The 102,831-nt window shown below is 44.2% G+C and overlaps 24 protein-coding genes across 24 annotated transcripts; 14 read left to right on the top strand and 10 right to left on the bottom strand.

Annotated features, from left to right (window-relative positions):
* The first annotated feature begins 11,316 nt into the window (after positions 1 to 11,316).
* On the top strand, positions 11,317 to 12,734 carry IWZ02DRAFT_54432 (uncharacterized protein). Its single transcript, XM_066770867.1, has 3 exons — positions 11,317 to 11,835; positions 11,932 to 12,010; positions 12,063 to 12,734. Exons 1-3 carry the CDS (start codon positions 11,477 to 11,479, stop codon positions 12,636 to 12,638), a joined length of 1,014 nt encoding a protein of 337 aa, XP_066620564.1. The 5' UTR covers positions 11,317 to 11,476; the 3' UTR covers positions 12,639 to 12,734.
* Positions 12,735 to 15,355: 2,621 nt separating this feature from the next.
* Positions 15,356 to 18,084, bottom strand: IWZ02DRAFT_54470 (OPT oligopeptide transporter). Its single transcript, XM_066770868.1, has 3 exons — positions 17,663 to 18,084; positions 16,202 to 17,603; positions 15,356 to 16,139 (listed from the first exon to the last, which is right to left on the bottom strand). Exons 1-3 carry the CDS (start codon positions 17,984 to 17,986, stop codon positions 15,499 to 15,501), a joined length of 2,367 nt encoding a protein of 788 aa, XP_066620563.1. The 5' UTR covers positions 17,987 to 18,084; the 3' UTR covers positions 15,356 to 15,498.
* A 27,228-nt stretch (positions 18,085 to 45,312) lies between these two features.
* IWZ02DRAFT_458817 (uncharacterized protein) lies at positions 45,313 to 47,836 on the bottom strand. The gene is made up of 6 exons (XM_066768042.1): positions 47,157 to 47,836; positions 46,945 to 47,106; positions 46,781 to 46,897; positions 46,313 to 46,734; positions 46,130 to 46,262; positions 45,313 to 46,083 (listed from the first exon to the last, which is right to left on the bottom strand). The coding sequence occupies exons 1-6, from the start codon at positions 47,410 to 47,412 to the stop codon at positions 45,494 to 45,496; spliced, it is 1,680 nt and encodes a 559-aa protein (XP_066620562.1). The 5' UTR covers positions 47,413 to 47,836; the 3' UTR covers positions 45,313 to 45,493.
* Positions 47,837 to 48,436: 600 nt separating this feature from the next.
* On the bottom strand, positions 48,437 to 49,816 carry IWZ02DRAFT_435508 (uncharacterized protein; the record flags this gene model as incomplete). The annotated part of the gene is made up of 1 exon (XM_066766447.1): positions 48,437 to 49,816. The coding sequence occupies one exon, from the start codon at positions 49,814 to 49,816 to the stop codon at positions 48,437 to 48,439; it is 1,380 nt and encodes a 459-aa protein (XP_066620561.1).
* Positions 49,817 to 51,411: 1,595 nt separating this feature from the next.
* IWZ02DRAFT_471192 (urea active transporter) lies at positions 51,412 to 53,965 on the top strand (the record flags this gene model as incomplete). Its single annotated transcript, XM_066768849.1, has 11 exons — positions 51,412 to 51,538; positions 51,585 to 51,706; positions 51,760 to 51,946; positions 51,993 to 52,092; positions 52,142 to 52,225; positions 52,273 to 52,459; positions 52,518 to 52,568; positions 52,622 to 52,792; positions 52,844 to 53,162; positions 53,215 to 53,702; positions 53,756 to 53,965. 11 exons carry the CDS (start codon positions 51,412 to 51,414, stop codon positions 53,963 to 53,965), a joined length of 2,046 nt encoding a protein of 681 aa, XP_066620560.1.
* A 904-nt stretch (positions 53,966 to 54,869) lies between these two features.
* On the top strand, positions 54,870 to 56,132 carry IWZ02DRAFT_382327 (uncharacterized protein; the record flags this gene model as incomplete). The annotated part of the gene is made up of 1 exon (XM_066765220.1): positions 54,870 to 56,132. One exon carries the CDS (start codon positions 54,870 to 54,872, stop codon positions 56,130 to 56,132), a length of 1,263 nt encoding a protein of 420 aa, XP_066620559.1.
* Positions 56,133 to 56,287: 155 nt separating this feature from the next.
* Positions 56,288 to 57,617, bottom strand: IWZ02DRAFT_484040 (putative mitochondrial protein Fmp26; the record flags this gene model as incomplete). The annotated part of the gene is given in 5 exon segments (XM_066769180.1): positions 56,288 to 56,551; positions 56,597 to 56,813; positions 56,859 to 56,977; positions 57,029 to 57,426; positions 57,446 to 57,617. 5 exon segments carry the CDS (start codon positions 57,615 to 57,617, stop codon positions 56,288 to 56,290), a joined length of 1,170 nt encoding a protein of 389 aa, XP_066620558.1.
* Positions 57,618 to 57,741: 124 nt separating this feature from the next.
* IWZ02DRAFT_458798 (P-loop containing nucleoside triphosphate hydrolase protein) lies at positions 57,742 to 60,548 on the top strand. Its single transcript, XM_066768041.1, has 6 exons — positions 57,742 to 58,321; positions 58,371 to 58,430; positions 58,486 to 58,600; positions 58,648 to 58,916; positions 58,961 to 59,933; positions 59,988 to 60,548. The coding sequence occupies exons 1-6, from the start codon at positions 57,911 to 57,913 to the stop codon at positions 60,320 to 60,322; spliced, it is 2,163 nt and encodes a 720-aa protein (XP_066620557.1). The 5' UTR covers positions 57,742 to 57,910; the 3' UTR covers positions 60,323 to 60,548.
* Positions 60,533 to 61,780, top strand: IWZ02DRAFT_54224 (Alpha/Beta hydrolase protein). The gene is made up of 2 exons (XM_066770866.1): positions 60,533 to 61,514; positions 61,574 to 61,780. The coding sequence occupies exons 1-2, from the start codon at positions 60,770 to 60,772 to the stop codon at positions 61,759 to 61,761; spliced, it is 933 nt and encodes a 310-aa protein (XP_066620556.1). The 5' UTR covers positions 60,533 to 60,769; the 3' UTR covers positions 61,762 to 61,780.
* Positions 61,781 to 63,072: 1,292 nt separating this feature from the next.
* Positions 63,073 to 65,900, top strand: IWZ02DRAFT_406809 (P-loop containing nucleoside triphosphate hydrolase protein). Its single transcript, XM_066765682.1, has 4 exons — positions 63,073 to 63,179; positions 63,231 to 63,924; positions 63,974 to 64,181; positions 64,226 to 65,900. Coding segments are annotated over exons 1-4 (2,451 nt in total). The 5' UTR covers positions 63,073 to 63,177; the 3' UTR covers positions 65,773 to 65,900.
* An 801-nt stretch (positions 65,901 to 66,701) lies between these two features.
* On the top strand, positions 66,702 to 68,592 carry IWZ02DRAFT_54187 (uncharacterized protein). The gene is made up of 3 exons (XM_066770865.1): positions 66,702 to 67,026; positions 67,078 to 67,703; positions 67,773 to 68,592. The coding sequence occupies exons 1-3, from the start codon at positions 66,886 to 66,888 to the stop codon at positions 68,560 to 68,562; spliced, it is 1,557 nt and encodes a 518-aa protein (XP_066620554.1). The 5' UTR covers positions 66,702 to 66,885; the 3' UTR covers positions 68,563 to 68,592.
* An 808-nt stretch (positions 68,593 to 69,400) lies between these two features.
* On the top strand, positions 69,401 to 73,676 carry IWZ02DRAFT_382138 (GMC oxidoreductase; the record flags this gene model as incomplete). Its single annotated transcript, XM_066765211.1, has 2 exons — positions 69,401 to 71,720; positions 73,558 to 73,676. The coding sequence occupies 2 exons, from the start codon at positions 69,401 to 69,403 to the stop codon at positions 73,674 to 73,676; spliced, it is 2,439 nt and encodes an 812-aa protein (XP_066620553.1).
* Positions 73,677 to 74,542: 866 nt separating this feature from the next.
* IWZ02DRAFT_506792 (uncharacterized protein) lies at positions 74,543 to 75,813 on the top strand (the record flags this gene model as incomplete). Its single annotated transcript, XM_066770406.1, has 1 exon — positions 74,543 to 75,813. One exon carries the CDS (start codon positions 74,543 to 74,545, stop codon positions 75,614 to 75,616), a length of 1,074 nt encoding a protein of 357 aa, XP_066620552.1. The 3' UTR covers positions 75,617 to 75,813.
* An 881-nt stretch (positions 75,814 to 76,694) lies between these two features.
* IWZ02DRAFT_458782 (uncharacterized protein) lies at positions 76,695 to 78,402 on the top strand. The gene is made up of 2 exons (XM_066768040.1): positions 76,695 to 76,933; positions 76,979 to 78,402. Exons 1-2 carry the CDS (start codon positions 76,702 to 76,704, stop codon positions 78,103 to 78,105), a joined length of 1,359 nt encoding a protein of 452 aa, XP_066620551.1. The 5' UTR covers positions 76,695 to 76,701; the 3' UTR covers positions 78,106 to 78,402.
* A 199-nt stretch (positions 78,403 to 78,601) lies between these two features.
* Positions 78,602 to 80,859, bottom strand: IWZ02DRAFT_54092 (general substrate transporter). The gene is made up of 5 exons (XM_066770864.1): positions 80,551 to 80,859; positions 80,090 to 80,500; positions 79,659 to 80,036; positions 79,199 to 79,610; positions 78,602 to 79,120 (listed from the first exon to the last, which is right to left on the bottom strand). Exons 1-5 carry the CDS (start codon positions 80,658 to 80,660, stop codon positions 78,806 to 78,808), a joined length of 1,626 nt encoding a protein of 541 aa, XP_066620550.1. The 5' UTR covers positions 80,661 to 80,859; the 3' UTR covers positions 78,602 to 78,805.
* An 845-nt stretch (positions 80,860 to 81,704) lies between these two features.
* On the bottom strand, positions 81,705 to 83,944 carry IWZ02DRAFT_54090 (uncharacterized protein). The gene is made up of 4 exons (XM_066770863.1): positions 82,798 to 83,944; positions 82,606 to 82,746; positions 82,499 to 82,555; positions 81,705 to 82,451 (listed from the first exon to the last, which is right to left on the bottom strand). The coding sequence occupies exons 1-4, from the start codon at positions 83,819 to 83,821 to the stop codon at positions 81,862 to 81,864; spliced, it is 1,812 nt and encodes a 603-aa protein (XP_066620549.1). The 5' UTR covers positions 83,822 to 83,944; the 3' UTR covers positions 81,705 to 81,861.
* IWZ02DRAFT_382332 (uncharacterized protein) lies at positions 83,869 to 85,072 on the bottom strand (the record flags this gene model as incomplete). The annotated part of the gene is made up of 2 exons (XM_066765221.1): positions 83,869 to 84,019; positions 84,066 to 85,072. 2 exons carry the CDS (start codon positions 85,070 to 85,072, stop codon positions 83,869 to 83,871), a joined length of 1,158 nt encoding a protein of 385 aa, XP_066620548.1.
* Positions 85,073 to 85,926: 854 nt separating this feature from the next.
* IWZ02DRAFT_54077 (uncharacterized protein) lies at positions 85,927 to 87,009 on the top strand. Its single transcript, XM_066770862.1, has one exon. The coding sequence runs from the start codon at positions 86,056 to 86,058 to the stop codon at positions 86,755 to 86,757; it is 702 nt and encodes a 233-aa protein (XP_066620547.1). The 5' UTR covers positions 85,927 to 86,055; the 3' UTR covers positions 86,758 to 87,009.
* On the top strand, positions 86,869 to 88,227 carry IWZ02DRAFT_471182 (major facilitator superfamily domain-containing protein; the record flags this gene model as incomplete). The annotated part of the gene is made up of 3 exons (XM_066768848.1): positions 86,869 to 86,944; positions 86,984 to 87,669; positions 87,715 to 88,227. 3 exons carry the CDS (start codon positions 86,869 to 86,871, stop codon positions 88,225 to 88,227), a joined length of 1,275 nt encoding a protein of 424 aa, XP_066620546.1.
* A 7-nt stretch (positions 88,228 to 88,234) lies between these two features.
* IWZ02DRAFT_54047 (uncharacterized protein) lies at positions 88,235 to 89,174 on the bottom strand. Its single transcript, XM_066770861.1, has 2 exons — positions 88,572 to 89,174; positions 88,235 to 88,518 (listed from the first exon to the last, which is right to left on the bottom strand). Exons 1-2 carry the CDS (start codon positions 88,956 to 88,958, stop codon positions 88,369 to 88,371), a joined length of 537 nt encoding a protein of 178 aa, XP_066620545.1. The 5' UTR covers positions 88,959 to 89,174; the 3' UTR covers positions 88,235 to 88,368.
* Positions 89,175 to 90,277: 1,103 nt separating this feature from the next.
* On the top strand, positions 90,278 to 92,077 carry IWZ02DRAFT_506767 (uncharacterized protein; the record flags this gene model as incomplete). The annotated part of the gene is made up of 7 exons (XM_066770405.1): positions 90,278 to 90,412; positions 90,468 to 90,490; positions 90,521 to 90,708; positions 90,745 to 90,811; positions 90,845 to 91,130; positions 91,173 to 91,382; positions 91,439 to 92,077. 7 exons carry the CDS (start codon positions 90,278 to 90,280, stop codon positions 91,703 to 91,705), a joined length of 1,176 nt encoding a protein of 391 aa, XP_066620544.1. The 3' UTR covers positions 91,706 to 92,077.
* A 1,563-nt stretch (positions 92,078 to 93,640) lies between these two features.
* Positions 93,641 to 94,273, top strand: IWZ02DRAFT_382485 (mitochondrial 54S ribosomal protein uL11m; the record flags this gene model as incomplete). The annotated part of the gene is made up of 2 exons (XM_066765226.1): positions 93,641 to 93,769; positions 93,863 to 94,273. The coding sequence occupies 2 exons, from the start codon at positions 93,641 to 93,643 to the stop codon at positions 94,271 to 94,273; spliced, it is 540 nt and encodes a 179-aa protein (XP_066620543.1).
* Positions 94,274 to 95,038: 765 nt separating this feature from the next.
* IWZ02DRAFT_458770 (SAC3/GANP/Nin1/mts3/eIF-3 p25 family-domain-containing protein) lies at positions 95,039 to 96,739 on the bottom strand. The gene is made up of 2 exons (XM_066768039.1): positions 95,808 to 96,739; positions 95,039 to 95,738 (listed from the first exon to the last, which is right to left on the bottom strand). Exons 1-2 carry the CDS (start codon positions 96,708 to 96,710, stop codon positions 95,454 to 95,456), a joined length of 1,188 nt encoding a protein of 395 aa, XP_066620542.1. The 5' UTR covers positions 96,711 to 96,739; the 3' UTR covers positions 95,039 to 95,453.
* Positions 96,740 to 97,425: 686 nt separating this feature from the next.
* Positions 97,426 to 98,399, bottom strand: IWZ02DRAFT_382005 (ornithine decarboxylase antizyme-domain-containing protein; the record flags this gene model as incomplete). The annotated part of the gene is given in 3 exon segments (XM_066765203.1): positions 97,426 to 98,172; positions 98,228 to 98,231; positions 98,251 to 98,399. Coding segments are annotated over 3 exon segments (900 nt in total), but the record flags the coding sequence as incomplete, so codon positions are not given.
* Positions 98,400 to 102,831: the final 4,432 nt, after the last annotated feature.

The following is a 102,831-nucleotide window of genomic DNA, read 5'->3' as shown; positions in this document are numbered from 1 at the left end:
AACCCTAACCCTAACCCTAACCCTAACCCTAACCCTAACCCTAACCCTAACCCTAACCCTAACCCTAACCCTAACCCTAACCCTAACCCTAACCCTAACCCCTAACCCTAACCCTAACCCTAAATACTTAAGTTATTACCTACTAGCCTTATAATAATAAAGGCTAGTTAAGAGGAAGAACTAGTAGAAGAGAATACTATATAGGCGTACCCTATTATATTAGATAGTAATAATACTAGGGCGAAATAGATAACTAATATATAGAGAGAGTTAGTAGGAGAGGATAGAGCTTACTAGGCCCTAAAGATAGTAGTACTTAGTAGAAGTAGAATAGTACTAGTAGAGCTCTTTCTTAGTAAGATATTAATATCTAACCTAATAGTAGTTAATAGAGGTAACCTTTATTAGCGTAGTTACTTATAGGTGCTAGATTCTAAACCTCTATAAACTAGTATCCTCTAGATAATATATAACTCTCTAGAGGTAATCTACCTTAGTAATAATAAGATAGTATCCTAGCTCTACTATCTTAAGTTATTTTAGCTAAACTATAATATATAGGTAATATAATTTAGGTGTAATTATAATATCTATAGAGTAACTAAATTCTAAAGAGACTATAAGTAAGGACTACTCTAACTACTCCTAGTTCTAAATTAATAGTAGTAAGAGGTATCTATAGATTTTATAGGCCCTCTTATAGCTAGTAAGGGGAATACCTATATACTAGTTATTATAGATAGGCTATTAAAAGGTATAATCCTAGAACCCTATTATAATCTAATAGCTAAGACTATAGTATTATTATTTCTATAAATATACTACTAGTACTATAGGTTACCTAATACTATTATATTAGACTAGGGTCTATAGTTTATAAGTCTTTTATAGGAATATATCTATAAACTATTAAAGATTTAGTAGTATCTCTTAATAGGTTACTACCTAGAAATAGATAGTTAGACTAAGAGAGTAAATATAAAGGTTAAGTAAATATTAGCCGTATTAGTTATCTAAGTATAGGATAACTAGGCTAACTACTTACTAGTTATTAAGTTTACGTTAAATAATAGTATATTAGCTACTATAGGCCTTAGCCTATTCTTCTTATTATATAGTTATTACGCTAACCCCTTATAAATAAGACTCTTAGAAGGCCTCTAGCACGTTACTAACCTATAAATACTAGTAGTATAAGGTAATACTATTATAATAAAGATCTAAGAGGCTACTACTTAGGTAGAAAATATAATAACTATATCCTAGGTAGCCTAGGAGTAGTAGGTAAACTACTATTATAACGCCTTACCTATATATAAAGTAGGTAATAAAGTTTAGTTAAGCCTTTATAATATCTCTAAAGACTATTCTATTTAGAAGCTAGATTACTAGTTAGTAAAGTATACTATAATATAAGTTATTTTAAATAAGACCTACTAGTTAGATATACTAGGTACTATCTATAATATCTTTAATATAGACCTACTATAACTAGCATCTAATAACGCCTTACTAAGCTAGGTATATATAGATTATTAGCTACCTATAGTTATTATTAATAATAAGAATAAGTAGGAGGTAGAATATATACTAGATAAGTATTAGTATTAAAACTATTAAGAGTTCTTAGTAAAGTAGACTAGGTATATAAGACTAATATAGGAACTAGTATCTATATTTAAGGATATAGTAGCTATTAATAAGTTTAAAGCTAGTTAATAAGTTTAGGTTAGAAGTAAGGGAGTACTACTAAATAATAAGTAAATAATAGTAGACCCTAGTAGTAGAATATCTAATAAGTAATAGTACTATCTAAATATACTACTAGTAGTACTACCTATACCTAGGCGCTATAGTACTAGGCTTAAGTAAGTAAACTAGCTAGATTAGAACTCTAACTAATAGGAGGCTACTAGTAATATATACTAACTATATAAGCCTACCTATAATAATCCTCTTTATAAGGTCTAGAACTACTAAACCCTACTTATACTCTACTTACTATTCTACTAACTCTATAATCTTTATAACTATACTACCTTATAACCTTATTATCCTACTATACTATAGACGCTAATAATAACTACTTACGTAACTTATATAACCGTATTACTAAGCTTAAGAATCCCCCTCCTCTAGTTAATACTATAGACTCTATAGCTTCTCCTATTATCCCTATAGACCTAGCCCCCTCTCCTAATAAGGCTAACCCTACTACCTACCCTAATACTTACCCTAGTAACTCTTACTTTAGTACTACTCTCTATATCCCTTCTATCTTTAGTAATATTAAAGACCTTCTTAGTATTAAGCTCCGTAGTTACTACTTTTATATTATATTAGGCTCTAGTTAGGACGACCTTAATAACTCTATCTATAATATTATTACTACTACTAGTAGTATAATCCTCCCCTTTTCTAACTTTAGTAATACTAAGAATAAAGAGGAGAACTACTTAGGCCTATTCCCTCCTAGCTCTATCTAGTATTAGATTATTATAGATAAGGTTATTATTAGTCTTACTCCTTATAACGCCCTACCTATATCTAGTTATAATACGCGCTAGATCTTACCTACTAAGCTATATATACTTATTACTATTAGTATTACTAAGCTACCCTAAGGCTAGTACTATTTAATCTATACTCTACCCCTATTCCCTTACCTTAGTATTAATAAGTACTTTATAGTCTAGTAGGGCTACCTATTACCTAGCCGTATTACTAACTACTATATCTACTTATAGTAGATCTATAGTAATAAGCTAGAGTATAACGCGTTTATTATTTACTACTCTAATACCTACCTCTTTCTATCCCTCTCCCTTAGTAATATAATTAAGGCTATAGGTAGCCTTATTCTTAACCGCCCTAGTAGTCTACCTAACTATAAGGCCTAGTTCCTTACCTACTCTACTAGTACTAATATCCTACTATTTAGCTAGCTACCTAATAAGTATAAGTCTAGCTAGGATCTTATCCTCCCTATTAAGTAGTTCTACTACCTAATCTTTATCTATATTAGGAACCTCCCTAATCTAGGCTATATCCTCTATAAGTACCCTAGTAATAAGGAGTTCTAGGCCTACCTTATCTCTTATAGCTTTACTAATAAGTAAGCTACTATAGTAACCCTAGTAGCTACCTTAGCTCCTACTCTTTCCTTACTATTTCCTTTTTATATAGTAGATTAGCGTTATATTTAACGGCGTAAAGTTAGGGGTATTATTATAGTTTCTAACTATTTATATCCTTAGATAGATCCTATAGTTAAAGTATTAGGCTTAAAGTACTAATTCTCTATATATACTTACTTAGATTAGTACTTTAATCCTACTATTATAAGACTAGCTTACTATAACTAATTATTACTATAAGAAAGGAGTTAACTTATATATCTACGTCTTAATCTCCTAATAGTTAGTATACTAGGATAGAGATAGCCTAAGTAAAGTAGACTCTATCCTTAACCTCTAATCTTCCCTTCTTCTATACTATTAGGCTAGTATCCTTAAATATAAGGCTTCTAGCTAATAGGTCTAGTAGGATCCTCTCTTAGTAGAGCTATAGTACTCCTATTAGTAACTTAATACTATTAGGGAGTTAGGGTACTATATAGGTAAGGATTATCCTTAAGTATCCTCCTAAATTAAGCATAAACTCTATTACTATCTTTACTAACTATCCTAAGCTCTTTAGTCTAAGTATTAGTATAGATATAATTTTATAGACTAGAAGGTTTATACGCGTTATAAACTAGAAGGTTACTATTATATATAGTTTACTCCCTAAATTAATAAGAGTTCTAGTATAGGATACTTAATTAACTAGTACTAATACTAGTAGGGATTTACCCCTTATATACTACTTAGCCTTATACTAATAGACTATAATCCTACTATTTAACCTCCTCTAGTTTATAACTTTACTCTAGACTATAACTATAGCTAGAGTTCCTTATTTCCTAATTTAGGCTCCTTAATATCTTTAATCTCGTTCTCTAGTAATAGCTAGACTACTATAGCCTAGGAAGGATAAGTAGGCTTATATAGGTACTTACTAATAAAGTAAGCATTACTACTATAACGTAGATAGAGCTTAGATATACGTTATTAGCTTACCTCTATATCTAATACCTACTTAGTATACTAGATAGCTAAATAGGCTAAACTCTATTAAGATTAATAATAAGGGTAATAAGTACTAGGAAGTAGAAACTATTATAGACTATAAGCTTACCCCTAGAGGGGTATAGTACTATATTAAGTAGGTAGGCTATAGGAATAAATTTTATTAAATAGATATATAAGGACGGCCTAGATAACTACTAAGAAATAATAGACGTATATAAGTCTACCTATAACGTTTTAAAGAACCTAGCTAAACGTAAGTAGGTAGTATCTAAAGGGGTAGCTAATAGGCTAACCCTAGTAGGCCCTATAAAGTAAGGATAAGAACGACCCCTAGGGTCTAGAAATAAATCTAAAGGGGTAATAGTAGTAGTAGGGGGCCCCCTTAGGGCCCTAATAGGCCCTAATAACACCCTATAGAAATAAAGAGATAACCTAAGTAGTAGCCTAGGTAATAATATAGGTATATTAATTTAAATAGGAGTATAGAAAGAATTATAGGGAGTAATAGGTAAGAATAAGTACTAGATAGAAATAAGTATATCTTAGAAACTATCCTATAGACTTTACCTAATATAAGTAGACTATTTCTACTAACTTTACCCGTAAAAGACCTTAATTACTATAAGAGTATTAAAAAGGACCTAATAACTCTACTAACTAAAACCTATATAGAAACTAGAGAAAATAGGAATACTCTACTAGTATAAATAAATCTTATAAAAGAAAAGAGAGCCTAGATTAGCTACTATAGTAAAGGGCGTTATAATAGGCGGGCGTAATATATATATATAATAGCTATAACTACTCTAATCCCTTATTTACGATAATATTAGTAGGCTTATTAGGGCTAAAAAGGCCGCTAGTATTCTACTATAGGTTAGCTAATAGATACCTAAATAGAGATATAAGTAGTAATAACTTACCTTCTAATACTCCTATATAGCGCGGCGACTTACCTAGTAATAATAACCTAACTCTACTAGTATAACCCCCTTACTCTTTATACTATTACCTATAGCCTTAGTATAGTTCTAAGCTATATACTCTACTAGTATATTTAAGTAGCTAAACTATAAAGCTAAAGGACGTATAAATATATCTTACTAGACTAGAGTAGTAGTATTATATATATTATTATCTAAAAGACTATAAGTATAATCTAGCTTAGCCTTAGAATAGGATACTAGTAGGGGAGTAGTAGCTATACTACTAGTAGCTATAAGAAGGAAAGATAAATAAGACGTCTAAGCCTAAGACTAGGTCTAGTAATAAGACTCTAACTTATTATACGCTATAGCGTAATAGGTATAGTTAATTAAGTACTTACGCTCCTCTAGTACTATATTAACTACGCGACGAAAGTACTTATTAATCTACTAATAACTAGTTAGTAATACGCCTAAGTAGTACCTAAATAGCCTATCTATTCGTACTAATTAGCTATAGTAGTATAGTATATATACTTACTACTCCTACCTATTAGTACCTTATAACTAATAAATAATATACGGATCTAAGCCTAAATAATTAAAGGGTTCCTAAAGCGATTAGTAGTAACTAGTTAGAAAATCGGCTTTAATAACTTACTATAAGTAAACCTATAGCTTATAACCCCTAGCGCTAGTATTACCCCTAGGAGAGCTACTAGGCGCCTTATACTTATAAGAAGAGGGCTATAGTTTCGTAATAGAAGCTAAAGGGTTACCTAATAGTACTCTAGACTAGTAATAAATATAGTACGCATAAGTAGGGCGATCTAATAGCGGCTAAGGTTAAAAATAAACTAGATAGCTACGAACCTCGTTATATATAAGATAGGGGGGGGCTATAGTTATAGTTAGAAGGCTAAGAGAGTAGTATAAAGATAGTTAGTAAAAAGGATAGAGAAATAGGTAAGATAAGTAATCCTATTTATACGCTACTAGCTACTAACTCTATACCTATAAGCTAATATCTAGGCGCTTATATATAAGCTATAAGGCTAATAATAAAGTAGATAACTCTATAGACTTAAATAAAGAAACCTATTACTACGTAATAATACTTAAGGCTATAATAATACTAATTATAGACTAGAATACGCCTAATAGTATAACTATACCCTTAGGCTAAACGATATAAGGAAATAATAAATAACGCTACTATACTCTATGCTACTTAGCGCCCTTAAGATGACTACTTATTAATAGTCTAAGGATAGCCCTTTTAGAGGGAGGGATAGTATAATACTATAGACTTAGACCTAAGATAAGGCCTAGTAGACTCTAACTAGGGCCTAAAGAGGGCTATATATAGTAGTAAGGGCATATAAAAGCCCTTAGGAGATAAAACCTTATAAACTAAGGTTTTATCTAATATCTATACTAAATATATTATTATTATTCATCCTTAATTTAACTCCCTATAGTGCTAAATCTTATACTAAACGCCTAACTATAAGGTAGGCTAGGTATATAGAGTTATTAGTAGAATTTAACTTTAAGATTAGCTATAAACCTAGCTTAAGTAACCCTACTAATAGCTTATCCTACTACTCTAACTATGTAAAGGGCTTTAAAGAAGTAGATAAATAGCTAGTATTAGATATACTATTACCTACTCTATAATAGAAGCTCTAAGTAAAAGACCTTAAGGAGTTACTAGGTACTACTATACCCCTAGTTACTAGCTAGATAGACGCGTTATAGTACCTACTTAGAGTAGAGGTACTAGTAAAGCTACCCTTAAAATAAGTCTAATAATATAAGTAATACCCTCTTATAGCATTCTTACTTACTAGTATTAGCTTAGTACTAAGTCTAACGCCTTACTAAGAAGTAGTAGTAGCTACTCTTAGCGAAATAGTATATACTAACCCCTCTAAGTCCCTCCTCTAGCTACTTCTAGATAGCTAGAGGAAGGACCCTCTATCTTAGAAGGTCTATATAGATAGTATAATAGAAGTAGATAGTACTAGAGAGAGGTATTCTATAGACTTCTAAGGTCTTATCTACTAGAATAGTAAAGTATAGGTGTCTAATAGCACCCTACTACGCGGTAAGATCTTTATATAGAACTATAATAACCTAGTAGGTAGATACTTTAGCGTTAAACGCATAATAGAGGTTATTAGCCGTAAATACTAGTAGCTAATACTAGCTAAAGACGTAACTACGTATATAGAAGACTATAATACCTACTAGTAAAATAAGCTATAGTAGTATAAGCTATATAGGCTCCTTAAACTAGTCTAAAGACCTATAATACCCTAGTAATATTTTATAATAGATTTTATTATAGACCTTCTAGCCTCCTAGGACCTATTAGAACGCGAATATAACGCTATTCTAGTTCTAGTAGATAGGTTTATAAAATATACGTAGTACTTTCCTATATAAATAACTATAAGCATAGATAGCTTAGGTACTCTTATCTAGTATAAGGTTATTATAGTAATAGAGTGTCTAATTAATATCGTCTTAGACTAGAGTAGCCTCTTTATAAGTAACTACTAGAGCGCATTCTACTAGTACTTAGAAATTATCTAAAAGTTAAGTATAGCGTTCTACCTATAGACTAATAGGTAAACTAAGCGCTAAAACTAGAAGTTAGAGGTATACTTACGTATATATATTAACTATAAATAATTAGACTAGGCCTTACGCCTATAGAAGGTAGTCTTTACCTATAATAGTAAAGTCTACTTAATAACTAAGTTTACTCTAATATATCTAGCCTATAGCTAGGTATCTAATATCCCTAATAGCGTACTAGATGCTATACCTTAGATAGGGAGGGGAACTAATAGGTCTACTATAGGGCACCTAATTAATAATAAAGGGGTTACTATAGACCCTAACGTTATAGTACTAATAGACTCTAAGTAAGCTTAGTAGGTAGAGAGCTATCTCTACTAGCTAACTAAAATACGTAAGAAGGCTAAGGAGTATATAGAGCGCGCCTAAGTACTCTAGGCTAAGTATACTAACCGTTACTAATTTAATAAATAATTTAATATAGGAGAAAGAGTACTTCTTTTATTAAAGAATATCCGTACTAAATAACTAATAAAGAAGTTAGATATCTACTATCTAGGCCCTTTCCCTATTATCTAATAATATAGTAGGCTAATATATAAATTAGACCTCCTACTAAGTATAGTAAGGATCTACCTAATATTCTATATCTCCCTACTAGAACCCTATTAGGGCCTAGTAGATACTAAACCCTACCCTATTAAGATTAATAATAAGGTCGATAAGTACTAGGAAGTAGAAACTATTATTAACTATAAACTTACTCCTAGAGGGGTATAGTACTACGTTAAGTAGGTAGGCTATAGAAATAAATTTAATAAATAGATATATAAGGACGGCCTAGATAACTACTAAGAAATAATAGACGCGTATAAGTCTACCTATAACGTTTTAAAAAACCTAGCTAAATATAAGTAGATAGTATCTAAAAGGGTAACTAATAGGCTAGCCCTAGTAGGCTCTATAAAGTAAGGATAAGAATAATCTCTAGGGTCCTAAAATAAACCTAAAGAGGTAATAGTAGTAGTAGGAGGGAGCCCTCTTAGGACCCTAATAGACTCTAATAATACTCTATAGAAACTAGGAGATAACTTAGGTAATAGCCTAAGTAATAATATAGATATATTAACTTAAAGAGGAGTATAGAAAGAATTATAGGGAGTAATAGGTAAGAGTAAGTACTAGATAGAAATAAGTATATCTTAGAAACTATCCTATAGACTTAGCCTAATATAAGTAGACTATTCTACTAACTATACCTATAAAAGACCTTAATTACTATAAGGGTATTAAAAAGAACCTAATAACTCTACTAACTAGACCCTATATAGAAACTAGGAATAATAGGAATACCTAACTAGTATAAATAGATCCTATAGAAAAGAAAACCTAGTTTAGCTACTATAGTAAAGAGCGTTATAATAGGTAGGCGTAATATATATATATAATAGCTATAACTACTCTAACTCCTTATTTATAATAATATTAGTAGGCTTATTAGGGCTAAAGAGACTACTAGTATTCTACTATAGGTTAGCTAATAGAAACCTAAATAGAGTTATAAATAGTAATAACTTACCTTCTAATACTTCTATATAGCGCGGTAACTTACCTAATAATAATAACCTAACTCTACTAGTATAACCTTTTTACTCTTTACGCTATTACCTATAGCCTTAGTATAGTTCTAAGCTATACGCTCTAGTATGTTTAAATAGCTAAACTATAAAGCTAAGGCACGTATAAATATATCTTACTAGGCTAGAGTAGTAGCGTTATACGTATTCTTATCTAAAAGCCTATAAGTATAATCTAGCTTAGCCTTAGAATAGGCTACTAGTAGAGAAATAGTAGCTATACTACTAGTAGATATAGAAAGGGGAGATAAATAAGATATCTAAGTCTAAGACTAGGTCTAGTAATAAGACTCTAACTTATTATATACTATAGTATAGTAAGTATAGTTAATTAAGTACTTACGCTCCTCTAGTATAATATTAACTATACGGTAAAAATACTTATTAATCTACTAATAACTAGTTAGTAACGTACCTAAGTAGTACCTAAATAGTATATCTATTTATACTAATTAGCTATAGTAGTATAGTATATATACTTACTACTCCTACCTATTAGTACCTTATAACTAATAAATAATATATAGATCTAGGCCTAAATAATTAAAGGGTCCCTAGACTAGTTAGCTATAGCTATTTAGGAAATTAGCCCTAATAACTTACTATAAGTAAGCCTATAGCTCGCGACTACTAGATAATAACATACTAGTATTACCTCTAGAAGAGCTACTAGGCGCCTTATACTTATAAGAAGAGGTCTATAGCTTTATAATAGAAGCTAAAGGGTTACCTAGTAGTACTCTAGACTAGTAGTAAATATATTACGTATAAGTAGGGCGATCTAATAGTAGCTAAGGCTAGAAATAAACTAGGTAGCTACGAACCTTATTATATATAAGACGGGGGGGGGCTATAGTAAAAGTTATATAAAGGTAATAGTTAAAAAAGATAGATAGTAGATAAGATAAGCGACCCTATTTATATACTACTAGCTACTAACTCTATACCTATAAGCTAATACCTAGGCGCTTATATATAAGCTATAAGACTAATAATAAAGTAGATAACTCTATAGACTTAAATAAAGAAAACCCTATTACTATATAATAATACTTAGGGCTATAATAATACTAATTATAGGCTAGATTATACCTAATAGTATAACTATACCCTTAGGCTAGATAATATAATAACCTAATAGATAATACTACTACTTAACTCTACGCTACTTAGCGCCCCTAAGATAGCTACTTACTAATAGTCTAAGAATAGTCCTTTTAGAGGGGGGGATAGTATAATACTATAACTAAGATAGGGCCTAGAGAACTCTAACTAGGACCTAAAGGAGGCTATACTAGGACCTAAAGAGGGCTATATATATTAGTAAGGATATATAAACGCCCTAAGAGATAAAACCTTATAAACTAAGGTTTTATCTAATATCTATACTAAATATATTATTATTATTTACCCTTAATTTAACTCCCTATAGTGCTAAATCTTATATATTCTTACTACTATTAGACCTAGTAAAAATATATAAATCTATCTTATTAGCTACTCTATCTAATAGAGTATACTTTACTAAAATCTTATAAGGTTATATCTATATTAGTAGTAATATTAGTAACTTAATAGTTACTAAGAGTATAGTAAAAGGCTACTTAAGTATAGTAAGGCTCTATTTAAGTATTTAAATACTAGGTATTAAAACCTATATATTAATAGCTTCTAATATTTAAGATCTAGCTAATAAACCTCTTTAAGTAACTAAGACCCTAATATATAGAATTATTAGCTACTAGAACCTTTTTATATACTACTCTTTCTAAAGATACTCTTTTAGTCCTTAGAGAATATATATAGTTCTTCTTAATTAACTAGATAATATCTAATATAAGAAATTTAGCTTATAAATTAAGACTACTAAGTATAAGTAGTAAAGTATTCTACTTAGATAGCTATAATTAGCTTAACTCTAATATATTATAGTCCTTTAAGAAGACTTAGAAGGTAACTATAACTCTTTATATAACTCTAATATATATAGATAGCTTACTAGCTAGAAAAAGGTATTATATATATATCCTAGAGGAACTTTAAATCTAAGATAAGAACCCTAAGATCTATAATAAGTAAAAAAGGCCTATATACTAGACTTATACTAACTACTTAATTCCTTAGATACCTTACTAAGAGTAATGCTAACTACTTTCTTAGTCCGTTATAGTCTTTAAAAAACTTTCGGAAAATGTCTACGGACGGGTATTTTCCTAAAGAACCTCCGGTAGAGGTTACTATCTTAGCTGCAAAAGATGGCGTACGGACGACATTAAGAGTGTGGAACCCTCGAGGCGAGAAGCCTAGTGGTGTAAAACTGCCGCTGCTGTTTGTTGTTGGAGCGTCCACGACCCACGAGGTCTTTTCTACTCCGACAATCGATGTAAACACGGTCGAGTACTTCAACGAAAGAGGCTACACAGTGTACGTGCTGCTTCCGCGGTTCGGCGCGGTTCCAAGCTCAGAGCTTGGATACACGCCCTTTGAAGCCCGACTTGACGTTCTTGCAGCCGCCGAGTTTGTCCGTAGTCGCAGCGAAGGGCTCAAGATGTATGTCCTTGCTCACTGTGTCGGATCGATTGCGAAGGCGTCCGCTCTCCTCGACGGGACCCTTCCGGCAAGCTGACTGCGAGGCTTGACTGTCAGTCAAGTATTTTTGGCGCAGTGGGTCGGCGCCGTCAACGCGCGAGCTGCCCGTATTCCAAGCCTGACAAATCTCTACACGGTGAGTATCAGTAGCATCATTCAACAAGAATCGCTGACACTTGGGCGCGCAGAAACTGACTGGTAACCCCTTCTACGACATCAACTCGTCACCCTCCTCGCCTCTGATCCAGCAAGTAATCGACCAAATCCTGCGCTTCTACCCCGTCGGCTCGTCCGCCGAGCTCTGCAACAGCGTCGCCTGCCACCGTCTCGACTTTGTGTTCAGCCGCCTCTGGGTTCACGCCAACCTGACGCACTCGACCCACTCACATGTCGGCAACTTCTTCGGCGGCATCTACATGCGACTCTTGTCGTTACTTATGGCCGGGGCGCGCGCCGCCATCGAAGCTCAAGCGTCGCCAGAAAACAAGGACCCCAAAATTGTGCTTAACGACCGGGGCGAGAATATGGTGACTGGCGAGGGCGTCGAGCGGCTACAGGGCTTGCCTATCCAGCTCATCAGCGGCGGCGAGAATGTCGTGTACACGCCCGAAGCGACCAACTTGGCGTATGATATGTTGAGAAACCGGTTTGGGACGGAATTGTACAGGCGCACAGTGGTACCCAAGTACGGTCATTTGGATTGTTGGATAGGTCGGACTGCGCATGAGGACGTCTATCCGCATGTCGCGGAGCATGTGAGGTAGTACGAAGAGAGGGAGCGTGACTGAAAATTCAGAGTAACGGGCATTTCATTTGAGCCCAGACTGTTCAGCTTCTTAGACGCCCTCCGTCTGAGTTGCAGCATCCTTGGTCTCCGCTTTGCCGCTCGTTAGATCCGCACCTGAAGGCTCCGTCTGAGTGGCAGCGTCCTTGGTGGTGGTGGTGGTGTTTGTTGGCTACTGGATGGTGCCGGTGCTGCCGCTGCCGCTGTTGTTGTTGTCGTTGTTTTTGCGGAGGGTGATGATTTCGCCGCGCTCTCGTTTGGCCTTCAATTCGTCCAAATGGGCCTCAATTTCGGCTAGCCTGGCCATGTGAGCAGGTGATGTTTCGCTGACAGCCTTTAAAAATTCCAACCGCGCTCGGAAGTTGGACGGCATACTTGAAAGGTTAGTTGACTGAGTACACATTAAGAGAGCCTCTCATAGCTGGCAGGCGGGAAGGGCAGAGGGCAAGTGGGAAGATTTGTTGGCTGGCTGGCTGTTAGCTGGATGGCTGGCTGGTCACTTGGTTGGTTGGTTGACTATTTGATTGGTAGGTTGAGTTGGAGGCAGACTTAGAGGTTGGTGAGGAGAGAAAAAATGGAGGGTGCTTATGAGCTTTAGGATTGTGAAGTGAGCCTAACACGAGGCCTGTGTCGCGTGCGCCTTGTCCTCGCGGCGCAGGTCCCAAACAATCATCTTGCACAACCTTTCTTCTCGACTGAAAAACATCCGCCCTCTACCCTCCACCCTTCATTCTCTCCCTCGTCGGCATTTTCCCGCACTCTTATTCCTCTGATCTCAAAGTATCCAAGATCAACAGTATGTTCATCTTCGCGTACTGTCACGCTCAACTGTCTACCTAAGACTTGCTAATGATTTGAAGAGGCCAAACAGGCTGAGAGCGACGACCATGACCTACGCTTGATTCTGCAGATCTCTCGCTTGTGCGAAGACATGGCAATCATATACACGGAAATGATCTCTATTACCAATGCGGAGAACAGGGCTTCTCGACCAACAAACTACGTCCATGAGACTCTATCCCATGAGATCAATTCTTTCGTGGAACAAGAAGAATGCGAAAGACCACGCTCAGACCTGCAGCTGGGTCGCCGATGAGGAAAACAAGGATGAGAATGCCCTAAAAATCCTCGCAAAGAAGCTTGTTTTGCAGAGGGCCCTTGCACTTACGAGGCAACTGAGGACTAATCACGACCGCTCTGCCCACCCGCTCAAGGGCTGTTTCAAAACTCATGAGAATTTCAAGACTCTCTACGCCAACGGGAAGACCTCTGCAATCGCCTTCTCAAAGCCATTAGGTCCTATATCGACAAAGAGTCTGGTTTCACTCCCAAGCTAGAAGAATTGGTCAAAGAGTCAATCATCGCGCTCGATCGCCAGCTCGCCATCGCTGCAACTCCAACACCCCAAGACAAGTAGTCCACCATAAAGGCTGTCGCTCCACCAGCCGAGCTGATTGCAAACCGAGTCGCCGAGCTGTGCGCCTTCCGTTTCGAAGCCAACCGCTGCGTTTCCTGGCTGAGTATTGCGAACAGTCTGTCCATGGACGAGTGGCACCGGGACGAGTGGCACCCTGCCATGGTGCTCTTTCTAGTCGATTGGGCTTTGCGATGCCAGCAGACCCTCGACAAGATCATGGAGCCAGACCGCAAGAATTGACCGCTCACGCGAACCAACGCTATCGAAGGTCAGATCTTCCTCAATATACTATCGAACCATGGTCTGACTTAATATAGGAGGATTTTGACATGAAGGATCTACGTACTGCGCTTGAAGAGAATGATGAATCTTCCGAGGAGCAGGGCAGGACGAGGCTTCACTGTGAGTTCCATCGAACAGAGTAAGATATATCTGCGAAATGATTGGACTTCTCAAGCGACGAGCAAGGACTAAGGTCATGGATAACCTAACTGCAACAGCGATTCAAAGCGAGATTTCCCGAAACTTCACGAAATTTGGATGCATACGCGGCTAACACAATGGCTCGGCAATTGAATTGGATACTGAAAAGCGAGTGATAGAACTGGGGCAGGTGGTGATCAGAACATGGGTCCGCTTAACAATTCTGGGCGCCCTTTGATTACCGCGCATACGTCTACAATCAAACGTCTTGCTCCAGCAGCGCGATGGGCCCAGCAGCACGATGGCCGTCGTCACAAGCTCGTCAATGCAGTAAACAAAGTGCCGTATGGCAACGAAGTGGAAGGAAATATGCCTAAGGGTCGAGGAGCACAAGGACTAAACATGAACAAGCTGAGGGAATGCTGGAGATGACCGCGGGAACAGATTATCTCATAAGGCTGGGATCTAAAGCAATCGAACGAATACTCCCTTAATTGCACGCGAATCCTAGAAGGGAGCCAGGTCAGCCAGCCAATATTGAAAGCGGCGGCGTGTGAGGTCGGGTTGAGGGCGTGATGGGTGCAAGTGTCGCCGTCAGGGCCAACGCCATAATGAGCCACAACGACGACAGATGTGGCCAAAGTAATTCAAATAAAGCATCAACGACAAAGGACTGGTAGTCTCTGCCTTGAACGTCCAAATTGAAACGGTACATGGTGATTGGTTTCGACTGGGTATTCGGAGAACAATGGACTGGTTTTAGCGTGACAGGTCTTTGGAAGGCTGATTTACCGCAGAAAACGGAGACGCAGGTTACCGAAAGCAGACATCCAGGAGTACATGTACGCTGCAATAGCCGACACGATTGGATTTTCTGTCATTGGCGAATTTAGCGCAGTGGAGACGCCCCAAGTAAATATTGTATCCCCCAGAAGACGTCAAGGACATCGTCTTCCCACTTCCGCCGGCGCATCGAGAAGACCAAATTAGAGACCCGCATCTACACATCCGGACACAAATCGTAATTACCGTTGAGATTGTTGCCCCACCAGCTCGCCATTGGCCTGGACGATCCACCCGCACCGAGCACGGCAAACGACAGAAGAAACAACACAAAGAGTGCTGCACCGTCCCACGCACCCGTAACCAAGTACGAGTAGTCGCTGAAAATGCGCGGCTTGTAGTTGCGCAGGTAGTACTGCACAGTGAAGCCGGCTGTGACTTGACTGAGCAGCACGCACGTCTGACTGGCGTTGTACGGAATGTACCCGGAAAAGTTGATCAGGTGCGGTACGTTCAGCTCGCGGAGCAGCCACCAGCCCTTGCTGGCGACTCTATCACGAGGAACCAAGTACACGACCAGACGGTGGACGACCACCAAGGCAGCCCCGATGCCTAGCCCGCTGGAGACGGCGGCGTACCGCGCGCCAACCTTGTACAGGTGATCGGCCAGGGCCCACGAGGCAGCGTTAGTGTTGTACGATTGCACAGTGGCCCCGCTCCAAGACGCGTCGCCGTTCCCTTTCACGAGAAGGTCCTTGTTGCCTGTGACGATGGAATCCATGACGGCATAGTTGACGAACCCGCCCAGGATTGTCCCGTATATCTGTGCCAAGAACATGACGCGAGGAGGAATTTTGACTGCAATATGTCAGCGAGATGGCGAGAACCGGCACGAGGCGCAAAAGCGGCGATTTACTTACGGTATTCTCCTATTTTTAGGTCATTGCAAAGGTCGACGCAACTGGAGATGACGTTGTGGGACCAGGCGGCAAAGTACATGTTGCCGATGGGGCGACCGGGAAGGATGAGACCAGCCATCATCTTGGACAAGTTGTTTGTGGCGATTCCGGTGCCGAAGCGCGAGTAGAGAAGCGTGCTGAACGGAGCGATGATAATCCCCAGCACCAGCGACAAAATAAATCCTCCAGCCGAAAGAGTGATGTTCTCTTTCAGGACGACGACGAGACCAAGGATGAAGCTGATCACGAGCACGGCCGCGTACCATGTCCATTTGACTTCCTTGTAGTGCTTGGCCATGTGATCGTGGTGGGGGTCATCGTAGTCGCCCTGCCTCGCCCTCTTGTACTGCGTGACAATGTCTCTGCCCCAGAAAAGGATGCAGTGGGCAATCAGAGCGCCGATGGCGGCATTGGCCATCATCATCGAGTACGCAAAGGTTCCAGCAAGTCTGGGGATGCCGTGTTTTGAGAGAGCATTCTTGTCAAGAACGCCGCCAATAAACACATCAGTGGTTGGGTACGCCGAGCCGTTGTCCATTCGAAGACTAGTGGACATGAATGGAAGATCAAGAGAACCCCAGACGTTGCCCCAGTAGATGCCGGCCATGGCAGCAAAGCAGATGACGTATCCGACAGCCCGGTGGACTTGCAGTTTCAGCGGCAAAGCTGTTGCAAACGAAGTGATGTACTGCCAGTCGAAAGACAGGCTGAATAAGCCGAGGCCCTCGTTGTTGGACGCACCGCCAAAGACTTGGGTCAAACGCTCGCCGGTCTGGCCGGTGACTTTCATCGAGGCCAGACAAGGGATGGAAACCGAGTTCAACCACGGCCAGACGTAGGCTGGGAGCCATTCGTAAGCAAACATGCTCCCAAAAGCATACCAGAAGTAGCGAAGCGGCTTGGAGTTCTTCAGGGTGTCCCAGTGTAAGCCCTGGAGCGTTTTTACTGTTGGAAGTGACCCCCAGAAGACTGCCTCGACGTGCCAGACAGCGACTGGGCGAATGAGCCCGGCCAGACCATAGCCAAACAGACCGATGGAGATGGTTGCGAGGATGACGGCGATGGCACGCACGGGCAGGTCGTAGAACAGCATTTGCGCTGCAAAAACCTCGGAACTAGCAGCGGCTTCGGAGGCGGACGTGGCAGTGATGGCGCAGATAGCGTGTTCCTTGAGACCCCACGGTCCTGGGTTGAAGAAGATGAGACCGCGCAGCCAAAAGGGAGCCTTGCCCTGACCACCTTGGGCCCGCCATCGCGCCTCCAAATGGTCGCCGCGGGGAAAAACAGACGCCCACGCTTTGCCCAGAAAGTAGGCGATGAGAACGATGAATGTGCCTGAGATGTCGACGCTGGTTGGTTTGAACTACATCTTTCGTCAATGGAGTCTAAGAGCGAGACTGTGGGACCTTTTTGTGCACTAACCCTGTAGATTTGGAACATTACAGCTTGGAAACAGCAAAGAATGGTGGCCAGAAAGAGGCTGCGAAAAGTCACGGCAGGGTCGAAGTCGTCGCGGAGAGGGAGCAGCCGCCTGGCAGCGTCGGCACCAGTGACGATGATGGAGCTGTCGCCGTGGACATCATCATCGTAGCCGTGCTTCAGGTTGTCAACATGTTTCTCGACATCCTTTTCACTGTCAATGGCAGAGACGGTAGCGTCGACTGTTTTGATAGCTTCATTATCATCGACTGCATTGGTATTTGCCTCGGCGCCGGCGATGATTGCGGCAGCTTCACGTGCCGCCATTTTGCGCACAAGTCGAGCCACGAGCTGGCTGGATCTTCGATTGGTGAGCGGAGGAGAGTCATAAGGGTTTCTCGTTCTGCGGTGCGCATGTGTCCATTAAAGTAGGATAGACTGCAAGACTTATCGCATTTGCAAGATAGCAACAAAAATTCGCCATCGCACGCCTTCAAGTCGGTGGGGGATAAACAAGTGGGCTTCAACTCAAAACCCTTGACTCGTTAGAGCCTCCAATGGCGACAACTTCAGCACCACTTTGAGTGTCACGATGGCAGGCATGTCGAACAGGATTCTTCTTCGCGAGATTAGTCCGGATGATTAGCTAATTAGTATAGTATTAAGGCAAGCTATAAGCTAGCTATTACGTAATCTATGAATGCTTTAGAATAGAGTAAAGCGCTATAGTCTTATAGCTTCGTTATTAGGGTTAGTAGTAGTATTAAGCTAATAGCCTTAACTAATAATATTATATTAGCTAGTATTACGCGGGTTTATAGGTAATAAGTATTATACCTAAGGCTAGATATTAGTAGTTAATAATCTAATATCTTCCTATATTAGCTTTAGAAATATCTAAATTTATAATAAGTAATTAGTTAGGTATTACTTACCTAATCTAATCCCTCTAGTATAATAAGGATTAGGATTATATATTAGTAGTAGTTAGTAAGTTAGATTTAATAGATTATTTATTATTACTAAGATTATAATAGGTTATAAGCCTAGGTAAGTTATAACTACTACTTATATAACTTAAGTTCTCTCTTAAGACTTACTTATTCTTATTTCTCCTAACTTATTTACTACCCTATTAAAATAATTATTTTACTATAATACTATATCCTTAGATAATAAATACTCTAAGATAACTATTCTAAAGAAGGATATATTATTCTCATTATAGAGGACTAGCCTATAGGCTAGGTTAGCTAAAGATAAGATAATAGAATATATCTTCTATAATATAGATAGTATTAGACCTTAGCTACATCCTCTACTACTTAATATTAACTCTAAAGTAGCTAAGATTAAAGCTAGAGCCTAAGAGATTAAGGAGTAGATCTTAAAGGATAAGATTATAGCTAAGTTAATTATAATCCATCTTAATAAAACTATTAAACTAGAGATAACTAAAGATACTATAGCTAAAGAGATATATAACTATATTATAAGGTTATTTAAACTATCTTCCTTACTCCTATATATTAAAGCTATAGATAAGCTACTCTATACTAAGCTTATATTAGATATTAACGAGTATATTAGCTCCTTTAGCTAGAATCTTAAATTAATTAAGAACGTAGCTTACCTTATATACGCTAATAAGTCCTATCTTAAGTAGTATTAAGTGCCCCTAGGACTAGTAGTAGTACTATTTATAAGAGGTATAAGTAGCGCTAATTAGGTTATATCCTAGCGCGATACTAAGGCTATTAAGGAAGAGGGATATATAGATATTAATACTATAATAAGTACTCTTTAAGAGGTAGCTAGACGACGTAATTTAGGTTAAGAGACTACTATTACCGTATTAGCTATAGGTAAGCTTACTAGTAAATCTATAGGTAGTAAGCCCTAAAACCTATATAATAAATATAAAAGGAAGACTTATACTAATAAGGAGTATTATAAATAATACCCTAAAAAGGCCCCTAATAGCTAGGGTACTAAAAGATATAATAATAAGAAAGAAGATAAGAAGGATTCTAAAAAGGGAAAGAAGGTACGTACTAAGAGTAAGGCTATTACTAAACGTAATAAGAGTAGTAGAGAGAGTAAGAGTAAAGATTAGGAGCTATATATTAGTTTAGTAGCTATTAGTAAATCTACTTAGGCTAGATAAATAGATAAATAGTTACTCCTTTAGGACTTAGGCTCCTTATACTACTTTATTAAGGATAGGAGGCTATTTATAATACTTAAGATAATAAATAAACTACTAGAGTTTAATTAAGCCGTTAGCGCGGCGTCTATTAAGTATTATAGAACTATAATTATTAAGATTAGACGACTATCTCTTAAGCTTATAAACGCCCTATACTCTCCTAAATCCTCTTATAATATCCTCTCTACTAGCTAAATAGAACGAATTACTTACCTTACTTATAGAGATAATATACTTATCTATACTAAGACCGGCTAGGCATTTATATATCTTACTAAATAAAGTAATATCTACTTTATTAGGCTACTATATAGTAACCTTAAACTATCTTATCCTTATCTTCTTACTTTACTAGTATACTTATAAGTAGAGTAAATAATAAGTACTAATTACTAGTACTAATAGCTAGGTTATATTAGAGATAGGATCCTAAAGAAAATAGTAAATAACTCTATTAGCTTAGAGGGAGTAGACTTTAGTAAGCTAATAGTATATAAAACCTATAGATTAAGTAAGACGTAATAATACATCTTATATAAGCCGCGACTAACCCTAAATAAGCCGCTAGATAAAGTATATATTAACCTAGTTAGACTAGTTAATATAGTACTCTTTACCTAGAATACCTATCTCCTTATCCTTACTAATACCTAAACCTAATACTACTAGATTATTATAGTATAAACTAAAGACCTCTTTATACTAAATATCTATTCCTAGATTAACCTTATATATAACTAATATAGGAAGCGCGTTAGGATTATATTTAGAAATAGTAGTTTAGAGTTTCTAAGGTTAAAAGACTACTACGATTACTATAGTATTAGAACGGATATCTTAGTATCTAAGACGCCTAAGTAGAATAGTATAGCTAAATTAGCTAATAAGACTATTATTAGTAAGGCTAGAGCTCTCCTTATTAATACTAGGATACTAGTCTACTACTAGGAATAGGCTATCTCTTACGCCTATTTCCTTACTAATCGACTATATAATCTCTAAATAAAGAAGATACCTCTTATAGATCTTATAGATAGGCTTAAATAGCCTTACTAACTATAGGTCTTATTTAAGGACCTCCTATAATTTAGCTATAGGGCCTATAAGATAATAGACCTAAAGCCTAGTAAGTTTTAACCCTATATAGAGATAGGCTAGTTTCTAGGGTATTAAGATAATATAACTAGGAACTACGCTATACTCTACCTAAGCTAGATAGTAATAGGCCTTACTTAGAAGGTATCTTATATACCTTACGTCTTATTTAACGAAGATACTATATCTAGGTTAGCCCTATCCTTAATAGACTAGTAATCTATAGCCTTATACTAGGCTACTAATAACTCTAAGTTCTTTAGCTACTCTAGCTAAGACTACTCCTAGCTTAGAAGTAAGGGGGAGTATACTACTAGAGTAGCTAAACTAGCTAGTTAAACCGGCTAGAGTAGTTAGCTAGCTAATCTAGATAGTAATTTAAGCGTACTAGATCCTCCTCTATAAGAGTAGATACTAGAGTAAACGATTTAGTAATAAATACCTTAGATAAATTAACTAATAGCTACTTAACCTTAAGAGACTATACTACTAACTACGTAATCCTTATCTTATAATAAGTAGAGAGAGTAAATAACTCTACTACTATTATTAACTCCTACTAATTACGATAAGTAGTAAACTACTACTCTTAATAATTAGAGGGAGTAGTAGCTATAAGGTTACTACTAAGAGGGAAACTAGACCCTATTATATACTAACTTTACTATAATAGGATAGGATACTATCCTCTAACTCTTAGGTACTAAATAAGTCTACTCTCTAGACCTAGAGAATACTAATAATATAACTATAAGAACTAGCTAGTACGTTACTAAGTATAACTATAAACGCCTCTATACTAGTAAGGCTACTAAACTAAATAATAATAACTCTAATAAGTTACTAGATCTAACTATCTAGGCTAAGGTAATAACCTCTCCTAAAGTAAAGAAGTAGTAAGCCGCCGCCTATAAGGAGTTTAATAATCTACTTAATACTAGAGTAGTAAAGATTATTAACGCTAATAAGCTCCTACTAGGCCGTAAACCGTTACGTAGTAAATACGTGTTTAAAACTAAGTATTACGCTAATAGTACCCTAGATAAGTAACGCGTTTAATATACTACTAAGGGCTTTACCTAACGCTTTAGTATTAACTATAAAGAGACGTTTATACTAATACCTTACTAAGAGATAGAACGAATCCTACTTATATTAGTATTAAATAATAGCTAGTTTCGCTACTAAGAAGACGTACTAATAGCCTTCCTTAACTTAAATCTTAACGTTTATCTATATATCGAGATGCCTAAAGGGTTTTAATAAGAAGGAAAAATACTACGACTATATAAGGGATTATATAGTCTTAAGTAGGCGGCTACACTTTAGTATAAATATATAAAGCTAATACTTACTAACCTTAGTTTCTAGCTAATAATCTTAGACGTCTACTTATATATAAATAAGTAGAAGAACGTATTCGTCCTTATCTACATTAATAACTTCTAAGTTATAGAACTAAGTAAGGTAAAGATTAATAACCTTATACGCTCCCTCTACTTAGTATATAAGATTAAAACCGTCTAATTAGACTAGTTCCTAGGCATTAGGATTACTAAGGATAGTAATTACCTCTAGCTAGACTAAGGGCTATACACGTATTAACTTCTTAAACGCTACGGCCTAGATAACTATAAACCCGTAAAACGACTACTTAAATAACGCCTTAAGCTAGTTAATTAAGATAGGGAGGTTTTAGCCGCTATACTCTATAAGTATAACTCTATTATCGGCGGTTTATAGTATCTAGCTAATTAAATAAGGCTAGATATCGCTTACGCTATAAACTACCTAGTATAGTTTCTAGCCTAGCTAGTAGAGGAGTACTTAGCCGTAGCTAAGTACGTTTTAAGATATATAGTACTTAACTCTAAGAAAGGTATATAATATACCTAAATAGGAAAGAGACTAGTTATACTAGAGGCTTACTTAGACGCTAACTTCGCTAAGAATATATATATAAGTAGGTCTATATTAGGCATGCTAATTCGTCTTAGAAACGGGCCTATCTACTAGAAATCTTACGTATAGAAGGAGGTCGTTCATTTATCTACTAAGGCTAAATACCTAGCTCTTACTAAAGCCTATAGGTAACTATAGTAGGTTAAATCCCTACTTAAAGAGCTCTACCTCTAGGACTAAGTTAAGGGGTCTATATAGACTACTATATACGTTAATAATTAGGTAGTAATCACTCTAGCTAATAACTACGATAACTACTAATAATTAAAGTACGTTACCCTAAGTGACTATTATTATCGTAAGTAGGTATTAACTAAATAAATTAAGCTAGTCTACGTTTACTCTAACGACTAGTTAGCTAACGCTCTTACTAAACTAAAATCACCTATTTAGATTAGGTAATATTAGTCTACTTTATAGTTATCTACTTATTTACTCTTATACCTCTTATTTATTCGCTTATCTAACTATCCTTATTCGTTTAAACCCCTTCTTTATTTTAAGTTATTTACTAAGAACTAGTATAACTAGAAGTACTTATTATACCTTCGTTTAACTATTCTTTACCTACTCTCCTTTAACACCTTTCTTACTACTTATACTATAGTAAGCTATACTATTAACGACGTCGCTATTACTATCTTCTTTACGCTTAAGTTATAAGTAATAAGGGACTAGGACCTTACTAATAAGTAATAAGGTTTTACCTTTAGATAATAGCTTATCTAGTAATAGACTAGACTAATTAAAGTCCGTTTCTAAGGAAATAACTAGACGAAGAACTAAGTTACTAACGTATACTAGTTTACGTTTAGGGCGTTTTATTACCTCTACTAGTAAGAACTAATATCCTCTATAACTACTTACGATCTTTAAGGACTATTCTACCTTATTACGCCTAGTTAACTATACTACGTTAGTTACTAGTTTACGATTACGAGCTTTATAGACGCGGCGTATCTAATATACTACTTATCTAAAAGAGCCGCACGACTACTATAACCCTACGTCGGCTATCTTACTAGTAATTACCTATTTTACCTCTATAAACGACTCTATAACGCTAAAAACATTCTATATATTAACTACCTATATTACTAATATAACTACGGCGGTTAGACCTACGCTAAGGTACTAGATATTATAGAGTTAAGGTCTTAGATTAATACTAACGGCGTTATAGAAGAAGACTAGTTAGTAGGGTAATATAATGTATTTATAATACCTAAACTCTTTAAGTACCTCCTAGATCCTAATAATAATCCTAAAACTAATAAGTAAGATAGTTATTACTATTAGAGGGCGTATTATACCTAAGGCTAGATATTAGTAGTTAATAATCTAATATCTTCCTATATTAGCTTTAGGAACATCTAAATTCATAATAAGTAATTAGTTAGATATTACTTACCTAATCTAATCCCTCTAGCATAATAAGGATTAGGATTATATATTAGTAGTAGTTAGTAAGTTAGATTTAATAGATTATTCATCGTTACTAAGATTATAATAATAAGGTACGTAGTTCTAGATAAGGCTAGAGGGAAAATATAGTTTAATAGCTAGTAAATAGCGAAATTAAGTTAGGAATTATAATAGAAGGAAAGTATAGAAGGTTATACTATAACTTATTATTTAAAGATAGCTAAAGTAAGTATAAGTAGAAAGCATATTAAGCTAAACTTTACTAGGTATACTATAGAGGCTAATAAAACTACTACTATAATAGCTAATAAAAATTAGTACTAAAAGCTAATAGTATTATATATAAGTAGTCTATACTACTATTATAGCTAATCTATAGCGTTTAGTATTAGGAGTTTTTTTCTAGCTTATATATATACTAGCTATAGTTAGTTAGGTTAAGAAGTAATAGTTATTTACTAGTAGGCCTTATAGTTCTAGGCTAAAAGTATTAGTAAGAATTCCCTATAATATAATACGTAAAACTTATATTATATATACCTACTACCTTTACTTTACTATAATTATAGTACTATATAATCCTTTAAGTCTAATCTTTAGTAATAAGTAGTCTAAGAAGGAACTCTCTTTAACCTAAAGGGTACTTATTATTTTAGTATACTTCTTAGATAAGAAACCTATAATAATTATATATAAGCTATACGTTCTAGATTTAACTATCTAATATACCTTAAAGAATATAACTTCTAACTATACTAGTATATCTAAGGCGTATACTAGTTAGCCTAAGGTAACTATATCTTATAATAAATATATTATTATTTATAAAGTATAACTCTACCTCTAGGATACCTACCTATAACTATTAGAATAATACGGCTTTCTAATTTTAAAGACTACCTACTACTATATCTTAATGTAGTATAGGATTATAGAATAGTATATAGTAAAGTATCCTATATTAATACTAACTTATATAGCTATTTATCTTACTTAGACTAAGGTATATAGGTATTAGATAATTAAGTAATAGTAATAAATTATCTAGAGTAATAAGTACTCTACTAAAAGAGGTAAGGGTAGTTTATAGGTATAGGTTTTCTATATACTAGACTAGAAATAGGATAAGGATATAGTAGATATATATAATAAAGAAAAGGACGTATCTATTATAGTCTAGGCTATATTTTCTAGTATACTTAGTTATAGTAATTTAGTAGTTATAGAGCGCGATCTAGAGGCTAAGAAGAATAGCTACTCTACTAACTCTTATATCTAGGTACTTAATAAAATAATTCCTACTCTATAGAAACTAGGTATAGAATTTATATAGAATAATACTTCTATCTATAAAGCTAAAAAGATTAAGTAGTAGTTTAAAGACTATACTATACTAATAATTAATTAGCTACCCTATTTACTAGATATAAATATAATTAAATACCTCTAGTTTTACCTTAAATCTATTATACTAAATAATAGACTAGACCTCCTAACTCTTAAGGGGAGGAAAGCTTATATAAGAGAGGAACTAGGTAAGGTACTATAGACTACCTAGAATAATATTTTATAGCGTTATCTAAATATATTAGTAGAGAGTATACTAAAGTAGGTAGAGGTATTTATTAAGGCTAAGGAGTAGTATATAAAGTATTAGATTAGTAAAAAAAATATTAAACTTAAAAGATATACTATTTTTATACTTAAAATACTAACTAAGACTACTATAAAGGTCCTAGGTAGCTAGTTATTAAGTAGTATAGGTACTATATTTTAGCTAAGTAACTAGTAAAAATCTAGAATTACTAATACTTTTAGTATATTACTATAAACTATCTACTATATAGTATATAATAAAGATATTACTTATCTTTATAGAATACTACTAATAATAAGCTACTAATATATAGTAAAGAAGTCGTAGCTAATAAGACTTATAGTAATTAGGAAGTTCCTTATAGCTCTTTAGCCTTAGACTTCTAGTATATTATTATTAGCTATCTTCTTATAAGTAATTATCTACTAGTCTAGCTACTAATTAATCTTCTTTATTATCTTAACTAGTACGTAGATCTTCTTATATTTAGTCTTAAGTTTAAGTCTTTACTTATTATTACTTAGTATATATTACGGTTTCTAACTATTTATATCCTTAGATAGATCTAATAATTAAAGTATTAGGCTTAAAGTACTAATTCTCCGTCTATATACTTACTTAGATTAGTACTTTAATCCTACTATTATAAGACTAGCTTACTATAACTAATTATTACTATAAGAAAGGAGTTAACTTATATACCTACGTCTTAATCTTCTAATATTTAATTAGTTATTAATAGATAATATAGTAGTAGTAGTAAGATAATTAGGATACCTAATAGGTAGCCTTATAGTTATAGTAGGGGTTACCCCTAGATAAGTAGGCCTACCTTATAGAATAGGCGTATTAATAGTAGTAGGATGCCCTCTACGCGTAATAGTAGAATTAGTAGCTATACTACTAACTAACTACTAGTCTATTAGATCCTAACGTTATCTAGTTACTATAGTAGTAGATAGCCTACTAGGCTAATAAGAAGGAGTATAAGCGCTAAGTAGGTAAACTAACTAAGATCTTATAAGAGATGCCTATTTATAAGAGCGATAGGAACGGGCTAGACACATAGATAGATATAGTCCGTAATAAGATAGGCCTAGACTATACTAACTACGCGCTAAAGACTTAGTTATTTACTATCTAGGCTAAACTTAGTAGTAAAGCCGTCTACTAAATAACGCCCTAGTTTAAATAATATAGGGATAATCCTAGTATAACCTTTAAGTAACTACTTATATACTTAGAGCTAATCTATAGTAATTCTTACTAAGTAGTAAACGCGTAACGCTAGATATACGCGTTATACTAGTAGGGAGTACCGTTCTAGAAGTTTTTTACTAAGTTTAATCGGGTCTTATAGTTAGCTAGGAGTAATAAGTAGCTAGATTTAGCTAAGATTAGCCTCCTAGAGAATATACTAAGCTATAAACTATTAGCCTAAATAGTAGGGTTAGTCTTAGGAGGAGAGTCTTAGAACTAGTATATAGCCCTTCTTACCTAAGTTAGTAATTCTATAGAGAGACTTAGAAATAATAATAGTAGCGTATATAATAGTAGTTACTAGGCTAATAGCCGATTCTATAAGAGTAGGTTAATAGGTTAGGCCTCTAGTAGTACTATAATAACGCTATAAGGACGGTTAAACTAAATAAGTACCGCCCCTAAGGCTATAGAATAGGAGCCTACTAGCCTAGCCTATTTAGCTATCTAGTATACTAAGTAGGTATTAGATATAGAGGTAAGCTAATAACGTATATCTAAGCTCTATCTACGTTATAGTAGTAACGCTTACTTTATTAGTAAGTACCTATATAAGCCTACTTATCCTCCCTAGGCTATAGTAGTCTAGCTATTACTAGAGAACGAGATTAAAGATATTAAGGAGCCTAAATTAGGAAATAAGGAACTCTAGCTATAGTTATAGTCTAGAGTAAAGTTATAAACTAGAGGAGGTTAAATAGTAGGATTATAGTCTATTAGTATAAGGCTAAGTAGTATATAAGGGGTAAATCCCTACTAGTATTATCGCTAGTTAATTAAGCATCCTATACTAGAACTCTTATTAATTTAGGGAGTAAACTATATATAATAGTAACCTCCTAGTTTATAACGCGTATAAACCTTCTAGTCTATAAAATTACGCCTATACTAATACTTAGACTAAAGAGCTTAGGATAGTTAGTAAAGATAGTAATAGAGTTTACGCTTAATTTAGGAGGATACTTAAGGATAATCCTTACCTACGTAGTACCCTAACTCCCTAATAGTATTAAGTTACTAATAGGAGTACTATAGCTCTACTAAGAGAGGGTCCTACTAGACCTATTAGCTAGGAGCCTTATATTTAAGGATACTAGCCTAATAGTATAGGAGGAGGGAAGATTAGAGGTTAAGAATAGAGTCTACTTTACTTAGGCTATCTCTATCCTAGTATACTAACTATTAGGAGATTAAGACGTAGATATATAAGTTAACTTCTTTCTTATAGTAATAATTAGTCATAGTAAGCTAGTCTTATAATAGTAGGATTAAAGTACTAATCTAAGTAAGTATATATAGAGAATTAGTACTTTAAGCCTAATACTTTAACTATAGGATCTATCTAAGGATGTAAATAGTTAGAAACTATAATAATACCCCTAACTTTACGCCGTTAAATATAACGCTAATCTACTATGTAAAAAGAAAATAGTAAGGAAAGAGTAGGAGCTAAGGTAGCTACTAGAGTTACTATAGTAGCTTACTTATTAGTAAAGCCGTAAGAGATAAGGTAGGCCTAGAACTCCTTATTACTAGGGTACTTATAGAGGATATAGCCTAGATTAGGGAGGTTCCTAATATAGATAAAGATTAGGTAGTAGAACTACTTAATAGGGAGGATAAGATCCTAGCTAGACTTATACTTATTAGGTAGCTAGCTAAATAGTAGGATATTAGCGCTAGTAGAGTAGGTAAGGAACTAGGCCTTATAGTTAGGTAGACTACTAGGGCGGTTAAGAATAAGGCTACCTATAGCCTTAATTATATTACTAAGGGAGAGGGATAGAAAGAGGTAGGTATTAGAGTAGTAAATAATAAACGTGTTATACTCTAGCTTATTACCGTAGATCTACTATAAGTAGATATAGTAGTTAGTAATATAGCTAGGTGATAGGTAGCCCTACTAGACTATAAAGTACTCATTAATACTAAGGTAAGGGAATAGGGGTAGGGTATAGATTAAATAGTACTAGCCTTAGGGTAGCTTAGTAATACTAATAGTAATAAGTATATATAGCTTAGTAGGTAAGATCTAGCGCGTATTATAACTAGATATAGGTAGGGCGTTATAAGGAGTAAGACTAATAATAACCTTATCTATAATAATCTAATACTAGATAGAGCTAGGAGGGAATAGGCCTAAGTAGTTCTCCTCTTTATTCTTAGTATTACTAAAGTTAGGAAAGAGGAGGATTATACTACTAGTAGTAGTAATAACGTTATAGATAGAGTTATTAAGGTCGTCCTAACTAGAGCCTAATATAACATAAAAGTAGTAACCGCGGAGCTTAATACTAAGGAGGTCTTTAATATTACTAAAGATAGGAGGGATATAGAGAGTAGTACTAAAGTAAGGGTTACTAGGGTAAGTATTAGGGTAGGTAGTAGGGTTAGCCTTATTAGGAGGGGGGGCTAGGTCTATAGGGATAATAGGAGAAGCTATAGAGTCTATAGTATTAACTAGAGGAGGGGGATTCTTAAGCTTAGTAATATGGTTATATAAGTTACGTAAGTAGTTATTATTAGCGTCTATAGTACGGTAGGATAATGAGGTTATAAGGTAGTATAGTTATAAAGATTATAGAGTTAGTAGAACGGTAAGTAGAGCGTAAGTAGGGTTTAGTAGTTCTAGACCTTATAAAGAGGATTATTATAGGTAGGCTTATATAGTTAGTATATATTACTAGTAGCCTCCTATTAGTTAGAGTCCTAATCTAGCTAGTTTACTTACTTAAGCCTAGTACTATAGCGCCTAGATATAGGTAGTACTACTAGTAGCTTATTTAGATAGTACTATTACTTATTAGACGTTCTACTACTAGGGTCTACTATTATTTACTTATTATTTAGTAGTACTCCCTTACTTCTAACCTAAACTTATTAACTAGCTTTAAACTTATTAACGGCCGCTACGTCCTTAAATATAGACGCTAGTTCCTATATTAGTCTTATATACCTAGTCTACTTTACTAAGAACTCTTAATAGTTTTAATACTAATACTTATCTAGTATATATTCTACCTCCTACTTATTCTTATTATTAATAACGACTATAGGCGGCTAATAATCTATATATACCTAGCTTAGTAAGGCGTTATTAGATGCTAGTTATAGTAGGTCTATATTAAAGACGTTATAGATAGTACCTAGTATATCTAACTAGTAGGTCTTATTTAAAATAACTTATATTACGGTATACTTCGCTAACTAGTAATCTAGCTTCTAAATAGAATAGTCTTTAGAGATATTATAAAGGCTTAACTAAACTTTATTACCTACTTTATATATAGGTAAGGCATTATAATAGTAGTTTACCTACTACTCCTAGGCTACCTAGAATATAGTTATTATATTTTCTACCTAAGTAGTAGCCTCTTAGATCTTTATTATAATAGCGTTACCTTATACTACTAGTATTTATAGGTTAGTAACGCGCTAGAGGCCTTCTAAGAGTCTTATTTATAAGGGGTTAGCGTAATAACTATATAATAAGAAGAATAGGCTAAGGCCTATAGTAGCTAATATACTATTATTTAACGCGAACTTAATAACTAGTAAGTAGTTAGCCTAGTTATCCTACGCTTAGATAACTAATACGGCTAATATTTACTTAACCTTTACGTTTACTCTCTTAGTCTAACTATCTATCTCTAGGTAGTAACCTATTAAGAGACGCTACTAAATCTTTAATAGTTTATAGACGCATTCCTATAAAAGACTTATAAACTATAGACCCTAGTCTAATATAATAGTATTAGGTAACCTATAGCGCTAGTAGTATATTTATAGGAATAATAATACTATAGCCTTAGCTATTAGATTATAATAGGGTTCTAGGATTATACCTTTTAATAGCCTATCTATAATAACTAGTATATAGGTATTCCCCTTACTAGCTATAAGAGGGCCTATAAAATCTATAGATACCTCTTACTACTATTAATTTAGAACTAGGAGTAGTTAGAGTAGTCCTTACTTATAGTCTCTTTAGAATTTAGTTACTCTATAGATGTTATAATTACGCCTAAATTATGTTACCTATACGTTATAGTTTAGCTAAAATAACTTAAGATAGTAGAGCTAGGATACTATCTTATTATTACTAGGGTAGATTACCTCTAGAGAGTTATATATTATCTAGAGGATACTAGTTTATAGAGGTTTAGAATCTAGCACCTATAAGTAACTACGCTAATAAAGGTTACCTCTATTAACTACTATTAGGTTAGATATTAATATCTTACTAAGAAAGAGCTCTACTAGTACTATTCTACTCCTACTAAGTACTACTATCTTTAGGGCCTAGTAAGCTCTATCCTCTCCTACTAACTCTCTCTATATATTAGTTATCTATTTCGCCCTAGTATTATTACCGCCTAACGTAATAGGGTATACCTATATAGTATCCTCCTCTACTAGTTCTTCCTCTTAACTAGTCTTTATTATTATAAGGCTAGCGGGTAACGACTTAAGTATTTAGGTAAAGTAGTACTTTAAGCGGCTATTATCCGCGTTAGTAGGTAGGTCTTACTCTCTTTATAATAGTATATCTAGTTAGGTATTATCCTTTCCTAGGATATACGCTATTATAAAGTTATACTAACTAAGCTTCTCTATCTAGTAGACTTAATGCTTATTTAGTTACTTACTAGTTATAAAGTACTCTAAGTTTTTATAGTCCATCTAGATAGTAAAGCTACTAATACTCCTTAATAGGTAATCCTATTTATCTAGCTCCTTAATGATTACTAGGAGCTCCTTATTATAGATCTTATAGTTTACTTTATATACGTTACTCTTCCTTAAGTAGAAGGTAGTTAGTTAGAGGACTCCCTAATTATTATATTAGTAAAGGACTCCCCTAGTAGTATAACCTAATAAGTCTATTACTAATACTATCTCTCTTTCTAGGTTAAACTATATTAGTATAGGCGCCTTAATAAACGCTAGCTTTAACCTCTTAAATACGCTCTTAGTCTTATTATCCTATCTAAACTCCTTATTTTTCCGCGTAAGCCTAATAAGAGGTTCTATAATCTCTAAGAAACCGCTAATAAAATGATAATAAAAGTTAGTTAAGCCTAAGAAGTTTTATATAGCCTTAATAGTAGTTAGTCTAGCCTAGTTCTTTACTACCTTAACCTTAGATAGGTCTATATATACTCCTTATCCGGCCTTAATAATATAGCTAAGGTATTTTATTAATTAGACCTTAAACTTATACTTCCTAATATTAACGTAGAGGCCTACTATAAGTAAGTAGTCTATTACTATCCTAACCTAGTAATAATACTTCTTCTAGGATCCCTCTATAAAGATTAGGACGTTATTAATATAGGCTAAAGTATAATTATCTAGGAACTCTCTTAGTACCTAATTAATATACTATTAAAAGGTACTAGGAGCGTTAGTAAGGCTAAATAGTATTACTAACTACTTAAATAGTCTAAATTAAGTATAGAAGGCTATTAGCTATTTATCTCCTTTAGTAATATAAACGTAGTAGAATACTAAGACTATATCTAGCTTAGTAAACTAGCGCGCTTATCTAATCTAGGCTAATATTTCTATAATTAGTAGGAGTAGATAACGGTCCTTCCTTATTAGGAAGTTAAGAGCCTAGTAATTATAATAAAACCTTAATCCTATACTAGGTTTCTTTATAAATAGTACTAGAGCCGTAGCTAGAGAGCTACTTACGCGTATAAACCCCTTCTCTAGGAGCTTATATAACGTCTTATATAAGATAAGTAACTCCTTATAGCTTATCCTATATAGTAGTTCCTAGGGGGGGTCTAGGTACTTCCTATTTAGTAGCTTATTTAGTTTAATCTTATAATTAATTTCTAGTTAGTTAGGAGGGAGTAAATCCGTAAGAGCCTTATTAAATAACGGTAGGTACTTATTACTAATCTACTTAGGTAGACTATAATAGATCTTATTACTACTAATAACTAGCTTTATTACTAAAGCCTTATTAATATTAGTAAGACTCGCTATAAATACGTATTCTTTCTACTATTTAGCTACTAATTAGGTAAGTAGTTAGTATACTAGAGTAGAGATAGCCTAAGTAAAGTAGACTCTATCCTTAACCTCTAATCTTCCCTCCTCCTATACTATTAGGCCGGTATCCTTAAACGTAAGGCTCCTAGCTAATAGGTCTAGTAGGACTCTCTCTTAGTAGAGCTATAGTACTCCTATTAGTAACTTAATACTATTAGGGAGTTAGAGTACTATATAGGTAAGGATTATCCTTAAGTATCCTCCTAAATTAAGCGTAAACTCTATTACTATCTTTACTAACTATCCTAAGCTCTTTAGTCTAAGTATTAGTATAGGCGTAATTTTATAGACTAGAAGGTTCATGCGCGTTATAAACTAGAAGGTTACTATTACGTATAGTTTACTCCCTAAATTAATAAGAGTTCTAGTATAGGATGCTTAATTAACTAGCGATAATACTAGTAGGAATTTACCCCTTATATACTACTTAGCCTTACGCTAATAGACTATAATCCTACTATTTAACCTCCTCTAGTTTATAACTTTACTCTAGACTATAAATATAGCTAAAGCTCCTTATTTCCTAATTTAGGCTCTATAATATCTTTAATCTCGTTCTCTAGTAATAGCTAGACTACTATAGCCTAGGGAGGACGAGTAGGCTTATATAGGTACTTACTAATAAAGTAAGTATTACTACTATAAGGTAGATAGACCTTAGATATATACTATTAGCTTACCTCTAAGTCTAATACCTATATAGTATACTAGATAGCTAAGTAGGCTAGGCTAGTAGGTTTCTATTCTATAGCCTTAGAGGTAGTACTTATTTAGTTTAACCGTCCTTATAGCGTTATTATAGTACTACTAGAGGCCTAACCTATTAACCTACCCTTATAGAATTAGCTATTAGCCTAGTAACCGCTATTACTATACTCTACTACTATTATTTCTAAGTCTTTCTATAGAATTACTAACCTAAGTAAGTAGAGCTATATACTAGTACTATAACTCTCCTCCTAAGACTAACTCTACTATCTAGGCTAATAGTTTATAGCTTAGCGCGTTCTCTAGAAGACTAATCTTAGCTAAATCTAGCTACTTATTACCTCCTACTAACTATAGGACCTAGTTAAACTTAGTAAAGAACTTCTAGAACGGTGCTTCCTACTAGTATAACGCGTATATCTAGCGCTACGCGTTTACTACTTAGTAAGGATTACTATAGATTAGCTCTAAGTATATAAGTAGTTACTTAAAGGTTATACTAGGATTATTCCTATATTATTTAAACTAGGGCGTTATTTAGTAGATAGCTTTACTACTAAGTTTAGCTTAGATAGTAAATAACTAGGTCTTTAGCGCGTAGTTAGTATAGTCTAGGCTTATCTTATTATAAACTATATCTATCTACGCGTCTAGTCCGTCTCTATTACTCTTATAAATAGGTATCTCTAGTAAGATCTTAGTTAGTTTACCTACTTAGTACTTATACTTCTTCTTATTAGTATAGTAGGCTATCTACTACTATAGTAACTAAATAACATTAGGATCTAATAGACTAGTAGTTAGTTAGTAGTATAGCTACTAGTTCTACTATTACGTATAGAGCGCTTCCTACTACTATTAGTACGCCTATTCTATAAGGTAGGCCTACTTATCTAGGGGTAGCCCCTACTACTACTACTATAAGGCTACCTACTAGGCGGCCTAATCATCTTACTACTATTTATTAGCGGTATTCTATAAAGATAAGTAATATCTTTATTATATACTATATAGTAGATAGTTTATAGTAGAGAATGTAGTAGATTCTTTACTATAAGAGAACTTCCTTAAAGGACTAACTAGTAGGCTACCTAAGGATGTTTATATAGAAGAACCTATAGATTCTAGAGAGTTCTATCTCTAGGTAATTAGTAATAGGTTCTTCTATTAATAGAAGACGATTTCTAATTAATCTAGACTAGAAGATTCTAGGCCTTAGTAATAAGATAATCTAGAATAAGGGCTAGAATCTAAAAGAACCTAAAGGAATAAGTTCTTAGTAATAGAAGAGGTCTAGAAGAGTCTAGAATAGTCTAGACTTATTCTTAGGCCTCTAATACTATTACTATAAGGCCGCCTACTAGGCGGCCTAATTATCTAGCTACTACTACTCTATTATCTATAGATAACTAATTAAATGTTAGGAGATTAAGACGTAGATACGTAAGTTAACTCCTTTCTTATAGTAATAATTAGTCGTAGTAAGCTAGTCTTACGATAGTAGGATTAAAGTACTAATCTAAGTAAGTATATATAGAGAATTAGTACTTTAAGCCTAATACTTTAACCGTAGGATCTATCTAAGGATGTAAATAGTTAGAAACCGTAATACTAACTACTTACCTAATTAGTAGCTAAATAGTAGAAAGGATACGTATTTATAGCGAGTCTTACTAATATTAATAAGGCTTTAGTAATAAAGCTAGTTATTAGTAGTAATAAGATCTATTACTATCTACCTAAGTAGATTAGTAATAAGTACCTACCGTTATTTAATAAGGCTCTTACGGATTTACTCCCTTCTAACTAACTAGGAATTAATTATAAGATTAAGCTAAATAAGCTACTAAATAGGAAGGACCTAGACCCTCCCTAGGAACTACTATATAGGATAAGCCGTAGGGAGTTACTTATCTTACGTAAAATATTATATAAGCTCCTAGAGAAGGGGTTTATACGCATAAGTAGCTCTCTAGCCGCGGCTCTAGTACTATTTATAAAGAAACCTAGTAGAGGATTAAGGTTTTATTATAATTACTAGGCTCTTAACTCCCTAATAAGGAAGGACCGTTATCTACTCCTACTAATTACGGAAATATTAGCCTAGATTAGATGAGTACGCTAGTTTACTAAGCTAGATATAGTCTTAGTATTCTACTACGTTTATATTACTAAAGGAGATAAATAGCTAACGGCCTTCTATACCTAATTTAGACTATTTAAGTAGTTAGTAATGCTATTTAGCCTTACTAACGCTCCTAGTACCTTTTAATAGTATATTAATTAGGTACTAAGAGAGTTCCTAGATGATTATACTTTAGCCTATATTAATAATATTCTAATCTTTATAGAGGGATCCTAGAAGGAGTATTATTACTAGGTTAAGATAGTAATAGACTACTTACTTACGGTAGGCCTCTACGTTAATATAAGAAAGTATAAGTTTAAGGTCTAATTAATAAAATACCTTAGCTATATTATTAAGGCTAGATAAGGAGTATATATAGACCTATCTAAGGTTAAGGTAGTAAAGAACTAGGCTAGACTAACTACTATTAAGGCTATATAAGGCTTCTTAGGCTTTACTAACTTTTATTATCATTTTATTAGTAGTTTCTTAGAGATTATAGAACCTCTTATTAGGCTTATATAGAAAAATAAGGAGTTTAGATAGGATAATAAGACTAAGAGCGCGTTTAAGAGGTTAAAGCTAGCGTTTATTAAGGCGCCTATACTAATATAGTTTAACCTAGAAAGAGAGACGGTATTAGTAATAGACTTATTAGGTTATACTACTAGGGGAGTCCTTTACTAATATAATAATTAGGGAGTCCTCTAACTAACTACCTTCTACTTAAGGAAGAGTAACGTATATAAAGTAAACTATAAGATCTATAATAAGGAGCTCCTAGTAATCATTAAGGAGCTAGATAAATAGGATTACCTATTAAGGAGTATTAGTAGCTTTACTATCTAGATGGACTATAAAAACTTAGAGTACTTTATAACTAGTAAGTAACTAAATAAGCATTAAGTCTACTAGATAGAGAAGCTTAGTTAGTATAACTTTATAATAGCGTACATCCTAGGAAAAGATAATACCTAACTAGACGTACTATTATAAAGAGAGTAAGACCTACCTACTAATATAGATAATAGCTACTTAAAGTACTACTTTACCTAAATACTTAAGTTATTACCTACTAGCCTTATAATAATAAAGGCTAGTTAAGAGGAAGAACTAGTAGAGGAGGATACTATATAGGTATACCCTATTATATTAGGTAGCGATAATACTAGGGCTAAATAGATAACTAATATATAGAGAGAGTTAGTAGGAGAGGATGGAGCTTACTAGGCCCTAAAGATAGTAGTACTTAGTAGAAGTAGAATAGTACTAGTAGAGCTCTCCCTTAGTAAGATATTAATATCCGACCTAATAGTAGATAATAGGGGTAACCTTTATTAGCGTAGTTACTTATAGGTACTAGATTCTAAACCTCTATAAACTAGTATCCTCTAGATAATATATAACTCTCTAGAGGTAATCTACTCTAGTAATAATAAGATAGTATCCTAGCTCTACTATCTTAAGTTATTTTAGCCGAACTATTACGCATAGGTAAAGTAATTTAGGTGTAATTATAATATCTATAGGGCGACTAAATTCTAGAGAGACTATAAGTAAGGACTAATCTAACTACTCCTAGTTCTAGATTAATAGTAGTAAGAAGTATCTATAGATTTTATAGGCCCTCTTATAGCTAGTAAGGGGAATACCTATATACTAGTTATTATAGATAGGCTATTAGAAGGCGTAATCCTAGAACCCTATTATAATCTAATAGCTAAGGCCGTAGTATTATTATTCCTATAAATATACTACTAGTACTATAGGTTACCTAAAGCTATTATATTAGACTAGGGTCCGTAGTTTATAAGTCTTTTATAGGAATGTATCTATAAACTATTAAAGATTTAGCAGCGTCTCTTAATAGGTTACTACCTAGAGATAGATAGTTAGACTAAGAGAGTAAATATAGAGGTTAAGTAGATATTAGCCGTGTTAGTTAACTAAGTATAGGATAACTAGGCTAACTACTTACTAGTAGTTAAGTTCGCGTTAAATAATAGAATATTAGCTACTATAAGCATAAGCCTATTCTTCTTATTATATAGCTACTATACTAACCCCTTATAAATAAGACTCTTAGAAGGCCCCTAGCGCGTTACTAACCTATAAACGCTAGTAGTATAAGGTAATACTATTATAATAAAGATCTAAGAGGCTACTACTTAGGTAGAAAATATAATAACTACATTCTAGGTAGCCTAGGAGTAGTAGGTAAACCGCTATTATAACGCCTTACCTATATATAAAGTAGGTAATAAAGTTTAGCTAAGCCTTTATAATATCTCTATAGACCGCCCTATTTAGAAGCTAGATTACTAGTTAGTAAAGTATACTATAATATAAGTTATTTTAAATAAGGCCTACTAGTTAGATGTTCTAGGTACTATTTATAACATCTTTAATATAGACCTACTACGACTAGCATCTAATAACGCCCTACTAAGCTAGGTATATATAGATTATTAGCTACCTATAGTTATTATTAATAACGAGAATAAGTAGGAGGTAGAACGTATACTAGATAAGTATTAGTACTAAAACCGTTAAGAGTTCTTAGTAAAGTAGACCGGGTATATAAGACTAATATAGGAACTAGTATCTATATTTAAGGATATAGTAGCCGTTAATAAGTTTAAAGCTAGTTAATAAGTTTAGGTTAGAGGTAAGGGAGTACTACTAAATAATAAGTAAATAATAGTAGACCCTAGTAGTTATCGTAATAGCTATTAAACGCTAGTATACTAGTAACGCGAGTATATATTAGATGCTAGTAACGCGAGTACATTATAACTACGCCCTTACGTGATTATTTAATAAGCTAAAGCTAATTATAACTAAGCTACATAAACTAGCTAAGCTATATAAGCTAGTAGTACTAATAGATAATAAATACTACTAAGGATATATAGCCTACTTAATAGCTAATAAAACTTTACGTAATAATAAGAAGATTAATTTCTTATCTATTTTAATAACGTAACTAAAGTAGTAATTCGCGTAGTAAAGAGAGAGTTTAGTTCTTATTTTACTTCTTATATAAATATATATAGAAGATAGAAGAGTATATAGTATCTTCTATATTTATAATAATTAAGAAGACTTTACTTAACTTTATCTTTTAACTACTTAACTTTAATTAAGTTCTTATTAATTTTATATACGTCTAACTAAGTAGAAAGCCTTTAGGTAAAAGCCTATATATTAGCCGCTTAATAATTCGTAATAGATATAGAAGATTATTCTAGGTATTATCCCCGTCCTACTTTTTTATTACCTAAGAGAGGTATTAGAATACCTAAACTAGGTATACTATATATATAGCCTAAGCCTTATATATAACCGTCTATTATTTTAGAAGGTAATTTAAGTCGTCTTAGTAAGGCGTATTAGTATTATCTAAGGACTAAAGAGTATCGAGTATATATTAACTATAGAAGTCTTTATAAGGCTATAGTATAGTATATAAATATTAAGGAGGCGTCCTCTCCGTACCTACTTATAAGAAAGTAGAAGACTATTCTATATATAGATAGTATAGCTAAGAATTAAGCCTATGCGACTAGTACTTAAGAGGAGTCTAGTAGTTAATAATAAATACCCTTACGTAGAGATACTAAATTACCTTATGAATTAGAGGAAGGAAGAGGATAGATACTCCCCTTCTTATTATAATCTTTTTACTCCTTATTACTAGTTAAGCTCGATATATAAGTATAAGAGAAAGGTCTTTTTTACGCGATATAATTTTAGGTTAAAGAAGCTTTTAGGCATATTCTACTAGAAGAAGCTAATAACTATTAATCTAAGATTACTCCTCTTATAAAGGGATAAACCTAGGATATTACTATTTACGCGAAGATATAAATTAAGACTCTTAAATAAGTTATTCTTAACTTAGTAGAAAGGATTATAAGTTATTAAACTTCGTTATATGAAGATACTATTAAGTTAATAAGTTTATAGTATTTAGAAGAGAATAGATCCTAGAAGAAGAAGAAATATATACTAAGAGTGCCTAACCTACCTAAATTAATAAACGGCTAAAACCCTACGTACGAGTATTAGTAGCTCCTTATAAATAATAAAATCTAGAGTAATAAGGACTACTTTAAAAGAGGTACTACTATAGATACTAAGAAAGCTATTATAAGTTATATCCTCTCTAGGATATAGGGTAAGGTAGTATAGTATTTAGTACTATTTCTTTATACCTATATAAAGATAGACGATCTAGTCCTTAATACTAACTTATATTACTAGCTTAAGTAAGTATTTAAGAATCTATACTAGTAAAAGGATGTAAAGAAGAAGCTAAAGAACCTTTATTATAAAATTCCTATAGATCTTTAGAAGTTCTAGTTAGAGTTTATATACCTAGCTTTAGAAGCTAACCTTCTATACGAATAATAGAAAGAGGATTTTTACTCTTTATTAGATCCCCTACTATAAACTCATTTAGTAGGAATTAAATAAGACGACTCTATTTTATTTAAAGAATACCTTTAAAAGGTATACCCTATTACATAAAGTATAATTAAGTACTAAAATAGTTAAAACGTATCTTTATTATCCTAGGAAAACCGTATAAAGAAATAATAATAGGAATAAGTAGGTAAATCTACTCTTTTAATAGGTAGAAGTTTAAGAGAGTAGCCTTTTTTAAGGTTATTATAGAGATCTACTCCTTATATAATAACGGAAAATCTAATATATAAAGGAAAAGTAGAACTCTAAGGTAATATTAGACCCTACTATTAATACGGAAAGTTTAGATACCTTATCTAATAGTGCCTAGAAACTAAAGTAAAGATAGTTAATACTATAATAGAAGAAGAAGGAGAAGAGCGTATAATATTAGAACTATACTCTTCTTTATTAGAAAATAATAAGTCTTAGGGGAAGTCTCCTCCCTAAGATATAAGCTTAGAGCTCTATAAATTACTAATTTATAGGTAAACATTTAGGACCTTATTAGAGGATACCTATTTACTATACGAACTATAATTATAGCTAGTAGTCGCGCTATACCTATTTATACCCTAGTTAATACTAGCGTAAATAGATCTAGCTTTATCTATTATTAACTCCTTCTATAACTTAGGGAATTAGGGATTAAGAAAAGAAAGATTACTAGTAGGAATCTTAAAGTCTCTAGGTTTAACTAACGTATAAATAAGTAACTTAATTTCGTTTACTAATTATAATTCCGTTTCTAATATTAGCTAGTTATAATATACGCCTTTATACTAGATATTAGGCGCTATAATATTATTCTAGGCTGCTAGTTCCTTATATATTATTATATTCTTCTAGATTACCGTAACTAATAACTCGTTTAGTTAGATCCTCTAGACTAAATTTCTTTTTCGAATCTTTTAAACATTCTAAAATTATACGCACGAAGTAAAGTTTTACGAATAAACTAATTAATTTATTTAATATATATCTCTAATAATATTAAAGTTAATAATTAAGAAACCTTTTTTACTTCTCTTATAGAAATTAACCTACCTATAAAAATACTAATAGAAGTAGTAGATCTTTATTCTATTATACTAGATAATATTAACGAAGCCGATAAAGATAAAGCTTTTAATAAATACCTTAATAATTATTTACCCTCTAAGTATAAAAACTACCGCGATGTCTTTTTAAAATAAGAGTCTAACTAGCTACTACCTTCTTATATAGGAGTTAATTATTAAATTTCTCTTACGTATAAGGATTCTCTATACCTACTAATAAGTCCCCTCTATAGAATATCTCTAGAATAGCTTACTATAGTAAAGGAATATATCTAAGAGAAATTAAAGAAAGGATTTATTACTAAGAGCTATATACCCTATACCTCTCTAGTATTAGTAGTAAAAAAACCTAGAGGTAGTTAGTAAATTTATATTAACTACTAACGGTTAAATAATTAGATAAAGAAGGACTTATATCCTTTACCTCTTATCTTAGAACTCTTATAGAGAGTAGGTAAAGGAAAGGTCTATATAAAACTAGATATTTAATAAGCTTTCTATTAAATCTAACTTTAAGAATAGTCTAAAGAATATACTACCTTCTATATAAGATACGGATTATTTAAATACTACGTTTTACCTTTTAGGCTAAGTAATAGGCCCGCTACTTTTTAACGTTTTATTAACTAAGTTCTCTTTAACTATTTAGATAATTTCGTTATTACTTTTATAGATAATATTCTTATCGTTTCTAAAAACCCGTATAATTATACTTAATACGTTATTAAAGTTCTATAACGATTACGTAAAGCGGGACTATAAGCTAATATAAAAAAGAGTAAGTTTTTAACTACTTATACGAAATTCTTAGAATATATTATCTCTACTAAGGGTATATTAATAGACCTATAAAAAATTAAACCTATTTATACTTAGTAATTACCTACGACCCTTTAATCCCTTTAGTCTTTCTTAGGATTCTATAACTTCTATTAGAGATTCCTCCCTAACTACGGACGAATTAGCTAGCTACTAGAAAAACTATATTTAAAAGTAAAATAGTAATAACTTAGACTAGTTAAGGAGGAATCTTTTAGAAACCTTAAGAAACTAATATATAGTAAATTACTACTAGTAAACTATAATCTAACTTTAGATACTTATATAGAAATAGACGTAAGTAATAGAGTAGTTATAGGAGTTCTATTATAATATTAAGATAATTATGAATAGAGACTAGTATCCTTTTATTCTAAGGTAATATTAGACGCTAAACTCTACTATAGAATACCTAATAAAGAACTCCTAGCTATTATATAAGGACTAGAGGAATAGAGATCTATACTTATAGGCCTTTATAAACCTTTTCTTATAATTATAGACTATTAAGTATTAGAATACTTTACCTCTAAGCGCTAATTATCTATATAATAAGTAAGATAGGCTAAATAACTTACTAAGTACTAAGTCTAGTTTACCTACTAACTAGAAAAGGAAAACATTATTATAGATATTCTTATAAGAAAGTAAGAGTAACTTAAGAATTAAAAAGAAAAAGTAAAGGCTATATAAGAGTAGTACCTTATTCCTACATTCTAGGTAGTCCTACTTATAATAATAGAGCCGGAAGTTTCTCTACTAATAATTTTTATTAACGAACTCCTCTATATAAATAGAGAAAACCTAGATCTTAAACTATAGAGAGAAATAGCTCGCCTTTAACTAGAAAACGAATCGTATTAGAAGTTATAGAATAGATTACTTCTTTACTATAGCGTATTAGTTATTCCTAACTAGGATAACCTTTACGTAAGAACGATTAAAGTAATATATACTACTTATATTACTACCTATCCTAGAATTAATAAAATGTTAGTAGTATTCTATAAAGATAAGTAATATCTTTATTATATACTATATAGTAGATAGTTTATAGTAGAGAATATAGTAGATTCTTTACTATAAGAGAACTTTCTTAAAGGACTAACTAGTAGGCTATCTAAGAATATTTATATAGAAGAACCTATAGATTCTAGAGAGTTCTATCTCTAGGTAATTAGTAATAGGTTCTTCTATTAATAGAAGACGATTTCTAATTAATCTAGACTAGAAGATTCTAGGCCTTAGTAATAAGATAATCTAGAATAAGGGCTAGAATCTAAAAGAACCTAAAGGAATAAGTTCTTAGTAATAGAAGAGGTCTAGAAGAGTCTAGAATAGTCTAGACTTATTCTTAGGCCTCTAATACCTACTAAGCTATATATAATTATTACTATTAGTATTACTAAGCTACCCTAAGGCTAGTACTACTTAATCTATACTCTACTTCTATTTCCTTACCTTAGTATTAATAAGCGCTTTATGGTCTAGTAGGGCTACCTATTACCTAGTTATATTACTAACTACTATATCTACTTATAGTAGATCTATAGTAATAAGCTAGAGTATAACGCGTTTATTATTTACTACCCTAGTACCTACCTCTTTCTATCTCTCTCCCTTAGTAATATAATTAAGGCTATAGGTAGTCTTATCCTTAACTACTCTAGTAACCTACCTAACTATAAGACCTAGTTCCTTACCTACTCTACTAGTACTAATATCCTACTATTAAGCTAGCTATCTAATAAGTATAAGTCTAGCTAGGGCCTTATCCTCCCTATTAAGTAGTTCTACTACCTAGTCTTTATCTATATTAGAAACCTTCCTAACCTAGGCTATATTCTCTATAAGTACCCTAGTAATAAGGAGTTCTAAGCCTACCTTATCTCTTATAGCTTTACTAATAAGTAAGCTACTAGTTATAACTATAGTAGCTACTTCTACTTATACTCTTTCCTTACTATTTCCTTTATATAGTAGATTAGTATTATATTTAATAGCGTTTTAGGATAATATAGCTATAAGGAAGGGGGGGGTATATTATTATAGTTTCTAACCTATTTATATTCTTAGATAGATTCTATAATTAGAGTATTAGGCTTAAAGTACTAATTCTCTACCTATATACTTACTTATATTAGTACTTTAATCCTACTATTATAAGATAAGCTTACTATAACTAATTATTACTATAAGAAAGGAGTTAACTTATATACCTATATCTTAATCTCCTAATAGTATAAACTTAGCCTTTATAGCCTTAATAATACTTTAGGGTATTAGGTACTCCTTACTAATAAAGTTAAATAGGTCTAATAAGATTAAGGATATTATAAAGTAGTAAATTCTTAGTATCTTATTACTTATTATTCTATATTTAGTATTATTAAGCTTATACTTATATATATAGATTAAATATAACTCTCTATAAGTAAGTCCTCCTATTCTTTATTTATTAGAGAAGCTTAAAAAGAGAGGTCTAATTAGTTTTAGATCTAGCTCTATTTTCCCTACTAGATTAATATAGAGCTAGATTAATACTAGTATTATAATCTATATCTACTAATACTATCTATTCTAGCTCTTAGTAGAGCTAAGAATAATAGATAGCTTTAAGATTTATTTAGCTATTATAAAGATTAAATAAGGTAAGTTAATTAGTTATTAAATAGTATATAAATAGAGTAGTTATTAGTAAATTTAAATATTAGCTAGGCTTATAACTATTATAGTATAGTATATAAGGTTAAGATAGACTTTATTACTTATTCTCTACTACTTCTACTATATATTATATATAATTATTAGAGACTTTCCTACCTTTAGTTACGTAATAAGCGTATATAGAAATTTCTAGCTAAGACGGCTTTATTAGTAGTAGATTTATGCTAAACTAGTTAAAATCTAGTTAAAATACTAAAATCTAATAAGAGACGAAAAGGCGTAAAAATAGGCTTTAATAGTCGTTTTAATACGATCCGTCTAAGTAAACGAGCCCTTTATGAACATTACTACCTTCTCCTAAGTAGACCTAGCCTAAGTGGCTAGTAGCGCCTCTCCTTCTAGTGCCGTCGCTGCTCATAGCGGCACCGCCCAATGGATGCACAGTGACTTCTTCGGGTTTCGTGTACATTGGCGAATGTACCAGTTTTCCACCAATCGCGAATGTTGCTTTCGCCAACACCTCGTTCAGCCTCTTCGCGTGCTGCGTCCTGCCAACGCCCAGGAATTGTAGATACGGCTTGTCGTTCTCCAGGGACAGGATCGCCTCGTTGCTGTCGTGCGACATAAGCAAACATGTTTGTGTGCAATTGAGGGAGCTTCCCTCGGAGTACGGTCCCAAAAATTTCGTTTGTGGTTGCGAGAACAGTTGGCGAAAACTTTGCATAGGCGTTTTCGATGTCCCAGGAGCCTCCTTCTTTGGCAAGACCTCCAGCATCGCGCGCAAGACGGTTGCGAGAGTGTCAGGGATACAACCTTCTTCAATCACGTAACCATCCAGGACATTTGGGGACGTCTCGGGTCCGCGATTGTCTATGATGCCAGTGATAGTTGGTCCAGGCGGATTATTCTCTGGATACTCCTGGCCAACACCGTTGACTACCTCGTCAGTCTTGTATCCTGGACGCGTCAGTGATTTCAAAAGACCAGGACTCGATTTGCCAACCAAAGCTCAAAATATCGCCATTTCCGGACAGTTTTTGGCCAAATATCTTAGACATAGTCATTCCACGCGCCTTTGATCGAAGCAGAATCTCGGTGGTCCCCAAAGCACCGGCGGCCAGGAAGCAAAGCTCCTTCTGTCGTCACGTCAGTTTCAACACGCATCAACAGAATTTGCGCCACTTACAGCACGAACCCACTTGAGCTCACTATAAAACTCATCTTTGAACTTGTGTCTCTCGCCACCGTGCCACGCAAAGAAAATAATGTATCCTCCCCTCTCTTCATCACAACAAACATACCACACCTCGCACCCACAAAAGATCTCAGCGCCCCAATTCCACGCATCCGGGATATAATTCATCAGCACCGAGTTTTTGGAGCCATCGTTGACGCCAGTGCAATCCTGGCCCGAGCCTGTTGACGCCTTCATCTCGACACCCGCCACGTTGAGACCGTCATGGAAAAACGTCGTTTGCGGGACGCGGTAAAAGTTTTGCTCCTTGCCCAATGCTTTGGCTTGCTTTTCGAGCACGCTCAATTTGTGCAATGAGGGATAGTCCTCCGGATACGGCGAGGGCTGCAGCATTTCGGCCGCGCGTTTGTAATCTACGCCGCGTCAGAGGCAGATTGTCAAGGTTTCGTTGCTGCATACATGTATCAAGAGAAGTTGGATCGTTGCGAAGTTCGGGCGGCCATTCGCTCATTGCCAGGGTCCGCCTGTCGGCCTCGAGAAAGACGTTTGCGTTGAGCAGTGACGTGCCTCCCAGCCCTGCCATTTCGTCAGCAACATTTCGAACATATCGAGTAGAGACTCACCATTGCCAACAAAAGCATTTTGACCTTGCCCAAGGACGAGATGGTAAAGTCCTGTGCGCTTCCCAATGTCCATATCCTTCACCCGCCCCAAGCCTTTAGCCGCGTTCCCCGACACATGCAATTCAGGCATCACATCAGCCAAGGCACTTGGGTATTCTCCGGCTGTCGTTGATTGAGTCGTGGAAAGACCGTATTATGCAAATGGGACATACGCCACTTTTCCTTGCCCAGCTCCAAGACCGCCACTCGTTTCCCTGCTCTTACCATTCTGCTTGCTGCCACGCCGCCTCCATACCCGGATCCAACCACGACCACGTCGTACTCTGGTCGTATCATCGGCACAGGTCTGCTGAGACGGGGGAACTTTGCCCGTCGACGTTCGTCGACGTTGGCATATTTGAGAGGAGTATATTCTGATTGAAATTTCTCATCAGACCACAGGAGGTCGGCTTCGGTAAAGGTGGCCATGATTTGGAAGAATTGTCCTTCTCGATCGAGCGAGGATGTCAATACGGAGGTGGATACAAGAGGACAAGAAGAAAAAGAAAATAAAAGAGCGACAGATTCCTGGGCGCACTTTGAGGTGCCCTGCACATGCAGTCGGGCTGGCCGACTCTTTCACGAAGACCGCCCAGAACTGGAGGCTGACCTCCATCTATCGTGTCCGTTTCAAGCTCGGTCATTGACAGACTTCACCAAATACTACTGTGGCTTCTGGCGAATGAATGTTTCGGGGCCGATTGCCGGCAGGCAGCCCAGGATGAAAATTTTCATACAGCGGCCACAATGTACGACGCATCGCAAGTCTCTTTCGGAACGCGGTCCAAATCGGCTATTGCTAGCCAAAAACGTGTGACGCTGTCTTTGAACAGGTCTTGAGAAGATATTGAACTCGAAGAGTTTCTGACCACAAATTGAACACCAGCAACTTACAAAGCTTATCGCTTACGCCAACCCTGAGCCAAGAGTAGCGCTTCCCCATTTCCTCTTTGAACTAGATGCCTACGGTACTCTTTTGGCGACATGTGCCGACCCCAGCTTCTCGTCAAGACGATTCCTTCCGAACAGGAATGCTGAAGCGAGGCGACTTCGGCGACTCGTCAATCACATCCCGGCGCGTGGCTTTGTCGATAGGGTCTTGAAGGATCAGTTGCCAACCAAGGGGCCGGAGCTTGCTCCGCCCGATTGGATGATCGACGTTGGGGGTGGGGCCATCTCACATGGGGGCGAGAAGTGGGCAGAGGTCAGAGGAATGGGGAATTTGCGACTTATCTCTTTGAATTGGTTTCATGCAAGGAACACTGGTGATGGAAACAATTGAACAATGCGGCTTTACAAGGAGAAATTAGCCCTACCATGGGTTGATGCGACTTTTGACTTGAGCAGAATAAAATGGCCTGACCGAGTGATACAAAACGCTGGATTAAGGGGTATATGGAAATATTTGGCAAATGTCCTCCGTCCAATATGTACAACAGCGACAAGACGCAACCTAGGCATCCTCAGCGTGGCTGTGGAACTGGCCAAACTGCTCTTCTTCGTACGAAGGAATCAGGCTGGAACGTTCCTCACCAGCACTGGGCCGAGGAGCAGGAGGCAGCGGCTTCATGGTGACATCGTAGACGGGGGCGCGTTCCGCGGCGGACGAGGAGGAGCCGGAGCGAGAACTCGAAAGCGAGTCCCTGGCACCGTCGTATTCCTTCTCGGTTTGGAAAAGAAGGCCCTGGCCTTCCTCCGCATGCATCCAGTCCTCCATCCACCGAGTGTCAAAGAACTGCCTGTAGCCCTGCTGGATGGCACGGCCTCTTCTATACAAGAGCGCAATCGAGCTCACCACAGCAGCCACAGCAAGAACGCCTCCACTGATGGCCATGTAGATTCCAGCGCGCTCCCAAATGTGTAGGCCCAACTCGCCAAAGTTCTTCATGATGTTGTGCCGCATGCTGCCAATTCGCCCATGTTGATCAAAGTTTTGACGCCAAAAGTAGCGGTAGTATGGATAGTGCTCGGTTTCAGCGCATCGCCAGCTACGCGAAGTGCAGACGGGAAGATGCTCGGGAGTCTCAAGGATATAAACGGCTGGACGGTCGAGAAGTTCAATGTTGGAGATTTTGTACGTCTTAGGGAGGTCGGTTGCGTGATCGAGGGATATTTGGATGAGCTTCTGGGTCCCACTGCCGAGGAGAGTGGTGTTGTTGGAACCAGAGGGACTGGCACCCAGGATATCGAGAAGAATCGTTGGCGCCGCGGTCCACTTTGCGGCATCTTCCTCATCCTCGGGGGAGACGACGCGGGCAAAGTCGAGCTCGTGCCGGGCGCCTCCCACTGTTCCCACACAACTTCCAGCTTTCGGCGCATGTTTGAGTTCTTTAGTCGAAAAGTTTGAAGGTACCGGGCAAGCGTCAAAGGTGGTTGGAGAATCGGGACACGGAAAGGGAAACATCGGTCGATCGTTGAAGAGCAGAGTTCGGTTGTCGCCGCTCATGGTGAAATTCAAAATGAATGCGCTTTCCTGGTCGCTCGCAAGTCCAGACAAGTAGCCAGGAGTGTCAAGCTTCAGAATCTGACTGCGCTCATCCTTTGCGACAGGGACGTCGTCGGCCAGGGAGAGATAGGGGATGCTCAAAGAGAGCAGAGCCCAGGAGAGACGAGGATACATGAACTGAACGAATGCAAGAAGGACTAAAGGAGTGTAAGTGGTCGGAAAACCTTGCAACGAGAGTGTCGAGTGGAAAATTGACAGGCAGAAAAAGGCCGTAACCTCTACTAGTAGTCGCAAAGGAGATGACGTGAAGAGGGCGGAGGTACGGCTGCCTTCAAACGCACGTCCTTTACCGAAAGATAAGATAAGCTTGAACAAGATCTCCGTCATTGACCCGGATTTTGGTCGCCTTGCGCAGATCATGAACGCTTTTTGTTTGCCATGTTATTCTCCTTGTTCGATCTTTCGATTATGGCTTGGTTCCTCCGCGCCTGAGGTTTGTTCTACGCCATATGGAGATACAGTAACCGAACCCAGCGACGGGAGGAGCACATGGTAAACACCCCTTAATCAAAAGCGCGATCCTTCTCGCACGGAGACTACCCGTAAAGTAGATTATTAGCCATCAAACTCCTTACACCTTGAAATAGAGCGATTACCGCTGGTCTTTAATGATGGCAGAGTTCCTCCATCCTCAAACCAGTGATGAAGTCTGAAGCATTGATGTTCAACTGCTACCGCTCCGCACGACGCCATAAAAATTCCTCTTCCGTCGAACACTGCATACAGCGCTGAGAAAACACTGAGATTTACAGCACTGAGAAGACACTGAGATTTTCTGCGCTAGGCCCAGAATCTTGGTGAAAGCTTATGGAAGCTTGCTAGTCACCAGCCACTGCAATTCAGCGCAGAGTCTCTACCGCTCTGAAGACTGAACCAAGGCTCGCCAATACTCTCGGTCTTCTCAAAGTCGCTTCAAGTTCTCATCACCATTGAACGCAGCGGCGTCGTCACTACTTTGATTCGTCGCTTAACTTCCATTCCTTCATCTTGGAATAAGGGTCCATCCATGTCCCGGGCCGCAAAAGTCAAATTGCTCGTCGTTTGCCATGTCTTCCGCTTTTGGACTCTGGGCTTTCACTGCTCATTTGACAAGACCACAGATATTCGCGAGTTCGGACGCAATCGCTCGAAAAAGTTGCGACATCTTGAAACGTCTTCGCTCTGGACATCTTGTCGCTTCCTTAATCCATGAATTCCCGATTATCCTGGAAACGCTGCATCGGCTATTCAGTGTGTTGAAGGGTGAGTATATCAAGACTATTCAATCCTGGAAGTTTCGCATGTAGATCCCAGCCCGCAACTCTAAAAATTCGGAAACTTCAAGCCTCAACCGCAAAAGAGATCTCATTCCTGTCGCCGCGTTCCCATTGAGCCTCCACATCGTCCAAAACAGGCACTCTTCAATCGCTGTACCTAGCAATATGCTTCATTCACATTGGTTCAACTCTCAGGGACTGCGAAGCGGCAACAGGCACAAACGCAGAGAGGCAATTGTTTCGGTTTCCCGCCCAAAGTCAAAACCCCAAGATTCACGTGTGCGCAATAGCGGGAGCGGAAGACGCCATCCTCGCCCTATCGGCGGCGACAGCAAGCACATCATCGTCGCCTCCAATCATGCCATGCCTGCACATCCCGCCCGCTACCACCATTCAGACGCACGCGGTACCGACTTTTCTTCGAAGCCGATGGCTCAACAGTTCGGCTGAATGTACTCAATTCTTGGTCTTCTTTCGTGCCCGCGTCCGCAAGGACCCGTTCGACTCGAGTAATGCGTTTTGTTTTGGGCCGCTGTTGACGCGATGACTTGGTGCATGTTTAATAATGCGGTATTGCCGTGCAAACTATTGTCGTGAATTGCTGGTTTTTGCAGCATCCTGAACATCTTGGAGCTCTTCAACCCAAAAATCAGTCGACCTGGAAAAATGATTGCAAAACTGGCTGCCAGGGCCGCTGGCTCTGCAGCATCCAGTGACGATGCCTTATCGCCGCCTCTGTCGCAGGCTGTGGGATACATCGTGGTGGTTGGAATCGGACTCATTATTGCATTTGGTATGGATTGCCCGCACAAAGTTGCGTCCACTGCTGACCATGGCAGGCATGGTTTTCGTGACAAAGATGCTCAAGAAGACGGTTGGCGAGGACAATCACAAGACTGAAGTGTTTATGACGGCAAATCGGAGCGTCACAAGAGGCCTCACATCGTCTGCGGTCGTGTCGGTACGTGTGACCTACCCAATCAGCGCTGGAGACCGCCTACTCACAACCTCAAGTCGTGGCTTTGGAGCACCGCAATGCTGGGCTCTTCGTTCGTGGGGTACGACTATGGAGTCGCTGGACCCTTCTGGTTTGCGGCTGGATGCAGTCCGATGATTGTATTCTTTGCTCTTTTGGGCATTTCGTGCAAGAGGAAAATCCCCGAGGCGCACACGCTGCTTGAGATTGTCCGGATCCGCTACGGCAAGTTGGAGATGCTTTTTTTGTGACTCTGGCTGACGGCGAGAAGGAAAACTTGCCCACGTCATTTATATGATTCTCTGCCTGCTCAACAACCTCTTTGCATGCGCAAACATGCTGCTCGGAGCATCGGCCGTAATCACTTCCATGTCAGTGACCAACCAACGAGGTTTTTTGTTCGCCAACTTACCTGCGTAGGACCGGAATGCACATCATTGCAGCAACATTTCTCCTGCCAGTCGGCGTCGCCTTATATACCTTTGTCGGCGGCATCAAAGCTACGTGAGTTGAAATGGGACTCGAGTCTTTGCGTTGCTAAAGGAAGGCAGATTTTTGACCGATTACTTCCACACGTTCACCATCGTCATCATTCTGTGCTTCCTGACGGCCAAGACGTTTACGATAGACGAAATTGACTCAATCGGCCACCTCTATGACCTTGTCAAAGCGGCCGGCGCTCGTCATCCAGTCTCTGACAACCATGACGGATCGTATTTGACCATGGCGTCGAAAGGGGTAAGTGGGACTATTTCAAAGATGAAAAGAAAAAGAAAAGCAACTGACTGGACTCCAGGGTATTCTCTTTGGCATCCTTCATATCTGCGCAAACTTTGGCCTCGTTATCGTACGCCACCTACCAACCCACATAGTAGACGCTTCCACACTAAAAAGCAACAGATGGACACGAGCTTCTTCATCAAAGCGTTTGCCGCTTCGCCTTCATCTGTCGTTCCAGGCTACGTCATTGGAGGACTGGCTTACTTTGCCATCCCATGGGCGGGCGGGACCCTTGCAAGCTCAATCGTGCTGGGACTGGAGCCTCAACCGATATTTCCCACATATCCGCGGGTAAGTCTTTGAGGTCGTGGGGAAGGAAAGGAAGAATACTAAAAGCCACAGCGAATGACGGCGACTGAAGTCAGCAACGGCCTCGTCCTGCCATATGCCTTCATGATCGTAGCGGGTAAAGGCGGAGCCGCGTGCATCCTGCTCATCACTTTCATGGCCGTGACCTCGACGCTCTCCGCACAGGTTATTGCCGTTAGTTCCATCATCAGCTTCGACATGTACCGGACGTGGGTGAATCCGCAGGCGACGGACGGTGACGTGATTCGCTGGAGCCACTACGGGGTCATCTTCTTTGCTCTGTTCGCCGCCGCCTTCAGCACCATGCTGCACTATGTCGGCGTCGACTTGGGCTGGACGTTGTACATGCTTGGTCAGTCCACCTTGCTTTTTGACACGCCATTGACAAAACACTGACCTTCCAGGCGTCATCACCTGTCCCGGAATCTTCCCCACAACCTTCACAATTCTCTGGAAACGGCAAAGCCGCGCCGCCGCCATCATCGCGCCCGTCCTCGGCTTCTTCACTGGTCTCGCCGTGTGGCTGGGCACCGCGCACGCGCTCTTCGGTGAAGTCACCATCAAATCGACGGGCGGCATCGTGCCGTGCGTCTGGGGCACGGTAGCATCAACCTTCTCCCCAATACCATACTCCCTCATCATCACAGCATTTAAGCCCGAAAACTACGATTGGGCCGACTTCCGCAAGGAGCGGCTGGCATTCGAGGTCGACACGTCGGCGACGACGCGCGACGAGCTGACGCAGGAGCTGGATAATGCCGACGTGCACTCGCAGACGAACTTGAAGCGCTGGGGCCGCATCGCCGCGTACTGGAGCATCGCCACTTTTATTGGGCATTGGGTGCTGTGGCCGCTACCCATGTACGCGGCGCACTACATTTTCTCCAAACCAGTGAGTTTGACTCTTCGTTTGCTGGATGTGCTTAATTCTGACTTCGTTGCCAGTTTTACATCGCCTGGCTCGTCGTGGCCATCTTTTGGCTCTGGATCACGCTGTTCATCGTCGGTTTCTACCCCCTGATCGATGGCCGCGCCCAAATTATTGCCGTGCTAAAGGGCATATGCGGGTCTCCGCAGCCACGGCGCGAAAGCAGCACCGAGTCTGTCAATGTCGTTGAGACGTCGGCCGAGACCAAGGAAGTAGACGAGCGATAGACGGATGGCGCGACTGGGTTTTTAGAAAAGGACAGTTTGATCAGAGGCGTTGATGGAGTTGTTTTGTCACACCCGGGAGACAATTATTCAGTCGAATTTTGGCCAATCGCAGGGCGTTATCCACGCTTTTGACGGGCGGTCTGAAGAGGTCCAACGTCATATTTCTGTTGTGCGTGGTCCCGCAAGGTGTTTGAGTTGCGCTGATGCTTGATCTCTGATTACTGATGATGCTGTACCAGCGTTTCCACTTTTGATTGGCCCCAAACGCCTGTCTCAAGTGCTCCCGTTTGTTTTCCTCCCCCGCAAAGTGCTACTTCGAAGCGCAGTGCCACGGAAGTCGGCATGGGCCGTTCCAGGCACGTGGGGAATCCAGGAGCAAATGTTCGAGTCTAGATTTCATTCAACTTGCCTCAAATGAGTCCTCCAAAGGGACTGGGGCCACTTGCGTGGAAAGAGACAGAATGGAATGAGCGTAAATCAAATTCCTCGTCGACGATCCTGGTATCTTCCTCTATTTGCAGACAATGTTCACTCTCCTCAATGGCTTTGATAGACAGCCACGTGCAAACTCGGCCCGAACGACCAATGAGTATCCGCATCTCTCCCAAAATAGTCATTGATCTACAATGATCCCGGGTGACTCGCGATGACGTTTCGAGCTCAGTGGTCAACCAAAGAGCAAATGGTGCCGCGTTTCCCAGCGACCCCTCCGACCTACATCCGACCAGGATATTGTTTTTTCTGCCATGCATGAAGAAAGTATGACGCAAGCCAGCGCATGCAGCAGTTTCAATCCAGGTGCGTCACCAATTCCACAGTGCGCTGTGGGGTATATAGGAGCATCGTTAAGCCAAGAGCGCGCCAAGTCTGCGTCGACAACCACCATCTCGCCAAAAAGGGGAAAATGTCGAAACAGTCGCTTGCAATCATCGGGTCAGGCTGGGCCGGCTTCACGCTCTCGCAAAAGGCGTCGCTGGCCAAGTACGACGTGACCGTCATCTCGCCCATCCGGACAATTCAGTACACGCCGCTGCTGGCCAGCGCCGCGTGTGGCCTGTTCAACTTCCGCCTCGCAGAGGAGCCCGTGAGACGCAAGAAGCGCGCCGACGTCAAGTATTTCAAGGCCATCGCCGACGACATTGACTTTGAGAAGCGCGTCATCCACTGCAAGACGTCGACTCGCATCGGCGACGAGGACCCGTCCAACTTTGAGGTCCGCTACGACAAAGTGTGCATTGCACCAGGCTGCGATATTCAAGACTTTGGTACGCCCGGCGCCAAAGAGCATGCATTGTTCCTGCGCACAACCAGCGACGCGCGCATCATTCAGCAGCGCATCCTCGAAATGCTGGACAAGGCGTCGCTCCCGACGACCAGCGAGGCCGAGCAGCGCGACATTCTCAACATCCGCATCGTTGGCGGCGGCGCCATTGGCATTGAAGCTGCTGCCGAGCTGTACGACCTCTGGAACGAGGAAATGCGCTTCCTCTACCCGCACCTGGACGGCAAGGTGACTATTACCATCCACGACGTGGCGCCTCAGATTCTGTCGACGTTTGACTCGCGCCTAAGCGAGTATGCAACGCAATCGCTCAGGGGCAAGCATGTCCAGCTCAAGACGTCATCACACATTCAAAAGGTCGAAGCCGACGCTATTTTTACCAAGGAGGACGGCCGTCTGCCGTTTGGTCTGCTCATTTGGGCCACTGGAAACAAGGCAAGCTCTCTCGTCGAGAAGCTGCCTGTGAAGAGACCCGACCATGGCCTGCCTCGTATCCTGACGGACAAGTACCTTCGCGTCCTGCGGCCCGATGGCAGTCCGATGGAGGATGTCTACGGCCTGGGGGACGCGGCCGATATTGAAGGCGAGTCTCTGCCCACCCTGGCCGAGGTTGCCCTCCAAAAGGGAGAGTACCTCGCCAACATTTTGAATTCGGACGAGACCACCGCGCTGCAGCCGTTTCAGCACAAGCAGAGAGCGCTTTTGGCCTACTTGGGCCGTCACGACGGCATTATCGGTGGACGCCAGGACTGGACTGGTGCAAGCGCTTGGTTGGCGTGGAGATCTGGAAGCTTGGCGTGGACGAGGAGTTGGCGGAGAAGAATCTTCATTTCCATCAGCTGGCTGTTCGTCTGGTTTGGCGGTAGGGACATTGCAAGGCCATGATGATAAAAAAAGCTGCTTCGACTTGTATTCTGGTAATTCAGTAATAATTCTAGCCTTTTCAACCATACTCCGATTGAATGGTCAGTGCCGACGCCAGTTGGGCTGGATGGGAATCTCTGATATTTGTACAGTGCATTTTTCAATTTGAGGCCCCTTCACTTCTTGTCCGTGAATGTGACCTTTCCATCCTTGCCCACTTCGGCAAATAAGACCTTTTCCTTGGGCATCTCCGGCTCCTTGGCCTGTTCGGCTGCTTTCGTCCTAGTCTCCTTTTGTTGATCCAGAGTGACGGCCTGGTGGACGGCTCCTGCAGGGCTGTCGGCGATCTCGTTAATGTCCCTCGTGGTCAAGCTGTCGCTGAGGCGGGATCCCTGAGACTGAATGAGAATGGTAGAAGGTCCACGGAATTGGAGGAAAAGCTAACAAGTCAGCCTCAAGTCTTGCGCTGAAGTCAAGGAACATACCCTATCGCCCCAAATAGTCTTCCGCGTCCACGTCCTCAGGGTGAAGAAAATCCGGGCTGTCGTCTTCCAGACTTCGCTCTTTCGCATCTCATTGAAGAACCTGGTGTCCGGAAAGAGAGCACCAGCCTTGAGTCCAGGAATCTGGAAGCGGAATGATGTCGACTTAAAGCGGTATGGGGTTGGAGGGTTCTTGTTCATGGTGTACGCAAGGACATTGCTAGTCAAGTCAGCAATCGTCAATCACCAAAGGCGCCATATTCACCTTGGGTGTACATTATATTCTTCGCCAGCCTTGAGCTGGACCTGGTAGATTTGACCCTTGCCAACCAATGCAAGTAGACCCCTGCCCGTGACGAGGGAGCTACCCCAGTGCGCCAAGCTCTTCACCAGTCAGCCACTTTGCTCTGCTCCACCAAGTCCAGAATAACCTACCAAGTTTGTGTTCAGCCTAGGCTTTACGCCCAAGGAGTGACCGGTCCATGCCAAAAGGCCGTTCCGCTGAGCGACCAACCAGTCCAGCCTGCCGTCGAGGTGGACAACGGCAAAGCTTGAGACGGGGCTCTTTGCAGAAATCAGAGCAGTTATGGGAGAGGCCGAGGAAATTTTCTGATATAAAAATGGTATGCCCAGCGGGACACGGCTGACGGGCTCGAGCAGAGAAAGAGTGGAAACGGTGTTTTCGGCCTTGCCATTGACGGCAACAAGAGTCCCGCGGCGGGTGTAGAGGTTTTGAGAGGCGGAGAGGGAGACGGAAAGGAGCGAGTACGGGGCGCCGAGGACTTCGAACCGAGCATCTGAAGCTTGTTCAGTGATGCTGGAGAGCAATTGAGCTGGAGAGAGAGAAAATACCCAGTGTTGATTCGGCGGCAGGCGAAACATCTTGGTCGAGGTTAGGCGAGGTCGACGACGGAGTTGCGCTAATGTGGATTTGGCGCTGTGCGAGCGGAGAATTCGTGCGCGCCCAGCATGAGCGGCACAGAGACCTGGAGCTCAGCGCTGAGCTTTGGCGGAGCGGGCGCATGGTTGGAGTTGGGCTGTGTGGTCGAGCTCGAAAGCTCTGGGTGACGATGTCGAACGGGCGTCGGCGCGTGAGCCGAGCAAACACCGACTGCAAACAAGGAACGAAGCCAAGGAAGCCCGACGCCAAGCGCGGCACTTTGGTGTCTGACTTCCGGACCGCAGTCGTCACATCATTGCGTGCGACTTGGTTCAACCCTTCATTTCTCCACCTACTCGTCCAGTTTCTTTCCTCCTTTCCTGTCGCCATTGAAGCCATGGGGCAGCCGTTGTCGTAAAAAGCCTGGATACTACAAAATGCTGACGCGACAATTGCTGCGGACTGCATGCGCTGCCCCGCGATGCTCTTCAGGCACGAGCTCCCCTCCTGCTCACCGTCCAACTCTCTTGCTGGCATCCACTGCGCGCCACTCGCCTCTCTCCCCCTTGGTCCTTCGCTACGCTCAGCCATCATCGCCCCTTAACCGCATATTTTCAACCTCCTCCCGCTCGCTCAAGGACAACACAAATGCTGGCCAGGCTGAGCCGAAAAATGGAGCTGTCGATGGCGTCAAGGCAGAGACTGTGGAAAAAGCAAAGCCTGCCACTCCCGTCTCGGCGACGACGAATGACCCGCTCCTGCTGGCTGAGAAGACGGTGAGCAACAAAGAGCAGCGCAAAGCCGACTGGGCCATCATGAAGGAAATGTCGAGATACTTGTGGCCAAAGGTGGGCATGCCCGAATTGGCCCTGGGGCTGGAAGTTGACCATGTACAAGGACTCTTTCAGCACAAGAGTACGGGTCGGTCTATCTCTAGGCCTCCTGGTTGGCGCCAAGGTGAATTTCATGTTCAATCCTGCCTTGTATATAGTCGTGCTTATAGACACATCAGGTTCTCAATGTGCAAGTTCCTTTTTACTTCAAGAGCATTGTGGACTCTATGAACATTGACTTTTTGACTCTGGGTGGCACCGCCTGGACGGTTGCTGGCTCCCTGATTGTCGCATGTAAGCATTTCGTCTGAATCGCAAGGAATTCCGACTGAGAAGAAAAGATGGCGTCACCAGGATGGGAGCCACGGTCTCCCAAGAGCTTCGAAATGCCGTCTTTGCCAGTGTGGCACAAAAGGCCATTCGACGTGTCGCATGCAGCGTATACGAGCATTTGCTCAAGCTGGACCTCAACTTTCATCTTTCCCGCCAAACCGGAGGCTTGACGCGCGCGATTGACCGCGGCACCAAGGGAATCAGCTTTTTGTTAACTTCCATGGTTTTTCATGTTATTCCAACAGCACTCGAGATATCCCTTGTCTGTGGCATTCTTGTAAGCCAGTTCCCGTCTTTCGTCGTCTTCTGCTGACCAGCCAGACGTATCAATATGGCGCACAATTCGCATTCATCACAGCCGCGACAATGGTCGCGTACACTGCCTTTACAATCACCACCACATCATGGCGAACCAAATTCCGCAAGCAGGCCAATGCTGCCGACAATAAGGCCGCCACTGTTGCCGTCGACTCGCTCATCAACTACGAAGCCGTCAAATACTTCAACAATGAAAAACATGAAGTCGCGCGGTACGACAAGGCTCTCCAGTCGTACGAGGACGCTTCCATCAAGGTTGCGACTTCGCTTGCCTTTCTCAACTCTGGCCAGAACATGATTTTCAGCACCGCTCTCACGGCCATGATGTACCTGGCAGCCGACGGTGTAGCCGCCGGCTCGCTCACGGTCGGCGATTTGGTCATGGTCAACCAGCTCGTCTTCCAGCTGTCTGTCCCGCTCAATTTTCTCGGTTCCGTTTACCGTGAACTGCGCCAGTCCCTGCTCGACATGGAGACTCTCTTTAATCTGCAAAAGGTCAACATTGCCGTCAAGGACAAGCCAAACGCGCCCGCTCTGGAGCTGCGTAAAGGCGGCGAGATCCGCTTCCAGAATGTCACTTTTGGCTACCGTACCGACCGCCCCATCCTCAACAACATCTCCTTTACAATTCCTGCTGGAAAGAAGGTGTCGATTGTCGGGCCCAGTGGCTGCGGCAAGAGTACCATTTTGAGGCTGTTGTTCCGCTACTACGATGTCCAGTCTGGTAGAATCCTCATCGACGGCCAGGACATTCGCGACATTAGTCAGGAATCTTTGCGAAAGGCAATCGGTGTCGTGCCGCAGGACACGCCGCTCTTCAACAACACGATTGGTCACAACCTGCGCTACGGCAACTTGGAGGCCAGCGAGGAGGAGGTCACAGCAGCGGCTAAGCGGGCCAAGATTCACGACATTGTCTCGTCATGGCCTGACGGCTACGACACCATGGTCGGCGAGCGTGGCATGATGATATCCGGTAAGAGCTATAGCATCTACATTGCCTGCACACGGAACTGACACAGCACAACAGGTGGCGAAAAGCAGCGCCTGGCCGTCTCGCGTATACTTCTCAAGGACCCGCCTCTCCTCTTCTTCGACGAGGCCACGTCGGCGCTCGACACGCACACGGAGCAGGGGCTGCTGCAAAACATCAACTCGATCCTCAAGGAAAAGAAGCGCACGTCGGTCTTTGTCGCCCATCGCCTGCGCACGATCTACGACTCGGACCTGATTATCGTTCTGAGGGGTGGCGAGGTCGCGGAGCAAGGCACGCACGAGCAGTTGATTGATACGGGTGGTTTGTACAGCGAGTTATGGAGTGCACAGGAGACGCTTTTTGTCGAGGACAAGGAGAAGAAGGATTGAGCGAATGAACGAGCGAAGTGTTTGTATTTTCGATTTGCAGCTGTTGTTATTGTAGATGTGTATGGCTCCAAAGCCGAATCGAACAGAATGATCAGCTTGTCACGAGCGATTGTTGACGGTCCCCGAGTTTCCTGATTCGTTTAGCCGTCTTCGGCTTTGGCCTAGCGCGAGCTTGGTGACGCCGCGGGGTTGATCCGACAGGACGACCTCACTTCTTCACTACAACACACACTTCTCGAATTGTACTTCAAAAAAAATCCAGGTTGTCCCAGAACACACGTTTTGAACGATCGTTGCGCTGAAGCCCTGAATGCTGCTACAGCATCGACATCACCCCAAGGTGCCATTACGACCTCACCTCGCCTTACCTCAGCTCCCATACACGCACCAGAGTCTCCACCTTTCCATCTTGCATCACAGCTTTGAATCTGAGACCATCCATATAATATGGCCACTCCCCAAATCCAACGCATCAAAACCGCCTCTGATACGACACTCGCCTACCGGCGTCTGCCCCCTCTCTCCCCCACTTCCTCCCCCAGCAGGCCTCCTCTCGTCCTCATTATGCACTTCCGCGGCACCCTTTCCCATTGGGACCCACAGCTCCTTTCTCATCTACGGGCCCAACGCGCCCTCATCCTCCTCGACAACGCAGGCATAGGCTCCTCAACAGGCGTCGTCCCCCTAGACTACGCCGACTGGGCCGCGCACGTGCTCGACCTCCTCCTCGCACTGCGCGAAACGCGGGTCGACGTTCTCGGCTTCAGCATGGGCGGCTGCGTAGCGCAAATGGTAGCGCTAAATGCGGCGCGCAAGGGCGTGCACGTCAGACGCGTCGTGCTGGCGGGCACGACAGCGAGCGCGGGGCCCGGCATCCGCGAGCTGAAGGGCGAGCAAGAGTTGGGTCCGTTTATGCGGTTGCGGATGGCGCAGAGCGAAGAGCAGCAGCGCGAGGCGCTTTTGGAGAGTTTCTTTTTGCCGGGGGAGGAGGGGAGAAGGGCTGGTGGGGAAGTGTGGGAGAGGATTTGTCGGGAAAGGGAGGACGGGAGGGGTGGTTTGGTGCAGTATGTTGGACAGGAGGCGGCGAGGAGGCAGGCGATTGCTTTTTCCCGCTTTATGGATGAGAGGGAGAGGGAGAAGGGGTCGTTTGATCGGCTGGGCGAGTTGAAGATGCCGGTGCTTGTTGCAAATGGTGAGTTTTGTTGTCTTCTCTTCCCAAACGCGGCCTGTGACTGACGTTTTTCCTGATAGGGAGCAAAGACGTCCTCATTCCTACCGAGAACAGTTTCGTTTTGTGGCGCAATTTGGTCAATTCGAAAGCGCACCTCCACCTGTTCCCGCAATCTGGCCATGGCTTTCTGTATCAGTATGCGGAGGATTTCGCGCGGCTTGTGAATGTTTTTTTGGATGCGCCGGAGGAGGAGAAGAGCCGGCTATAGGGTTTGTACATTTAACAATCTGCTATGATTTTATCAGCTCAGATCTTTGGGATAATCGTGGTCAATGAAGCCGCGTCCACGTCGATTCCAACAAGTGCCTGACAATTTCGAGCTGGTAAAATTAATTTGGTTTCCCACATCGCTTGCGGCGCTTCAACCGTGTCGATCTGAAGAAGTGTATTGCCGTTGCTGGAAAACCCAAACCTCGCCGCCGCATATAAAAGCGTGGACATCTGGCAGCTGGTAGGCTCCCAGACAAGGTATCTGGCGGAAAGCACTGGGCCAGGCGAACTTGACGATAGTCCGTAAGTTATGGCCCTATTGCAGAATACGACCGTCATTCTCAGAGTGTTAAGCGGTTTGGCGTGTGAACTCGGCGCATTTTGAACGGTTTGTGGGCCCACGCGCCTGCGCCCACGTGAGTGCCTATATATTTTAGCTCTTCTGACTTGCTTCAACCTCTCCTCCACAACATCCTCGTACCTACTGCCCAGCTTCTTCCCCAAAAGTCAAACGACTATACCAATAGCCAAGCCTTTACCTTAATACCTTCTACAACATGTCTTCCTCCAACGGTCCCTTTCCTGCGGCGGCGTCCGCCTCCAACGAGCTCGTCCAGCTCGAAAGCACTGGCGCTAACTACCGCACCGCCGCTCTGAGCGGCAGCGATCTCATCGTCTTGGTTCCGTACACTCAAGCAGGAAGCGCCCAGAAGTCTCAGATGGCGTCGTCTCGACCGGTTCCAACAACACCTTCTCTTTCTCTCTGAACCAGACGGCGCAAGATCAGATGGACCCGAGTGGCTCCACTGCTACGCACTTCAACCCTCTCCATGTACCAAGGCGTTTTGGAAAGGGTTTCTGGTCGAGTTGGAACTCGGTATACCCAATGGAGGAACGGCCCAGTTGAATCAATGCTTCTCTTTCCATTCCCCAGACCACATCACGACCTTCGTGATTGAATCTGTGTTGTGCTTTGGCTGAAAGATCTCGTCCGACTAGCAATGCGCGTGGGCGCTTTTTGAAAAAGTGATGGAAATCATGGCCGCATGTCCAGGGATGAACCGTTGGCAAGCTGATCCATGCTATGCTTCAAACAAAGCAAGAGCCAGAGATACAATGAGCCCGCAACGCTCAAACAGAATTCTTCGCATAATGGTGACAGGTGAGGTTGTCTGTCGGAGATGCTCGGAGATAACCGAGACGGGATGACGTGAAAGTCGCACGTGGTTTGGCGTCTTGCTGAATCAGCGACTGATACCTGATGCGTCGCGGCAGCCACAACAACGCGTGCTAGACCATTTTCCCGCTTCCCATCGCCACCTCCGCCGTCTTCCAATCATCCCTCATATTCTTCAGTCTGAGCGTTGCTTGCGTTGCGCTGCCTTGCTTCCCGCTGTCTTTCTGCCCTTCGCTCATGTATGTGCCTCCGTCGAAGCCGCAATAGCGGCAACTAACTCTGGAACCCAGGTATCGCCCGCGCACCATCGCCTCAAGCGACAACAAGGAGAATGCGACTCCAGCATCGAAAAAAGTCTCCACTCTCTACGGTGGAACGCCCCAATCTGCCGATCGGCTCATCAGACCATTCAAATGCCCCGGCTCCGCAACACCAACACGCATCTCCGAAAAGCCGTCGAGAAAACGGAGAAAGGTAGACTACAAGGGCGCGGATGGCGATGCGGAAGATGGCGACAAGCCGTACACCAACGAGGATCGCCTCGCCCTCGCTACCCGCGACGTCAATCGGTTTCCAGTATTCAAAGTCAAGGACAAAGACACAGCTTTCAGACAGAGGTTTGCGGTTCCGCTGTTGAACAAGGACACGGGCGCGTACAATGCAAACCGACCAGCGCCTCTGCTTGGGATGAGACAGGGCACCGTCTTTGTCGCAAAGCCACTGCACGACCCCAGTGGAGAATTCGCGATAGTCTTGTATGACCCCACCGTCGACGACAAACCGCCACCCACGGAAGAGAACAAGGAGGTAGAACCCAAGAAAGAGGAGAAAGAAACGCCAAAGATTGAGGGCCCCATCGCACACAAGAGCTTGGCAGAAATCTTAGGATTGAAGAAGAAGGTTGAAGGCCGACCGAGGGTGCCGGTGGTCATTGATCCTAGGCTCGCCAAAGTTCTCAGGCCACATCAGGTCGAGGGTGTCAAGGTAAGCCTCGCGACTTGCCTCGGCGAGAGTTCAGCTGACTGGAGCTCAGTTTTTGTATCGATGCACGACTGGCCTTGTCGATGCAAATGCGCATGGCTGCATCATGGCAGATGAAATGGGTCTGGGCAAGACGCTGCAGTGCATCGCATTGATGTGGACTCTGCTTAAGCAGTCTCCCGATGCTGGCAAGTCTACTCTTCAGAAATGCGTCATTGCATGTCCTTCCAGTCTGGTGAAGAACTGGGCAAACGAGCTGGGTACGTCTTACATCCTCGACTAGTTATCTTGCTGACTGTTGCAGTGAAATGGCTCGGAAAGGACGCCATCGTCCCGTTTGCAGTCGACGGCAAGGCCACAAAAGAGGAGCTCATCCAGCAGCTGCGCCAGTGGGCCATTGCAAGTGGGAGAGCCGTCATCCGACCTGTACTCATCGTGTCTTACGAGACTCTTCGCGCCTACGTCGATGAACTTAAAAACACTCCCATTGGCCTCCTGCTATGCGACGAAGGACATCGACTGAAAAATGACGAGAGCCAGACGTTTACTGCGCTGCACAGTTTGAATGTCACGCGTCGCGTCATTCTCTCCGGAACCCCCATTCAGAACGACCTGTCGGAATACTTTTCTTTGCTCAACTTTGCCAACCCTGGCTACCTTGGGACAAAGAACGAGTTCAGAAAGAGATTCGAGATCCCGATTCTACGCGGTCGAGACGCAGACGGCACAGAAGATGATCGCAAGAAGGGAGACGAACGCCTCTCAGAGCTTCTTACCCTTGTCAACAAGTTCATCATTCGCAGAACCAACGACATTTTGTCCAAGTATCTGCCTCGGAAGTACGAACACGTTGTATTTTGCCACCTTGCGCCTTTCCAAAAGGACCTTTACAACCTCTTCATCAAATCGCCCGAAATCCAGCAGCTGCTCCGCGGAAAAGGAAGTCAGCCGCTCAAGGCAATCAATATTCTCAAGAAGCTCTGCAATCATCCGGACCTCTTGGAGCTACCTTCAGACTTGCCAGGGTCGGAAAATTGCTTCCCAGATGACTTTGTTCCCAAGGATGCTCGCGGGCGCGATCGTGATGTCAAGTCGTGGTACTCGGGAAAGATGGTTGTGCTTGACCGCATGCTTGCGCGCATTCGACAAGATACAAACGACAAGATTGTTCTCATCAGCAACTACACCCAGACACTCGATGTGTTTGAAAAGCTGTGCAGAGCCCGAAGCTATGGTTCCCTTCGCCTCGACGGCACGATGAACGTCCACAAGCGACAGAAGCTCGTTGACAAGTTCAATGATCCAGAAGGGTCCGAGTTTGTCTTTTTGCTCAGCAGCAAAGCTGGTGGCTGTGGTATCAACCTGATTGGCGCCAACCGCCTCGTCCTCTTTGATCCAGACTGGAATCCGGCTGCCGATCAGCAGGCGCTCGCTCGTGTCTGGCGTGATGGTCAAAAGAAGGACTGCTTCGTGTACCGCTTCATTGCAACAGGCACGATTGAAGAAAAGATTTTCCAGCGCCAGTCCCACAAGCAGTCACTCTCCTCTTGCGTCGTCGACTCTGCCGAAGACGTCGAACGCCACTTCTCTCTTGACAGCCTGCGCGAGTTGTTCCAGTACCGTCCAGACACGACGAGCGACACACATGCCACGTTCAAATGCAAGCGATGCAAGTCTGATGGACGGCAGCATATCAAGGCCCCGGCGATGCTTTACGGTGACACGAGCACTTGGAATCACTTTGTCAACGATGGCGAGGAGGGTGCACTTGCAAAGATTCAGGACCTGCTGCTCAGACAGGAGACGGCGGGAAAGGATGTCAGCGCCGTCTTCCAGTACATCAGCCATTGAATCGTTTCCGGTCGTCACAGCGTTGGGGTTGATTTGGACGTTTTTCTGCTTGTGTGCGTGGCTTGGCATGGCCATGGTATTGATCGACATCTTTCATGCTCTTTAATGAATGTCTCGAATATGCTTCATGCGCTGCCGATGCTTGCTTCAAACACTTGAAGGCTTGAAAGGTGGCGTCTGACTGTGTCGAGTTGCAACGACAGTCTTCTGGTAGGTATCCATCTTGCCCAAGTCTGCAACCTTCAAAAAGTGGCTGCCAGTCCGAAAGCGGAAAGTCTACGACCCAGATCTGCCTATTTCGTCAGGTTCCCCAGCCAAGAAAAAATCAAGCTTGGCCAAAAAGCTCATGTCGACCTGTCCTTCGAGTGCCAACAAAACATCGGGCACTTTTTCCCGAGAACCAAGGACTACTATCAGTGTTATCCCAACGTTCGGCTTCGATTGTTGCGCACCCTCCTCTTCACACTTCTACTCTGGGCCAGGTTGCCGGTCAAACATGCAATTTTCCGACGGGCCTGACGGGGAGCGAGTGCGCCAAAGACGCACAATCGCAAGAGGCAAATGTTTTGGCTTTCGAAGACGGCATCAGTCTTCGGTTAATTCAAACATGACACCTCCACACCAAATATGGCAACATGCACTCGTCCGTCTGACAAAAAGCACACCATCCCTCACTTCCACCACAAAGCCGCATGATGCGTACCTGGTACAGCTCGTGCAACAACCAACTAACATGCCACACTGAGCGCCGGCCAAGTCCAAAAACCCCACCAATCGCCGCCTACGCTTTCAAAGATAACGTTCTCACCAAAACATGTCGGCCCGCCCTTGGCACGGCTGCGGCCTTCCCAAACCTTCACCTCCGCCGCTCTGCTTGTCCTCCGCTGGCTTGGCAGAGGACTTGGCTGCTGGGAGGAGAGTGCCACCTTCCTTGAACGGATAGTGGCGATGGGCGACTGCAGGCGGTGATGGACTCGGTGGTGGTGCGAGAGAGGGGCGGATAACGCCTACCGGTCTTGGTGGGACAGGAAAAGATGAAAAGGTGCCTACTTATATCGCAGAAGAGTTTGCAGCAGGTCGTGAGACTTTGTTTGAGAATAGCAGCGCTTCAAAATGGCTCCGCTTTTGGGAAATCGCAACATTTTCAGTCTTATTTCTATTCTGGCTGCTTGTGCGCATGGCTCTCCTGCTGCGATAAGTGGCCGGCATGCGACGCTGCGGTTGCGCGAGGACAATGGCACGCTGGTAGATTCGGTACGTTTCTGTTCCATTCCAAAAAGTCCTTTCGATACCAACTCCTCGCAGTCAAGCCTGCAAGCAGCAATCAGCATCGATGCGCTGCTCGATAAATCTCAAGACTTGCAAGACATTGCCTACGCAACTCCGGGCCGTAACCGCGTCTTCGGCAGCCAGGGCCACAACGACACCGTAGCCTACATCGTGGAACTCCTCACGACGCCGCCATTCAACGAATACTACGATGTCACGACGCAGTCCTTCCAAGCCGAGTACAGTGCTGGAAATGCCAGCCTTTTCGTCGACGGTACGGACCGAGGAGCGAGTCTGATGACGTACAGCCCAAGCGGTTCTGTGAGCGCGCCTCTTGTGCAAGTCCCCAACCTTGGATGCTCTGCGTCCGACTACCCCAACGACGTGTCTGGCGCCATTGCCTTGATCGAGCGCGGCACTTGTGATTTTGGTCTCAAAGCCGCCCACGCGGGTGCGGCTGGTGCAGCGGGCGCAATCATTTACAACAACGCCGAGGGAAACCTCTCCGGAACCCTGGGTTCTGTGTCGCGGCCTGAGGGCACGTATCCACCTACGGTTGGCATCGATTTGGAGCAAGGACAGGCGTTGATAGGGCTGCTGGCAGGCGGAGAGGAGATCGTGGGGGATCTGGACGTGGTGTCGATCATTGAGAACCGCACGACGTGAGTTTGTTCCAAAAGGCGGGTGGACGCTTGCTTTTTTAATTATCGGTGGACTGACGAGCACCGCAGAAGCAACGTCATTGCGCAGACCAAGGGCGGTGACGCCAACAACGTTCTCATGCTCGGCGGTCATTCCGACTCTGTAGAAGCTGGCCCTGGCATCAATGACGACGGATCAGGCAGCATTGGGATCCTGGAGGTGGCGCTGCAGCTGGCCCAGTTCAGCGTCAACAATGCAGTGCGCTTCGCGTGGTGGTCAGCAGAAGAGTTTGGGCTCCTCGGCTCTGAACACTACGTCGCTTCGGCGTCGGCAGACGTGTTGAACAAGATTCGGCTGTACCTCAACTTTGACATGATTGCGTCGCCCAACTTCATCTACGCCATCTACGACGGCGATGGATCCGGGTTCAACATTTCTGGACCAGCTGGATCCGCAGAAGCTGAGGCACTTTTCGAGGATTATTTTAAGGACAAGGGACTCCCGTCGCAACCAACCGAGTTTAATGGCCGGTCTGACTACGGTCCCTTTCTCGATGCGGGCATCCCGGCAGGTGGCCTCTTTACAGGAGCAGAGCAAACAAAGACGGCCGAAGAGGCAGCAAAGTATGGTGGCCAAGCCGGCGTCGCGACTGATGCAAACTACCACGCTGCGGGCGACACGACGGACAATTTGAATGCTACGGCCTTCTTAGTCAACACGCAGGGCATCGCTCATGCCGTGGCCACTTACGGCCGCTCGTTTGACAGTATTCCGGCTCGCAATTCGACGACAAAGACCAAGCTGGCTAGAAGCACGACACGCCTCTCGCAGAAGTGGAAGAAGGACCAGGCGATGGCGCGCTTGCGACAGCGAGCATGAGTGGAGAATCTGCGGCTCGTATCGCTGTCGGGGATTGGAGCAACAGCATGGGATACGGCTCAGGGGCGGTGGGTTCCAGGAGGTGTTGGAAACGGCATCAAGCAGTGTGAATCTCGGCTTGCCGACAAGCGAAGTGGAAGCGCAGTGGTGTGAATGTCAAAAGGGGAAAGTTGCAAAGGGTCAGCGGTGGTGTAGCGAGTGTGGGGCAGGGCAGACAAGTTCCAGGCTCGACCGGATGGACAGTACCGAGAGGCTTGGAGAGGGCGGCAACCAGTCGCGTGCGAGACGATGGTGATATGGGGAGGTTTCTCTGGTGCATGAAGCAAAGGTGCCACGGGAGGCCGCGCACGAGCCGCCGATTTGACCAGGCGTCGTCGGTTGCGAGAGCACAACACCATACTTGAAACTTGACGATGGGCTCGACGCCCCGCTCCCTTCGCCTGCTCGGCCAATCTATACGCAGTTGACCGCCACCCCGTTTCCTCTGAGCACCTTGACCGTGTTTCGTTTCACTGACCGAGATGACGAGGGCGACCCTCTGCCCAGCGCTGAGAAGTCATGCGCCGCCCATTGCTCCATCCAAACCTCTGCCAGTTGTATATAGGTACCCCGCCAAGTGCTCGCTGTCATGACAATTTTTTAACTTTCGTCTCCAACGTGCAGAGCTGCCAGTTCAGCAAAGCTTTCCTTCCTTATCGAGTCATTCTTTTTTTGGCCTTAACGGCATCACAGTCTTTCCCGTCGGCCTGTTCTCTCCTTTGGCCTGGTGCCAGTCCCTATTCGACACTGTCCTTCTTTCAACCAACAGCAACAGCACTCTCTTGATCCAATCATCGTCATGCGCGCTTCCTTTGCGGCCCTGGCCGCCCTGACGGGCGTTGCCTCGGCTGGCATGTCCACCGTCGCCTATACCGATTCCAAGACGGAAATCGACTTTCAGCAATTCACCGATGCCGATTCTGGCTTTGCCTTTGGTGTAGCTCTGCCCAAGATCCCTGGCAAGGATTTCATTGGTCAAATCGTCGCCCCTGGATCCGGCTGGGGTGGTGTTTCTTTGACCTCCTCCATGATGGCATCCGTCCTGATTGCCGCGTGGCCCAACGGAGAAGACGTTGTCGGCACTGTCCGCAAGACCAATTCCTACGTCAGCCCGAGCGTCGACAGCTCGGGCCCCGCCCTCTACCCCATCGAAAAGGGTTCCTTTGTCAACTCCACCCACTATTCTTACACTTTCCTGTGCAAGAACTGCATCACGGGTGACAGCGACTCTTTCAAGACGAGCACCGCCACGGCCGTCTTGGGATGGGCTCTTTCCGACACTGCTCCCAACACCCCATCCAGTGCCTCTTCCGTCCTCAAATACCACTCGACCGGTTTTGGTGAATTTGGCCTCAAGGTCGCCGACGCCGAGTCTGCCAACTACGCGACTTGGGCCAAGATGGCATCGACGACTACCGCCTCCGCTGGCGGCAACGGCACCACTACTACCAACGGCACGACCTCTTCAACCCCCGCCAGCACGCCTCTTCCCTCGCCCATTACTCTCAACACCACCTACGACTACATTATCGTCGGTGCTGGTGATGCTGGTATTGTCGTTGCTGAGCGCCTTGCCGAGTCTTCCGCCTCTGTTCTCCTGATTGAGCGTGGTGGCAAGTCCATGGCCTCCACTGGCGGCACTGACAAGCTCTCGTGGAATAGCAGCCTGACTCCTTACGACGTTCCTGGCTACGGATACGCCGTCGAGGACACTGCCGACACGAGCTACTGCACCGACACTGCTTCGACTGCTGGCTGCATTCTAGGTGGCTCGACCATGATCAACGCCGAAATGTTTGTCCCGCCCCAAGAGGCCGACTTTGAGAACTGGCCTCAAGGCTGGCAATGGTCCGACATCCAGGAGTCTGCCACTTCTTTCTACGAGCGCAACCCTGGCTCAACCAAGCCCTCTGCCGACGGTCAGCGCTACTTCCAGGGCACCTTTTCCATAATCTCCAGCCTGCTCAAGGGCAACGGATGGTCCGAGGTCGACGCCATTGAGCAGCCCAACAAGAAGCACATGGTCTACTCTCACCCGCCCATGAACATTGTCAACTCTACCCGCGCTGGTCCTGTCCTCACGTACCTTCCCCTGGCTGAGCAATACAAGAACTTCAAGCTCCAGCTCAACACCAAGGTCCTCCGCGTCGTTCGTTCGGGATCCTCTGTCTCTGGTGTCGAGATTCAGCTCAGCTCCGGCCAGACCGAGATTGTTCCTCTCAGCAAGAACGGCAAGGTCATTCTCGCTGCTGGTGCTCTCTCCACTCCCCGCCTCCTGATCAACTCTGGTATCGGACCTCAAGACCAGATTGAGACTGTCAACAAGGGAACCTCGGGAATTTCTGTCAACACTTCGGACATTATCGAGCTTCCCGTTGGCAAGTCCCTCAAGGACCACCCCATTTTCACCATCTCTGTCCGTGTTTCGAGCAGCAACATTACCGTCTTCGATGCCACGGCCCCCACCACGGACCAAATTGCCCTCTACGCCCAGGGTTCTGGTCCCCTTGCCGAGGGTATGCAGCGTCTCAACTTCTGGTCCAGCGTCGAGGGCTCCGACGGCGTCACCCGCTTCGTCCAGGGAACCGTGGCCACGGCGAGCGCCTCGTCCATCAAGATTAAGGTCTACCTGACGCACGGTCTGACGTCCGAGGGCGTCCTCGGCATGTCGTCCGACGGCTCGACCACCTTCATCACCAAGCCTTGGCTCACGACCGAAGCCGACAAGGCGGCCATCACCACGTTCCTGACCGAGTTCATCGCCTACATCAACAAGTCGGGCTCGTTCAAGATCGACTCGACCACCGGCGGCAACGTCACTGCCGCCGACCTGATCTCCAACTATGTCACCGGCGACCACTTTGTGGGCACCGCCAAGATGGGCACCGACGACGGCCGCGAGAACAACGGCACTGCCGTCGTCGACACGGACTGCAAGGTCTACGGTACGGACAACCTTTACGTCGTCGATGCCTCTATTCACCCTGACTTGCCCACCGGTAACAGCCAGGCTATCGTTGCTGTTATTGCTGAGCACGCTGCCAAGGTTATCAGTGGCGCTACTGGTGGTTCCTCTGGAACTGTTTCTTCGGGCTACTCTTCCGGATCTGCCTCGTCTGGTTCCGCCTCTTCCAGTTCCGCCTCGTCTGGCTCCGGATCGTATGCTTCTGGCTCTGCCTCTTCCGGTTCGGCCTCGTCGGGATCTGCTTCGTCTGGTTCGGGCTCTTCCTCTGGATCCTTCTCTTCGGGCTCGGCTTCTTCGGGATCTGCTTCGTCAGGCTCTGCCGGTTCCTTCTCCGACTCCTCTGGATCTGGTTCCTACTCGGGCGGTTCATCGGCTGCTGCCGCCGTTGGTGGTGGCATCTACACCGAACTCGTCACATCGACCATCGGAGGCCAGACCACGGTCTACACTACTATCCGGGGCTCCGCCACTGGCATCTCCGACCAGGTTTCTGGTGGTCAGACCTCTCCCAACGCCAGCAGCCCCGTCCCTCAGTCGGCCGTCACTCCTATCGCCGCTGGCTCGAGCCTCATCGGCAGCGCTGCTCAATCCGCCGTCACGTCGGTCGTTTCTCAAGTCGTCTCTGCGTCTGAAATTGCCACGACGTCGGTCTACACGATTTCCGCCTCTGCTCAAGCTCTCGGTGGTGCTGGATCTGGCTCCGGTCAGTCCGGCTCTGGCGCGAGCGTCGTCACTTCGGTCTACACTTCCACGGCTCCTGCATCCACCCAGTACTCCACCACCACCATCTACGCCGTCCAGACGGCGGTAGCGGGGAGCAACGGGGGCAGCGGTAGTGGTTCTGGGTTTGCCCCTGCTGTTTCTGGCTCTGCCTCTAGCGGCGAGGGCGTTCCATCGGGATCTGAGGCGCCAGCATCTGGCCAGAGTGGACAGCAGGCCACATCAGTCGTGACGCAGATCCAGAGCGCCTCTGAGACGGTCATGAGCTCCGTCGTTACTGTTACTGCTGCTGGTGGTGGTCAGGCTCAGGGTCAGGCTGGTGGTAATGGCGGCGTTTCTGTCATTACTTCTGTCTGGACTTCGACCATCCCCGCTTCTACTGGCTACGTTACCAAGACTGTCGTCTCTGGCTCTCAGCAGACTGGCGCCATTGTTGGTGGCTCGGGTTCTTCCTCCTCTGGTCAGGCTCCCTCTGGTCAGGCTTCTTCTGGCCAGGCCTCGTCTGGTCAAGCTTCGTCGGGCCAGGGCTCCTCTGGCCAGGCTTCTTCTGGTCAAGGTTCTTTCGGCCAGGGCTCTGGCGCTGGTGCTTCTCCCGTTGTTGCCTCTATCAACGGCAACAAGGTGCGTATCATTAACTCGAGAAAATTCTATTCCCTTCAAAACAGACTGCTGACTCGTGTCTAGCCCATGACGTCCATCTTCACCGTCATCGCCACGCCCCAGACCACCGTCTCCACCGTCTACGTTACTCAATCCGCGGCCGCTGCTCAGGGCAGCGCTGGCCCTGGTTCTTCTGGCGCCGAGGGCTCCAGCTCGGGCAACGTGGTCGAGGTCATCACACAAATTTTCACCTCGACCATTGCCCCCAGCACGTCGTACTACACGACCGTCTTCGCGGCATCGGCCACCATCCCCGCCTACACGACGTCCACGGTTTACGCCACCTCGGTCCGCACCATCACGTCGTGCGCGGCGTCCATCACCGACTGCCCCGCGCGTTCGCAGTCCGTCGCCGTTGTCACTGACGTCGTCGCCGTGACGACGACCATCTGCCCCGTCACTGCGGCGCAGACGCCCGGTGCCGGCACCCCCGTCGGTACCCCTTACGCGACGCCGTTCGGCACGCCCTTTAGCACGCTGCAGACGCTCTTCGCGTCGGGGTCGGCGCAGGTCGCGGCTGTCAGCGGCGTCCCCACGCCCGTTGCTGGCAGCAGCGGCAGCGGCAGCGGCTTCAACTTGCCCGCCAACTGGTCAGGTATCGTGCCGTCCAGCGCGCTCAACGAGACGATTGCGGCGACGCCGACGCCGATCGAGGGCGTCGAGACGCCCGAGGGTCAGTTGCCCAAGGGCTTCACTGTGCGCGACTTGCTCGAGTGGGTCACGTACGTGATTGAGAGCGTGTGGCAGAAGAAGGAGTCTGCCTAGGTGGTTGGAGTTTTGCGCAAAGCGCACGACGTGACGACAAGAAAGCTGCTGCATCATCACCGGCTTTGTTTTGATCTTTCCTCCTTTGTCAAGCATTTTGCGCACTTGGAGCGTCGCATTTTTGGATTGTGGTGGAGGTTTTGCATGTGGAGGGAGAGGGGTTGAGAAGTGGAGCTTTTCCTGTATATAGTTGTTTAACTGCGTTTTGTGTACACATTTGCTGCGCTACATGCTTGTTCGCGTTTTCTTTTTTTTTTTTTTTTTTTTTTTTTTTGCATTTGAGCCCTTGCTGTGCCATTCCTTGCTCCAAGGAGAGGGCCAGGAATATGCTTTGTTCTAGCATTCGAAATTTTTCGTGTTCAATGTCCCTACATTCATGTTTCCCTCGGCTTCAACCTGACCTTGTCACACATCGTCTTTGATGCGGGCAGATGTCCTGACGTCCATTGGTGGCAACGGGAACAAGGGTTTGGTAGGCCTCTGGATGGGTGTAGAGTTGAAGAGACAGCATGTTGGGGAAGCTGCTCATGGGGCACCTGCCAATCGCCAGACTCTTCGTCTAGAACAGCCCTGTCTCCTCTGCACCCACCAATACTCTTCACCATCTTCACATCCATCTTTAAGTCTCAATAAAATCACACTCGACGAGTATGGACGCTACGCGTGACGCTCCAGTGGGAAAAAGGTACACGGAAGATCCTGTGGACGGAGGTCCTGTTGATCTTGGAGGAGGTATTCATTCTACCTAACCTTCTCCCTAACGGTACGCTGAAATCCACAGACGCAAGGAAATACTGGGCCGGCCGCGCCGTATCCACATACCGAGAAGTCATGGATACACGCCCTTTGGGTTGGCAACCTGACGGATTCTCGCATTTGGCGGTGATCCGACAATGCATACATACCGTGATCAGCGCCAGACTGAAGCTTCCCACATTCAGGGGACACGACGAGGCCACGGCAATGATGCTTCTCTGTGGTGATGTCTTCGAGGTGTTGAAATCACAAAAATTGGGCAGTGTGTCAAATGTACCTGATCAACTCAGAACCCCCATTCAGAACCAAGGCCGGGCCAGAGCTGGCGTACACCAAGTCTTCACGAACATGACTCAAGGTATGTTTATCAAGCCTCTTCAGGTGATTCGGCTTACTTTCTTAGCCCAAAAAAACAAATGGGTTCGCATATTTGTGGAAGCTGTGGTGGAATCACCGCATGAGCGCCCTTCGCACTTTGTCGATCGAATGGTAGCTGGACACTGGTTGCTCAACAAGCTCGAGGACAAACTCAACATGGTCTTCATTGCGACGGAGGCGTTCCAAAAGATCCTGGATAAGGCTTTGAATACACTTCGGGCGAGGGGTCGAATCGGATTTCCTGGCAAAAGGGGTACCAAAGAGCTGACTTTGACACACGCGACGAATTTGGAGGTGGAAGAAGCACCCGCGCATGCAAAGACCAAGGAAGAGATTACCGAGCGCCTTGTGGGATATGAAGTGGGACTAGACTACCAGACTGGCCGCGCCGATGCATATCAAGAAATTATACGGCGACTTCTTGAGAAGGCGCGGGTCGACGCTATTGTGCAGGACGAGTTTGCCCCGCCCAATGTACCTGGGATTCCTGGTGACGACAAGACAGAGTCTGCCATCAACTCCTCCAAGTTCAGCACGCCTTCCGCGACTCTTCGAGAAGATGAGCCAATCCTATTCGCTTCACCACTCAAAGCACCTTCGAGCCCATCAAACGACCCGACGGAGCCAGAGGCTTCTTTGTTTGGCCGGGTCCGCCAACAGAATGTGGAGGAGAAGAGGTGGGCATCGGAGGGACAATACACGTACGAAAAGTACAATGACATGGAAAGCTCTGAAGCTGGGTCGCATGTTTCGAAGAGACGTTCCTTGTGAAAGATTTCCGGAAGCAGCGTATTAATTGCGTGTAATTCATGTAGCTGAGGTTTGCTTTTGTCCGCTTTTGCTCTTGCGACTCCATTTTCAGCAGGCGTTGGCATGCAGTAGAGGGTCAGGAGTAGCGCCGTTTGATAGGATGATCAGTTGATTGCCGTTGGGCTTTTTCTGGACGCGCTGATGTTCCTCTGCTTTCAATAAGAACACAAGACTTTTGGCCTCTGCCTGAGGCATTTTTTGGACGTGAGCAGTCAACGCGGACCTGAGGATGTGGGTTGCGCCTGCCTCGACGTCAACGCCCATCAATTGCTACGTGCCTACCCTCCAACACGAACCTCCCCCTAACCCCACCACGACATCTTCGACTCTTCGTTAGCCTCATCCTGTTGCTTTCACGTTCCTCTGGAAGCCATGGACCTCCAAAATACAGCTGGCGCGCCTGGTGGAATGCACAAACATGAAAAAGGCGTCCAGATCGCACAAGGTGCGCCCTTCCCGCCAACCGTCCGGAACGCACTGACAGGGGCAGACAAGCAAAGGAGCTTGATCGCACAGATCATATCCGCAGCCAAAGTCCTACCTGGCCTCAACAATGAGAGATTCGCGACCGAAAGGGCCGCTACCCTCTTCCTGTTCGAAGCTCTGGTCGACCAGATTCAAGCCGTCGCAGCCCTTCACCGTTTGATGGATATGAGAGTCATTTTCCAGGACGCTGTGAAGGAGCTCGTCAGGGAAGGATACCTCTGTCTCGGTGCCTCTGTTGGACAAAAAGCTTCAGCGGAGCTTCCAAAAGCTTCTAAGATCGAGTCTTCCAAGGCCGTCGTGAAGGCGCAGGCTCAACCGCCCGCCATTGTTGCTCCGAGCAGCGCACCAATTGTCAAAATCGAAGGTTCTGATGGAGACCCTGTCGACCTTGACAAAGGTACTCACCTTGTCAACAGTGGTGTGCTTTGCTAATGTTCAAAGACGCAGTTAAGAAGTTTTGGACGCAAGTCGTCGTCGCCAAGTACAAAGAGCTGGGCTTCTCGGCCACGGTTCGCGACTTTCCTGACAGAGTTGAAGCCCAGGTCTACCTCTGCAACGCCATGAGGGGTCAACTTCAATTGCCTGTGTTCAAGTACCACGACAGCTGGACAGCTAACTCGATTCTATGCCGAGACGCCGTAGATGAGCTTGTTCGCAGACAATGCATTACCTTCCGGGCTAGAGCTACCGACAAAGAGGTCTCTGAGCCCAAGGCTGAATCTCAAAACTCTAAGAAAAAGTCGGTCAAAGGCAAGGGCAGAGTTTCAAAGTCGGCCTTCCAGGTTTCAAAGGGTAATCTCACTCAACATGTTTTGAGAGCCTTGCTAACGTGTTCAGATGACGCAGACATGTGGACGGCGATTCTTGTAGACAGTGTCAGTTCCAAAGTCCCGCGAGCCTCGCGCCCTCGAAAATTCGATAACAGACACCGGGCGTTCAACTTTTTGGTTGACTCAGCAGCCACAGTTGTCCCTGCGATTCGTCCCGGCTGTAAGATTTCCGCGACATGGAAGAAGTTGTGCCACCTAGCCTTAGATATCTCCAGAGTCAAGGGCCACATATTCTTCCCGGCCGAGGAAAAGCTCCAAGAAGCAAAGGGTCGTCAATTGGCGTTGGAAGCGGCAAGTCAGACTGCAAGCGGGCATGAACCCTCCCAAAAAGACACCAGATGGGGCGAAGTGTTCAAGTCGGGATGGGATGAGGGCCATCAGCGCGGACGTGCAGAAGGATATCAGGCTGGCCGAGCGGATGCGTTCGCAGAAGCCATGCAGCAGCTTCTCCAGAAGCGACCTCCCCAAGACCTTGACAACCAAGGCGCAAGTCATATCTGCAATGCCGATGCACTCCTGTCCAAACAGCGGGAAGGCAACCACAGGATCGAAAATGAAGGTCCAGCGACGAAGATAAGCAATTCTGCCTTGACTGCAGCTACGGAAAGTGAGCAGTCATCCACAGTCGCGGGAATTTTCCACGACCTGTCCAACACCAGTCGCTATCGCTCGCCGGCCCGAGAGTCACACTCATCGAGCGGTGAAAGCGCGTCTGGCACCAGATGGGGAGGTGATCAACGAGGTGAGGTGGGACGAAACAGAATGAGTGGAGAAAACGGAAGCAGACTGGGCCAGCGATTGCGCACCTTCGCGGACGACTTCCACGCCAGTCGGGACGGTACGCGCCAGCCGCTTTTTTCGGCTGCCCCGTTTCCGAATCCGAATCTCGCTGCTGGAAAAGCCGCTCAAGGTACGACCTACTTCTCTGCGTACAGCTCTAGACAGGCTTCGTTCGCCGACCCGCCTCACATGAATACTGCTGATGCGCCTTTTGCGATCTCATCTTCAAAGCCGACCGCAGGCCACCTGTTAGCCTCCAAACAAGCTGGATCCGCGTCGAGGAAGCGTCTCTTGGGAGAAATCGACAGCAGTGTTACAACCGATTCCCCAACGCAAAAGAGAGTCTTGCGTTGAAAATCTCAGCCCTTCGACGCATTTAAAGACAGAAGGGGCTTGCTATTCGTGTTCGCAGTGGCGTTTCGGCATTCAGCCGAGGTTTGTTGTGTCAAAAGTCAGTCGGGATGACGAGGAGCGACTAAAGAGCATTCATGACGTACTGTTTCGAGTTTTCAGGCGCGAAAGGAATAGCCACGACGTACCTCTTCTGCTTTGCTTTCGGATACCGGGTGCTGGGACAGAGAGTGATTGCCCAAGTGCAGGGATGGATGAGTCCAATGGCTAAGCGTGGACGATAGTAGCAAAACATCAAGTAGTGCTCAAACACAAACTAGTTTACAGTATTCAAGATGCAACCGAAGGACGCTCCGTCTTCTCCTCAAAAAGTGATTTTATATCCAAGTTTGCAGGGGAATATTCATCATGAGGTTATGAGAAAAAGCAACCCCTTTCCGTCTAGGTATCTTACATTCTTGTACATTTGGAAATGTAGGGTAGTGTGTGTGCAGTTGTAATTCAACCAACTCCATCAATGCTGGGTGCGTCTCGTGGTATCATGCAAAGGGAAAAGCGACAAAACAAAAAGCCAAAACAAAAGGAAAATATCCAAAGGAAAACGACGCTATGCAACGTCCCCAACACTGATCGAGTTGCCGTGCCGTGCCGACCGATCGAACAAGAGAGGGAAGCAGAGGCCAATCAATGCAATCGGCCCAACCTAACCCTCCTTTCGCTGAGCGCCAGTCTTAAACGCGTCGGCATCGCTGCTCTCGGAGCTATTTCTAGCGGGGACGTCGTGGCGGGCCTCGGCGACGCGCTCGGCGTCTTCGATGGTCTTTTCGACGTCGAGCGTCTCGCCCTTGCGCACGCGGCGCTCGGTCCAGACGGGGTTCTCGTTCTTCTCGTAGGCCTCGGCGAAGATGGCGTCCATCTTCTCGAGCGGGTAGCCGTTGGTCTCGACGAAGGTGAAGTAGACGATGGGGATGAAGGCGAAATTGAAGCACATGAAGACGAAGTAGGTTTCCCATGCAATCTGTGGGGTGGCGTGTCAGTGCTTTGTTGTTTCGTGGCTTGGGGGGGGGGGGGGAGGTTTGTGCGGGTCCCAACATACCTTGTTGATCATGATCGGTGCGAGCTGCACGACGGCGTAGTTGAAGATCCAGTTGGCAGACGTCGACAAGCCGTTTGCCTCGGCACGAATGCGAATGGGCGTGATTTCCGCAGGGTACAGCCAAGTGACACCCAGCCAGCCGAGGGCGAAGAAGCTGTTGTACACAAAGATAAAAACAGTTGCCACGTACGCAGGAGGCTTGGTGCCGGCAGACAAACAAGCTCCGACGATGAGAAGCGAAATGGCCATGCCCATGGCGCCCCAGAGCATGAGGCGGCGGCGGCCAAGGCGGTCGACAACAAACAGGGCGACGAGGGCGGCGATGAAGAATTCAGTTCCCAAGCAGCCGGTCATGAGGCGCGAGAGCTCGGCGTCAAAGCCAAGAGAATCCTCAAAGACAGTCGTGGCGTAGCTGTGAATTGTCAGACAAGTGTTTCAATGCCTCAAGAGGAGAACTTACTAAGTGACCAAGTTGAGACCTCCAATCTGCTGGAAGGCCTGAGAGCAAAAGGCAATCAGAGCACGCCAGCGGTTCATCTCGGGGCCCTTGGAGAAGAACTCCTTTACGGTGAGCTTCTTGCCTCCGGTAATGGCGTTAATCTTCTTTATCTCGTCAATCTCGGAGAGCAGCTGCACATCGTCGGGGCTCGTGTCGCGGAGGTGCGCCATGATGTGGAGAGCGGCCGTGTCCTTGTTGTGCTTGAGAAGCCAGCGTGGGGATTCAGGGTAGGCCAAGACTCCGATGATCAAGAGGAATCCAAACACTGCCTGGAAAGCAATTGGGAATCGCCATTGGAAAGATCCGTACTGCGTGACGAACCAGAAGCCATAGTTGATCCTGAAGATCGGTCAGTGATTGTCGTCGTCGCAGTGGTCCAATTTCGGACATACCAGTAAGACACCATAATGCCTCCGGTGATCAGTGCACCCTCGAAAAGCACCAAGAAGCCACGAATCTTTGGCGGAGCCATTTCTGATTGCCAGACGGGAATACTCGACGTGTTCATGCCGTTTCCTAATCCCGTGACGATTCGACCGACGATGAGTTGACCCATGGTGGTGGCAGAGGCTTGGATTGCGGTTCCAATCAACATCCACACGGTACCGACGAGGACAGATTTCCGTCGACCGAGCTTATCGCCGTATGCAATGATGAAGAATGAACCGAGTAGACAGCCGACTTCGTAAATGGCAACGACAAGGGCCTGGATGGCACCGTCCTTGTAGTTGCTGTCCATCAGGGGAAAGTCTTGGAGAAACATGGGTTCGGAGATGATGCCCGACATGATACCCTGATCGTAACTGTCGACAGTCAGCAGAGCGTCTTGGGTCGGGCGTTGTGGGAGGCGTACCCAAAAAGCAAGAAACCAGAGGCGGCGGTGATACAGACGCCAATCTGCAGCGCCTTGCCGCCAATTTTCCCACCGAGGAAGCCGGTGTGCTCAAACCCTGAGAAGCCCATGATGGTGGATACGACCAGGCGGAGAGAGATTGATTCGAGTTGTAATGATTGCAAGCGACAAGTCGACGCGGGCCCTCCTCATCTTATACCCCAAGGGGAGCAATGTGGGAGGCAGACGGGGATCCACATATCCACAACGTAAGGAAGACCCTGATGGAGTGCGATGATATCAAGTCTGACAGTTTTTTTTCCCTGGTTGCAGCGGCGGCAAAGCGTCGGCTCCGACGCGACGGGAGGCCAACTCCACGAGGGCGGAGGAGGCGAAAGTTCCGGTGAGGGGAAGTGGGCGTGCCGATGGCAGCGAGTCGGACCAATTGTGGATGTAGTGATTTCATACTGGAGATAAGGCGTGGTGTTGCGATGCGGGATTGTGGGATGGGCGGAAGACTGGGTACGCAACTAGGCGGGTCGCGGCGCGTGCGTGACGTCATGGGGTTGCTCAAGCTCCGTGTTAGCCTTACCGCATCGGGCAACTCTGTATGTACCTCTGATCGCGGCGGGAGTGGCGCAAGGAACAGCATCGTCATGGTTCGGGAGGCAACTCTGCCGAGTCATGGGCGTCGATGATGATGGTGTCGTAGTACGTCGTTGGGGGCGACTTGAATTATTCTTCGACTCTGCGTTGCTTGTCTTCTTCCAGTCAGTACCACGTCTCCACACCACCCCATATGACCATCCGCGCCGCGCATGTGCCAATGACCCACCGACTCCATTGATCTGTCCCTTGGGTTTCAATCCAACGCAACGCCAGCGTAAAGACACGGCGAAAAAAAGAGTGAGGTCAGCGCGAGCCTTGGCATCGATGATTAAACCAGCTTTCGCGCAATATTCTTGGTCGGGCCTGAAGAGTTTTTTGTCCCCTTCGGATCCAAGTCTACGCCGTTGCATCGAGGCCCCGAAACCACCTGTCCGCTGGACCGGTACATCATCATTCGCAATGGACCGATCCAATGACGCCCGAATGCCAGACAGCTGACTTGGGGGCCAAATGGTCAATCCGAACGACAATATTCGGACCACGTTCCAGCCCCGACGGTCGACGACAAATCGATCAGACAACGCAAGACCACGAGACTCCGACTCTTTTTATACCGCTTGTCTGCCACCTTTTGACGGTGGAAACTTGAAAGACTTATCACCGGACACCCATTCAATCCCATCCGATGCCATGCAGACTGACGAAATCTACTCGTTCCACTTTTCAGGAGGAGTTGCTGTTTTCGGCCAAGCGCGTATATGCGGGCGGTGGAGGGATGGGGGAGCTGCTCCGGCCGTTTCCACCCTGCTGCGCGAGCGGTGCCATTTCTGACGAGGGAAGTTCTGTTGAAAAGAGCGAAAATTCGACTGCTGCCTTTTTGTCGAAGAGGAGCTTCTCGAGCGACTTGACGGATGATCCTTTTAGTTCTGCGGACTCCATGCCTGTCGTTGCTTCGGCTGCAGCTGCAAATGCAAACGCGCCGCGCAGCTCCGTCAGACAGTAGCCACTGCGGAGGAGCCTGCTGTTTGTCTGCGCCTCGACCCAGACAATGTACATGCTGCACCCCCAAATGACCTGGGCGATGAGGATGATCGACGACAGCAACGCGGAAAAGCCCCACTGATATCCTGGATTGTCCGTGTTGGGCAGACACTGCGAGGCTGCTTCTAAGCCACCGGCCAAGTAGTAGGGCGTTGTTCCGTAGCAATAGATGTTGACCATTCCAGCTTCTTTCCTGCTGCCCGCGGTAGCATTGTAAATCTCCCAGAAAGTGTAGTTGTGGCCATCGAGCACGAAGCCGGTCTCGTCCGAACCTGGATTGCCATCAGTACGATCACAGCGCTTGAAGGCGCACTCTCACAATTGTAAGTTTTGCCCACAGAATAGTAGGTTTCCGTAGTTTCATCATCAAAACCACCTGTTTTCGCTGTCAGTAGTCGCTTCATTTCGACAGCCACCAAAACTGACATTCTTCTTTCGCTGCTGTGTCGTAATATGAGCCGTGATATGAGCCGTAATATGAGCTGGAATCAGAGATAGAGCAGTCTTCTGGCAGCCCAACATAGAGACAACGTTGTTTTTGACCGTCGGTGCAGGTTTTGGCCGGACCTGAACGACAACGTCTTAGCTTTGGATTTTGCGCGTTGACGACACACTTACAACCATACAACCGAGCTTTCATTTTCCGCATCACGTCGTCCATTGAGGAAATGCATGTCTTGTTCGAAAAGTCCGCCAGGCCGTTTGCCACGTACCCTGAGTACATGGAGTCTGTGGGAACGAATTGTCCTTCACTGCCTCTCAATTGCGTGTATGAAATTGAGGTGCTCAGGTATCCTGTCATGGCTCCAAACAGCGTGGGCATGGCGAGGACATAGGCCGAAGCCAGTGCGGCGTAGGAAAATAGTAGGATCGTGCGTTTTCGAGAGTATCGCCGCAAGTCTGCCAACAGAGACCAGATGGAGTATACGGAAGGGGTTCCGAGCGACAGCCTGATGAAAGTTCGGTAGGGGATTGGTGATGCCTCTATCGCTCTCAACAACGCACTTGAGAAGACAACGTAGCTAATCCAACCGGCCAGCCACTGCAGTCCTCTGCCGACGAAGAGATCCCAAATAATATCAATCAGCTTGACGACCCAAAACTCAAATGCGCCAGTTGTGCGGTCGATCATGAAGAGGCCTTGGATTCCGGATGTGCTGTCGTCATCCTCCTCCTTGTAGCCACCGCAAGAGACGGGCAGGGTCTTGAATGGGGTGTGGACGAATCGAAAATAGAAGAAGATTGGCGCAAAGCCAAAGAGTAACAAGAGAAGGAACGCCGTGACATGTCTGATGACAAGAGGATCGGTCGCAATGTTTTTGATGCCTGGTGAGGATTTCCACACGCGTCGCACTTTCGGCCCAAGATCGACCATGAAGCGTCGCGTGTCGCTCGCGTACGTCTTGACGAGTGTTGCTGAGGATGCCGTCGAAAAGCGACGCCACGTCTTCGAGGTTTCCTCGAGTTCGATTCCTTCGTAGGTTTGATACGGCATTTTTGAGATCTGACAAATTGAAAATGGGAAGCGGGAGCTCCCGAGGTTTTGTGAGCGCACAGATGGGGGCCGTCGTTGTGGGGGCTGAACAGGATGGGAACTGCGCTTACTGCTTCGGCTCATTGCACGACAGATGGAACACAGCATAGCCTCATTCAAACACTGTCGTTCCTTTTTTAAAAGGCGATCGCCCTCTACAACTTCGAAGTATTGGACGGACGAATTACAAAGCCGACTCGCGGAAAATGCAGACGGACCTGTATGTCCGGCGGTCTTCCATCCACACGTCCAGGCTGGATAACAACTTGCTCTGCAGAAATGTCGATCAACGTGCCGTATGTCGGACTGCGAATAATTAATAGGTATAATGGAATAAACCAAGTGCACTTACTCGGCTCTACCAGTGTCGTTTGGCGAGACCACAACTTCTGCTCCCCTTTTCAAACCAATGGAACTGAAATTATCCAGCTTCGGTGCGATTTGTTGGACCTCGGAGTCGTTGATCTTGACCAATTCACTCTCTTTGATTGCACACAGAGCTTCGTTCGAATCCTCGGACCGTTTTTCAAGATTCGGAAGAACCTCGACATAGGTTGCGAATCGCTCGAACCAGGCCCACACGGATGGATACCTCGTGGAATTGAAGACATCGTCAATGGGAATTGTCGTGGCTTCGCCTTTCTGTGGTTCACATCCAGCGAGGACGTTGGTATTCTGTCCGCGGGCAACATCCTGACCCCATCTGAGTTGATACCATACCGCAATGTCCGCAGCGCTAGGCTTTGATGTGTTGAGGAGCCAGGGTTTATTCTGTGATTTGTTCTGCGCCTGCTCCGCATCGATCAACCAATCCTCAATCACGTTCAAGTGCACATCAAAGTTCGTTAGATTTTCTGGGATTTTGCGCGCCAGCTTCTCAGCATCTAGAGGGTGGCCGATGAGCTGACCACGGTCAGTCCCAAAGGGCGAACGCCACAGCCAAGGAGGCATGAGGCCAACGGTAGAGCGGAACAGCGGTCGGTCTGCCCAGTGCGCCGTCAGCAGTCGAGTCAATGCCCTGTTTGTGCGACCGTCCTCGGCGGCGGGATAGAGGGTTGGGTACTCGGGTGCCGGGAAGCGTTGCTCCAGGATTTCCAAGATCAGATAAGTGTCGATGTAAATGTCTCGACCGATGGCGAGGACAGGGACTTTTCGATACGGAAGAGCAAAGGCGTCGCGGAAAATAGGACGAGGTGCCATGCCGGGGACCGCAACAAACGTGTAAGGAATTTGCTTGAGACGCAGAGCGAGGCGGGCTTTGAGTGTGAAGGTGGAACCCTCGTAGCCGAATAGAACCACTGGCAGAGCAGGTCGAGTTGGCTTTTGTTGTATGGACTGACGCTCCTTAGACGCTTCCATTTTTCCAGGAGTGACCTTGGAATCGATCATTTTTGCGGCGACGGCGGAGCCAGACGCTGGCGCAAGTTGTGGAATCGATTCCTGCTCTTTTGTTTCTTTCTGGTCTTGAGCAGCTGATCGAGGAAGCTGCGCCATTTCCCCAATGTACCAAAGAATTACGGACAGCCTCATCGTATACCAAAATTCGTAGATGAGGACCCGGCTTCAAGCTTTTTCCCGCGGACCGAGGACAAAAGCATCGTGAGCAGGGTTTTAAGGCAGCTGTCGAAGGACGCGCGACGGAGTTGGTCCAGAGGGAAAATGCGGGGGCCCCGCGTCTCGTCTCGGGAGCGCTACCGGAAGTGCGGGAACCTGCAGAAATTCTGACAAGTCTCACCACTTACTATCGCCGCCTCCCAATTGGCTCTTTCACGATGCAACCGTTGGAAAGGCACTTTTGGTGATTAGTCGTCCTCGAGCTCGTCCGAGGTTGCGTATACAATCTGCCGCACTGGAGGAAGATATGGGTTGGTATCAAAGAATATGGAATATGCTCGCGGAACAATGACCAAGCATGACTGACCAGACAAGGCTTCTGAGCTTGGAATGAGCACGACCAAGCATCAACTATCTGGATGCTTGTGGTTGGTGGAAGTAATGGAGAGAAGTAGACGGAACGGCTCGGAGCGTTGGGGAAACTTGGCGGCATCGAGCGGGTTGCAGGATTGATGTTGAGCAGGTTCATGAAAGCCGTTCAGGAAAACCTCGCCTGCTCTCGAAAATTTGACTCTTTGCTTTGCGTGATGCAGATTTTGCAGTGCCAGAGTACACCATGCAGCTACCCGGGCGGGCTTTTCCAAGATCACGCACTCTCATGTTGGATGCAGCTTGCTGAAATTCTTCCCGTAGTTTCGTCAATGCTATATTGAGTTGGATTCTTGGGAGAGAAAAGCCACACAGGAAATATGGGCATGGAAAATTTGAAGTGATGGAGCGAGGGCGTGATGGTGACTTGGTTCTTCAGCATCACTCGGTTAAACGGCAAACCGTTTGAGTGGAGCGATAAGTCAGCAACGAGCTGGAGGACGACATGGCGACGCACCACCCAGCATCATCGCTGTCCGTTGAATTACGCTCTCACCATCAAACCGTGCCTCAGCTTGCATCTCGATACGATTCTGAGGGTTCTTTCTGCTTGGCGATACTGCGTGAGCATTCATTTGCCGACAGTGCAAATTCCTCGCGCGTCGCTGGAATGGCCAAATTCGCGACCGTTTCCATCAAATCAACCTGGGAATTGCTCAATAAACACTCTTCGTAGCTCCAGGATGCCATGCAAATTGGCTGTCGACCTTCCCTCTACGGCTGAGCGAGACGCCGCAACAACGACAGCGTCGACGCGGTTTGACGCGGCCTCCATTCCCCAGCTGATCACGACATCGGGCGGTGGCGCGGGCGCAGAGCGGCGGCGAAAGAATCCTCAGGCTTTGAACTTGTCGTCTCCTTCGCTGAGATTCCCTCCGCGAACAAATCAATTGTCTCGGATTCGAGCCCACGAGACCACTGGCACTTGGTGTTTTTGGAGCAGTGCGTGTTGGGTGCGTGTCAAGCGACCGGACAACTTTCGGCGTCACGATTCCCTTTTTCCCGTCTTCATCGCTACGACAGCCTCCGCATTTCTACACCTGCAATTTATTTGTTTCTGAGTCACTGGAAGAGATCGAGTCCTCAGGCCGTCATTCGGTCCAGTTCTGCGCGGCTCTTGAATCCACGTGACAAAAGACGGTTGCACGCAGGAATTTTTGGAGGACGAGAGAATGTCCCATGGAGGCGACAAAGAGCATGGCCCAACCAAAAATCGAGAAGGAACGTTAAGCTCGAATGCGCTGGACGGTTCCAGCGAGCGACAAGCGCAAAACCTTGAGCCTGGAGAACCCCCCGATGGCGGCAAAAGAGCCTGGCTGCAGGTGCTTGCAGGGCACCTCTGCGTCTTCAACTCCTTTGGCTGCATCAACAGTTTCGGCATCTTCCAGGCCTATTATGCCAGCGCGTTGAATCTTCCGCCCTCAAACATTTCCTGGATCGGCTCGCTTCAAGTCTTTCTCTGCTACTTCCTCGGGACGCTCTCCGGTCGCGCTCTGGACGCCGGATATTTCCGTACCGTCCTGGCGATTGGTCTGCTGCTGCAGGTACTTGGTGCTTTCATGACGAGTCTTTGCTCCCAGTACTGGCAACTGATCCTGGCGCAAGGAATCTGCCAAGGGATCGGTATGGGAATGGTTTTCTGTCCAGCAATTGCGAATACTGCGACGTACTTTTCGCGCAAACGCGCCGTGGCCATTTCTTCTGTCGCATGCGGCGGAGGTACTGGTGGCATGGTATTTCCGGCGATTGCGCAGACGCTACTCCATCGAATCGGATTCCCTTGGACAATGAGGGTCATGGGGTTTGTCATTCTGTTCAACGCGACAATCATTCTGTCTCTTGCTCGCACTCGACTTCCGCCACGCCAGGTTGGTCCTTTGATTGAGTGGGCTGCGTTCAAGGAAATGCCCTATCTTTTGTATTGTGTGAGCATGTTTTTCGCATTTTGGGGCATCTGGATCGCATACTACTATGTGGGTTTCCTCAAGTGATGAGAATCGATATACTGACAAAAGCAGGTTCGCGCGTACGCTCGAGACATGGTTGAATTCTCGGACAATGCCTCTTTCGACCTCATTTTGCTTGTGAACGGCATCGGTGTGCCTGGACGTCTCGTTCCTGCAGTGCTTTCCGATCGCTGGTTTGGTCCGGTCAACAGCCTCATCTTTGTCATTCTGTCCGCCGGAATATGCCTCTTTTCCTGGATTGCCACGACTACGCCCTCGGGGATGTGGATTCTTGTCGCTTTTTATGGCTTCTTTGGAGGCGGCACACAGTCCTTGTTGCAAGCAGCTCTTGCAAGTCTCAACAGCGACATGAAGAAGGCTGGAGTGCGGATTGGGATGGGCCTGACAGTCGTCGGAGTGGCGTCATTGACAGGCAGTCCGATTGGAGGCGCCCTCATCGAAAGCAAAGGCGGCAGTTATCTCTACGCGCAAGCATTTGCTGGAAGTACCATGATTCTGGGAAGTTTCATTCTCGTGTGTGCAAGATTATCAAAGACGGGCTGGGTTCTTTGGGAAAGAGTTTGATCTGAGGATCCGTCATCAGCGCGTTGCAACATGTCGACTTTGGACACTCCTCAGTAAATTCGAAGCATTGCATTGCCAGCCGGTACCTCGGGAAAGACTCTGTTCTGCACTCGGTCGGGAACCAATGCTCCCAGTCGTCTTTCACTGCCTTCTTGCCACCATCTCCTGAAATTGCTTAGACCAGGTCGGCGCAACGATTGGACTCGGATCACTCTCATTTGGAGCCCTTTGTGGACCGAGACGCAGTCGACGTCGATGACCCACTGGGGACAGAGTCTGTCTGATCCTTTCCTGTCTGAACATCAACAAATGATTCAAAGGAGCCAAGGAGAGGGACGAATTACGTGGCTTGCAGTAATGCGACTCCGACTTGGACCGGTGGGAGGGTAGAGGTGGCATTTTGTCCCTGAGGAGTTTCTTGGAAGGAGAAAGAGTTCAGGTGAATTCCATAGGCCGGAACAGCTGGGTGTCTTGCTTCTAATAAAATGGACGCGGCAGTGAACGCTGGGTATGCTCGCTTTAATACCCGTCTCAACCACAGAACGCCTCCCAGCCGTCGACATCACTCTCCTTTCCAAAATCTGTAGAGGCGCCAGCCTGGGTTTGTCACGATGTTGAAGAAGTCCAATCGCCAACACAGCCTTGTCAGTGCAATTGTCACAGCCAACGCATGCCTCAGCCATCGATGCCTGGGAATCGACTAAGCTGACAACTAAGCGAAGCGCGAACATTCAGTAAGGCTGAAAGTCAGATCGAAGCATTTTCAAATTTCCCAGCTGGTCCGGTTCAGTATTGACTGTCTACCACACTATTCAGCCGGGAACCGTCACAATCAGTCGCCTTGTCACCGCTTCCCGAATGTCACTTCGACCCTGTCGGACCATGTCGCTATAACTATGGAATTTGGATCATTTTCCCTTCTTGGACGGAGACGAAGTCCTCGAAGTTGTTGGGCTGGATGTCTGAATCGTGTTTGATTCGGTTTGAGTCTTGTCTGATCGAATCTCAACAGCTATTTCAAGGACAATTAAACGGGGTTCAATCACGCGTGCTGCAGTACCGAGAAGCCGCCACGCACCAGCTACCGCAACCGTCGAAACAATCGTTGATCAAGTCGCTTAGCCGCTACGAGTCGACCTGCCCAGCATGATCATCAGCAATCAATGCGTGGAGGTCGACCGGCAGGAGGACCAGACCGGCCCGCCTTTGGCTCGAGAATTCTGTCAGTTGACTGGCAGCTGGTAGCAGCCGCGGTGCCAACTTTCTGGCGATTCGAGCATGTTCTCGTTCTGGCAAGGCTCGAGATTATACGGTCACATTTAAACTTACGTGTCCAAAGCCTCCAGCGTTTAACGCGCTATTGCCCTCTCTTGGCATGTGGAAAATGTCGAATGGAGATTTTGGGTCGAGCCAGTCATGTCTTGTTGAATTCAGGGCAAGACGATCCTCGTGCATCCTTCAGCCATGAAGAAATCAGCCTGGCTGACGCCTCAGCCTTGTGGACTTTATCCTCTCCTACATCGACTTTTGAAAGGCTAGAAAACGCCCCTCAGCCCCGCAGATTGGCAAATTACGAACGTTGTGCAACATCGACGCTGGTCGACGGGAGTGGACAAACCGCCGTCCTTGGATCTGATTCGACCGCGGTCAGTGTTCGCCAAGGAGCAATGGGAGGTAATTGTGGTAAGCGCTTGGACGATGACTTCTCTGCAAATTATTGGAACAGCCTGATGCACTTAGATGAATCGTTGAGAGTCGCTTTACCGGAGCTTTCAGCGAGGCCCACAACGGTCGGCGACTCATCGGTAACAACTGGCATGCGGCGCCAGTTGACGAAAGCGCCCAGCTCACTGCAGTTTTGGTACTGGCCTCCAATGCTTATATGCAGACCTATCAGCTCGAATTTTGGCCGTTACCTTTGAGCGTCTTTGAGTGCACAAATAATGGTGATTTCTCGCTGAATTTGGTTTGCTGTACATCGAAGTCCTGGAATATCTTCAAGGAGAGCAACTTCGCATTCGCCTCCGTTCTTTCTGTTTCCACAACCATCATGCCCATTTGGAGCTGCGATTTCGACGGCTGTGATGGCCCTGCAGTGCGTGAGCAAGGAGACTGCACACTTTGCAATCGTCACATCTGCGCATTAAACTTGCAACCGAATTTCCACAGCTGTCCAAAGTGGGAGGTTCGTGATGAAATTCGACTTGAAACTGGCTTGTGCAATCACTGATTTTAAGCAGGACGTAGAAGCATACGACTGGGCGTACGACAAAGCCTTGAATGACAAAGTGAGGGAGATTCTCGCAAAGATCGACACGAAAGCTCTTGCAGAACGAGCAACGTCATTGCGAGATGGAATGCCTTGCACAAAACCACCTGTGCCGCATACCCCAGAGACAGACACCGTTTTCATGGGCGGCATGAATTACCACATCGAAATCCACTTCGAAGACGGCGTCGTTTGGCTCGCGCGCATCAGACGTTTCAACGCCACGTCTCCGCCTCCCTAGCTGCGAGACAAGATCCTTCAGAGCGAGTTCGCGACGCTTCGTTTCCTTGAGCAAACTTCTGTTCCGGCACCAAAGTTTTTCGACATTGCGCTTCAAGGCGACAACAGTGTCGTCGGACTCAGCTACATGATTCATGAAAAGATGCCCGGCAAATCGCTGTGCTGGCACGATGCAACTCCAGCGCAGAAGCGCAAAATCATGAACCAGCTTGCGGGCCATGCCATAGAGCTCAGAAAATACCCTTTCGACTCCATTGGCTCGCTCGACCAGCCTGGAACATCGCGCGTTGGCGAGTTTGCTCGAGAAGTCTACACTGACTTCGACAAAACCGGCCTGCAAGCCTTGGGTCCATTCAGCCGTCTAACAGATTACTACGAAGCGTTCTTGCGGCAGGTCCTGGACCTGATAGCACGAGGGGAGTTGTACGCATTCTAGCCCGTCGACGCCTATCTGATTCACCGTTTTCTCTTGGATCTCGTCCCAAAAGTGCTGCCGGAAGATAACGGCGACGACAAATTCTTCCTCGAGCACGTTGATGACAAAGGTGACCACATCTTCACTGACGACGACTTCAAAATCACCGGCGTCATCGACTGGGAATGGGCACATGTCATGCCCAAGGCAATTGCGTTCAATTCTCCCATGGTGCTGATGCCTGTTGGAGAGTTCTCGGCGGCAGCGATGATCTTGGTGAAGATTAGCTTGTCTTTGCGCAGATGTTGGATGAAAGGGATAGTCCGATTCTTGCGCAGTGTGTACGCAAGGGAAAACTGCAGCACCAATTTGCTTTTTGTTGCAGTTTCGATCTCGCGAGAGACTGGGACGGCTTCCTTGGTATCTTCCGAGGTCTTTTGGCTGCGCTAGGCATCTATGGCAGTTTCGATTGGTCACGCTGGAGAGAGATGGCGCTTGAGAAGTATCAGGGTGACGAGATTTTGCGGGTTCTGCTCCAAGCAAAACAGACTTGACCCTAGGAGGGCTCTGGATCTGCGAATTCTACTTCGAGGATGCGTCTTGGCCTCATATCTCCGCGAGGGAATGCATTCGTGCCATCAAAATCGACTCGGCACATCAAATGCCTTGTTTCAGCCCGGACTGTGGCTCTGTCAACTCTTTTGGGACAACAGGAGTCTCCCGCCGGAAATTTTAGTTGCATTGGTCAGAGAATTGCCACCTCCTGTCAACACATGAACTCTGTCTGCAGATCCAGAAAGCCTGCCGGTGCCAATATTGGGTCGCGAAAGTAGCGATCTCCTTCAAATGGACCCGACCGATGACACAGTCAATATCCGCTATTCCTGGGCTGTCGGCCATCGTCAAGCCACTCGTCCGTCTTTCCCCGCGTTTTGAAGACAGGTCTTTTGATGCCGTGATGGAGACGAAGGTGCTGCTCAAAGTCGTCTTTAGTATACACCGTCGGACCATCGAGGAGGAATCTCCAATGACACAGGCCTTCGATTCTTGTCCTTCCTTGTAGACGACCACGCAATGGGCTCTGGTGGTGGTGGCACTGCATCATCTTTTCATGTGATGCATTTGAAAGCGAACCTGGGCTTGACGGCGTACATGGCTGGATTTCAGATGTTCGATTGGTCAGACTGCTGGTTTTGCCTTTTTTTTTTTTTTTTTTTTTGTTTTTTGCTCCACCAACGCATGCGCATGAAGGCGACCTACAAGCCTTATCAGTCCTTTCAGCTTCATAAATCAAATGAGATTCGACCTGGTCCTTGTTTCTCGACCAGGATCAGTCCCACAAGTGTCAGATTTTGAGGGGTCTTATCCTTGGGAGCAGCGCGACGAGAGTGTTTCCATTTGAGATTGTGAAATGAAGCGTGCTGGCTACAGAAAACAACAAAAAGTAACCAACTTGGATGAGGAACAAGACATAGATCTAAGGTATGGAAAAGAAATAGCGATGATTCAAACAACTTGAGCGACCCATTTCCAGGCCCTGCTTCAGCAAACGCACGGACGTGGAATCAGCTGGTATCAACGAGCACCCGATGGAGAAGACTTAGAACCTTGCAATATCAGTCAGTGGCTTTGAGAAGGTGCTGCACATCACTGTTTCTTGTCAACTGGAAGAGAGTTACACATGCTCGCAGGCTGTCCGTTTAAACTCTCGCCCGGCGAGTTGGTAGCGTAGTCAACTTCCAGCCACAATCATCGGTCGGACAAGCAGCCAAGCAGGAAAGGAGAAGATGAGTCCAAGGCAAGGAAAGTTCAACGTTCCAGGTCGAGTGTCAACAGCCTGAAGGACATGGCACACAGTGGCCCGCTGCCGCGAGCATTCGACATTATCTGGGAGTCTGACTCCGCGCCGCTCCTGTCACCTGCTGGTGAGTACAGAGGCTACTGAGAGCAACTGGCGATCTTGAACGAGCAGAAACGAAGGAAGATGAAGAAAGACGACAGGCAGGAAGCGGAAGGCGCTCTCATGACCGCGAAGTCTCCGCTGCGCCCCGCCCCGCCCCGTCATCCAACTCGCTGCACGCACCACAAACGCAGCGGAACACCGAGCGGCGCGCGTGCTCCGATCCCAGACCAACGACGACATTTTGCTACACCAACTTTCTGACCAACCAGCCCGTCACTCACGCGGCCGACACGATCCTCCACTCCCAAAAGCTTCTCTACGTCGCTATCGAGCCGATTGACGGGATTCTGACGACGCAATCCACACCCGCACACGCGACCGCTACGCTCGCAGAGCATTGAGCAGAGCAGCAACAAAACGGACGCCATTCAATTTCGCGCGAGACTCGAGCGTTAGAGCAACAGGAGTATCAATCGCCACTGCAGCAGCATCAGCAGCGCATCAAATTACGCCAGCCAATCCCAGCGCACCACGACACCAACGCCGACCCTCCGCGCTCTCCTACTAGCCCGCAAGAACAGCAAAGATGGCCAAAAAAGCGCTGCCCAAGGACCAAATCGTCAAGCTGATTGTAGGCGCGGGCATGGCGTCGCCGTCGCCGCCCGTCGGTCCGGCACTTGGATCCAAGGGTGTCAAGAGCATGGATTTCTGCAAAGTACGGTTCCTCGCTCCTCCACCACCCCACTCTTCTCTCTCCCTTTTCTTGTCCTCCTCGCCAATCGTCCAAACAACTAACCTTAGCCCTCAGGAATTCAACGCACGCACCGCACACTACACGCCCGGCACCCCCATCCCCGCCCGCATAACCGTCCGCCCAGACCGCTCCTTCCACTTCGAACTGCGCACGCCGCCGACGGCGTCCCTCCTGCTGGCCGCCGCGGGCGTGTCGCCGATCCGCAACAAGCCGCGCGGGGCAGGCAACGTGCCGGGGCCGAAGAACAACGTCGAAGGGGCTCAGGGCAGCGCGAACGTCAAGGCGGCCGAGGGCGTGCGGGGCAACAGCGGGACGGGCACGGTGGGCAAGGTCAGCTTGAAGCACGTGTATGAGATTGCGAGGGTCAAGGCGCAGGAAAGTCGGTTGTCTGGTGTGGGTTTGGAGAATTTGGCCAAGTGCGTTGTGGCGCAGGCGGCGAGTATGGGGATCGTTGTTGTGCCATAGGGGAGGAAAGGCGGGTTTGTTTGTAATCGGGAGAAGAAAAGAAGAGACGCGAGGGTATGAATGGATGGGAAAAATGAGGCAGACGTGCTGGTGGTGGTGGTGGTGGTGGTGGTTGTGGAAAAGTCATGTCGTCAAACAAGCTGAAGCTTCATAGGAGAGAGACAGCAGGGCCCACACCCATCGATTGAATCAACCATAAAACCAATCCAAACCAATTCAAATCTAGAAATCCAGCAGTCAGTCCCATCAAAAACGCCAAACAGCACCCTTTACTCACTCGATCGCCTCTCTACACACACACACACACACACACACACACACACACACACCACCGCACTTCTCTCCTCTCTCGCCTTCCCACAACGAGCTGGCCAACACCCATCTTACCAAGACATAGGACAGGTGAACAGACACCCCAGTATGACACAAAGACAAAAGACCAGACAAACTTACAAACTTGCAGACGAAAGAAGAAGAAAGAGGACAGAAGACAGAAGAGAAGAACCCACAGACAGAAAGCTCTACTCAAAGAAAAAGAAAGAGACATAGAATAAGCAGTGGTTGTACATATAGGTGAGAGATTAGTAGCAGTAGTAGTAGTAGTAGTAGTAGTAGTAGTAGTAGGAGAAGGAGGGAGAGGGAGGTAAATGGATCAGATAAGATAGGTAGATAGGTAAGTAGCTTAGCAGAGAAGAAGAGAAGAAGATAGGATATGTATGTACTAAAATAGTAAGCACATCGAATCAGTCAATTGCAACTACATTTGGCTGGCGCAAAGCAATGCAAAGCGTGAAGCTGGATTTTTTTTTTTTTTTTTTTCCCTTCACATGGTTTGTTCCATTAAAGTAGGTAGTTAAACTTGATGTTTTGTGGCTCTATGTGCTGCTCCCATCCACGCCTTCTCTCCTTTTGCTTCCCCTGTCGCAGTCCTCTGTCACCTCGACAGTTGAAGCGCTGACAACGCAACCACGGACATGTCTACATGCTGTGCATCTGTCTTGCTTTTTCTGCTCAATGCATGGATGGAGGATGGATGGATGGACAGACGGCGCATCACTTCGCCGCAACAACGCAAACTTCGTTTCGTTGCTCGCATGATACACGCCTTCACCCATCCTGTACGCTTTCCCTCCGCACCTGTCCCCTCCCTTCACCAAAAGCATCCAGCCAGCCAGCCCGCCTACACAATCGTCTCCAACTCGCGCGCATAGCCCAGCGTATTTTCAATAACCGTGCCGCTCATCTGCACGACATCGCGCTCGGCGACGCTATCGGCCAGCTCCGTCTGCGGAAAGTAGATGCGGCCGTCGCGGCCGTTGCAAGCCCAGCCGCGCTGCTTCGCAAACTCGACGACGGCGCCCTCGCTCTCGAGAAAGAGGAGCGATTTGGCGTCGGTGATGGGGATCGAAGGGTACGCCTTTTCGCTGCACGACGCGATTTCGGAGCGGATTGTTGCGATGAGGACCTAGTTGGTTGGTTGGGGTGTGAGATGGGAGCTTATGTAGTAGGCAGGGGGAGAGGGAGGTAAACAAACCTGCGAAAAGACGCTAAACTCCTCACTCGGCACGCGCTCGCCCTTGGTCTCGCCCCAAACGCGATCATACGCGCCCTCCATCAGCGCCTGCTCCAAACGCACCGGATACTGCACGAAGGGGTCGTCATCGAGGCTGCGCCCCTGCATCTCGCCCTCGACCTCCAAGCCCTCGAGCACGGTGTGGAAGCCGGCGTAGTCGCCCTGGCTCAGCAGCAGCAGCAAATAGAGTCCCGTAATCTTGCTGCGCTGCGAGCCCGCCGGCGACAGCACGTGCGGCGGCACGGCGTAGAAGGGCGACACGAGGTGGTAGTAGCGCACAAAGCTGTCCGGGTCTTGCTGCTTGATGGAGATGAGGGCGCCGAGTTCGTGGATGCCGCGTGCGGCGGCGAGTGCATCGGGCGCCGTCGTCGATGAGGGCATCAGCGCGTTGGCTTGCAGGAGCAGCTGCTTGGCCCGTGAGAGGATAGGCCCGGCGGAGGAGGGGTCGCGCTGCAGCGCCGTTTGCAGCTGCGTGGTGATGGTTTGAAGGTCCTTTTCTGCCATGCTGGGCTGCTGTGGACGAGATGGTGATGGTGGGGACGGAGGTGTGGCGGTCGCGGAAGAGGCGGGAAGATGGTTGCGGTGGTGAGGTAGAACAGTGGCGGAGGAGGACGAGGTGCCGTTTGATGATGGCAAGGTGGCGAATTGTTGTTGTGGTGTTGAATGTGAAAGGTTGTTGTCGTGATGTCGTCGGCAGCCATGATGATGTCTGGAGGTAGCCGTCGGAGCTGAAGCTTTGACCGCCCGGCCAACCCCCGAACCCGGCCATCCAGATCCCACAGCATGCTGCTCGCCAACACCAAACGCCTCGCCGCTCCACGACGGCCGCTCAAACGTGCGAGAAAAAATGTAGCAGCTGTTCATTTTGGGGATTTGAATCAGGGACAGGCCATCGGACCACACACTCCCTTTTATGTACCCTAGACCGCAACCTTTCCAGCTTCGTCACTGGCTGGATAGTCACCCGCGCGCCTCCCCTCCACATGACCCTCGCGCTACTCGCGCCGTGGCACGACGACAAGAAATCATGTCTTGGATCTCGTGGGCAGACTAACGCCCGACGCCGTCGCCCCACCCCACACGCCGTGGGATGTGGATACCGCTGCATAGCTGCAATCGAGGAGGTTGGGGATTCTTCATCATCTCACAACACAACACCTGACTCTGACCGGTCCAAGCCATAGGTGCCCGCGGCGGCGAGCTATCCGCCGTAGCACGGCGTGACTGCCATGTGCATGCTCCAATCACGGCGGGCTTGACAAAAGGACTAATCGAGGATCGATTTGTTGAGGACGATGGAATACGTAGGTCAATTCAAGTCAACGCGATAAAATGCAGATAGAAAGACAGAGGCTCGAGCCAGCGCGAATTCATAAAGGATCACACTCCCCAACGACAGAAAAGAGGCAGTTGCTTTGTAAAGAAAAGCCCATCAAGATGCCGCCAACCTGACGCACAGGGGAATACGCTCATTCGCTCGGTGCGAAGCATGCGAACGCAACAATGGAAAAAGAGTGAATGGTCACAGGGAACAAGAAATGCAAAATGTCAACAAGTTGTCCAACTCCCATTGCTCCCACTAGGCCTCCATTCCAAGGAACAACCACGCGTCGCTGACAATGGGCGGCTTGTCGGTCCACTCAGCCAGCGTGACGGGCTCGAAGCCAATCCAGCCGAGATCCTTCATGAGGCCCTTCATGTCGTCGGCCGGCGCGGCGCGGTCCAGGCAGACGTTGAGGCGCGCGCAGTCAAATTCGGGCAGGCTGCACAGCTCAATCAGCGCCATGAGGCCTGGCTTGAGGTCGCGCACGGCGGCCGCAGCGTCGAAGAAGACAAACATGTTCTTCTCTTCGCCGTTGTCGGCCACGAAGCCGCGGAAGCGCGCGCCGCCGACATAGTCCCACACCTCAATCCACTGCTCGATGGCGCTGCCACCGCAGCAGAAATTGGCGCTGTTGAGGCCCTTGACGTCGGGGGCGTCGGGCGGCGACGGCAGGCCGATGCTGTTGCTGGTGTTGTTGCAGGAGGTTCCAATCCTTTTAGAGTTGCCGTGGTTGTGGTGGTAGTTGATGTAGTCGTCGTCGATGATGGTGATGTCTTCGTCGTCGGTGTCGTTGTTACACATGCCCGTTGCAAGCGAGTCCTGGCAGCCCACGTTCCCCTCACCAAGGAAAATGGTCCGCAGTGTCTCGCAGAAGAGTCTCTCACACTCTTCCGCAATGGTGCATGCAGCCCCCCCTCTGCGCGCCGAGCCGAGCTTCTTGGCGGTTGTGCTCAGCTCACGGTAGGCGGCGAGGGGGGGACTTTGTGGAGGCGATGGCATTCCCTGCGAACCCGTCAGAACCTCAACACCAAAAGCAAGTCGTTGTGATGGAACGTACCGAGCTGACCTCAGGAACGCCACTCGGCCCCGCCGGCCCCGGTAGTGGAGTAATGGAAGCCCTGCAGGGCCATGGAAGAGGCATCGACCGAGTAGCAACTGGCCTTCATGGCGGGGCCGCGGTTACTACTATTACTACTACTAGATGTACTGGAATTTTTCGCCATTGTTGACTGGTTGTGCCACGGTTGCTGCGGGGGGTGCGGTTCAGGAGGGAAGGGAGACGAGAGTGTCGAGTGGAGTGACGCGAGTCAGAGCGGTGGCGAATGGGTGCAGGTAGCGGTGACGGTCGTCGGGTGACTTGTGCTTTGGTCGTCGGGCGGGAGTCGATGTTGCGAGGATGTAGTAGGTAGGTGGACGGTGGTAGGTGATGTTGTGGTGACAGCGGTGGGAGAGGAAGATGGAGAGTCTGGGGGCGCAGCAGAAATGAGGGAGGAAACGGGCGGCGCTAGACGTTTCCATTGGTTCGGTTAGGTCGGGATTGATTGCGTCGGGAGCCCAGCCCAGCCCGGCCCGTGCAGCCCAGTCCTTACAACCAGACGTCAGCATCAAACCACCACCAATTCAATTCCATCGCCAATCCACGCTGCTGCAAGACCGTTGCTGTCCTCTTCTTCAACACTGCATCGCCCACACCCGCCGTCGATGCCGTCCGCCGTACAGTGCGATAGTTGCAGCAGCAGCGCGACCGCCACGCTTCCTTGGCAGTGTTCCAGAAGATGCTACTTCAAGTTTAGCGACTGATGCTTCAGACGGCGTCTCAGCATTTCCTTCATCTCTAATCCATGTTCGCCTGGCCTAACTACTGTACTTGCTTTGACCCACGGCGCTGCTTAGGCGGCGATTGAAGGCTTGGATTGGTTCGCTTGTCCATCTTGGCATGGCGTGCATGTGTGCGGGGAACGACAACAAATCGCGCTAAGACGACTCTACTACACGTGCTTAATACGATATCTTTAATATCTCTTAAGGCGTAGTAGTAGTAATATTAGTACTAAACTAATAAGATATATTTATAATTACCTAATTCTAATTATATAAAGTAGTTATATAAGTAGATAGTTATAGAGATAAGATAATATCTTCCCCTTATTATATAACTAATTACGTATACGGACGTACCTACTTATCCATAATTATTATAAGCCTAGAATTACTAATACATACCTAGTTAACTAATTAGAGCTATATAACTTAAGTAGGCCCCCCCTAGCTATATATTAAAGCTTAGTACTATACCTAATTAGGATAATCCTATAGGAAATATAGAGTTTTTAATATTAGGGCACCCTACCCTATAAAGACTTATACCTTTCTAGATTAGGTAGTTTTAAGAACTTTCTAGGTATTATACCTTAGTAAAATCGCTATAGCTACTAATACTACTATTATTCTTAATATAGCTAAAGACTAGGATAGATAGCTTAACTAGACTATCTCCCTCCTTAATTAATATAATCTACTTAAATATACTAGTCTTATTACTCTCTTCCCTAAAATAGAGCCTTAAGAGCCTCTCCTTAAAGGACTAGTCCTTACTAATAAAAAGGACCTTAAAACCTATAAATAATAAGTACTACTCCTCCTACTATATAAGGACTTTATAACTAAGAAGTACCTTACCCTTAATAAGATTATAGATACCTACTCCCTAACTACTAAATGCTTAGCTTATAGAAAACCTATAATTAAGGAAAGGATAAGCGCTCTAAAGGATAGGTTTATACTAATAAGTAACTATAGGGAAAAGATACTCTTAAAGGAGTTAAGATAGCTTTAGAAGGGATTAAGGATATAAGACCCTATAAATTAGGTAAGTAAATAGGAGTATCTCTAATAATATATAGAGGATTTAAAGCTTCCTAAAGTAGGTAGGATAGTAGAGTACTTTATATAAGCTATCTATAAGTCTAATAAGTAGGCTACGTCTACTCTCTAGATAAAGAAGCTCCTTTTAGCTTACCTTAATCTTTCTACCGCTATTAATACCTTTTTAGTATATAGATAAGACTTTAGTATAAGTAGCTATAGTAGTAATACTACGGTTCTTTAAGATGTTTTAAGCTAAGTAGATAAGGACTAGATAATAATAAAAGGTTCTACTATATCGTCTAAAGGCCGTCCCTACGGAGACTTAACTAGGAAGATAGATAATAAGTAGTACCCTATACGTATAGCCTATAACATTATTAACCTAGCTAAACGTAAGCTACTTAATAACTACTTAAAGGAGGAGAAGGCTTAACTATTATACTATATAGACTAACTTAAGGCTAAGCCTTACTAGAGAGCCATTCCTAAGTAGTTTAATGATACTAAGGTCCTTAAACTACTAGATAACGACGAATCTATAAAACCGTATAAAGGGAACGTGTACGTTACTATCTCTAATTAAAACCCGTAGAACTACTTAGTTTAAACGGCTCTTAATAAAGGATAGATCCTAGATATAGGCTTAGATCTTTATATTATTAATTACTACTCCCGCGTAAGCTTTAAACTAACTAGACTTCTATTAAATAATGATATTAACATTAGAAATAGGATAATTAGAGTAGTTACGTATAGGAGAGTTAAACTCTATATAAAGGATACTAAAGGCCTCCTATATAACTTAAACCTCTATAATATAGCGTATATCCTAGGCTTTTACGTTAATATTATATCTAAAGGACGCCTTAAGAAGGCCGGCTTCATTTAGCGTTTATAGAATAACGTAATACTCTATAATAGAGACCTATTATTTTAACTCTCTTAGCTATAAGGACGTATCCTATACTTCCTAATTAATACTCTAGCCTAGTAAACACCTTAGATACTTAACTAGCTAGCTAATAAATAAGGGAATCCTCTCTTAGTAGACTAGGTCCTTAAAGCATAGAAGTAATAAGCTTACGCCTCTATTATTTAAGATCTTTAAACTATAACTCTCTAGTAATAATAGTAAACTTAATCTAGTAATACCGCGCTATTTACCCTAGCTATTACCTACTATAGTATAAACCTAATAAGGTCTCTTCTATCTCTAGCCTAGTATGCCCTCCTTAGCTATATTAGCTATAAGTAAATTAAATACCTAGAGCATAATATAGAGGGAGTAGCTATTATAATACTATCTAAAGACGTCCTATATATAAATAAGTATAATATATACGCGAGATCTAAGAGCTCTATAATAAATAATAGGTATACTATAGCCTATCTCCCTACCCTATAGGGAGAGATAGTAGTAGACGTTATATACTTTACGCCTATATATAATAGAGACCTATACTTATTCTACGCTTACGACTTAGAGACCGGAGTATACTTTATAAGCTTATATCCTACTAATAATACTAAGACCTAGCTAAAGATATAGAATAAGCTTATAGCGTTTATCTATGCCCTTAGATAAGATATCTACATCTTAAGGATAGATAATAAGCTAAAAGCTAGCCTAGAGTTCTACTTAATAGTTCTTAATAATAAGACTAAGATTAAGCTAATAGCACTATATACTTTAGTATAAGATCTAGCTAAGAGAGCTAGGGGGGTAATTATTTAGGTAGTATATTCCCTACGTTTACACGCTAATCTACTAGAGAACCTTTAGCTAGAAGTTTATACTATAGTAGTATATCTAGTTAATTACTCCCTAACATAGTAACTAAAGTAGAAAACCCTATTTAAGCTTACTACTAGCCGTAAGCTAAATCTTACTTATATTAGGCTATTTAGCTATAAGGCGTATATCTATAGGATAGGGAAGGACTAACTAGATAAGACTTATAAGCTAGAGTTACGCGCTAACGTTAGATACTTAGTTAGCTAGGATTTAATAATAATTACGTGAATCTAGATCCTATTATTAAATAAGGTAGTAAGGACTAGAAACGTCCTCTTTAACGAATACTAATAATATTACCTAGGCTAGCTAGAGGACTAATAGGCTATTAACGCACTAAATATACTTAATCCTTACCTACTAGACTAGTTCTATAAGCTGCTTTTAGCCTTAGGACGCTTTAATATAAAAGAGAAAGTTTATAACTAGTAGGAGCCCTATTATAACCCTTAAAAGCTCCTATTAAATAAGCTATTTTAGGAAGATTAGGGGCCTACTAACTAGAATAACTTTTAATATAATACGATCTTTCCTATTTAAGACGTCCTAGCCGTACTATAAAGCATTTTAGACTTATTAAATCTCCTATTAACTCTTATAGATCCCGTAATATAGAGGCTAAATCTTACTAATAACGTAGGAGAACTATGTATTACTAATAAGATCCCTCCTTATACGCTTAATATAGACGCGCTAACGCGCTAAGATTAGCTACTTATATTAAATATAACGCCTAAACTATATCTCTTACTAAATATAGATAGTATATTCCTACCTATTATTAGCGTTAAACGCTTAGCTAAAGACGAACCTAAGTATCTAGTAAAGCGACTTAATAATAAGCTAATAATCTATCTAGTTAATCTCTTATACTAAAGCTTCTACCTCTTACTTACCTTAGCTATTACCCTTACCTTAGCTACGTAAATTATAACGTAAGCCGCGCTCTATTATAATAATCTTCCTCTAGAACCTTATAGATATAAGTAGATACTATA

The sequence above is a fragment of the Phyllosticta citriasiana genome (assembly GCF_038021145.1).
Source record: "Phyllosticta citriasiana strain CBS 120426 chromosome Unknown IWZ02scaffold_11, whole genome shotgun sequence".
Lineage (NCBI taxonomy): Eukaryota > Fungi > Ascomycota > Dothideomycetes > Botryosphaeriales > Phyllostictaceae > Phyllosticta > Phyllosticta citriasiana.
Note: the sequence above shows the minus strand (reverse complement) of the source record. Positions and strands in the feature narration are given on the sequence as shown.

Excerpts from the sequence above, each read along its gene's own strand:
- IWZ02DRAFT_54432 (XM_066770867.1), top strand. The coding sequence starts at position 11,477 with ATGTCTACGGACGGGTATTTTCCTAAAGAACCTCCGGTAGAGGTTACT. Across the intron at positions 11,836-11,931 it reads CGCAGCGAAGGGCTCAAGAT|TCAAGTATTTTTGGCGCAGT; the intron begins GTATGTCCTTGC and ends CTTGACTGTCAG. Across the intron at positions 12,011-12,062 it reads GCCTGACAAATCTCTACACG|AAACTGACTGGTAACCCCTT; the intron begins GTGAGTATCAGT and ends TTGGGCGCGCAG.
- IWZ02DRAFT_54470 (XM_066770868.1), bottom strand. The coding sequence starts at position 17,986 with ATGGCGGCACGTGAAGCTGCCGCAATCATCGCCGGCGCCGAGGCAAAT. Across the intron at positions 17,604-17,662 it reads TAATGTTCCAAATCTACAGG|TTCAAACCAACCAGCGTCGA; the intron begins GTTAGTGCACAA and ends CGAAAGATGTAG. Across the intron at positions 16,140-16,201 it reads CCTAAAAATAGGAGAATACC|TCAAAATTCCTCCTCGCGTC; the intron begins GTAAGTAAATCG and ends GACATATTGCAG.
- IWZ02DRAFT_458817 (XM_066768042.1), bottom strand. The coding sequence starts at position 47,412 with ATGGCCACCTTTACCGAAGCCGACCTCCTGTGGTCTGATGAGAAATTT. Across the intron at positions 46,898-46,944 it reads AAATGCTTTTGTTGGCAATG|GGCTGGGAGGCACGTCACTG; the intron begins GTGAGTCTCTAC and ends ACGAAATGGCAG. Across the intron at positions 46,735-46,780 it reads TCCAACTTCTCTTGATACAT|ATTACAAACGCGCGGCCGAA; the intron begins GTATGCAGCAAC and ends GACGCGGCGTAG.
- IWZ02DRAFT_458798 (XM_066768041.1), top strand. The coding sequence starts at position 57,911 with ATGCTGACGCGACAATTGCTGCGGACTGCATGCGCTGCCCCGCGATGC. Across the intron at positions 58,431-58,485 it reads GCCTCCTGGTTGGCGCCAAG|GTTCTCAATGTGCAAGTTCC; the intron begins GTGAATTTCATG and ends TAGACACATCAG. Across the intron at positions 58,917-58,960 it reads CCCTTGTCTGTGGCATTCTT|ACGTATCAATATGGCGCACA; the intron begins GTAAGCCAGTTC and ends CTGACCAGCCAG.
- IWZ02DRAFT_54224 (XM_066770866.1), top strand. The coding sequence starts at position 60,770 with ATGGCCACTCCCCAAATCCAACGCATCAAAACCGCCTCTGATACGACA. Across the intron at positions 61,515-61,573 it reads GCCGGTGCTTGTTGCAAATG|GGAGCAAAGACGTCCTCATT; the intron begins GTGAGTTTTGTT and ends TTTTCCTGATAG.
- IWZ02DRAFT_406809 (XM_066765682.1), top strand. Across the intron at positions 63,925-63,973 it reads ATCAGGTCGAGGGTGTCAAG|TTTTTGTATCGATGCACGAC; the intron begins GTAAGCCTCGCG and ends ACTGGAGCTCAG. Across the intron at positions 64,182-64,225 it reads GAACTGGGCAAACGAGCTGG|TGAAATGGCTCGGAAAGGAC; the intron begins GTACGTCTTACA and ends TGACTGTTGCAG.
- IWZ02DRAFT_54187 (XM_066770865.1), top strand. The coding sequence starts at position 66,886 with ATGGCTCCGCTTTTGGGAAATCGCAACATTTTCAGTCTTATTTCTATT. Across the intron at positions 67,027-67,077 it reads ATGGCACGCTGGTAGATTCG|TCAAGCCTGCAAGCAGCAAT; the intron begins GTACGTTTCTGT and ends AACTCCTCGCAG. Across the intron at positions 67,704-67,772 it reads ATCATTGAGAACCGCACGAC|AAGCAACGTCATTGCGCAGA; the intron begins GTGAGTTTGTTC and ends CGAGCACCGCAG.
- IWZ02DRAFT_458782 (XM_066768040.1), top strand. The coding sequence starts at position 76,702 with ATGAGGGGTCAACTTCAATTGCCTGTGTTCAAGTACCACGACAGCTGG. Across the intron at positions 76,934-76,978 it reads GGCCTTCCAGGTTTCAAAGG|ATGACGCAGACATGTGGACG; the intron begins GTAATCTCACTC and ends TAACGTGTTCAG.
- IWZ02DRAFT_54092 (XM_066770864.1), bottom strand. The coding sequence starts at position 80,660 with ATGGGCTTCTCAGGGTTTGAGCACACCGGCTTCCTCGGTGGGAAAATT. Across the intron at positions 79,611-79,658 it reads GGTCTCAACTTGGTCACTTA|CTACGCCACGACTGTCTTTG; the intron begins GTAAGTTCTCCT and ends GACAATTCACAG. Across the intron at positions 79,121-79,198 it reads CACCGATCATGATCAACAAG|ATTGCATGGGAAACCTACTT; the intron begins GTATGTTGGGAC and ends GCCACCCCACAG.
- IWZ02DRAFT_54090 (XM_066770863.1), bottom strand. The coding sequence starts at position 83,821 with ATGCTGTGTTCCATCTGTCGTGCAATGAGCCGAAGCAGTAAGCGCAGT. Across the intron at positions 82,747-82,797 it reads GAAAGCTCGGTTGTATGGTT|GTCCGGCCAAAACCTGCACC; the intron begins GTAAGTGTGTCG and ends GTTGTCGTTCAG. Across the intron at positions 82,452-82,498 it reads TGTGGGCAAAACTTACAATT|GTTCGGACGAGACCGGCTTC; the intron begins GTGAGAGTGCGC and ends ATGGCAATCCAG.
- IWZ02DRAFT_54077 (XM_066770862.1), top strand. The coding sequence starts at position 86,056 with ATGGTGACTTGGTTCTTCAGCATCACTCGGTTAAACGGCAAACCGTTT.
- IWZ02DRAFT_54047 (XM_066770861.1), bottom strand. The coding sequence starts at position 88,958 with ATGTTCGCGCTTCGCTTAGTTGTCAGCTTAGTCGATTCCCAGGCATCG. Across the intron at positions 88,519-88,571 it reads GTCGCATTACTGCAAGCCAC|GAAAGGATCAGACAGACTCT; the intron begins GTAATTCGTCCC and ends ATGTTCAGACAG.
- IWZ02DRAFT_458770 (XM_066768039.1), bottom strand. The coding sequence starts at position 96,710 with ATGAACAGCTGCTACATTTTTTCTCGCACGTTTGAGCGGCCGTCGTGG. Across the intron at positions 95,739-95,807 it reads AGTTTAGCGTCTTTTCGCAG|GTCCTCATCGCAACAATCCG; the intron begins GTTTGTTTACCT and ends CCAACCAACTAG.